The sequence below is a fragment of the Chanos chanos genome, chromosome 9, assembly GCF_902362185.1.
Source record: "Chanos chanos chromosome 9, fChaCha1.1, whole genome shotgun sequence".
Classification (NCBI taxonomy): Eukaryota; Metazoa; Chordata; class Actinopteri; order Gonorynchiformes; family Chanidae; genus Chanos; species Chanos chanos.
In genome coordinates, this window is record NC_044503.1 from 30,591,511 (window position 1) to 30,735,689 (window position 144,179).

A 144,179-nucleotide genomic window follows, 5' to 3' on the forward strand; every position below is an offset into this window, starting at 1 on the left:
ACAGAAGAACCAAATTGTCATATCGCGGAGAAAATTTAAGCATCGTGACAGAATTAGAAGAGAGTGGATAGACCAAGCTTAAATAATCACAATTTAATGTAAATCTCTGTGATTGCACACACATTCTGTGAACAGTGAGCAGTGAATTTGTCCTCTGCATTTAACCCATCCAACACAACGGTAGTGAACACACACCAGACGGAGGAGCGGTGGGCAGCACTCCTTGATCTTCCATCGCTGTGCAATATGTGTTTGTATACAGGGGTGCACAGTAAGTGCACTTTTCGAGTATCTGTACTTTACTTGAGTATATCTGAAAGACAAATTTTGTACTTTTGACTACTTTCTACTACATTTCTATGAAGATTCTCGTTACTCATTACTTCCAAGTATAGCTTTGAAGTCATCAGACGAATTTTCCTTTCTAAAATGCGAGAGGCCATTTTCATCACAGGGGAAAAACCAATCACAGTAAACCACTGCTATACTGTCAGTCAAATTCAAAGTGCATATTACACTATATTTTTATGGATTTGCCCACCAAATTGTCGTATTGGGACCGATGTTATGTCTCAACTGGTTTTCAACCTAACTGGTTCCTGTATGCGCTGACGTGCTGTTCGCCTTAATTTTTCGTTACTTGAGTCATTACTTTGAGTCATTACTTTGACTCAAGTAATGGTGTTGTCTACTTTGTCCACCTCTGTAACTAAGCCTATATTCTTTGACAACGTGTTGTTCATAAAGCCGGGTGGGAAATGAGCGCCAGCCACCAGCCAAATGCTGATAAAATATGAAAGTGGCATTTCAGACACAAAATAAAGATTTGCTATTGAGTGGATGGTGAATTTGAACATCTACAGTGGGGGAAATAAGTATTCAACACATCAACAATTTTTTAATTCAACATATTTCCATTGCAGCTATTCACATGAAATTTAGACCAGACATTGGCATTAACTCAATAAAACTACACAGCCAAAGAAATTGTAACACTCCAATCCATAAAAATGTTATGTGCAATAAAGGGGAATGACACAGGAAAAAAGTGTTGTTTCCAATGACAGCTTCAAGACACTTCCTGTACGAAAAAAAATAATCTCTCACAGTGATCAGGTGGAGGGTGGCACGGTGGCGCAGTGGTTAGCGCTGTCGCCTCACAGCAAGAAGGTCTTGGGTCCTTTCTGTGTGGAGTCTGCATTGTTCTCCCCATGTCTGCATGGGTTTCCTCCAGGAGTTCCAGTTTCTTCCCACAGTCCAAAGACCGTGCAGGTTAGGCAAATTGGAGACTACGTATAAATGTGTGTGTGAGTGTGTTTGTCTGTGTGTTTGCCCTGCAATGGACTGGCGACTTATCCAGGGCGTTTCCCCACCTTTCGCCCTATGGGCGCTGGGATAGGCTCCAGCACCCCTTGCAACCCTGATTAGGATAAGCAGCTTAGATAGTGAGTGAGTGAATAGGTGGGATTTTGGCCCATTTGTCAACACAGGCAGTCTTTAAATCTCTAAGATTCCAGGGGGCCCACTGGTGAACCTTGATCTTAAGTTCCTTAATACAAATTTTCTGTTGGATTTAAGTCGGCAGTTGACTACGCAGTCAAACACCTTTATTTTCTTCCTCTTGAACCAACTGAGAGTCTCCTTTGCAGTATGTTTTGGATCACTGTTCTGCTGGAAGATCCTCCCGCGTCTCATCCTCATTATTCTGGTGTATGGCAACAGATATTCTCAAGAATATCCCAGTACATGGCTCCATTCACCTTCCTTTCGATAATTTGGATTCCACCAGTACCATGTGAATAGAAACAGCCCCATACCATGATAATTTCCCTCCAAACTTCACTGTAGATGTGGTATTCTCAGAATCATAAACAGAGCCATTTCTCCTCTAAACATGGTATGTCGTATTGTTGCCAAAAAGCTCAATTTTTGTCTCGTTCGATCAGACTACATTCTTTCAGTAATCTACAGGTTTCTCTAAATGTTCTGTAGCAAACTTCAAACGAGCTTCAACATGCCTTTTCTTCAGGAATGGAGTATTCTGGGGTGATCGTGAATGGAGACTGTGGCGGTGGAGTGCATTTCCTGTTGTCTTCTTTGTGACAAGTGTACCCAGGTCTTTCTGGAGCTCTGCTCGAGTGGTCCCTTGGCTCTTGGGCAATTCTTGTAACTAACTTTCTGACTGCCCAGTCAGAAATTTTGTGAGGAGCTCCTGTGTGAGGCCAGTGGATGGTCAAGTGATGTTCCTTCCACTTGCAGATAATGGTGCTTATAGGAACATTTAGGAGTTGAGACATCCGTCGGTAACCAGTGCCATTACTATGCTGCTAAACAGTCTTGTTGTGAAGGTGTTGGGAGAGCTCTTTGCCTCTACCCATCATGACATATTTCTTGCAGGAAAGCTTGGTGACAAATGAATTGTTTACTTACATTCAGAGGTGGGTAACCCTTTTTCAAAGAGTGGAAGTACTTACTGGCAAACAAGCACTAATCTAGTTATTAGTGCCATAAGCTGGTTTAGTGCTTTTTCTTACTGCATTCAATACTTTTTTCCTGTGTCATTCCACTTTATTGCACATAACTTTCTTATGTATTGGAATGTTACAATTTGTTTAGCATTGTAGTTTTATTGAGGGCATGACAATTTTAATTTATTTTAAATGTAGGATAAAAAGATGTAAAATAAGAATATATTTTGTAGTAGACATTGTCTTGTACTGATTAATTAATATATTTATTTATTCTTCCTGAATTAAACATTTTAAATTAAATGAAACTTCATTGTCTGCCTAATTTTCTAGTTTGATTTACTGAGTTATCCTGTCTAGTGAAACATGTTTCTGTTAAGTTGTTTCTGCTGTTCCTGCCAGTCTGTGCACCATCATTGCCCTCCTCCTCATCTTCAGCCATGGTGGGGATGTTATCGGGGTCTAGAACATTAGCCATCTTGCAAATATTATACAACACTGCAGTGGCTTTTATGAATATCATCACCTTCTCTGGGGCATACTGCAGATATCCACCACTCGTATCATGGCATCTCCATCTACAGTAACAAGGATTCCTCTTCTTATTATTATTTTTAGTATTAACAGAAGTATTGTTAGTATAATCAGTATTATTATCATCACCGCAATATTTTCAGGGCATGTTTTATTAGAAATTATTTGTGTAGTTCTGGGGTTATACTGGGTTTAAGGAGTATACTCCTTTTTCTGGGCCTTATACTGACTTATTAGCTTGATCACTATTGAAATGTACAGGGCACTATACCATCTTCCTCAGAGGCAGCATGCCCACCTCCTCAGAAGTACCCTCTTCTACAATGAAGACTACACCACAAGTAGCAATGTGTCAGCAGGACTTGCCTCACCTTACTTTCCAAATGCCATGCAGCCTCTCTTGTCTGCTACAGCACTTTTTATGAGCCACATTATATTTCCTCTCTGCCTCGGTCTGCTCATTGCTGACTGGTGTCATCAGACAGGGTTTCAGAGGGTGTCCTGAATCCCCTAGAAGCCAGCCACTTGCCCTGTCCTCAGTTAGGTAAGTGTTGATGTCACTGTCTGGCTCTGCAAATTAAAACCTTTAAGTGCATGCAGCCTATGCTCAGTCCCAAGAATCTTATGATACTATGTAAGTAGGTTGAGCAATATTTCCTATTAGGGTCTATAGGACCTACCTGGTGTTGAAGATGAACAAATCATGGGTCGATCCAGGCCACTTTGCCACCAAATGTTGTATGACCATGTTTTGATCCCCGATGACCTGCACATTAATGGCATGAAAGCCTTTATGGCTAACAAAAGCTGGCTCATCAGGTCCACTTGGTGCTTTAATCAGAAAAAGCAAACCATCAACAAGCCCAATTACCCCCGGCATCCCGTTCTGCCTGAAAAACTCCTCCGTAACATGTAGTAGCTCGGCTCCTGGAAAACGAATATATTGCGGCACCAGATTACAGATAGCTCGGGTGACTTCTGTGAGGTTGCGTGAGACACAAGGCTGTTGTGTTAAGGAGAGTCCTGCAACCTCATCCTCAGATATACTTGTAGGCCTCTTCAGAGCCAGATTTGGCATTATCAATCAAATTCAAAATTAATCTTTTGGCTGTTAATATACACCCATTAAAACAAGGTCTGGGAAATTTAAAGCATCACCACACGGTTTGAGTAACCTTTCAATCATTATATTTCTGTGTTCGTGTTCCTCATCTTTATTGCCATACAGACCTAACAAGAGTGCTGTTGCCATTTTTGGCAGTTATTCTGAATTTAGGACAGCTTCTATGCCATCCTAACTTAGGATACCTAACCTGGGAGATTCCTAAGTTAGGATGGTTCTGTAATAGCTAAGTTCCTATCCTATGATAGGAAAAGATCTTAAGTGCAGTTAGGAAACATCGTTCTGTAATATCAAAAATTCTAAATGTTATCCTAAACTGAGAAGATAGGATTTCAGAATTAGGAAGTTTCTGTAATGAGGCCCCTGGTGTAGAAGCCATGCCAAGAGGAACAGTTGCGAGGAGGTCCGGAATTTTTCACAAGGACAGCTCAGCCACATCGAGATCTGCAAGACATTCTATATGTGGTTTGGGTGATAGCCATTGTTCCACAAAGGGGCAGGTAACAGATCAGCAATGCAGTCTTGTTGGCAGTGGCTTGAGTAGTTCCTATGTGTAAAGTGAACAATGCCACAAACTGTTAGCACAGCCATCACACAGTCATTTCTGAATCCTCACAGGTTTCAGTAATAAACACAGTGCATTTAGTGATAAAAGCATAACAGATACACAACGCACATGCAAAACATGCAAGCCTAACGCTAGACCCAGCTGACTGTCTGTGACACAGCCACAATAAGATAAGTTTAACCCTTTCATTTTGGTAGCTGATGGGGTTGTGACCTAGGCAGATTGTGTTGGGGTATATGAGAAGTGGTAACTAATGGGAGAAACTATTAAGGCTGAGGTGTTAGCTGCAGTTGTAAGTCAGTTTTCTTGGCATAATGGGCAGAAAGAATTAAAAGGGTTACTGATTTATTGAGTAAATTCTTTGATTTGAAAGTCATATGGTCAGTATGTTTTTGTTTTGTTTTTTTAGGCATTTACTGATGCAAATACGAGGAAAACATATCAGCTGACTAAGAAATATCCTATTTAACTTATATATCAATGGCTTAATCAAAACATTTCAAAAGAAGATACGAAGCAATGCCTTTGAACAAAATCACTAAAGCAACAAAATCACTAAACGTAGATATGACTTGACACAGATTAAACTTTTCAACCTACTCCTGTGACATCGATAGCAGACTGGGAAGAAGGGGTGGGGTTCTGCACGTCGTCGCACAGTTTCGGTTTCAATATTGGCAGTTGCTTTTCATTGCTTTCAGTCTTTGTCCCATGAGCGACTGTGCAGGAGACAGTTTCACGCTTTCAAGGGTGAATTTCTGTATTCCAATTTCCGTATTGCTTCTGTATAGGGCAATGTAAGGATCGTTTGGCTTTCCTGTACTTTCTTTAGCAGGTTCTTTACTTTACTGCCCGTTCACTTTGTCCATTCGACTGTGGAAATCCAGGGCTGAGTGTGGTATGTAAACTCCCAACTCTCTGTGAATGTTTTGAATTCTATACTTGTAAATTGCCGACCACTGTCTAACAAAATTTTGTCCGGAATACTATGTCTTGCAAACATTGATTTTAGGGCTGTCACAGCATGTCTGCTTATTGTTTGTGTGAGTTTGGAAATCTCAGGAAACTTTGAGAAGTAACCTACACGCAGTAGATATTCACCGTGGTCGTAGTAGAACAAATCTACTCCCACTTTTGCTCATTCCCTGCCTGGAATGTCATGGCAGATGAGTGGCTCTTTGGAGACAAGAGAGTTTAAAAAATGCCCATTCGCAAATGGCCCCCAATGGCAATGTCAGTTTTTCAGGGAGGTTTCCTTGGACATCGCCCATTTCCAGTGAACATTTACATGTGGGCTAACTCGAAAACGAAAGCGCCAAGTGGGAAACGAGAACGCAATGTTCACTTGCATTTTCCTTTTCATAGTGTCAGGTACAGGGCGTTGAAGTCGTAAAAATGAAAATGAAACTCGAGTTCTCATTTCAATTTTCATTTTGGCAGTATATGCGCTCACAGGTATTGAAAAGTAAAAGGCAAAACGGAGTTTGAACTTTGATTTTACCGTTTTCATTTTCATTTTGGAAGGGATTACCTCTCATAGGACAGGGGCAATTGTTAACATCGTGATAGCTTAGAGGCACTGCTTTCGAGGGCATTAAGAAAGTTTAAGACACAACAGAAGTTTACAGCTGCGAATGTTTATGCTTCATGCAACTTGTCTACCACTTCGCTATCCCACGTTTCACAGCATGTGTCTTGCAAAGTATCAAAATAAAAGTCAATCATGGATTCAATGTAAACCAATGCGATACTCTGTGTCTGTCTGGACAGTCACTGCATGAATTATGACCAGTTATCACTGGCAACATACAACCTTTTTTTTACCAACTTAAATAAGAGGGCAGAACAGAGAGCAATAGAGGACATACATTTCTGTGTTTTTTCAAGTTTTCGGACAAGTCACAGTGCTGTGAAAATATTCCCTCCGCTTATTCAGTATTTTGTTCGGAAGAATGGTAGCATGCAAAGTCAGCAGTCAAAGTTAAAAACATTCCAAATGAGTCAGCTGAGACGATCAAAATGTATTGCGTTTACAGGTGACAACTGCATTAAAACGGTCGCAGAAATCTGGCGTGATGAAGAAGGAAAGAATAACTTTGCAAACTTTAAGAAGTCTGAACAAGTCTGCCCAGCACACAAGTCTGCCAGCCCTGTGACAGTTGACTTCATTTTAGTAATCTTATTCAAGAGCTCTGCTTCTTCATGCAGTGCTTTCATGTGACTGTGTTACCTTGCTAGCTCAACAGACATCCACAGTTTTTGCGAGGTTCCAGTCTGTTTCCCTGATTAGCCTAGCTCTCATAGTGTCATTGTTAACACCACAAACAATGTGGTCTTTTATCAGTTCATCGCTCAGTCGTGCATATTCACAGCCCTTGGCCTTATTCTTCAAGTCGGTCACATGCGCATCAGTCGTCACATTCAGTCCCCATGTTCTCGTGAAAAACATATGCCTCAGAAACATAATGTTCTTCCATGTTCTTCTCACATTACTCTCTACACTTTTCCTTGAGCGCAGCTACATCATAAAAGTCCAAGGTATTAAATACCTTTATTGCTTCATCTCTGGCTATGTGAAGGAACGTGGCACATTTCACTTTCTCACTCTTCTCTGCAATGCTAATTGCAGTGAGATACAGGTTACACTTTTGAATCCATGTTCACTAGTTTTTAGACAGATTTCCCTCGAAATGGAGGCTTTAACTGCTCCATGCTTTACTTCTGACACCATGTAATTGTTTTATGGACTAACACTGATGTGCAGTGATAATTCAATAACTCACGGAAACACTAGGTTAGCGTGACCATCACTTTTTACCGACCTTGTCGGTTTTTTTTTTTTATCTCACAGGTTACATCCCTGGACCCATCTCTAGGTGGAGAGCGCTGACTACAGGTAAGGAGTATTGACAGAACTTATTAGAATGACCATATGTTACAAATGAGTCTCTGTACAGTTTGTTTCACCAACTTAATACTTCCCTGATAGTAGATGTGGATTGATTATGAACTGTTAATATGCTAATGTGTTAACTATGTAAGATACTCCAGAAACTAGCCAATGAGTGTTTGGGGAGTTACGAAAATTGCACCAGGAGTACAAACTGACATTTGTACCAACAGTGCAAATACTTGTGAGACCATTTTGATATACACAGACATAATGAGGGAAAAATTGAGGACAGGTGCACAAAATAATTAAGTAACAAGGTGTTTAGCCAATCAGGTCCAAGTGGGATCTCATGAGACAGGATGTAGAGACAGAGACTTGACAAATACACTACAGCTTATGAGGAAACACTTGAGAGCCTACACCCTTTTTGACACATGGACCCATTTTATTACATTCCTTCCTTGTAAATAAATTGTCAGCACACATTTTCTCACAAGTTATGTCCATAAATCAATATTTACCAAAGTAGATGTGAAGAGCAAATATTACTTTGCCACAAAAAATAACTTTCTTTCATGCCTTTTCCTGTGAGATTTCATGATAGTGGTTTCAGTGTATAAGGTTTAATGTTTGGAACATTAGGAAATCAGTGTAGTGGTTCTAAAAACCCTCTTTCCGCACTTTCTCAAAATTCCTTTGAAGCAGCAACATAAACTCCTTTAAAACCTATCTTTAAATAGGAGCTTGATCATTATTTCATACTGGGAAGCTGTAGAAGAGGGTGTGACCACAGCTGGCTAATCAACTTGAGACTTGTGCTTGGCCTAAAATAGTAGGTCTTGGATCCATACTGTGAAACCCATGTGTTCAGTCATGTATCCCACTTCATATTCTAACGAAACTTAGTATTAGTAATGTACTATGAGATGTAATGATGTGTTGTGTCATAATCTTGTTCAGAGGCTGAAACATAAACCGTGAGCATCAGTAGACAAAACCAACAGAAGTGTGAGCGGCAACAATATGAGCTCAGCAAGACGCTTCACAGATGCACAAGGTAAGAGATGCCACTGTAAACACAGAGCCACAGACATAAGAGGACAGGTAAATATATGTAGGGTGTTTTCTTGCAGTGTAAGTTTGAATATTTAAAAGATAAAGGGTAAAAAAAAACTTAAACAGCTGTGTATGTGTAAGGTGTGTGTGTGTATTTGTACAGAGACAGAGAGTGAATAAGCAAATAAGCAGTAGAAGCAAAATGGATCTCACAAATACAATAGTGTTAAATTGCCCTACACTAAAATCGTTACAGACAGAGTCTAACCACATACAAAAAGTCCAGGCCTCAAAGAAAATCTCATTATGAACAGTAGGCCCAGATTTTGTAGAGAGCAGGGGGGTCTGTACTTTAATGTCAAGTGATAATTCCTAAAAAAAAAAATCCTGGTGCTATGACTGCAACATGTCAGCATATGACTACGGGAGTAATTTCCACTTCCATTCCCAGCAAGCTTTATCACAGTTCAGTGTCAGTCATATTCTTTAGGGAGCATCACATCTGGTGTGAGAGGAATGCACTGCAGGTAGATGTACTTTTTTGGACATTTGCCTTTGTCCTCATACTTCCTTTCACACAATGATAGATGAATTGAACACAGTGAGCCTGTCTCTTTACTGTTGAAAACACTCTTTCTCTGCACAGCAGCCACCTCCCTCTCCCAGGCGTGCAGCAAATTTTAAGTAATGGTGGTTGAACCCTCCTGACTCACTCTCACTCTCCCTGTTTCTCTTTCTCTCTCTGTCCAGATCCAGAGAAGCAGGTGTTCTCTGGGGGGCAGTCACAGTTTGCTGGGGCTTACAAAGGATCTTCAGACTTTTTCTCTGGAGCAAGTCATACCTCGTGAGTTTCTTAAGTCCTTGGAAACGACTTAGGTAGGACTCATTGTTCAAGGGCAAGGGTGATAGATTAACAATGCACTTTGGTTGGGAGTGACTTAAGTAGTTCCTTGGGGCAGAGTGAACAAAACTATATACCAAGTTTCATTAAACTCACGACACAGTCTTTCCGATTCCACAGAAGTTTAGCTGATAGTGACACCCCATATACTGTTAAAAGCAAAAGAAACATGCCAAAAAACCATACAAACTGTACAAAGCTAATTGCAAGAACAAGCTGAGTGTATGTGACATCTTCCTCGACCTTATTCTGTGGTTGACCTGACCATAAGCAGCCATTTTCCCTATAACTGACTCTCGAGACACACTTGGTGCTCCCACTTAAGCACTGAAGAGTGACATATTCATGGACTGCTACTGGGCCCACCGGATTGTCTGTAGGGTTTACCTCAGATGTATCTCATACAAGGGTTCTTATACTTCTTCTGGATCTGCTGGAAAATGACCCTGACAAATGGCAATGTGGGCTGGGTGGATGGAGGGTGTTATGTTGTGGGAAAACCACAAGCCTGGTGCCATCCTGGGGGGGGGGGGGGGCAGCCCATGACCTAAGGGTTAGAGAGGCTGGCTTGTGACTGAAAGGTCACCAAATCGATTCCCAGGAAAACATCCTTGGGCAAAGCACTCAGCCCCCAACTGCCCTTTGGGCATAGTTGTGCCGTGCACTGCTCCAGCGCCACTGTGTGCTCACTACTGGTGTGTAAGGACAGGTTAAATGCAGAGGTCAGATTGACTGCTCACTACTCGCAGTATGTGTCTGCGATCATGGAGATTTAATTTTTTTAATTTAATCCCATCTTCTGCCTTTGGTCATTCTCTTTGTCTGACGTAAGCCCTCTGAGAATTTCCTGAAACAGGTTAGCTGGGAATGAACACAAGTTATTCATATGAGTAGTTCAGTCCATATTTACCTTCTGGTTGAATGATGTAGACTGGGTGATCTGCTCTCGATGGGCCCACCATTATAAAGATTCCGTTTCATCCTTTTCATCCATCCACTCCCAAGGTGAGATGCCCGTCACCCATCACCAGGCCAAACTGTTGTAGCAGGTCTGGTACAATTGCTCTCTGTATCTGCTCTCAGTCAAGGTCCAACGATGCCGCTGCACCCATCCTTTAATTCTGTGAGTCTTCTGTGACAAGCACATGCTAAATTCAACATCAATCAGTGGCCTGGAATAAGTCCAGAAGAACATGAAGTGGGGAGTGATGCCAGCATAATAATGAGGGATGTTATTATAGACCTGAAGCAAAGCTGGCAACTTTGAGGGCCGCTGTGCTTGGTCGTCCTCTGTGAGGGACCTTGGTAAATCAAGCAATGTTACGTTGAACCACGAACCATTACGTTACCTAGGGGGTGATATGACATCATCCTGCCTGTTGTGTCTTTAACACACAAAGACAGAGGGCTCTATCTTAACCATCTAAAGTCTACTGGGTCTAATGCCCATGGCGCAAGTGCTTTTAGGGTGTGCTTATGCCACTTTTGCTATTTTAATGGTGGGTAAGATGGGCGCAGTGTGGTGCATGATCTAAAGGGGTTGTACTTGAACACTTAATTACCTCATAGGTGTGTTCTAGGACGTAGCACGTAGCGCACAATAAACCAGTCAGCGTGTCATGTCGCCTTCCCTTTAAAAGCTTTGCCGCTTGCAATTATGTATTAGCGGATTGCTAATATAATGGCAGAATTAGCAAGAGCAAGAAACTAGGGAATCAAAGTGAAGGAGACAGACTTTCTTGTGCGTGAGGTGAAAGCCCAAGAAATCTAAATAGCAGACAGCTCCCAAGACTAAGGAAGCTTATCCTCCTTTTCTCTGATCTCAAATTTCCTAAATAAAGGAAGTATTCAGTGGAGGTGTGGGACTTTGTCTCAGTCAAGTAAGATGTTCCGTTTACTTACCAGGCCATAGATGAAGCATCTAATAACCAAACTTTGGAAGGTCATTTTCAGCATTCCAAACATCCTCTCTATTACAGTGTGTTATTTTCATGTTAAATGACAGAAAACGCGTTTTCAACTGAATGACAATTCAAGCACTGTTGCTGGAAGGACATTCAGGAGGTGACAGTTGTATGTTACAGCCTGTATAAGCAATATTCACGGCGGCATTCCTCATTGTTGTGGGACAGGTGAGGGATGTGGCATAAAGGTCGTTTAAATGAATTTAATCCATGATCTATACATAGTTGCTTGCACTGTTGCTGTTGCTATAAAACATAGAACCCAAAGTAATCTGTGTAAATGCTGTGTATTGCCATAACTGATCAAATAATTAGTCAGTTTCATGCGTCTTTTCTCCATTAACACATGTACCTTTAGATATCTTGATGTCCACAATGATATTTCGCTACTATATTTCATTGTAATATTTTTTAAAGCATGTTTTGTAGGTGACACAGTAACAAACAGGGTTTACTTGCATAACCGATGTAAGCGCACGTTGCTATATTTACATTGCACCCTTAACGATGAAAGAACTGCGGCATACTTTAGACCAGGTTTTTGTTGGTCTAAGCGCAATGGCTTTCAGTTGTAGTCAAAATGGCAATGTGCCAACAATGTGCTTGGCCACTCCTCATCTTTAGACCGATCTGCCCGGATAAGGACAAGTGTATTTCCTATTTAAAGAATGCGGGCGCTGGTTGGAAAAATGACGCCTGCACTGTCCTGAAAATAGCAATGACACCTGCGCCTTGGGCTCGTGCTGTGTTGCGCCGGGTGTAAGACAGGACTCAGAGAGTCTGGAGCTTGTTTTGAAGACTTTGCTGCTAATGTGTTCTCACACTCCTCAAGTCCACAAGTAGTCATTACCATACTCGTTCACTTCTTCCACGGGTAACTATGGCAACAGCCTGGCTGCTACTGAATACTGTGGCCTCAAAGTAACGTAACACTATACAAATACATGATACTGCCATTGTTACACCCATACAGGGAATACAACTGGTTAATTATTTCAGATTCACTGAAGCCCCCTGGTCCAATAGAATTGTCCAAGTCCAATCCTCAGAGACAATCTCACAATGAATGGCAGGCCTAGTTTTGTAGTGCGCAGGGATGACTGTGCTTTAATGTCGTGAGATGACATGTAAACAATACTTACTCTAAAGCAGAGATTCCTCAAGATACCCCCGGAAGAGTTCTTTTCACTTTTACTCCACAAAATATTGACCACACTTTAGTGTCAGTTGTATTCTTATAGGGCCATCACATATTCTAGGCTTTTGCCTTCATACACACACTTACCATCATAAAGAATCTTGTATGTGTGGAGAGTGTAGTCTCTCTACCTATGTATACCAGTCACTGTGATTAAGAGAGACAAACTAGGGAGGCATGAATAGCTGAGTATATTCGATAAATGGAATGGATAACTCACTTCTAGGACGCAGAGAGGGCTCCTTTCCTAAGTATAAAGCGAGTGGTGGGTAACTGCTGGTGAACTCTCTCTCTCTTTCTCTTTCTTACTGTCTCCATCTCTCCCCAGGCCAGTCCAAGAGGAATTCCAAGGGGAAGCCATGCCAAGAGGAATAATCACAAGGAGGTCCACGTTAAGTTCTGTAAGACATTCTATATGTGGTTTTGGGTGATAGGCATTGTTTCACAAGGGGGCAGGTAACAGATCAGCGACGCAGTCTTGTTGGCAGTGGCTTGAGTACTTCCGATGTGTAAAGTGAACAACGCCACACACTGTCAGCACAGCCATCACACAGTCATTTCTGAATCCTCACAAGTTTCAGTAATAAACACAGTGCATTTACTGATAAGAGCATAACAGATACACAACGCACATGCACAACACGCAAAGCCTAACGCTAGACCCAGCTGACTGTCTGTGACACAGCCACAATAAGGTAAGTTTAACCCTTTCATTTTGGTAGCTGATGGGGTTGTGGCCTTGGCAGATTGTGTTGGGGTATATGAGAAGTGGTAACTAATGGGAGAAACTATCAAGGCTGGGGTATTAGTTGCAGTTGGAAGTCAGTTTTCTTGGCAGAAAGAATTAAAACAGTTGTTGATTTCTTGAAAAGAGTAGATTCTTTGATTTGAAAATGGTCACAGCCCTGGGTTTTTTTCTTGTCAGTTGGAAGGGAAGCACACTCGGAGGCAAGAGGGTAGGCGTGTGTTGCTTAACTGAAGAGTGACTGAACTCAAAGGGGATAGTGGGTCGCCAGCCAAAGCGAGTTGAAGTAGAAGTGGGTAAACTTCTAGGGCGCCTTTCGCCCAATGAGCACTGGGATAGGCTCCAGCATCCCCTGCGACCCTCATTAGGATAATGAATGAATAAATGTGTAAGATTTAAGTCAAGAAAAAAAAATCGTCCACACTTGATCAAAGAGCCTGTGTAAAAACCACATTGAACTCCAACAACAGTCTTATTGAGATCAGGCAGCTTAGTGTTCTTTTTGACGTCTGCATGTGTATACCCATGTTCCCAAACAAGGAGACACAAGCAAAATTAAAATGCTTTATGTTCTGGATCGTCATTCACCCAAATGGAAACACAATTACAGAATTAAAATGTAGTTAAATTATACCTTAGAAACAATTCCAAACAGCTATGGAAGGCTCTGGAACTTGTCTGTCTTTTAATCTGACTTCTATAAATTCATCCATTCCTGCATGCTCCCCATTTTCTTCAAAATCTGAAATGTCCCACAATCAACAAAGTCTCCTAAGTCTCCCCCTTTCCACAGTCTAGTTAAGTGATGAATGCATGTGTGCTCTTAGCCAGTGGCTGTATCTTTCTCACTTTGAGTTGCATGAAAATATTCATGAGTCTTCCCATGTCAGTAAACCCTGGTCATTGAAAGGGAGTGATGTGTCGACCACATGTGTCACCCACGGAAGTGTGCACATCAGATAACTAATTTCAGTGCACAATAAGGCTAAAAGGGGAGCAAGGTGAACAAGGAAAATAAGGCACAACCCTTTACTATTACGCTGCATTCACACTGGGAGTGGCAAAAGTGTTGAGGTGAGCATAAGTTAGTCATTTTCTATGTTAACCCGCGTCTCTTGGTGGCAGCAGCGAGATGCTGGCTCACATAGAAAATGAATGACTTCTGGTTGCTGTAATGCTCAGTTAGGGTGAGAGACTTCGCAAAGGTACACAGGAACCCACTGGGGTTTATATACACAGACACAATGAGGGAGAAAAATGAGGACAGGTGCACAAAATAATTAAGTAACAAGGTGTTTAGCCAATCAGGTCCAAGTGGGATCTCAGTAGACAGAATGTAGAGACAGAGGCTGTGTCCAAAATGGCATACTACATACTACTGATCTTGACGTAAAAGTAGTAAGTAGTATACAGTACACGAAAAATAAAAATTTTGCAGTACACAACAGTTATCCGGATGATATACTACTCTGGCGAAAATTTGCAGTATACACCCAAAGCTCACTTCGTCGGGTACTTCATCCCATGAAGCAACACGGTGATTGGCAACTGCCAAAAATTTCAAAAACATGGCGGACATCGACAGAAACGGCTCCAACTTCAACTCCAGCTGCAGTTCTGAATATAAATGTACCAGTTGCAAATTTTGGTGTAATAGGTCCTCAAATGCTTTCTTATAGGGCTACTTTTGATAGATGTTTGATGTAGCCATGTGTTGTTCGATTTTAACTGAACAATTAGCCAATAGCAAAGGTGTAGCACACTACATGAAAGTTCTCATAGTGACATACCATACTGTACACTAGGGCGGGGAGTAGTGTGCAGTACACAGTGTATATGGGGCAGTATGCAGTACACTAGTATGCCATTTCGGACACAGCCAAAGACTTGACAAATACACTATCACTTATGAGGAAACACTTGAGAACCTTTACTCTTTTTTGACATATGGACCCATCTTATTACATTTTTCCACATGTTATGTCCATAAATTAATATTTACCAAAGCAGATGTGAAAACCAAATATTACCTTACTACAAAAAATAGCTTTCTTTTATGCCTTTTCCTGTGAGATTTCATGATAGTGGTTTCAGTGTATAAGGTTTAATGTTTTGAACATTAGGAAATCAATGTAGTGGTTCAAAAAAATCATCCATACTTTCTCAAAATTCCTTTGAAATGGCAACATAAACTACTTTTCAAATTACTTTCAGATAGTGTCATTAATGTTGCCCTGTGCACAACTACATAGGAGCTTGATCATTATTTCATACTGGGAAGCTGTAGAAGAGGGTATGACCACAGCTGACTCATTAACTTGAGACTTGTGCTTGGCCTAAAATAGTAGGTCTGGGATCTCAGCAGTGAAACCCACATGTAGAATGTACATCTGAGCTGTGTTTGGAATGTCCACTCACCCACTACATAGTGAATCAGCCATTTTGTAGTGCTGTTCGAATTCTCAACTGTAAATTTACGACACTATAGTGCACTACAATATCGTCGTGGGGCACACAAAAATGTTGTGTACAGAAGCTGTACCCCACTTCGATCGACTTAGACCATCATGCATTGCGGCCTGTCTCGTTACATCCAAATAGTATTTGAAATGTAGCAACACCTATCTGCCCTAATCCCCTAGTGAGTCTTCCATGTAGCAAACACTATATAGTTAGTGAGTGAGCAGACAAGTGGATAATCCGAACACAGTTCTGTACTTTGAAACGATGTCTTTATCCTGTGTCCCTCTTAAATACTCCAATGAAGCTTAATATTGGTAATGTACTATGAGCTGTAATGATGTGTTGTGTCATAATCTTGTTCAGAGGCTGAGAAATAAACCTGGAGTATCAACAGACAAAACCAACACAAGTGTGAGGGGCAACAGTGTGACATCACTATTAGACCTCCTCCCACGTGAGCAAGGTAAGAGATGCCACTGTAAACACAGAGCCACAGACATAAGAGGACAAGTAAATATATGTAGGGTGTTTTGTTGCAGTGTAAGTTTGAATATTTAAAAGATAAAGGGTAAAAAAAAATTTAAACAGCTGTGTATATGTAAGGTGTGTGTGTGTGTTTGTGCAGAGACAGAGAGTGAATAAGCAAATAAGCAGTAGGAACAAAATGGATCTCACAAACACGATAGTGTTAAATTGCCCTACACTAAAACCGTTACAGACAGAGTCTAACCACATACAAAAAGTCCAGGCCTCAAAGAAAATCTCATTATGAACAGTAGACCCAGATTTTGTAGAGAGCAGGGAGGTCTATACTTTAATGTCAAGTGATCATTCTTAACAAAAATTCCTCAAAAAATGCTCATGCTACGGCTGCAACATGTCAGCATATGACTATGGGAGTAATTTCCACTTCCATTCCCAGCAAGCTTTATTACAGTTCAGTGTCAGTCATATTCTTTAGGGAGCATCACATCAGGTGTGAGAGGAATGCACTACAGGTGGATGTACTTTTTTGGACATTTGCCTTTGTCCTCATACTTCCTTTCACACAATGATAGATGAATTGAACACAGTGAGCCTGTCTCTTTACTGTTGAAAACACTCTTTCTCTGCACAGCAGCCACCTCCCTTTCCCAGGCGTGCAGCAAATGTTAAGTAATGGCGGTTGAACCCTCTTGACTCACTCTCACTCTTTCTCTGTGTCTCTTTCTCTCTCTGTCCAGATCCAGAGAAGCAGGTGTTCTCTGGGGGGCAGTCACAGTTTGCTGGGGCTTACAAAAGATCTTCAGACGTTTTCTATGGAGCAAGTCATACACCGTGAGTTTCTTAAGACTCCTTGGAAACGGCTTAGGTAGGACTCATTGTTCAAGGGCAAGGGTGATAGATTAACAATGCACTTTAGTTGGGAGTGACTTAAGTAGTTCCTTGGGGCAGAGTGAACAAAACTATATACCAAGTTTCATTAAACTCACGACACAGTCTTTCCGATTCTCCAGAAGTTTAGCTGATAATGACACCCCATATACTGTTAAAAGCAAAAGAAACATGCCAAAAAACCATACAAAATGTACAAAGCTAATTGCAAGAACAAGCTGAGTGTATGTGACATCTTCCTCGGGGGGGCAGCCCATGACTTAAGGGTTAGAGAGGCTGGCTTGTGACTGAAAGGCCACCAAATCGATTCCCAGGAAAACATTCTTGGGCAAGGCACTCAGCCCCCAACTGCCCCTTGGGCATAGTTGTGCCGTGCACTGATCTAATGCCCATGGCGCAAGTGCTTTTAGGGTGTGGTTACGCCACTTTTTGCTATTTTAATGGTGGGTAAGATGGGCGCAAAGTGTGGGGCATGATCTAAAGGGGTTGTACTTGAACACTTAATTACCTCATAGGTGTGCTCTGGGACGTAGCACGTAGCATGCAATAAACCAGTCAGCATGTCATGTCTCATTCCCTTTAAAAGCTTTGCCCGCTTGCAGTTATGTATTAGCGGATTGCTAATATAACGGTAGAATTAGCAGGAGCAAGAAACTAGGGAATCAAGGTCAAGGAGACAGACTTTCTTGTGCATGAGGTGAAAGCGCAAGAAATCTAAATAGCAGACAGCTCCCAAAACTAAGGAAGTGTTACGTCCCAGCTCTAGGGGTACTGGGGCGCAGCATAAAAGTGACCGAGACCATATGATTGCCAGTGATATTTACAATTTTATTTACACAAAAATAAAAGAAAAGAGAGGGGAGAATAGCGTCGGGGTTTGCCCAGGCCAAAATAATAACCAAAACTAAAACTAACTATTTTAAAAAAAAGAACTACCTACTCTAACAGAAAGAAAATACAAAATAAAGACAAACCTTACACTAACTCCCTATCTAACCAAAACAGGAGAAAACAATAAAGTTAACAAATATGGCAGTTCACCCCTACAGCTCCCAGGGCAGAAACAGACAGATGTTAACCACACATACAAAAATTACAAACACTCTGATAACATGATTTTACACAACAGAACTAACAGATCACTCACACAATCAACGAACGGTTTTTTACAAAGGAGGAACACTAAACAAATAACACATAACCCACTATTCCACTATTCTGTTTGTTCCTCGCTTCTCCGCTGGTCCGTTGGTCCTTTTTAAAAGCTTTCCCCGCAGCCTACAGGAAAAACAACGGAATCCCACGTGCCTCGTGGAGCCAATCCCGTTGCCGCACATCTGCAGAGACACACACCCACACAACGAACCAACAGCAGCAAGACACACACTCACACAACGAAACAACAGAAACATACGCAAGAACTAATGACCGCCCTAAAAAAAATCATACAACATCCCTGTTGTTTGATTTTCTAAGTGTAGTCTACACTCCCCTGGACAAAGCATCGGCAATGACATTTTTTGTGGCGGATATCTAACACAAAATCCTGTAGAAATAGCGACCAACGCATCAGTCGTTGATTCGCATTTTTCATTTGAGCCAGAAATACTAATGGGTTGTGATCTGTGAACACCGTTATGGGTAGCGAACTGGCATATACTTCAAAGTGTTGAAGTGCGAGTAAAAGGGCTAAGGCTTCCTTTTCAATAGTACTATAATGTAACTGATATCTGCTGAATTTCTTTGAAAAGTAACAGGTTGGATGATCGATCTATGCCTTGGGAATCTTCCTGCAATAAAACTGCACCAGCCCCACCAGCACTTGCATCTACTTCTAATTTGAAGGGTTTAGAAAAATCTGGGGCTGCAAGTACAGGAGCGCTACACAGGAGAGATTTAGCCGCTTCAAAAGCAGACTGACACACATCTGACCAAACAAAATTACGAGACGCACAAAGTAAATCAGTAAGAGGTAAAACCACGTTAGCGAAATTTCTGCAAAACCCACGATAATAACCAATCATCCCCAGAAAACAACGTAATTCTCTTTTTGTTCGCGGTACCGGGAACTCTACAATAGCCTGTACCTTCGCCGTAACGGGGCATACTTGACCCTGGCCCACTTGCTTGCCAAGATAGGTAACTGTGGCTTTTCCAAATTCACACTTAGCTAAGTTCAGGGTAAGGGAAGCATCCTGCAGGCGACTGAAAACTGTTTTAAGTGAAGACAAATGTTCGGACCATAACCACATCGTCTAAGTATGCCTCGCAATTACTGACACCAGCTAAAACCTTATTCATTTGACGCTGAAACGTGGCAGGAGCGTTGCAAAGTCCGAAAGGCATAACCGTATATTGCATAAAATGGTCCGGAGTGACAAAAGCAGATATTTTCGATGCACGGGGTGTTAAGGGGACTTGCCAGTACCCTTACAGTAGATCGAGTTTAGACACAAAACGAGCAGAACCGACTTTACCCAGGATGGAGGACTGTATTGATAAAGGAAACAAATCTGGTTTTGTTACTGCATTTATTTTTCTGTAGTCAGTACAAAACCTAACTGTGCCATCCGGTTTTGGGACAAGGAGACACGGTGAACTCCAGGCACTGGAACTGGGTGTAGCGAAACCATTTTCCAAGAGATACTGAACCTCTTGCTGCATTAGGGATCTCTTTGTCGGATTGGCTCAATATGGATGTCTGATTGGAATGGTTATTTACATCAATATCGTGTTGGAGGACAGTGGTTTGGGTTGGATGGTCCGAAAACAAAGGTAAATGACTTTTAATTAGTTGGATGAGGTCTTTACGGGCGGAATCACTTAAATGAGAGAGAAGTCTCTAGATTATCCAGCATCTCAGAGTTTTGCAAACGTGCACAGAGCAGCAAATTATTCGACAGCCGGAGATCATCCTCCTCAGGGCTGTACGCAGGGGAAACTACAGACACAGAAATGGCAGGGACATTAGCAGATTTAGTGGACTGAGAGGTTTCAGCAAAGTCTCTAGAAATATATGCCTTCAGCATATTGATGTGACAAACACAAGTTTTTCTTCGTCGGCCAGGAGTACTAATCACAAAATCAGTGTCGCTCAGTTTACGATCAACGACATAAGGGCCAGAAAATTTTGCGTGTAACGCAGAACCAACAACAGGAAGCAAAACTAAAACTTTATCACCAGGTTTAAAATCTCTAGTCACTGCCTTCTTGTCAAAATGCAATTTCATTTTGTCTTGCGAAGACGACAATGACTGACACGCTACCTCACAAGCATGATGTAGGCGTTCACGAAACGAACTCACATAATCCAGCACATTATTGCTAGATTTGCATTCCTCAGACATCCATGTCTCTTTGAGCAATTTCAGAGGACCCCGAACAGTATGCCCAAAAACCAGTTCAGCAGGGCTAAAACCTAGAGATTCTTGAACGGTCTCTCTGATAGCAAATAAAGGAAAGGGTATGCCTTCATCCCATTCCTTACCCGAATCAGTGCAGTATGCACGCAACGTTGACTTTAAAGTCTGATGAAATCTTTCTAACACCCCTTGTGATTCCGGGTGATATGCACTAGAGGTACGATGACTGATGCCGAGTTCTGACAACACCTGTGCGAACATTTTAGTCATAAAATTAGATCCCTGATCCGGCTGAACCACCTTAGGCAATCCAAAAGAATTTCACCATGGCTTTAACAATGCCTTTGGTTTCAAGCTTGCGTAATGGAATTGCCTCTGGAAAACATGTGGCTGCGCACATTAGTGTTAGGAGGTATTGATTTCCGGATTTTGTCTTTGGCAACAGGCCGACACAGTCTAAAATGATGTGTTCAAAAGGTTCACCCATAACTGGTATTGGCTTTAACGGAGCGGATGAAACAACTTGATTTGGTTTGCCTACAATCTGGCATGTGTGACACGACCGACAGTACTTAACAACGTCGGCTTTCAGTCCCGGCCAAAAAAAATGTTGCAAAATACGATTGTAGGTTTTTGTTATGCCCAAGTGACCAGCAACATTATGATCATGGGCCAAGTTCAAAACATGCGTACGATACACTGTAGGAACTACAATCTGATATGTAGCACTCCATTCGTACTCGTTAGAATGCGGTGCAGACCATTTCCGCATCAGGATGCCATCATCCACAAAATAAGCAACTGCTTGCTTGGTGATTGCTCCCTTATCTACAGCAGAGGACCGACATTTAGCCAGCGAAGGGTCACTTTTCTGTTCCGCTATGAGTGTGGATATGAGCTGGATACACCAGAGCAACGGAGAATCCGTTTTCACTTTGTCACCTTCAGGAGAGCTAATTGTCGTTTTGGCGTCACTATCACCACTAGATGCCATAAAGGTAGAGGAGAGATCCACCATATCACCAAGTTTACGAGATTGCGCACGCGTAACCGCGCAGGCAGAAAACACTGAGTCAGAAAAAGAACCTACGGAATGAGAGTGCGGAGAGACAAGGTCTGGATGATCAATTACTTCGGGTAAAGGATGTACTTTGTCACCTGCCAAATCATTTCCAAGTATTAAAGCTACACCTTTTACCGGCAGTTTAGAGCGAAAAACGACGGTTACAGTGCCGGATACTAGACTCGACTGAAGTTGCACAGAATTTAAGGGAACTTTAACAACACCCAATTCAATTCCCTGTACCAAAATATCAGCACCACAATAACTCTGATTTGAAAAGGGAAGGACGTTTTCGAGAATAAAAGACTGAGCTGCCCCCGTGTCTCTTAAAATGGTAATGGGAACCTGATCTTCCTCCTCTCCTGTAAATGAAACCCTTCCCTTTGAAATGAATGGATCGTAACCCTTAACAACTGAGTCGATAGCTAGAGAAGGCAACGAGGTCGTAGTTTTGATCAGTCCAAAACTCTTGGTAGACGGACCGGACTGTTTGGACTGAGATTTCTTTTGCAGAACAGGACAAACTGCAATGAGATGCCCAACTTCATGACAATAAAAACACTCTCGAGTATCTTTTGGAGGCGGAGGGTTCATGTTCACATTTTTCGAAGGTTTAAAACTTTTATCTGGGTTTCATGGTTGGGTGGCTTCACGATGTGAGGGTACAGAAAACACTGTCTTGTGAGTTAACACATATTCGTCAGCAAGCACGGCAGCTTGCACCACAGACGTTACTCTCTGCTCGTTAAGATAACCAACAACTCTTTCCGGCAAACAGTTTTTAAACTCTTCTAACAACAGTAGCTCTTTAAGCTGATCGAAATCTGAAACTTTACAAGCATGTAACCATTTATCGAACAGACTGGCCTTTTCACGGGCGAATTCAACAAACGTCTGGTTGGTAGTTTTTACATAATTTCGAAATTTTTGCCGGTAGGCTTCGGGGACTAACTCATATGCTCGCAACACAGTGGCTTTTACAATATCATAATCCAAACCCTCTTCAATAGACAACGCCGCGCAAACCTCTTGTGCTTTACCCACTAATTTACATTGTAAAAGCAGAGACCACAAATCCTTAGGCCAGTGCAGAGTAGCTGAAATGCGTTCAAACGCACTGAAATATGCGTCTACTTCAGTTTCCCTGACGGGCGGCACCAACCGAATGTGCTTGCTCACATCAAAATCAGGAGCTGTATCAGAGGAACTCGAGCTTGCGCGAATATGCGTAGACGACGCAGCCCGCAACTCATCCTGCCTTCGCTCGTCTCTCGCAGCCTCAGCTTCGAGTACTCGAAGTCGAACGAGCTGTGTCTCATGCTCCTGGCGTTTTATCTCCAACTCCAGCTCCTTAAGCCTTACGGATAGAAGTAAGTCTCCAGTTGCCGCAGTCTGCCGGGACTCAGGATCTTTGCCGGTAGGCAGCGCTTCTGCAGCAGCCTCCGCTCCTGACAGTGTAGCTGCCCGCCCTATTGCAACACCTGACCCAGGTGACTCGGATTCTGATAGGACTCCAAGCTCCACAAGTTTATGATATAAAATATCTTTGAGCACCTTCTTCGTTAGTGACCGTGGCACATCAATAGAAAAGAAATTAGCGAGCATGTATAAGTCTGCTTTTCTGCAGCGCTCAAATTGTTCCAAAGTTGGACACACAGCAAAATCTTCTAACTTAAACTCTTCCATAATCCCACAATTCCCCCACACCTAAAGTGAAAAACTACCAACCAGAATATAAGACAGACCAATAACACTCAAAGCCAAGCGGACGAGCCCCCAATTTATGTTACGTCCCAGCTCTAGGGGTACTGGGGCGCAACATAAAAGTGACCGAGACCATATGATTGCCAGTGATATTTACAATTTTATTTACACAAAAATAAAAGAAAAGAGAGGGGAGAATAGCGTCGGGGTTTGCCCAGGCCAAAATAATAACCAAAACGAAAACTATTTTAAAAAAAAGAACTACCTACTCTAACAGAAAGAAAAGACAAAATAAAGACAAACCTTACACTAACTCCCTATCTAACCAAAACAGGAGAAAACGATAAAGTTAACAAAAATGGCAGCTCAGCCCTACAGCTCCCAGGGCAGAAACAGACAGATGTTAACCACACATACAAAAATTACAAACACTCTGATAACATGATTTTACACAACAGAACTAACAGATCACTCACACAATCAACGAACGGTTTTCTACAAAGGAGGAACACTTAACCCACTATTCTAATACAACAAAATCTCTCTCTGTTTGTTCCTCGCTTCTCCGCTGGTCCGTTGGTCCTTTTTAAAAGCTTTCCCCGCAGCCTACAGGAAAAACAACGGAATCCCACGTGCCTCGTGGAGCCAATCCCATTGCCGCACATCTGCAGAGACACACACCCACACAACGAACCAACAGCAGCAAGACACACACTCACACAACGAAACAACAGAAACATACGCAAGAACTAACGACCGAGGGTCGTAACAGGAAGCTTATCCTCCTTTTCTCCGATCTCAGATTTCCTAAATAAATGTATTCAGTGGAGGTTTGGAACTTTGTCACAGTCAAGTAAGATGTTCCGTTTAATTATCAGGCCATAGATGAAGCATCTAATAACCAAACTTTGGAAGGTCATTTTCAGCATTCCAAACATCCTCTCTATTACAGTGTGTTTTTTTCACGTTAAATGACAGAAAACACGTTTTCGACTGAATGACAATTCAAGCACTGTTGCTGGAAGGACATTCAGGAGGTGACAGTTGTATGTTACAGCCTGTATAAGCAATATTCACGGCGGCATTCCTCATTGTTGTGGGACAGGTGAGGGATGTGGCATAAAGGTCGTTTAAATGAATTTAATCCATGATCTATACATAGTTGCTTGCACTGTTGCTGTTGCTATAAAACATAGAACCCAAAGTAATCTGTGTAAATGCTGTGTATTGCCATAACTGATCAAATAATTAGTCAGTTTCATGCGTCTTTTCTCCATTAACACATGTACCTTTAGATATCTTGATGTCCACAGTGATATTTCGCTACTATATTTCATTGTAATATTTTTTAAAGCATGTTTTGTAGGTGACACAGTAACAAACAGGGTTTACTTGCATAACCGATGTAAGCGCACGTTGCTATATTTACATTGCACCTTTAACGATGAAAGAACTGTGCCATACTTTAGACCAGGTTTTTGTTGGTCTAAGCGCAATGGCTTTCAGTTGCAGTCAAAATGGCAATGTGCCAACAATGTGCTTGGCCACTCCTCATCTTTAGACCGATCTGCCCGGATAAGGACAAGTGTATTTCCTATTTAAAGAATGCGGGCGCTGGTTGGAAAAATGACGCCTGCACTGTCCTGAAAATAGCAATGTCACCTGCGCCTTGGGCTCGTGCTGCGTTGCGCCAGGTGTAAGACAGGACTCAGAGAGTCTGGAGCTTGTTTTGAAGACCTTGCTGCTAATGTGTTCTCACACTCCACAAGTCCACAAGTAGTCATTACCATACTCGTTCACTTCTTCCACGGGTAACTATGGCGACAGCCTGGCTGCTACTGAATACTGTGGCCTCAAAGTAACGTAACACTATACAAATACATGATACTGCCATTGTTACACCCATACAGGGAATACAACTGGTTAATTATTTCAGATTCACTGAAGCCCCTTGGTCCAATAGAATTGTCCAAGTCCAATCCTCAGAGACAATCTCACAATGAACAGCAGGCCTAGTTTTGTAGTGCGCAGGGATGACTGTGCTTTAAAGTCGTGAGATGACATGTAAACAATACTGACTCTAAAGCAGAGATTCCTCAAGATACCCCCGGAAGAGTTCTTTTCACTTTTACTCCACAAAATATTGACCACACTTTAGTGTCAGTTGTATTCTTATAGGGCCATCACATATTCTAGGCTTTTGCCTTCATACACACACTTACCATCATAAAGAATCTTGTATGTGTGGAGAGTGTAGTCTCTCTACCTATGTACACCAGTCACTGTGATTAAGAGAGACAAACTAGGGGGGCATGAATAGCTCAGTATATTCGATGAATGGAATGGATAACTCACTTCTAGGACGCAGAGAGGGCTCCTTTCCTAAGTATAAAGCGAGTGGTGGGTAACTGCTGGTGAACTCTCTCTCTCTCTCTCTTTCTTACTGTCTCCATCTCTCCCCAGGCCAGTCCAAGAGGAATTCCAAGGGGAAGCCATGCCAAGAGGAATAATCACAAGGAGGTCCACGTTAAGTTCTGTAAGACATTCTATATGTGGTTTTGGGTGATAGGCATTGTTTCACAAGGGGGCAGGTAACAGATCAGCGACGCAGTCTTGTTGGCAGTGGCTTGAGTAGTTCCTATGTGTAAAGTGAACAACACCACACACTGTCAGCACAGCCATCACACAGTCATTTCTGAATCCTCACAAGTTTCAGTAATAAACACAGTGCATTTACTGATAAGAGCATAACAGATACACAACGCACATGCACAACACGCAAAGCCTAACGCTAGACCCAGCTGACTGTCTGTGACACAGCCACAATAAGATAAGTTTAACCCTTTCATTTTGGTAGCTGATGGGGTTGTGGCCTTGGCAGATTGTGTTGGGGTATATGAGAAGTGGTAACTAATGGGAGAAACTATCAAGGCTGGGGTATTAGTTGCAGTTGGAAGTCAGTTTTCTTGGCAGAAAGAATTAAAACAGTTGTTGATTTCTTGAAAAGAGTAGATTCTTTGATTTGAAAATGGTCACAGCCCTGGGTTTTTTTTCTTGTCAGTTGGAAGGGAAGCACACTCAGAGGCAAGAGGGTAGGCGAGTTGAAGCAGAAGTGGGTAAACCTCTAGGGCGCCTTTCGCCCAGTGAGCACTGGGATAGGCTCCAGCACCCCCTGCGACCCTCATTAGGATAATGAATGAATAAATGTGTAAGATTTAAGTCAAGAAAAAAAATCGTCCAGACTTGATCAAAGAGCCTGTGTAAAAACCACATTGAACTCCAACAACAGTCTTATTGAGATCAGGCAGCTTAGTGTTCTTTTTGACGTGTGCATGTGTATACCCATGTTCCCAAACAAGGAGACACAAGCAAAATTAAAATGCTTTATGTTCTGGATCGTCATTCACCCAAATGGAAACACAATTACAGAATTAAAATGTAGTTAAATTATACCTTAGAAACAATTCCAAACAGCTATGGAAGGCTCTGGAACTTGTCTGTCTTTTAATCTGACTTCTATAAATTCATCCATTCCTGCATGCTCCCCATTTTCTTCAAAATCTGAAATGTCCCACAATCAACAAAGTCTCCTAAGTCTCCCCCTTTCCACAGTCTAGTTAAGTGATGAATGCATGTGTGCTCTTAGCCAGTGGCTGTATCTTTCTCACTTTGAGTTGCATGAAAATATTCATGAGTCTTCCCATGTCAGTAAACCCTGGTCATTGAAAGGGAGTGATGTGTCGACCACATGCGTCACCCACGGAAGTGTGCACATCAGATAACTAATTTCAGCGCACAATAAGACTAACAGGGGAGCAAGGTGAACAAGGAAAATAAGGCACAACCCTTTACTATTACGCTGCATTCACACTGGGAGAGTGGCAAAAGTGTTGAGGTGAGCATAAGTTAGTCATTTTCTATGTTAACCCGCGTCTCTTGGTGGCAGCAGCGAGATGCTGGCTCACGTAGAAAATGAATGACTTCTGGTTGCTGTAATGCTCAGTTAGGGTGAAAGACTTCGCAAAGGTACACAGGAACCCACTGGGGTTTATATACACAGACACAATGAGGAAGAAAAATGAGGACAGGTGCACAAAATAATTAAGTAACAAGGTGTCTTGCCAGTCGGGTCCAAGTGGGATCTCAGTAGACAAGATGTAGAGACAGATGCTGTGTCCGAAATGGCATACTACATACTACTGATCTTGACGTAAAAGTAGTAAGTAGTATACAGTACACGAAAAATAAAAATTTTGCAGTACACAACAGTTATCCGGATGATATACTACTCTGGCGAAAATTTGCAGTATACACCCAAAGCTCACTTCGTCGGGTACTTCATCCCATGAAGCAACACGGTGATTGGCAACTGCCAAAAATTTCAAAAAACATGTCGGACATCGACAGAAACAGCTCCAACTTCAACTCCAGCTGCAGTTCCGAATATAAATGTACCAGTTGCAAATTTTGGTGTAATAGGTCCTCACATGCTTTCTTATAGGGCTACTTTTGATAGATGTTTGATGTAGCCATGTGTTGTTCGATTTTAACAGAACAATTAGCCGATAGCAAAGGTGTAGCACACTACATGAAAGTTCTCATAGTGACATACCATACTGTTCACTAGGGTGGGGAGTAGTGTGCAGTACACAGTGTATATGGGGCAGTATGCAGTACACTAGTATGCCATTTCGGACACAGCCAAAGACTTGACAAATACACTATCACTTATGAGGAAAAACTTGAGAACCTTTACCCTTTTTTGACATATGGACCCATTTTATTACATTTTCTCACATGTTATGTCCATAAATTAATATTTACCAAAGCAGATGTGAAAAGCAAATATTACCTTACTACAAAAAATAGCTTTCTTTCATGCCTTTTCCTGTGAGATTTCATGATAGTGATTTCAGTGTGTAAGGTTTCATGTTTTGAACATTAGGAAATCAGTGTAGTGGTTCAAAAAAATCATCCATAAAATTCCTTTGAAATGGCAACATAAACTCCTTTTCAAATTACTTTCAGATAGTGTCATTAATGTTGCCCTGTGCACAACTACATTATTTCATACTGGGAAGCTGTAGAAGAGGGTATGACCACAGCTGACTCATTAGCTTGAGACTTGTGCTTGGCCTAAAATAGTAGGTCTGGGATCTCAGCAGTGAAACCCACATGTAGAATGTACATCTGAGCTGTGTTTGGAATGTCCACTCACCCACTACATAGTGAATCAGCCATTTTGTAGTGCTGTTCGAATTCTCAACTGTAAATTTATGACAGTATAGTGCACTACAATATTGTTGTGGGGCACATAAAAATGTTGTGTACAGAAGCTGTACCCCACTTCGATCGACTTAGACTATCATGCATTGCGGCCTGTCTCATTACATCCAAATAGTATTTGAAATGTAGCAACACCTATCTGTCCTAATCCCCTAGTGAGTCTTCCATGTAGCAAACACTATACAGTTAGTGAGTGAGCAGACAAGTGGATAATCCGAACACAGCTCTGTACTTTGAAACGATGTCTTTATCCTGTGTCCCTCTTAAATACTCCAATGAAACTTAATATTGGTAATGTACTACAAGATGTAACGATGTGTTGTGTCATAATCTTGTTCAGAGGCTGAGAAATAAACCCGGAGCATCAACAGACAAAACCAACACAAGTGTGAGCGGCAACAGTGTGAGATCACTATTAGACCTCCTCCCACGTGAGCAAGGTAAGAGATGCCACTGTAAACACAGAGCCACAGACATAAGAGGACAAGTAAATATATGTAGGGTGTTTTCTTGCAGTGCAAGTTTGAATATTTAAAAGATAAAGGGTAAAAAAAAAAACTAAACAGCTGTGTATGTGTAAGGTGTGTGTGTGTGTTTGTACAGAGACAGAGAGTGAATAAGCGAATAAGCAGTAGGAGCAAAATGGATCTCACAAATACAATAGTGTTAAATTGCCCTACACTAAAATCGTTACAGACAGAGTCTAACCACATACAAAAAGTCCAGGCCTCAAAGAAAATCTCATTATGAACAGTAGACCCAGATTTTGTAGAGAGCAGGGAGGTCTGTACTTTAATGTCAAGTGATCATTCCCAACAAAAATCCTGGTGCTATGACTGCAACATGTCAGCATATGACTACAGGAGTAATTTCCACTTCCGTTCCCTGCAAGCTTTATTGCAGTTTAGTGTCAGTCATATTCTTTAGGGAGCATCACATCAGGTGTGAGAGGAATGCACTGCAGGTGGATGTACTTTTTTGGACATTTGCCTTTGTCCTCATACTTCCTTTTACACAACGATAGATGAATTGAAAACACTGAACATTGAAGGAACACAACCCTATTTCACCCAGGTGTGCAGCAAATGTTGAATATTGGCAGGTGAACGCTTCCCTCTCTCTCTCTGTCTCTCTCTCTCTGTCTCTCTCTCCCCAGTTCCAGAGAAGCAGGTGTTCTCTGGGGGGCAGTTGCAGTTTGCCGACATTCATCAAGGCTCTCCAGACCTTTTCTCCAGAGCAACTAATTACCCGTAAGTTTTTTTAAAGACTCCTGATACGCGATTTAGGTAGGACTCATTGTTCACCAGTAAGGCAAGGGTAATAGATTAACCGTGCAATTTGGTTGACAGTACTGAAATAGTTCCTCAGGGCATTATGAACAAAACTACACACTAATTTTCTGCACACCCACCACACACATTTCTGATTCCACACAGGTTTCAGTGATAGTAACAGCACACATGCTGAGAACACTTAGCAGATATAAAACACCCCCTGCAAGCCTAATTTGGATAAGTGGCTTAGAAATTAAATGAATGAATGTATTTGTATGGTTTTGGCCTGCGATGGACTGGCGGCCTGTCCAGGGTGTTTCCTTGCCTTTCACCAAATGAACGCTGGGATAGGCTCCAACACCCCCTGTGACCCTAACTGGGATAAGCGGCTTAGAAAATGAATGAATGAACGTATTTGTGTAGTTTTGGGAGTATATAATATATTTGAATGTATAAAAATTAAAACAAAAAATGGAGACACCACAAATGCAGAACAGAAAACATAGAATAAGCAGTAGGAGCATTAATGGATCTCATCTCGTAAATAGCAATAAATTACCCAGAATTAAAATGTTCACAAAGAGAGTCTAACAACAAAGAAAGCCAAGTTAAAGCCCCAAACTTGAATGTACCTTTCCAGGTCTTTGCCTTCGTAAGTTTATAATGTTGTGTGTGTGTGTTGAGAATGTAGTGTCTGTCTCTCTTATCATAGGAATGAACCCCTCCTCCTCTCTGTCACTATCATCCAGAGAGACAAAATAGTGAGGCATGAACGACTCAGATTATAGAGTCAGTAGAGAATTATGTATTTGTTCTGGTTTTGGGAGAAGACTTTCCTATGCGCAAAGCCACCGCTACTCATCTAATTGCTGTGTTATGGCTGCTGAATTCTTCTCTCTCCCTCTCTCTCTCTCTGTCTCTCTCTCTCTTTCTCTCTCTCTCTCTGTCTCTCTCCAGTTCCAGTGAAGCAGGCAAACTCAGTGGAACAGTTCTGAGGACCTCCACACCATCCCAGCAGTACATCTCACCCATGGTAGTTCTGTATGACTTCTTATCTATCGTTTGGGGAAGGTAGTCATTTTTCAAGAGGGGGGATGAAGTAATCGACTGGCCTGCTATTAGAAGAGCCCTATGGCTTCTTTCTCCTAGCAAAACAAAGCCACGGGGTGCTTCTATTAAGAGGTTTACTTCTTACTCTGAGTTAACTAACTCAGAGTTTTCACTAAACCCGCTTTCTGGAATAACCCGCTGATCTTTCAGGGACTCTGAGTCAGCTTGAAGATGATCAGCTATTATTATATGATTATGAATTCTTTTCTCACTTTTTACAATATGTTCACCAAATCTATCACTTCTTTTCAACTTGAATTTATCTCAGTATGCTCAGTATGCTCAATGATGCAATCTTACCAGTCATAGCATAACAGCTGTGGTTACGCTGTGACCGATAAGATCGCATCATTGATGATAACCTCACAGATGGTAATTCTTGCCTGCAAATGCTCAAGTATGTAGCTCCTCAGTATCTCCACTCATACAGTAATAGTTTGGAGTCAATAAACAATAGTTTGGGGTAATGCAAAAGGACAGGTACAGGTAGCAAAAGCCTCAAAGCTTTCCAGTCGTCACACCTGTAGGTGACATGACCATCCCCAGATTTCAAAATATTAGAACTCCGACTGTCATAAACTTGGCCCTTTATGCTCAAATCCTTCTTTTTGCAAAGCACCCATACCCCCCCCCCCTTTCACTTTCCAACCATTATTTTATTTCCCGCCTACAAAAAAAAAAATTCAGAGAAACAGCCCAGTTAATTTGTCTCTAATTACTGCTCTGTTACATCCTATCACGTTCAGATGGAAAACAGCAGACCTGCAAAAGCAACAAAGGATGTGCACACAAGTCCACAGTGGACAGCAAGGACACAGGGAGACAAGAGCGTAAGTTTCTAGTTTTTACTTAAGCAAAGAGAGAAGTTAAAGGGGGGTAGCAGGCAGGCCAGCAAGGGTGTGCTGAAGGTGGGTGTTAGTACTGTGTATCAGGAAAGAGGACCTTGGTAGGTTGGACATGTTGTCTGGGCTACTGAGACATCACTTTACCTGCAGTGTGATGGGTCACGTATTGAATCACATCATAGACTGCTTTTAGAAAAGGGCCCTTGGGCCCACTTTAACACACAACTTCTTGTAGTTAAACTCCCGGTGCAGGTTTTTTTCCCAATAAATCATTTCAGTAGACTGATAAAAATTGCCTTTAATTTTTGCACCTTTGGTCGATGCCATTGTAGTGGTTTAAAAATGTCAGGTAGGAAACCGGAGCAAGGGCTGCAACCAATATTCCATAATTGTTCAAAGAGCAGCCTCATTCGTAAGTTCAGTATCAAAACCAGATGAGACTTTTTCTTCCCAGTAGTTTCATTATCTGGACAGTGTCAGTATTTCTGCAGTAGTACTGGCCAGTTCTGATGAGCAGTGAAAAGGAAGTTAACTCTGTCAGATACACCTGCACAAAGTTTGCATCAGACCAAACACTTGTCAGTTGTGGTACATCTGGGATTTCAAACCTAAGACATACCTTTGCAGTATTTCTAAGACAGTATTATTTATCAGGTGCTCTACCTGGATGTTTAAATAAATATTTATACTGTGTTGAGCTATGCTGTTTAATGTCTTGTTACATGTTGTTCAGATGGTTAACAGCAGACCTGCAGCAGCAGTGGGTAATAGCATGTACAAACAATCGCAATGGACAACAAGGAGTCCCAGAGGCAAGAGGGTAAGTTTGAGTGTTTATTTAAGCAATGAGTGGCTTTGAACAAGGACAGTAGGTTTTGTGTTGGCTGGCAGTGCTGCCTTGAGGAGCAAAAATGTTTGAGCAAGTGGGAAACTTGTATGAGACCGAATGACCAAGTTTGCTAGAAGGTCAGAGGTTAAGGCCCATCAGTTATTGTTTCCTCCATGAAATCATTTTTCAGATGGGGTACTGTGTCGTGTGGGATTATGCTGTGTTGTGTTATTGTTCAGATAGTGACCATCAGCCCCACAGAAGCGATGCCAGCGCCAGTGTGTCTGATAGATAATGACGCGCATGGGTCCATGCGCGTCAGGAGAGAAGCACTTGAGATTCTGGATCAGATCACACAGCCTGTGGTGGTTGTAGCTATAGTTGGACTGTACCGCACTGGCAAATCCTTTCTCATGAACAAACTGGCAGGAAAACACAACGGTAAGCAAAACAGCTTGTCATCGAATTTCCTTTTCTCTTTGTGGTCACTGTGCACTAGTATTCTCTTCCATATAGCCATTTGTTCTTTGTTTGTGAATAAACAAACATAATAAAGGTAAAAAGAAATTGACATATTTCTATCATGACTGCAGGCTTTGCCCTGGGAGCCACCATAGAGTCTGAGACCAAAGGCATCTGGATGTGGTGTGTGCCTCACCCCACTAAAGTAGGACACACTCTAGTGCTGCTGGATACTGAGGGACTGGGAGATGTGGAAAAGGTAAAGATGATAAGGATGACATGATTACAGTATCTTCAACAGCATCACAATATTGAGCATATTATTTACAGCTGTTCTGTTTTAATGAGCTCTTCTTGCTTAATGAACTGATTGAATGAGTTGATCTGGAACAGACTGGTTCAAATGGGTTGATCTGATCTTTTGAGCTGATCTGTTCTAATGAGCTGACCATTTCTGATGCCAAGATGTGATCTAATAATTTGTTGTGATCTACTTTGTTGTTTGTGTCAGGGTGATGAGAAACATGACAACTGGATCTTCTGCCTGGCTGTTTTACTCAGTAGTACTTTGGTCTACAACAGCATGGGGACCATTGATAACCATGCCCTGGAGAAACTGCAGTATCCTTTAACAGATGAACAGACAAACAAACAAATACACTCTCACACACACACACACACACCAACTCCCGAAATAGTTGAATTATTAAGGCTAAATTTTTATTGAAAGCATCAGTGGACACAGCCAAACCCAGAATAGTGATTTGTGAACAGGGCTGCCTCTGAACAAGCTCAGGAACAGTTAGACTCAATGGTCATTACCAGGAAACTAAGCAAAGTAACTGCTGGAAGCTTAACTGGGGGCAAAGCTGCGTAGACACCTTTTGTGTTTCCACCTTTTCTCCATCTTCATCATCTTGTTCTTTCTTTTATTTTTCTTGCTAGTATGTTTAGGGCAACTCCTAGAACCATATGGTAAAAAGCAAGAATTTGGCCAAACTTTGGCACACTGATTGGGGATAGTCCCCTGATTCTTTCATGACTGCACCTCAAGAGCTGTAGCACCACCAACAGGTTGAAATACATTTTTGCACGTGTCCTTTTGAACTGTATGCCCAATTTTCAAAGATTAGGGACCGCTGGATTCCTTGGACCAAGCTAAGTTCAGCGCACCCATGACATCAGTTTCTGCCATACTGAATTATCCGCCGTATTGGATTTTAACAAAAAAAAGATTTTTCGCTACTCCTTAGACAAACTTTGACCAATCTTCACCAAATTTGGCACAGATAATGTTCAGACCAAACCTCACAAAAGTTATGGAGATTTATTTTTCATTTTCAAAACTGTTTGCCTGTCCCACCCAATCGAACAAAAATGTGTTTTGGCTAATGCTGTTAATATGTTCACCTTAAATAACTGATTCACATCTGGTAATACTGTGGGAGGTCCCAAGCCCGACACAGGCAACTTGTCATATCAACCAAATTGATGCAGCCGCCATAGTGGATTAAATGTTTAAAATTTTTTTCACAGGCCACAACGTTGGCCCAATCTTCACCAGACTTGGCACAGATGATCCTCAGTTAAAGCCTTACAAAAGCTATCAGATGGATTTTTTATTTTTGTAACCGTTCGTCCATCGCCAGCAATCATAATCGACAGTGAACCTGCCAAACAGGACTTGAGGGCGTTTCTTAGCAACGCTTTGATGTATTGACACCCAAACTTGGTATATGGACTTGGGACGCATTCCTGAGGATGTGCAAAACATTTTAACATGATCAGATCAAGTTGCCATGGCGTCCCTGCCCTGCTGGACTGCTTAGCCCCCTAATCACTGCTTGCAGCTATATTGATTTTGCAAGGATTTTTATTGCAGCTCTTTCACTGGGATTTCCTTCCTTTAGATAGAAATTGAAATGTTTCGGAACACTAGATTTTCAGTCTGTTGGTGCACCCAATACAGTACCTTTGTCTTAGATTTTAGAAGCCCTACACAAAGGAAAGTGCTGGTTGGCTAATGTGTACAATATGAAGGGGCTAGGAGAAGGATAGTGGCTGCGCTGAAGTGGTTAAACATCAAATGGGAGTAATTTGCAGCTAGTAATTATAAGGCTGGACCAATCAGTCTCTCTTCAGCTCTTCACAGTTGTCGTGCTCCTCACCAAGAATTTCACACACACAAAATAACCACTCTTTTTTCATAGGTGCTTCAGATTAGGACAGTAACAGTTGTAAACAAAGGAAGAAAAATGAAATTTCTCAGTTAAAGACATTAAACACATTAAGGACATGATACTATTGGGATCAGTTTCTCACCCAGTATTCAGTTGTTGCTTATTACATATTTTGAGTTGATAAGGCTGTTTCTTAAACACTTCAGTTGATTCCACAGTACCAAAGTGCCTGTCTGTTGCTGCACTGTATTTTATAGCACCAGTTGAGCCCTGTTTAGTAACTGAAGGTGAGGGGCGAATACTGTCTGTCTTCTCTCACGGAAGATGTTGGCTTTGGAAAGCAATAACAATAATAATAATAATAATAATGATAATAATAATAATAAAATAATAATAATTTTATGCCATTTGCTATTCCATTCCTTTGTCAAAAGGGTTACTCTCCTGAACACTGCTCCCCATAGCTATGTCACAGAACTGACTGAGCACATCAAGGTGAAATCAGGAACAAGAGAGGGTGATGACCAGTCCACAGAGTTTATGTCTTATTTCCCATCGTTCGTGTGGACGGTTCGAGACTTTACTTTGAAACTCGAGCTAAAAGGTCAACCCGTCACTGCAGACCAATACTTGGACAATGCTCTGAAGCTCAAGACAGGTAACATTTGTACTACACATAAAAACAACAATAGTCAAAATGTCTTTGAAGACCTCCGGTGATGCAGACCGAGTAACAATGCTCAGTGTGAGCTCCCGCATCTTCGTTGCAAAATATCCTGACATTTGCATTTGATCCAGCCCAAACTGGCACAAAACATGGTTAAAATGTCATTGAAAATACATGAAACACATAAAGCTCTGTTTGTCCTGGTTAGTCTGAAAAAGTGTTTTGTCGTATATTTGTAATCCTCATGCTTTGTCGTGTTTGGTAAAGGGTCATCCAAGAATATTGAGATGTACAACCTACCACGCCGCTGCTTGCGTGAGTTCTTTTCTCCTCGCAAGTGCTTTGTGTTTGACCGTCCAGCAAGTGTGGAAAAGATGTGGCAAATGGAGCAGTTAACAGATGCAGACCTAAAGCCCAGCTTTTTGAAAGAGGCTGAGGATTTCCGCAACTACATCTTTAATAATGCTCAAGCCAAGACCATGAGAGGAGGCCTTGGACTGACTGGCAGAAGTGAGTTCCATCATCAGTCACTTCTACTATTGATAGGTTAAAATGAATGTTTCTAGTTTTACAAACTGAACTTCTCCCACACTACTGAGCTCAATATGAAGTTACAGCCACTCTGTTGTTTTTGATATGAATATAATATTTTATCTGTTTTGCAGTGTTAGGGACCCTGGCAGAGACATATGTTAAAGCAATCAGCAGTGGGCAGGTGCCCTGTCTGGACAACGCTGTTGAGTCACTGTCACAGATTCAGAATAAACGTGCTGTAACCGAAGCCCTGGATTTTTATAAGAGTGAGATGAGTCGAAATGTCCAACTTCCCACAGAAACACAGGAGGACCTGTCTGAAATCCATACAGATATACAAAGGGAGGCAGTTGAAATCTTCATCAACAATTCTTTCAATGACTTCGAGCAGAAACACCAGATTGAGCTCATGGTACTGTTAGAACATAAATATGAACCAAACAAACAAATGAATTGTCACACAAACAAATCAGATAAACAAACAATGCTGAGTAGGCTAATTGATAGTCAAATTATCTATATTTCAATATATGCATCTAAGAAAAAACTTGTTCTCTTTTTGTTTGCTTTTTTGCTTTTTTTTTTTTTAACATTGATTATATTATCTTTTTGTTGTCTTTTTTTTAACGTGTTCCTCAATCGAATCCCACTAGTTCACTAAACATGTGCCTTCTCTCTTTCTCTCTGACCTTATGTCTCTCTATAGAGGAGCCTGCAGAGTGTCTATGAGGAGTACTGTAGAGAAAATGTGGAGACATCTCGCAAAAAGAGCAAGTCAGTTATATCTCATGTATTTTCCTCACTGGAGACAGAACTGCAGAGGGGGTCCTACATGCAGCCTGGGGGCTACGCAGAATTCCGCTATGCCCTGGATAAAGCGACTAGGCTGTACAGATCAAAGAAAGGCCATGGACTCAAAGTGAGCATACATCGTGTGTTTTTTCTGACCGCAAATGATTTACCCATGTAAAACACGTCAAAAGGCTCTGGCTTGGGTGGACATGGGTGGTCGTTAATCCGTCATGCATCTGTAAAAATCTTTAAAAGATTTCATTTGCACACACACACACACACACACACACACACACTTGTAAGATGCTTTTGTGCACTCAAGGAGTTAATATAAGCAGACAGTCTAAGGAGTGAAATTAAGAACTGCCCTGTGTGTTTTTATACAGAAGGAGGAGGTGCTCAAAGAGTACTTGAGTGAGAAGGAGAAAATTGGATTCAACATTCTGGCAGCAGACAAGTCCCTCACAGAAGCCCAGCAGGAGATTGAAAGTAAAACTTCACAATGGTTCAAATTTAACATTTTCACACACTCAGCTGTACCTTCAGTGTTCCAACAGATCACCTTAGAATTCACACTTCCTCAACTCCTGTCTTTAAAGTCACCCAAATTACACTGTCGCCTCCTCTCTTTCCAGCCATCCAACTTTACACTCACTCATCTTTACATTTACCTGCCTTAACAATGAACACTCCCACTCTATACTTACCTTATACTATATGCCTTTATGTTGCACCTTCTCTCAGTTTGAGTCTTTTTTGAGTCCTCTTTTAGATTCACATGTATTAACGTCTATTCATTAATGCTGTTACAGACTCAGAAAGTTTTATTATGTATTATACCTAAGTTTTTATTTCTCTTTCTTTGTAGGGAAGCGGCGGGAATCTGAGGCAATGGAGTGGCAGCAAAGGTTTCTTGAGGAGCAGAACAGGATCAAGGATCAACAGATCATGGATCAGCAGAGAGCCTATGATGAGAACATCAGTCAGCTGCTGATGAAGATGGAAAGAGAACAGCAGAATGCCAAACAGGAATATGAGCGATTGCTGAACGCCAGACTGAAGGTAACCGAATACTAATCATGTGTACCTCAGTTCAAAACATTTGCGGAATGAAAAGAGAGACGTCAGTTTGCTTAGCGTTAACAAGTTTACAGTGGGTTCACGGAGGATTAGGAGCACAGTTCCTGCTTGGGTACCAGTGCTGACTGAAACGTTTGATAGTGGTAAGGGGAACAGGGAGTAAAAAAAACAAAAACAAAAAACCACTAACTTTTTCAACTACAGTTTTTGAAGTTCAAACAAGATAGTCATCTAAAATACAGACATTTAGTAAAAGTCATACAGCTGTGGCAGAGCATTTCATAATTTGAATATAATAAAATGTATATTTTTCTCGTTTCAGGAACAGAAAGACCTGCTGGAGCAGGGATTTGGATACAGAGCTGAGCAGATGCAGAGAGAAATCGACAGCCTGAGAGAGAAGAAAAAGTCGTCTCAGTCTTCTTTCGTTGACACAGCATGGGAAGCAGCAAGCACAGTACTGGAAGTGGCAGGGACAGCTGCCATGATAATGTTACCTGGACCCGCAAAATTATTAGGATTTGGCCTGTCTGCAGCCTCTAAGTTCTTTTCTTCACGTAAATGAAAGCAAAGAAGCCTATACAGTCTTCTATGTCCAGAGTATTGATGCTGTTGATCATATTTATGATACGTATCACCTAGTATTCTCATTCTTTGTTGTTGTTCCATTGCATGGTGTGTATCACTTACTACTTTACATGTGAATTACTTCCCCGTCAGCACAGACGCATTACCAAGACATCATCATTACAACAGAAAAGCGTCAAATATCACATGATAATTTGGAACGTAGCCTAACAATTGTCCAGATATCAGACAGTTTAAAACAAGAGGACACTCAGTCCTTGCTGTTGTATTGCTGCAACATCAAAGCAGCATTCCCAAGATAGCCGGGGGGCGTCGACTGAAGATCATAATTCCAAACGTTGTCTTCACCCGAATCACCCAGACATCTACAGTAGACATTTCCCCGGCACAGCTTTGCTGACGCTCTAGCATACTTCTTAAGGGCTGTCCACACAACAATGATGAAAACAGGTTTTTTGTGAAAACAGAAAAGTTTTATTGCGTTTTTACCTTTCGTCCACACAACAATGGCATTTTTGGGGCCTGAAAATTCCAGACTGGTATCTTTTGATTTACAAGGCAACGTAACACAACGAAAGGTTCTGCGAACGCGGTCCTACGTCGACACAGTCCTACGTCGCACTGTGATAGAGAGGTTCAAAGATGACCGTCATCACGGTCTTGCAACTAAAGATAGTCTGAGCAAAAATTCTGACAGTGTCAGAAATTTAGGATGACCATCTCAGACTGTGGCTGCTGCTACGACCTACGTCTACTAACCAACTAACTACTAATGATACGTCTACTAATGCTGATGACGTTTTGTTCTTGTATATTTACATGTGCCTTAGCCTGCGATTCAGTGGGTGTTATTATCGTACAGCCTACATACGTCAAACTTGATGTCATACCCAAGTTTATTAGGTCCCTATCCCAGAGTGTGGCTTGCAATAAACTCATAAGATTGCTGAAATCTCACAGTCTGTAGGCACCTTTAGCCGATGATATGACATGACGTTACGACGCCATGACCTGATGCTCAGCCAACATCCCCGCCAAACTATGGCTGATATACTTCAATAGCAACCTCAGGTTTATGACATCTCTCATCAAAGTTTATAACATCGTTTCTTCTACAGTTTGCTGACAAAAGTTTTAACTATAATTTAACCAATCACTGCTGTTTGTTTGTTGGCTACAGCATTTGTTCTGTATTGTGCTACTTTCTACATGTGCCACTTATACACCTGAACCCCCTACCCCACCCACAGTATGACTATAAAGGATATGTAGAGACATGAAAGATTTATTATTTTAAAAAATTGCACTTAAATACTCTATAATAAAAATGTACACTGTGTTCTGAAAACCTAACCTAGGAATGGTATTAGAGAAGTGAGATAAGAAATATTTAGAAAAGAATGTTAGTTATCGTTTCTTTAAATATACTGAGTGCAAAAAATGTTTGACTGCATATATAATCGGTGTTTGTCTTTATCCAATTAAAGGACATGTCAACAAAGAGGGACAGGAAGAAAATAAGTTGCATTTGGAGATATATGGTTTGGTATGATGGCATGATGATTTTATACATCAATTGTCTAATGAATGCAGAACTAACAGTACAAAAAGATCAGACGTTTAAAACACAGTATTAGCAATAAGGCAAGAGTATTTACAGCATATACTAAGTTAAAAATTTTTTATCCTTCTGATAAAGGTACACATGACATCTACACATGTTATGATGGATGAGAAAAGTGCAAAAGCAGAGAAAGCATCAGAAATCACTGATGGTTATGCTCACTTTTAATGTCATGAATGGCGTATGTTCTGATGTCTCGATTACACCCATACCTTTACCATAAAAGCATGCAAGGAGATGTGTAATACAGTTTATACAGATATCCCAGTGTGTCTTATATTTGTTTTGTTTCTAAGAGAAAACTGGTGCAGTCACAATGTAGTGCAAGATTGATATAATGCTGTTTACAGTGGCTAATAGAGAGAAGTATTAACCATTCTATTCAGTCAACATAGTTTATATCTTACAGCACATAAAGTGTGATATTGAATATATGATTGATACCAAAAGGATAATTCAAACTCAACACTAGATTTCAAACTCTGGTCAATTGATTTTAATAGTATAGTTTAATAGAAATAATATTCATAAAAATTGTCCTTTGAAAGTTTGTTGAACACTGAAGATGAATAAAATATCAATTTTAAATCTGTGAAAAGCACAGAGAAAAAAAGTATACTCTCTCTCTGTCTCATTCTTTCTCTTTCTCTCAGTTTTGCTACACAGTTTGGCTACAGCACCCTCTTTTAAAAACATATTGACAGGATCAGTTATTTGTACAGTTTAGTAGCCAGAAAAGCGATTAAAAGAAAGAGAAAAAAAACTGTAAAAGATTATCTAAACATTTGTGATGTCTAAATATCTTAGAGTCTGAAAAGACTTGCACCTAGAGAGTGTAAATAAAAAAATCCCCTCCTAAAATCAGACCAGTGACTCTGTCCCTAAAACTCTCCAGTCACTGTCTGTGTGATTTTGTTTCACTCCCTGGACATTAGGCACATTGGCTCAGAGAGCCATCCAATGCCCTCTTGTAAACAGTATTTACAGGATCAGTTAATTATACGGTTTAGTACCCAGAAAGGTTACTGAACGACACTCAAATCTCCGCGTCAGGTAGAAGATCCGAACTTCCCATCACTACTTGCAGTCCCCTCAAGCAGTGCGTTTCCTCGTCCATTGATTTCGCATTAAGCTACACAATACGCACGCGCAAACTCCGAAATTCACAACGTTAAAGGCAATCCCGACAAAACTAGGCGTGTTTGTGCGCCATACAGCGTTTCGTTCTTAGAAGTTTAAGAACTTAAAAAGGATAAGGACATAAAAAAATATCATTAAAATACGTTATGAGGCAGCATACTTTTAACTAGAGGGAGATATTGATATGTTATGAATTTGTTGTATGGTTATTTTGATTAAATTATCACAGGGTTGGCACAGACTACCCTGGCCGCACATGTTTACGACTTCCTTCGTGTGATGTGCGTGTGTGTTCCACAGTAATCGCTCAGACCCATTAGAACGATCATATCCAGTGTTGTCCCCATTGGTGTGCACGTCGCATCACGATATATATGGAACTGTGCTTCCTGTCACATGCCTGCAAGCATTCTCTTGTTATAGCTATAGCTCAGAGAAACGTCAACACTTTCGATTTTACTGACATTTTCCACTCTGAGCTGCGACCTTTTGTAGAGTTACTGCATTCGTCACAGATTCTTTTGGAACCGGTAAGTAAAGCAACATTGTTTAAACTGTTGTGTACTGTGTGTTCACTATCATTGCAACCTTAGATATCAGGGCTTTACATGAACTTATGCTGCAAAAGATGGAAACAACCTTTATGTTAATGCGTTTATCCCCGACTGCTTTATGTGGTCGCCATGAAATCTGAGGTGCTGCGTAACTTTCACACAAAAGTAATTTATGGATTTTGTGGCTCGAAATCTTCGACCGCAGGCATTATTTGTATTTTAAGGATGGGATTCTGTTGCTGCTACGCATTATTTTCATACCAAGAAGCGAACGCATTATTCACGTTGTATCTCGACAACAGCTCTACGCAGTTATGAATAATGCGTGTACTTCCTGGTCTAAACAGAGCTGTGCTTGTTCGATGTCACACAGGTGCGATGAAGAATTTGGGTTAAACAACTGATGCATGTTTGTTCAGGTGACTGTCATGTGAGTTTTCCCCTATGGCAGTACATTTTCATTTACAATAACTCATTTTACAATAACTTTTTTTATACATTAAGACTTTAACCAAGAGCATGCAGTGACATCTAAAAACAACACAAAAAACCCTGCTATGAAACCGAGCACTAGTTTCTTCCTTAATTGTTATCTCTTCCTTATTCTCTTTACACAAATACCACTGGCAGAATGTGGGTGGTTAAAAAAAAAAAAACTTAAAAGGTCGCATACGCACAGATGTACACCATACACAGGACTGTAAATGGGGTTTTGCCATAATTTGTCTTCTACGGAATTAATACAAACCTTAAATACCTGCATGCGTGTTTTGTCTGTGTAGCTTTTTGACAGTGAAACATGTACAACTGAAGGATTGTTTTTTTCTGTTACTGAACTAAAACTGATTTCCATGAACTTCACAGATGTTTGACCCATCCTCACAGATAAAATGGCAACAGATGGAGTAGTATCAGGTGAGCTTAAATATCCAAGGATGTCTGGGAGGTTAGAATGTGGAAACAGGTAACATGTTTTAAACAAAAAGAACAGAATGAATGAATGTCTAGACAGAATGTCTGTCTATCTATCTATCTATCTATCTATCTATCTATCTATCTATCTATCTGACACATTCATTCCGTTCTTTTGTTTAAAACATCATGCTGTTTAAACAGTTGTTTAAAATATATGTTCCATATTCTTGTTCCTGAATAACCTGTATTTGTCGTCTTTACATTTTTAACAAATCTTACATTGGTTGTGTTATTTACAGAAAATGACTCTAGTTCTTCAGAGTTCAGGATTGTGCTTCTGGGACCCAATAGAGCTGAGAAGACTTCAGTGGGAAACACCATTCTGGGTGAAGAGAAGTTTAATCTGCAGACAGCTGCTCAGTGTGTGAAGAAAGAGGGAGAAGTTGGAGGAAGACATGTTACTGTAGTGGACACTCCAGGATGGTGGAGTGGTCATCACACGGAGTATACCTTAAATCAAATTAAAGAAGAGATCACTCTCAGTGGGTCGCTATGTGCACCAGGACCCCACGCTTTTCTTCTGGTCCTACCCATACAAACAGTGTACAGAGAAAAAAACAGAGCGGAGGTAGAGGAACATATGAGGCTTCTTGGTGAGGGAGTCTGGAATCACACTCTAGTACTTTTCACTAAAGGGGACTCATTAGGAGAAAGGACCATTGAGCAGTACATTGAGAGTAAAGGAAGAGCCCTCCAGTGGCTTATTAAGAAATGTGGGAACAGGTATCATGTTTTCAACAACATGAACAGAGCTGATGACTCTCAGGTCACTGAACTGATGGAGAAGATAGAGAAGATGGTGGCAGTAAACAGTGGTCTTCATTATGAAATAGAAAAGAAGGGATTGCATGAAAGAGGAGAGCAAAACATGGGAAGAGAAGAAGAATTGCCATCAGATGAGGGGATAGATCTTACTAGAAAAAAAGAAGAATTGGATATAATGCAGACTGGGAAAAGAACAGTAACAGTGGACAACGATTCACCGAAGTCTAGAAGACCAGATTGCATTCCTGATAGTAAGTTAATATACACGGAATCATACTGGCATTTTGACAGTATTTTTCAGATGTTATTTTAAACGTAGCTGATGATATGAAATAAAATGCAATAAAATGGAGTAAAGAAGATTCCACTCATGAAGACTAGTGCAATAAATGTATTTGAAGAATTGCTCCCAGATGATGGAACAGAATTCAGTTCTGATAAAAAGGAGGATGAAAAAACAATGCCCACATGAGTGACCAATAATTCACTAAAGTCTAAGAGAAAGGATAAAATTCTTGATAGTAAGTCAAAATATACATCATAGTAACTCTACCCACCCTTAGTGGCTTGGGGTCGAGTGGGTTGAGTTCAATGTTTTTGTTTTTAGGGCTTGTTTTTGGGTTGTTTTTGTTTTCAGGAACAATGCTGATACTGATTGTACTTAAGAAGAGCAATTACTGATATTTTTAGGCTAATATTCTTTTGCAGTAAATATGGAAATATTATTGTCAAAATTTACAGTAACACAAACTCCAACTCAGAGCTCTCTAAAAATTAACCTCATGAATTGACAGAGACTGGATGAAAGTGCAGGGGACACTGTATTCCAAGTTGTAAACCAAGCAGTTTGTCAATGAACAGACACAGTCTGGTACACAATACACTGGCTACTGGGGGATCAGCAAGATCAGAAGTCAAGAACAAGCTAAGTTAATACACTGAAAGGCTAAGAGAGGGAACAGGGCTATCAAAGGGAGCAGGGCTAACACGGCTAACATGGCTAACAGGATAAAGAGGGACTAGGCACAGCTCAGTACTGACAGTAAGTGTAAGACTTCACCAAAGAACAAAGAAAAACACAGAGATGTACACACACACGCACACACAAACAAAAAATAAACAAACTGAGGACAGGGGCACACACAACAACTGAGGAACCAGGTGATTAGACAATCGGGTCCATCTGGACACTGATCAGCCAGGAGACAGGGCCTAATAACATGTTTAATGAAATAATTAGAAAAAAACTTAAAACATATGAATATCACATTTAAAAATTAAAGTGCATGTAGCTCCCAGAAGGTAAAATTTGAACAAACAAAATGGAGAGGGTAGAGCATGAGGTGGACAGGATGTAACTGTTAAAACAATGATAATGTCAGTACAGTGCAAGTCACCTAGACCGACACTAAGGAAAGTGTTATCTCCTAAAAACTACCACACTAAACTGTTAATAAAAGACGTGAATTGAAAACAAATTTGTGTTAATGATATATTCTTTCCTTGTCTTTTAACAGTGGGTGGAGAAAACACATCAATGAGAAACAGAGGTATGTCTGAATCACTACCACTGTCTCCGGAATCAATCGCAAGCTCAGGATATGGCTCATGTATTTCCATACATGAATCCACTGAGTCAGAGACAGGGCCAGCGTACATGATGCCTGGACCTGGGACAAAATTACTTCAACGGTCCCCTGCTCCCACCTCAACGAGTGAGGATCACTCTCTTTCCTGTGGCCCCTGCAGGTCTGATCCCAGGACAACTTCCCCGGTTGTCCCCCCCATGCGCCGGGCCAAGTCAGAGCAAGAGCAAAGCACTCAAATACAGAAAAACGATCACCTACCACTAATGACATGTAAAAGTTCAGATGTATCACGGCCAACAATGTCAGATTCTGTTTAGGTGATACCTCCAACAAAGCGAGAGACATCTGAGTGTGACTCTGCATTAGACCATCATGTAATTAAATAAATCTAAGAATATCCAATATATGAACTGGGAACTTAAAAGTATGGAAAGCCATAATGTCTTTACTGTACAAACTAGTGTTATAATTTTATTGTGTAATATGTAAGTCCCTCATAATTCTGTGGAGAAAGCAAGAGCATCACTGTGCTGTTATTACATCTTGTAATATTGTCCCAACGAAAAGTTAAGTGTTATTTGAATATTCTGCTGAATCTGTCATCTCTAAACTGCTTGAATCCCTTGATTACCTTCAACCATAATCCAAACACTTGTACGTATGTGTGTGTGTGTGTTTGTGCTTGAGTGTGTGTATAATATATGTAAGGGATAATGTACAGCCAGCCGGTCATTATCACGAAATAAACCCAGACAGGGTGACGCAGGACCCCAACGAGAAGTGGAGGGGTCTCGAATCACCCTGAAGGGGTTTGATTTGCTATAATGACCGACTCTCTGTACAGTATCCCGCTTATTACATGGCTTCTTACTAAAGTAATCAATAAGTTGATACAAAATATTGATTTAAAAATGATTTTATTGCCTCCACTAAAAAAAAAAATAGTTCCATAGCAACAGTCTGTTTTACATAGCAGCGGTCTGCTATACAGATATAACAGACCATAGAATGCCATAATTCACCAATCAGAATCGAGTATCCACAAAGCCATGTAATGTCTATCTATCTATCTGTCTATCTAGAGAGAGAGAGAGAAGTTTTCAAAGGCAGCTTTACTTAGAACGTACAGACAGGAGCATGTTAGTTCATAACAATTCGAAACAATTTTCATTGACATGTGCTGTTTATAGTCTTTGGTGTGAATTCCCTGCTAATGAAAATGCTGAATCAACTGGCAATGTTTAATGTCTGGACTGGTTGCTTGTGTTGTAATTTTGACTTATTACCCTTCTTAAGGTTACAAACTCTAAACAATGGCACATCGAAGTATAAGCGGTGGAAAATGCACATGTAGGCAATATTGCAGTTCACTTGCAACTCTTTTTTTCCCTGGGAGTATGTGTATGTATATGTGTATGTGTGTGTTGTATCCAGTCTAGCCTGTTTTGGGTGTCTAGGCAACACGCATGTGTGTTGCCTAGATACCCAAAACACCCTCATTCCATAATGATGACTTTTAGGATCCAACTTTAGAGGCAAAAAGTTTATTACAGAAATATTAATTGTAATCTAAAAGGAGATCCAAAAGCAGAGCTTGATAGAACAAGTGAGAGTCCACAGCAGTCAGGAAGAAGCAGCATGAAGAAAAGACCAGGTCCAAAAATTTCAGATCCAGGTCCAAATTTTTCATCCAAGTCAGATAGATTACAAACAGAAAAGCAACTCAGAATAACACTAGGAATATACGAATAAGTTTCAGAGCGCTCAGAATACACATAGGGAAAGTGTAGACTTCGCAACGACTAAGTGAAACAGTGAGGTTAATAAAGAGGGGGGAATCAGGGAAAACAAAGTAAACACAGGTGTGAATGATGAAGGGACATGCCGATCACTGAATGGCTGGAGTTGGTGTGGGAGGAGACGAGGTCGTTACTGCAGACTAACGCTGCTAAACTTCCTTATGTCTCAGGTGTGAAAAGAGTCAATTAAAGCTTCAATGGAATCAAACAACTCTTTTGGTGAATTTCAGGGAAAAAAAATCCATGTCTTGGATGCCCTTCATACACAATTATCATATAGAATTATTATAAGCCCTACATCATTAAAAAAAAAAAGATTTTCACTCATATTTTTCAAAACATTTGTATGTTCCCTATGTCCCATCTTACTTGATTCAATGTAAAGCAATACTGAATTGGCATTACTTAATAAATAGTATATGTGTAGTCTTTAAGATTTCATCAGAACTTAGCTTTGTGTTTTCCTTCATGGAAAATAATGTTCACACCCCACAGTGGAATTCAATATCTTCTCTATTTTATTATTGCTGAATGCAGTATATTTGTTGCCTTTCCATTTTTAAGAGACCTTAGCTTTGTTTTGTCACTTACAGAAAATGAAATATTGAGCCGACACAATGTTTATTCAGGTTTTATTTTCATCAGATGTGCTCTGGTTGTTACAAAATAAAATATAAATGCTACTCTTTGTTAATACTGTGTGTAATTTTTGAGCTTCACTGGGAAATACATAAAACTGAACAAAATAAACCTCTCGTTATCACGTCATAGGTTCAGTAGTTTATTTACATCCATAAATACTATCTGGTTTTACAGAGGAGAAAGTCAAAAAAGATCTGACTGACATGTGTCTGTCATCTGACTGAAATCTGTGGTCTGAGCATGTGCATGTGACTGACTGGCTGACAGAAATGACTGATTAAACCATTTAATCGTTTGTATAATAATGCTTCTACTTACAGTGATAGGTTTTGTGTTCATGTGCAGTGACATGTTTACACAACAAGGAGGCGCTAAAACAGGTAGATGTCACAAACTGTTTATTGAGCAAAATTAAGTTTTCAAGTTTCAAGTTTTATTGTCATTTACTAGATAACAATATGAACATCTTTATCAGTAATGAAATTCTTGGGCTCGGGGCCAGCTCAACTTGCACAATGTAGTAAGATTATAATAAGAAAACAATAAAAGGTAAATAAGGTAGTATAAAGATATATATAAAAAGGAATATATATATATATATATATATATATATATATATATATATATATATATATATATATAGGGGAAAGAAATGTAGAAATATAAAAATATAATAGTATAAGAATATAAGAATGTGCAGTGGATGTACAGTCCCTGAGTGAAACAATTTTAAAGTGCATCAGCATAGACAGTAGTGGTGTACACAGTAGCGAGTTGAGTAGATGAACAGTCCAATACTGAGTGGATATGCAGTGCAATGTAATGTAGACAGTTATCAGTCTAAGGGTCCAACCAATGTGTGCGTGTGCATTTCAAAATATGTCTTTATTTTGAATCAGAATGAGCTCAGGTTATGGCTCATGTTGGTCTATGTTGGTCACTTTTCTGCACGTTCCAGACTGTTTGGAATTCAGTTGATTACACTGATTGTTTTGTCAAGTAAGATAAAGTTTATATTTCGTGTAATGATGCGGTCCAGCGAAGATATGCTAGATATGCTAGGCTTTTACATATTGCTTCCCCGTGTCCGTGTCTTTCCTCCACCCATCACACCGTCCTAAACCAGTACAGGTGGTGGATTTCCCCTATGCTACGTCCCCTCTACATACCTCTAGACACCACACTACACCAGGGACGTAACAGTACACAATATATGTATTTTTCATTAGTTTACATACCTCAGTAAATACCATCTGATGTAAGTGAACAGAAGCTCAAAAAAGATCATTTGACTGATCATGTGCCCTGAGTAAGTGTGTGCGTGTGTGCATGCGTGTGTGTGTGTGTTTCTTTGAGTATGTGTTTTGTGTCCAGTCTAACCTGTTTGGTTGCTTAGACTATGTCATACCATTTGTACTTAGGCTATGTAATGCCATTTGCAAAACATCATTTTCAAAGACATCCTCTTTCTGTGATGATACGAGTTTGAGAATCCAAGTTCAGAGACACAAAGTTTATCTCAGAAATATTCACAAAAATCTAAAATGCAATTCAGAAGCAGAGCTTGACAGAACAGGCACCAAGTCCAAATCTTTCATCCAAATCAGATACAGAACAACCAAGGAAATATCAAACACAGGAACAAGGATATACCAAGAAACAATCATTCAGTAACATGTTAAAACACTCAATATGTTGCAATGAGCTGTCTGAGACTCCAGTGGATTCCTACAGAGTTCAGAATATACTATAAGAAGACTAATTGGGTGGAAGAGCTACAGGATATGTTGATAATCAGGTAAAGCAGAGCATTGCCTAGTTACAGACCTAGAATGGGAGGGACTAAACAGGTTTGGCTGGAGGTGGTTGTGGCAAATTTACTTTCACTTCACTATTGGATCCAAGACAGTAACTAAAGAGGTAAGTAAAACTTATGGTAGTTTAAAAAAAAATGGTTTTGTATTGTTTTGCTTTTCATGATAGACCTGGATTGTGGCTTGCTTTGCCAAATTTATTGTACAGTGTAACACAACTTATGAGGCTGTATGTAAAATTAGTGAAAGGAAATCTCAAGTGTATAATGACAGAAACAGAAAGAAGTACCAGAGGAGGAGCTGTGCCAAATATCTTAAAACCATTTGTCAAGAAAGAGGCAAATCCCAAACTTATTTAATCATGAATACTAATCAAGTATGCAGATGATAACATTTCTGTTTTCACCAATGACATGAGTGAAACAATTAATCGAATAAAACGTAAGTCAATAATTAAAAAGCATAACTTTTCATATTTTACATTTCTGTTTGGTAGCATTCCACATGAGGTTGGTTTGTAGACTAACGCTGGCAAACTTCCCCGTGTCTCCAGTTACATAAGTACAGCAGTGATGGCTTCTGTGGAATCAGACAGCTGTTTCGGTGAGTTTTGGAGGGGGGGATTCCATATGATGGCATTTATGGCCTACACACAAATCATTCAGAATTATTATAAGCTGTACCTTATTATAAAATTTATATCATTTTTCCTAACGCTCCCTTGTGATTGGCAAATTTCTCCCCACAGACAAATTCTGTATGTACACTGTATATCATCTGACTTGATATAATGTAAAGAAATAATAAATGGCATTACTCAATAAATAGTGGATTTGTGGCATTCAAGATTTTATCAGAACTTAGCTTTGTGTTTTCCTTTACAGAAAATAATGCTCACACCCTTCAGAGGAATTCCAATTGTTCTCTATTTATTTTGACTCAATACAGTGTATTTGTTGCCTTTACATTTTTAACTTAGCTTTTTTGTGTCATTTACAGAAGATCATTCCAGGTGTCCAGATTTGAGATCAGATGAAGGGATAGATCTTACTGGAAAAAAAGAATTGGATATAATGCAGACTGGGAAAAGAACGGTAACAGTGGACAACGATTCACCGAAGTCTAGGAGACAGGATTGCATTCCTGATAGTAAGTTAATATACACGGAATCATACTGGCATTTTGACAGGATTTTCCCAGGTGTTATTTTAAATGTAGTTGATAATATGAAATTGAACTCAATAAAATGGAATAAAAAAGATTCCACTCATGAAGACTTGTGTAATAGATGTATTTGAAGAATTGCTCCCAGATGATGGAACAGAATTCAGTTCTGACAAAGAAGAGGATGAAAAAACAATGCCCACATGAGTGGCCAATGATTCACTAAAGTCTAAGAGAAAGGATAAATTTCTTGATAGTTAGTCAAAATATACGTCATAATAATTTTACCCATCCTTAGTGGCTTGGGGTCAACTGGGTTGAGTTCAATGTTTTTGTCATGGCCTGTGAGGCCTGAGATACAGAATATGGATCCAAAAGCCGACTCAGGAGATTGTATTGAAAAAGGTGACTTTAATGATCAAAAATTCCAGTGAAACAGAAAACAGCAGGCAGTGTTAGCAGTAAATTCATAAACAGGCAAGAATGGGGATAAGGCAAAAACATGGTTTGAGTCCAAGCAGAGTTCAAAATAACTAGAGGTCAGTCCAATACAGAAGGCAGAGGTACAGAGGAGGGCAAAGCAGTAATCAAAAGTGAGGTCACAGGTCACAGACGAGGAGGGCAAAATCGTCCAGGCAATCACAAAAACCAAAAGGGCAAGACAAGAGCAAAAATCCAGGGAACAGGCAAAAGTCAAAAACATGAGCAAGAGTCAGAAAAACATACATGAAAACACGAGAGAACCTTCCAAAAAGTGGCGAGGATAGTCTGGCAAGAAGTTAGTGGTGAGACAAGGCTTTTAAAACACAGACTAATGAGAGAATGGTGAACAGGTGAGTAGAGGGAAGGCTGGTGATTGGTGCGAAAACAAAAATGTGGAGTGGAACCCAGGAAGCAGAACACAAAACGGGAGAGAGGGAAAACGTGGCTAAACAGTGGAAGGACCAGGCTGGATTGTGACAGTTTTTGTTTTCAGGAACAATGCTGAAACTGATTATTTGTATTTAAGAGGAGCAATGACTGATATTTTTAGGCTAATACTCATTTAGATTAAATATGGAAATATTATTGTCAAAATTGACAGTAACACAAACTCCAACACAGAACTCTCTAAAAATGAAGCTCATGAATTGAGAGAGACTGGATGCAAGTGGGGGTGGCACGGCGGCGCAGTGGGTAGCGCTGTCGCCTCACAGCAAGAAGGTTTTGGGTTCGGTTCCCGGCCAGGGTCCTTTCTGTGTGGAGTTTGCATGTTCTCCCTGTGTCTGCGTGGGTTTCCTCTGGGAGCTCCGGTTTCCTCCCACAGCCCAAAGACATGCAGGTTAGGTGAATTGGAAACACTAAATTGCCCTTAGGTGTGAGTGTGTTTGTCTGTGTGTCTGCCCTGCGATGGGTGTGTCCCTGAGTGCTTAGGATAGGCTCCAGCACCTCCCGCAACCCTAATCAGGATAAGTGAGAGTGGATGCAAGTGCAGGTGATACTGTATTCCAAGTTATAAACCAAGCAGTTTGTCAATAAACAGACACAATACACTGGCTACTGGGGTATCAGCAAGATCAGAAGTCAAGAACAAGCTAAAGTTAATATACTTAAAGGCTAAGAGAGGGAACAGAGCTAACAGGATAAAGAGGGACTAGGCACAGCTCAGCACTGACAGTAAGTGTAAGACTTCACCAAGGAACACAGGAAAACACAGAGATGTACACACAATCAAAAAAAGAGTAAACAAACTGAGGACAAGGGCAAACACAACAACTGAGGAACCAGGTGATTAGACAATCAGGTCCATCTGGACACTGATCAGCCAGGAGACAGGGAACTAGAGACAGAGGCCTAATAATATTTGTAATGAAATAATTAGAAAAAATTCAAACATATGAATATCACGTTAAAAAATGAAAGTGCATGTAGTTCCCAGAAGGTAAAATTTGAACAAACCAAATGGAGAGGGTAGAGCATGAGGTGGACAGGATGTAACTGTGAAAACAATGATAATGTCAGTACAGTGCAAGTCACCTGGACAGACACTAAGGAAAGTGTCATCTCCTAAAAACTACCACACTAAACTTTTAATAAAAGACGTGAACTGAAAAAAATTTGTATTAATGATATATTTTTTCCTTGTCTTTTAACAGTGGGTGGAGAAAACACATCAATGAGATACAAAGCTATGTCTGAATCACTATGTCTGTCTCTGGAATCAATCACAAGCTCAGGATATGGCTCATATTTTTCCATACCTGAGCCAACTGAGTCAGAGACAGGGCCAGCGTACATGATGCCTGGGCCTGGGACAAAATTACTTCAGTGGTCCCCCGCAACCACCCCAACGAGTGAGGATCACTCTCTCTCCTGTGCCCCCTGCAGGGCTGGTCCCAGGACAACTTACCCGGTTGCCCTCTCCATGCGCCAGGTCAAGTCAGAGCCAAGGCGAAAACAGAAAAACGATCTCCTACCAATAACCAAATCTAGAAGTTCGGATGTATCACGGCCAACAATGTAAGATTATGTTTAGTTGATACCTCCAACAAAGCAATATACATCTGAATGTGACTCTGTATTAGACCATCATGTAATTAAATAAATCTAAGAATATCCAATTTATGAACTGGGAAGTATGGAAAACCACAACTGTCTTTACTTTACAAGCTAGTGTTATAATTTTATTGTAATCACAGGCTGATAAATATTATTTGATTGGGCTGAATGGTAATTAGGTGAGGAACAGAGAGAACACCAGACAATGTTCTGTTGGCTAATATGTAAGTCCCTCATAATTCTTTGGAGAAAGCAAGAGCATCACTGTGCTGTTATTACATCTTGTAATACTGTCCCAATGAAAAGTTAAGTGTCATTTGAATATTCTGCTGAATCTGTCATTTCTAAACTGCTTGTATCCCTTGATTACCTTCAACTATAATCCAAACACTAGTACATATGTGTGTGTGTGTGTTTGTGTTTGAGTGTGTGTATAATATAAGGGATAATGTACAGCCAGCCAGTCATTATCACGAAATAAAGCCAGACAGGGTGATGCAGGACCCCATCGAGAAGTGGAGGGGTCTCGAATCACACTGAAGGGGTCTATTTTGCAATAATGACCGACTCTCTGTGCAGTATCCCGATTATTACATGGCTACTTACTAAAGTAATCAATAATTTAATTGATTACTTTAGTAAGTAGCCATGTAATAATCGGGATACTGCACAGAGAGTCGGTCATTAATTTAATATTGATTTAAACATTCTTTTATTGATTTACAAATGATTTTATTGCTTACACTAAAAAAAATAGTTCCATAGCAACAGTCTGTTTTACATAGCAGTGGTCTGCTATACAGATATAACAGACCGTAGAATACCATAATTCACCAATCAGAATTGAGTATCCAACAAAGCCATGTAATATCTATCTATCTGTCTATCTATCTATCTATCTATCTATCTATCTATCTAGAGAGAGAGAGAGAGAGAGAGAGAGAAAAGTTTCAAAGGCAGCTTTACTTAGAAAGTACAGACAGGAGCATGTTAGTGCATGACAATTCGTAAAAATGTTTATTGACATGTGCTGTTTATAGTCTTTGGTGTGAATTCTCTACTAATGGAAATGCTGGACCAACTGGTAATGTTTAATGTCTGGACTGGTTGCTTGTGTTGTAATTTTGACTTATTACCCTTAATAAAGTCACAAACTCTAAACAATGGCACATCTAAGTATAAGAAGTGGAAAATGCACATGTAGGCAGTATTGCAGTTCACTTGCAACTCTTTTTTTCCCTGGGAGTGTGTGTGTGTGTGTGTATATGTGTGTGTTTGTGTTGTATCCAGTCTAGCCTGTTTTGGGTACCTAGGCAACACACATGCCATTTCAGAAAAACCCTCATTCCATAATGATTACTTTGAGGATCCAACTTTAGAGGCACAAAGTTTATTACAGAAATATTAATTGTAATCTAAAATGCAGTCTAAAAGCAGAGCTTGATAGAACAGGTGAGAGTCCACAGCAGTCAGGAAGAAGCAGCATGAAAAAAATACCAGGTCCAAATTTTTCATCCAAGTCAGATAGGAAACAACCAAGGGAGAATAATACACAGGAACAAGGATACACAGAGTAACAAGGCAAAAACCGTTCAGTAACAGATTAAAACACTCAATACCTCAGAGAGAGCTGACTGAGAATCCCGTAGATTCCTACAGATTCCAAAATACACTCAGCAGAGTAATTAGCTGGAAGAGTTTTGCCTGGTTACGGACCCAGAGTAGGAGGGACTAAACAGAGAGTAGGCTGGAGGTGGGTGTGGCAAATTCACTTTCATTTTAAAGCTGGACCTAAAATAACAACTAAGGAGGTAAGTAAATCCATTGGTAAATTACATTTTTTAAAGGTAGGCCTGGTTTATGTCTTGCTTTACCAATTTTTTGCAATGTGTACAACTTATGAGGCTGTATGTAAAATTAGTGAAAGGAAATCTAAAATGAAAATGACAGAAACAGAAAGAAGTACCAGAGGAGGAGCTGTGACAAATATCTTAAAGCCGTTTGTCAAGAAAGAGGCAAATCCCAAACTTATTTAAGCATTTTCAGTATTCACAAGATAATATTTCTATTTTCACTGATGACATGAATGAACAATTAAATCGAATAAAACATAAGACAAAAAGAGAAAAGCATAACTTTTCATGTTTGTTGTTCCTGTTTGGTAGCATTACATGTGAGCTTGGTTTGCAGAATGATGCTGGTAAACTTCCTTATGTCTCAGGTGTCAAGAGAGTCAATTAAAGCAGTGATGGCTCTAATTGACTCAATTTTTTTAAAAAAATGTATGTTCTCTATGTCCCATCTTACTTGATTCAATGTAAAGCAATTCTGAACTGGCATTACTTAATAAATAGTATATGTGTAGTCTTTAAGATTTCATCAGAACTTAGCTTTGTGTTTTCCTTCATGGAAAATAATGTTCACACCCCACTGTGGAATTCAATATCGTCTCTGTTTTATTATTACTGAATGCGGTATATTTGTTGCCTTTCCATTTTTAAGAGAACTTAGCTTTGTCACTCTGTCACTGACAGAAAATGAATTATCGGGCCGATACAATGCTTATTCAGGTTTTATTGTCATCAGATGCACTCTGGTTGTTACAAAATAAAATATAAATGCTACTCTTTGTTAATACTGTGTATCATTTTTGAGCCTCGCTGGAAAATACATAAAACTGAACAAAATAAACCTCTCGTTATCACCTCATAGGTTCAGTAGTTTATTTACATCCATAAATACTATCTGGTTTTACAGAGGAGAAAATCAAAAAAGATCTGACTGACATGTGTCTGTCATCTGACCATGTGCATATGACTGACTGGCTGACAGAAATGACTGATTAAACCATTTAATTGTTTGGATATTAATACTTACAGAGATAAGTTTTGTGTTCATATGCAGTGACCTGTTTACACAGCAAGGAGGCGCTAAAAACAGGTAGATGTCACAAACTGTTTATTGAGCCAAATTAAATAATGACAATGGATCTCAACATAACAAAATTCTCATCTTGAAGCATGGTGGCTCCAACATCACTCATACACCAATAATCAAGCCCTTGTTTGTGTGAAGCAGATGTGACAGAACAGGGAGAGACCCAAAATGTGCTGAGCTGTGGGTCCATTGCTTTAATATGTGGAACAAACCAGTAATCTGGATTAGAATTTTGAATGTGCTTTATATATCCAGCTTCTACAGTGTATATCTCAGTTTAATTAATCTAAAACTATTTTATTAAACGCTGGTGAGATGGTCTTTCTTCTGTCAGCCTATGCTGGCGTTTCACATAAACTTATTTTGGCTGATTTATTTTTAATAAAACTAAAACTTTTAAAGACTTTAGTTTGGATATTCAGCATTTAAATGTGTGGAAAATGTACACATCGACAACGATGCATCTCCATATGCACCTTCTCTTTTTTTTCCTCTGTATGAGAATGTGTGAATGTGTGTGCATGTGTGCGTGCATGTGTGTGTTTGTGTTGTATCCAGTTTAAACATTTTTGTTCAGATAAATTACACACACTATCAAAGTCACACTATTTGTACTCTGCGTTTCAAAAGATGTCTTTATTTTGAATCAGAATGAGCTCAGGTTATGCCTCATGTTGGTCTATGTTGGTCACTTTACTGTACGTTCCAGACTGTTTGGAATTCAGTTGATTACAGTGATTGTTTTGTCAAGTAAGACAGAGTTTATAGTCCATGTAATGACGCGGTCAAGCGAAGATATACAAGTCTTGGAGTACCACCAACAATGCCAGATTATTTGGGGTGAAAGTTCTGACACAGACTATAATATCTGAAGTGGATTCTACATAAAATTGTTGTGTAAATATGTTATCTTAGCTAATAAAGAGCTGACCTGCAAATTCAATATTGTATTTGAACACAGTTGATGTGACTGTTTTTATGTGACTTAGCATTGCTACACAAATTCATAACCCAGAAAGATTATTTCATATGTTATTTATTTTTCTACTCTTTGTAAATATTATATGAGCACTATATGTACACAATATATGTAATTTTCATTAGTTTACATACCTCTGTAAATACCATCTGATGTGACTGAACAGAAGCTCAAAAATATTATTAAGACATAAGACATCAATATTATTATCAGTAATCACACGAGATCATTTGACTGATCACGTCCCCTGAGTAAGTGTGTGAGTGTGTGCGTGTGCGTGTGAATGTGTGTGAGTGTGTGAGTGTGTGTGCCTGTGAGTGTGTGAGTGTGTGTGCGTGTGAGTGTGTGCGTGTGTGTGAGTGTGTGTGCATGTGAGTGCGTGAGCGTGCGTTTAGTTTATTATTTGTCATATGTAGGTTAACACAGGGTCAACGGTACAATGAAATGTGTGAGATGAGAGAAACAGGTCAACTCAGCAATAAGAGCACACTAGTCATAAGAATAAAAGTACAGTAGGGATTTAAATACATAAGGAGTAAGACACTAAGGAGTAGAAGAGCAAAACAGGGATTAAAAAAATAAGAGTAGGAGAATAAGGAGTTAACTACGAATAAAAATAGAAAAGAGAGGTATGAGCAATGAACAATTAAGGTACAAGGAGGGTGCACAATAAATATAACAGAATATGAAATAGAATATGAAATATACACTATATACATGTGAAGGAGGCTTAAAATGAAAATTTAAAGTGGCGGGTGTGAACAACGGTATTGCACATGGGGGATGTACAGCTTTATGTACCAGTGTAGTGCCAGTGCAGTATCATGTAAACATTGTGGATCAGACATGGAGTAATCAATGTGCAGCAGTGCATTGACACTGCAGTAGACAGTGGACAGTGCAGTAGGGAGTAACCTGTGTAGGTAATCAGTTCAGTGCAAGTTAGTAGTTGAGTAACAGTGCAATTGAGCAGTGGGCAGTGCAACAAACAGGTAGTCCAGTCTCCAATGAGAGGGGGGGGGGTGTTTAGTTGTGTGAGTTCAGAAGCCTGATGGCCTGGTGGTAAAAACTGTCCTTAAGTCTCGTGGTACGCGCAGCCATGCTCCTGTATGGTCTGCCAGATGGTAACAAGGAGAAGAGTCTGTGTGCTGGGTGGCTGCGGTCCTTAATGATGCTGTGAGCCTTCTGCAGACACCGCTGCTGGAAGATGTCCTGAATGGCAGGGAGTCTGTTGCCTGTGATGTGCTGTGCCACATCCACCACTCTCTGTAGTGATTTGCAGCTGTGGGCAGAGCAGTTCCCGTACCAGACCGTCATGCGTGTGTGTGTGTGTTTCTTAGAGTATGCGTTTTGTGTCCAGTCTAACCTGTTTGGTTGCTAAGGCTATGTCATATCATTTGTACTCTGCAAAAACATCCTCTTTCTGTGATGATGATATGAGTTTGAGGGTCCAAGTTCAGAGACACAAAGTTTATCTCAGAAATATTCACAAAAATCTAAAATGCAATTCAGAAGCAGAGCTTGACAGAACAGGCAACAGTCCACAACATGTGGGAAATAGCAACACAGAAAAACACCAAGTCCAAATCTTTCATCCGAATCAGATGCAGAACACCCAAGGAAATCTGAAACGCAGGAACAAGGATATACAAAGTAAAAAGGCAAAAATCATTCAGTAACATGTTAGAACACTCAATATGTTACAAAGAGCTGTCTGAGAATCCAGTAGACTCCTGCAGAGTTCAAAATGTACCATAAGAAGACTAATTGGGTGGAAGAGCTTAAGGATATGATAAACAGAGTGTTGCCTGGTTACAGACCCACAATGGGAGGGACTAAACAGGTTTGGCTGGACGTGGTTGTGGCAAATTTACTTTTGCTTCACTGTTGGATCCAAGACAACAGCTAAACAGGTAAGTAAAACTTATGGCTGTTTAGAAAATTGTTTTACTTTATTTTGTTTTGTTTTCAATATAGACCTTGGTTGTGGCTTGCTTTGCCAAATTTATTGTATTTCTTGACGGCTTGTCAAGAAAGAGGCGAATCCCAAACTTATTTAAGCATTTTCAGTATTCACACGATAATAATTCTGTTTTCATTGATGACATGAATGAAACAATTAAATTGAATAAAACATAAGACATAAAAGTAAAAAGCATAAATATTCACATTTGACGTCCCTGTTTGGTAGCATTACATGTGTTATTGGTTTGGAGACGCTGACAAACTTCCCTATATCTCAGGTTACATAAGAGTCAAGTACAGCAATGATGGCTTCTGTGGAATCAGAGAACTGTTTTGGTGAGTTTCTGGGGGGGTGGGGGATTCTATGTTTTTGATGGCCTTTATACAGAAAAAAAATCATTCAGTTATTATAATTATTATAGAACAATAAGCTGTACCTTATAACAAAAATTATATTATATTACCCCTTTCATTGTTCCTAATGCGCTCTTGATTGTGATGGGCAAATTTCTCCCCACAGACAAATTCTGTATGTTGTCTATGTATCCCATCTTACTTTATTCAATGTAAAGCAATATTTAAATGGCATTACTTAATAAATAGTGGTTTTGTAGCCTTCAAGATTTTATGAGAACTTAGCTTTGTGTTTTCCTTCATAGAGAATAGTGTAAGGCACACACCCTTCAGAGCAAATTCCAAATGTTTTCTACTTATTATTACTGAATACAGCGTATTTGTTGCCTTTACATTTGTTGTGTCATTTACAGAAAATCATTCCAGGTTTCCAGATTTGAGGATTGTTCTTCTGGGATCTAAAGAGGCAGGGAAGACTTCGGCTGGGAACACGATTCTGGGTGAAGAGGTCTTCAACCCAGGGACAACTCCTCAGTGTGTGAAGAAAGAAGGAGAAGTGGCAGGAAGACATGTTACTGTAGTGGACACTCCAGGTTGGAGTAGTTACCTCCGTGTAAAACACACCACAGATGAAGATAAACAAGAGACTTCTCTCAGTGGGTCTCTGTGCTCACCAGGACCCCACGCTTTTCTTCTGATCATTCCTGTAAAAATCTTATACACAAAAACACAGAGAGCAGTGGTAGAGGAACATATGAAGCTTCTTGGTGAGGGAGTCTGGAATCACACTTTAGTACTTTTCACTAAAGGGGACTCATTAAGAGAAAGGACCATTGAGCAGTACATTGAGAGTAAAGGAAGAGCCCTCCAGTGGCTTATTAAGAAATGTGGGAACAGGTATCATGTTTTCAACAACATGAACAGAGCTGATGACTCTCAGGTCAGTGAACTGATGGAGAAGATAGAGAAGATGGTGGCAGTAAACAGTGGTCTTCATTATGAAATAGAAAAGAAGGGATTGCATGAAACAGTAGAGCAAAACGTGGGAAGAGAAGAAGAATTGCCACCAGATGAGGGGATAGATCTTACTGGAAAAAAAGAAGAATTGGATATAATGCAGACTGGGAAAAGAACGGTAACAGTGGGCAACGATTCACCGAAGTCTAGGAGACCGGATTGCATTCCTCATAGTAAGTCAACATACACAGAATCATACTGGCATTTTGACAATATTTCTCAGATGTTATTTTAAATGTAGTTGATACTATGAAATAAAACGCAATAAAATGGAGTAAAGAAGATTCCATCCATGAAGACTTGTGTAATGTATGTATTTGACAGAATCAAAACCAACTCTTAAGCTCTGAAATTGTATTTATGTACCATAAACAACTTTACAACAGCCCTGTCTACTGGCCCTTTTTCCAGATACTGTGGAAACTGTGGAATCAGTAAAGTCATCAGGAAAAAAAAACAGTACAAATCTGTTAATAAAAGACTTGAGGTGAAAATTAATTGTATTAATGATGTATATTTTTTTTTATTGTTTTTCACAGTGGGTGGAGAAAATACATCTATGAGATATACAACTATGTCTGAATCACAGATGTCTCTGGACTCAACCACAAGCTCGGGGTACGGCTCAGGTTGGTCAATACCTGAATCCACTGAGTCCGTGAGAAAAGCTTGGCTTGGAGAAAGAAGGCAGGTGTATGAATCCCCATCTAGAAGTTATTCCTACATGGGGGTGATGCGTACTTTGAACCCAGAACGTCAAGATCAGCGAAGATGTGCGAGCCATAAAATACCGCCGACAATGTCAACGGAAAATAAAATCTGAGAAATGGGCGGTGGGTAGTGCTGCATGGCGCAGCGGATACGTCACAGCAAGAAGGTCCTAAATTTGATTCCCGGCCGGGCAGCCAGGTCCCTGTGTTGAGTTTGCATGTTCTCCCCATGTCTGCGTGGGTTTCCTCAGGGAGCTCCGTATTCCTCCCCCCTTGATTGGACTGAGGTGTAGTTAGGTGTGTTGAGGAGTAGAGAGCGAACGCCATAGAGGTTCTACACGTAAGACATTTATAAATTTGGGGAGAAAATTACAGCTATATTGTGCTTTGCCGTCACGTCTTATACCGTGTTTCCTTTCATTCTGAATATTCATTAGGATATTCAATTAAATAACACAGGGAAGTCATGACATTTTGATTTTGTAGAAATAATTGCAGACAACTAAAGAACTCATCATACAGTTTGAAAGTACTGAGACAGCACACATTTTGGCTATTACGGTTGATTAGCTTTGCTTTGTCCACTCTCGTTTGGCTTCATGACCCAGCCCACATGAGAAATTTTACTTGAATTTTACTTTGTAAGAGAAACATGTTTCTGTGACAGAGCAACTTCACAGAATCTCAAGACTCTTGAAGCCAGAGTTTTTATCGTTGATCTGCAATGTGACAAGTCTCTCATCATATTTTTTTCCAGTCATGAATGATTCATCTTTTGAGTGCCGACTACAAAGACTATTACATATGCTGTACAGATGTTATGCCATTGAAACTGTTGTGACAAACATATTTTGGGTGTCTTGTCCTCATAGTATCATTTGAACAATAGTCAAATCTTCTATGAACACCTTAGTCCTTCTGTCAGTTGATAAATTGTGCCTGAAAAGGTTTTTTAGTTATTATTTAATTAACTTAAATTAATGAATGAATCATGTTTTCTTTTTAAAGAACATGCATTTCATGACCAAATTTTATGCATAAAGTAATGGTGAAAGGGTGAGAGGTGAAATTCCATCCATTCTATATTAGAGGTCCAGAATCACTAGCCACATTCATTTCTATGACTGAACATAATGTTTTCTATGTAATCTACAGTATGTAACAATGTTACTATATAATTGTATGTCAAGAAACAGACTGTTTTATATGAGATTCGTTTTTCTACTCTTTGTAAATACTGCGTGTAGTCAATATATTTTTTTCACGGGAAAAAAATTCTACAAAATAAACTTCTCATTATCACTGCATGATTGGTTCAGTAGTTTATTTACATCAATAAATACCATCTGGTTTTACAGAGGAGAAAGCAAAAAAAAAGGTTGTCCAATTGACCTCTGTGCTCTGAGTAAGTGTGTGTGACTGACTGATAGAGATGACCGATTAAACCATTTAATCATTTGAATAATAATACTTATCCTTACGTGTAGTGACCATTTTACGCAGCAAGGAGGTGCTAAAAACAGATGGATGTTGCAAACCAATTCTCAAACCAAATTAAATCATAACAATTAATCTCAACATAACAAAACTCTCATTTTGAAGCATGTTGCTTTCAACACCACTCATTCACTAATTGTCAAGCATTTGTTTGTCTAAAGTAGGTCTGATATAACAGGGAGAGATGTGCTGAGCTGTGCGTCCATTGCTTTAATAGGTGGAATAAACCAATAATCTGGATTAGAATCATGATTGTTCTTTATAGATCCAGTTTCTAAATTTTATAAATATACATTAAGAGATTCAGATTAAGATAAAGACTTCTGCCAGCATATGCTCACATTTCACGTTAACTGCATGTTTTAAGAACTTATCTTTACCAATCTCTTTTTCATAAGACTAGAACATTTAATGACTTGAGTTCAGATATTCAGCATTTAAAAACGTAGAAAATGTACCCATAAGCAACAATGCATCTCCATATGTGCCTTGTCTTTTTTCCCCTCAGTGTGAGAATGTGTGTGCATGCTTGTGTGCACGCGTCTGCGTTTGGGCTGTATCCAGTTGAACTAGTTTTGTTTTGATAAGCGACACACTCACTATCTAAGTCATACCTTTTGTACTTGTGTTTCGAAAGACATCCTTATTTGTTTTCAGTTCAGTGGCGGGTCTACACCTAAAGAGGTATGTATAAGTTCTAGCATAAAAATCATTTCTACATAGGCTTTTTTCTTCAGGAAGAGTAAAATTACACAATACATTAGTTAAGCACTTTTCTGTATGTTCCACACTGTTTGAAATCCAGAAGGTTCTAGAGGTTGCTTTGTAAAATAAGACAGAGTTTACAGCTCATTCAGTAAAGTCTCTCAAGACCTACTGCACAATACAATACAATTACGATGTTTAAAATTTTTCAAAGTAAACACTAAGCTTGTATGACAGAAACAGAAGGATATAATTGTAGAGGATCTCTGGCAAGTATTTTAAATGCACATATTTCAGAATAGTTCAGAAAATGACATATCCCATACTTAAATAATCATTTTCTACTATTCGGATGAAAATAAAATCAGATGTCAAACAGATGATGAACCCTGTATAGAGAATTTCTAATATTCAGATGACGATAGTTCTGTTTGCAGTTATTCCACATGACTAAATCAACTAAAACATTGGACAAAAAGTGGAAAACACTAGAACTATTCATGTTTGACGGTCGTGTTTGGCAGCATTCCATGTATAGTACTGGATCCTCTGTTGTTTCTCTAAAATGAGGATTGGACATAAACTGAAGCTGGTAAACTTCCCTGTGTCTCAGGTTACATACGCGTAAATAAAGGCACCGATGGCGTCTATGGATTCAGAGGGCCATTTCGGTGAGTTTCAAAAATAAGTAAATAAATAGAAATCTTTCATGTTTTAGGTGATGCACAATTATCATATAGAATTACTATAAGCTATACATCATTATTAAAAAAAACAAACAAACATTATTTTTAATTTTTCCTGTTTCCTTTATTGTGATGGGCAATTTCCCCCTACAGGCAATTCTGTATGTTCTGTTGTCTATATCCCATCTGATTTGTTTTAATGTAAAGCAATATGGAACAGACATTACTTTACACATATTGGGTGTGTGGCCTTAAAGATTTTATCAGAACTCAGTTATGTGCAATGCACACACCTTACAGAGGAACTCCAAATATTTGCTTTTCTTTATCACTGAATACAATGTATTTGTTTGCCTTCGCATTTTTAACGGAACTTACTTTTGTGTTGTCAATTCCAGAAAATAACTCCAGTTGTCCAGAGTTCAGGATTGTGCTTCTGGGATTTAAAGAAGCCGGGAAGACGTCTGCTGGGAACACCATTCTGGGCAAAGAGGAGTTTAACCTGGGGAGAACTCCTCAGTGTGTGAAGAGAGAGGGTGAAGTCGCAGGAAGACATGTAACTGTAGTGGACACTCCTGGATGGTGGAGTAATTTGCCTGTAGAGTGTACCTCACTGCAAGATAAACGTGGGATTGTTCTCGGTGGGTCTCTGTGCCCACCAGGCCCCCACGTTTTTCTTCTGGTCGTTCCTGTGCGACTCTCGTACTCGGAACAAAAGAGGGCGGTGCTAGAGGAACACCTGGAGCTCCTGGGTGACGGGGTCTGGAAACACATCCTGGTACTGTTTAGTTTTGGGGACTGGCTTGAAGATGTAACTATAGAGAAGCATATAGAAGCTGAGGCGACAGCACTTCAGCGGCTTATTGAGAAATGTGGGAACAGGTATCATGTTTTCAACAACATGAACAGAGCTGATGACTCTCAAGTCACTGAACTGATGGAGAAGATAGAGAAGATGGTGGCAGGAAACAATGGTCTTCATTACAAAATAGAAAACCAGTGATAATGAGGATACAGGTTTTTTTTAAAAAAAGAAAGAGGAAGAGTGGGATATGGAGAAACAAAGAAAAAACAGAATTGCTCTGTATTTTTATTAGTTGGAAAGGATGACCTGGGGTTCAAAATATTAGCACACCTTTCAGGTTTTAACTCACTGAGCTCACAAAATATGAAATTCCATCTGTTTAGTGAGTAAATAAACAAAGAATAATGCTGGCATTTACAGAATACAGTTATAGATTTTAATGTTAAGTATACTTGACTGTATAAAAGTGTGATGAACTTTGACTGAGAAAGAGAAAAGAAAAAGAACGTGTGTAGAAAAACTTGTATGTATGAAGATGAAAACTGTGTAATGTCACTCAAAATATTCTCTTTCAAATAAACATTTGATTGTCACTGTCTATATGTCTACGTTCAAACGCACGTGTTGTGTTTTAACATAAATGGCATGGGAAAAAAGCCAAGACTAGTTGTCGTTTTGTGCATATAAAGGACTAAGGGGATACGTAAACTAGTCTTGGCTTCGTCCACGCCATTTATGTTAGTAACTCACGTTTTTGGAAAATAAGTGTTTTTACCTACATAACTTTCTATTACATGCCGAGAATTCTTTATGAGACAGGTCAAACACTGTAGGCATACTTTTTCCATAAGTGCTAAGCAAGGTTTTAGCTTTCACTAAAATCAACGGATTCGCTCTCTGCACTCCTACGGTACTCCTCTCAATATGTTTGAGCAAGCCGTTTTTCGTGTTGCGCTCCGCAAGTCCGTTATAAAATTCAGATCGCTGCTTTAAACAATTGGAAAACATTAAAAGATGGCACACGTGTAGTTGCTTAGTGATCTAATCTTAAATTTATGACCACAATAGTTCGGAGTTACGGGTGAAATATTAAAAGTGTCTTTTTCTGCTCTTCTACTGTGCATGCTGAGTCCGATGTGCAAATGAGAACCATCCAGGAGGTCAGTCGGTAGAGAGCGCTGGAATCCTTCCCTCTCCTGGTTGTGGGTTTTAGGATACCTCCCGTGTCACATTTAAGTCTCTGCCCCATCTCATGTAGCTTGGTAGCTAAACAAGCTATTGCTGCATCTCTGAACGTCCATTCATCTATGATGGCGGAGGATAGTGAATCCGCAGCCAGCCAGCAGAGCTTGGAACTGGATGATCAAGATACTTGTGGTATTGACGGGGACAATGAAGAGGAAAATGAACATATGCAGGGGTAAGTCTCATAAAAACGTGGATTTGCACTATCCAGAACTCTGATAACAGGCAAAGATTCAGTGGAACGCGAAGAAACCGTAAATGCTTCATGGTAGCATAGCCGAAACAGTCACCTGCCTTGTCGAATTAAGACAGAAAGATGGCTAAGGTAATCAACTCGCTCTGACAGGCCTTAGTGTTGTAGTGATCATAAGGGCCTGTTATATGCTAATGACTGACCTAAGTATTGGTGGCCTGCGGGTCTCGGCATGTAAATATCAACAGCGTTTAAATGTAAGGCTAAGTTCTGCTAACCAGCATCCGTTAGCCGAAGGTGATTGATGCGAGGAATGTATCCTAGCATGTTAGCTATTTAGCCTGATAACATGAGGCTTTGGAATAAGTGCGTTGTTGTATCTGTCAAATAGTTTTTTTAATATGAATGTCATTTCGTGTGTAGTACGGCTGAGACCAAAATGTAACCCTCCTTGCTTTATTCACTCAAGATAACGGCACGCACAGTGTGATAATGTATCGCTAGATTAAGTTAGCGGGCATCCTTTTGTGCAGTGGATGTTGAAGCTAATGAAAATGACAGTTTGTAGAAAAACTGTTTCGCTGTTGTTAGGCAGAACGGCATGGTTCTCTAGTTCATTTAATGGTGACAGTAGCCGTTTAAAACCGTCATTAGAAACACGTGTATTGAGTAACTAACAAATTGAGCATCCACCCGATGTGTCATTAATTATTTAACACAGCGTATCGATATGCTGTTGTTTGTTTGTGGTCCTCTTTCTGCTGTCAGTTTAATTTATGCTGTTTGACGCTCCAGCTGCCGTTACCATGCCATAATTGTTTGTTCCCTGTTTTAGATTTATCTTTAATTCCACAATAAATTATTTATCTGGTCCTCTTTAACACATTCACTTTGTTTAAAAATGTCAGGTAACCTACTTTAGTTAGAGATCCAGAACTGATCACAGGGTGATAGACAGGTTATTAATGTGAGAGATTGAAGGATATCATGAAAGTAACAGTAGATGAATGCAAATAGCTTTAAACGGAGGGTTGTGTGTGTTTAGGAGTCCGGGGGGAGACCTCGGGGCAAAAAAGAAGAAGAAGAAACAGAAAAGAAAGAAAGAAAAACCAGGTTCAGGAGGAACTAAATCCGATTCTGCCTCAGACTCCCAGGAGATAAAGGTTTCAACCCATTTTGGAACTCTTTCATTTTAGCGTACAGATAACACACTAGACTCTAAGCGTCATCTGATACTATAACACTTAGTAAAGCCACACAACACTCTCTCTCACACACACACACACACACACACATACACAATGTCTAACACTCACTGTCTCACTCTGCTCCTGTTAAGAATCCAGCCATTCCAATGCAGAAGTTGCAGGACATCCAAAGAGCCATGGAGCTGCTGTCCACTTGCCAAGGTCCGGCCAAGAACATCGACGAAGCCACCAAGCACAAGTACCAGTTCTGGGACACCCAGCCTGTCCCTAAACTCAGTAAGTACCCACAAGTCCTCACCTTCAATAACACGCCTTTGTTTCTAAGTCGACCGCAGTGGTTTAACTGCAGAAGTTGACTTTCAAAAGCCTTTTGTCTATTTTTTTTCCAAAGTAATGAACAGCGATTAGATGGCATTGTACGGTCTTTGTGTTTCACTGTGGATCCTCAGATATGTTCAGTTAAGCTGTTATGTACCCTTAGACGAGGTGGTGACCACTCATGGGCCGATTGAACCAGATAAAGAGAACATCAGACAGGAACCGTACTCCTTACCCCAGGGATTTATGTGGGACACACTGGACCTGAGCAACGCTGAAGTGGTGAGTGTCTGTGTGTGTTTCTGTCAAGTTCCAGGATTTTTGCCAGAATACGGGAAGACTTGTGACATCAGTCAAGCCAGTGCGTTTATTTGTTTTGTTGTTAAAAATAGGTTACATCAGGTACAGAGGATACGCAAGAATAATAATATGACTGGCTGTCTGTGTTGTTTACTCATCGTGTTACCAGTGTCTGATTATACACAGAACGACAAACATCATGTTTAGACACACACACGCTCTCCCTCACTTACTGTGACAGTTGGAATACATGTGTATAAAATATGACCTTTTCTGTCAATCTTCATCTCATTGAAGAAGCTTTTGCTTTATGTTGCTGAAACAGAATATAAAATTATGACATTATCTATCTATCTCTCTCTCTCTCTCTCTCTTACACACACAGCTGAAGGAGCTCTATACACTGCTGAATGAGAACTATGTTGAGGATGATGATAATATGTTCAGATTTGACTACTCTCCTAATTTCCTGAAATGGTAATGCCTCTGAAACTCTGGTGCTGTTTTGTTCCCTAATCTTTCTTCATTTCTTTTCTTCCTTCCTTCCTCCCCTCCTTTACCATCTCACTCTCCAATCGTTCTTTTACGCTGTTCCTCGTAAATAACTTTTTCTTGTTTTCTGCCTCAATATTCCGGGGTGGGTCTTTCGTTCTTGTATTATTCTCACTCATTTCCAACTCCTCTCTCTCACTGTCTCTCTCTCTGTCTCTCTCACACACACACACATCACTGTCTAGAAATGCCTGCCTACAAGACTGGTTTTTCAACAGTCTACCAAGTAGTCTACCTTTTTTTCATTTAATATCACTTTCAATTCCCAAATGATCTTGTTGATGTGCTGAAAATTTGAATCTTTGCTTCAGGTTTGTCACCCTGTCCCCCCCTCCCCCCTCCTCTCTCTCGCTCTCTCTCTCTCTCTCTCTCTCTCTCTCTCTCTCTCTCTCTCTCTCTCAGGGCACTGCGTCCTCCTGGTTGGCTCCCGCAGTGGCATTGTGGAGTAAGGGTGTCGTCCAATAAGAAGCTGGTCGGCTTTATCAGTGCCATTCCCGCAGACATCCACATCTATGACACGTGAGTTTGCCTGATCTGTAACACAGCGTAACGCCGTGTAACACAACGTGACGCTGTGTATCGAAAACCCCATTTATTCCCTTGTCCCACGTATAGTACCAAACAGACCCATGTTACTGATTAAACCAAACTAATCCAAACATCTGCCCTCAGTCCCTTTCTGTACTGAGATTCTCTCTTCTAGAGCATTGAACTTTATGCTGTGTTTGATGTCTTGTTGTGTTTACTTATTCTCGGTGCAAAAACAGACTTTTAAATGGGTCCCTATCAACTCATTCCAGGTGGTTTCTGTCTTCTTTTTCTGTCAGGTTAAAGAAAATGGTCGAAATAAATTTCCTGTGCGTGCATAAGAAATTGCGTTCTAAACGCGTGGCTCCGGTTCTGATCCGCGAGATTACGCGACGGGTCAATCTGGAGGGAATATTCCAGGCAGTTTACACAGCAGGGGTGGTGCTACCCAAACCTGTATCAACATGCAGGTACCGAAACAGCGCAACAAAGTCTTTGCCCCCTACCTCTTTATAATGTCATTTTAAAACCATAGACAGTCAGCTGAAATGAATTACTAATGTCTTACTAATACCAGGCACCCATGTAATGACATAGATATTGCAGTTACTATTAAAAAGAAACAGTTATTATCTTGAAAAGATGCATTAGCTGGCCTTCCGCGTCTCAGTAGAAAATTGTGCTCCCCTGCTTTTTGTTTGTTTGTTTGTTTGTTTGTTTAGTAAATGGATAACATTAGATCTGGGGGGAAAAAAAGGGTTTGTGCTGATCGTTTTTGTTTGTGAATGCAGGTATTGGCACCGTTCACTGAATCCCAGGAAGCTTGTGGAGGTGAAATTCTCTCACCTCAGCAGAAACATGACTCTACAGAGAACAATGAAGCTCTACAGATTACCAGACGTGAGTGACAAACGTGGACGGCACGCTCAAGCCAGACACACGTTCACAGAGATTTTATTTGGTCCCCCCCCCCCCCCCCCCCCCAATCGTGTTTACTCATTTTAGAGGTTCAGGGTCAAGGGTTCAGCTGGGCAACTGTGAGATAATAATTGTTTCATCGAGTACCCACCCATTTCTAAGCCATATAATAACACTGAAAAGCATTTGAACTCAGACGTCAGTATTTGTGAGGTCCCGGAAGCACCGTTTTCCTTTTTTTGGCCGTCATAAAATGCGCTGTTTTTCTCAATTTTTGTTCAATTTTGTCTCTGTCACTCTCTCTCTTTTGTGTGACTGCACTTTCTTGTTGTGAACTTTAAAACCAGACTTGTAAGCGTGACCGCGTTAAATGGTTCAATCCTCGTTATTTCTCTCTCTCTCTCTCTCTCTGTCTGTGTGTAGAGCACACGCACGCCAGGTTTGAGGCCCATGGTTGCCGGAGACGTCAAACAGGTGACTGCCCTCTTACAGAAATACCTAAGCCAGTTCCACCTGAGGCCTGTCATGGGCGAAGAGGAGGTCCAACACTGGTTCCTACCGCAGGAAAACATCATAGACACATACGTAGTGGAGGTAAAAACAACTTAAACTGCTATTACAGCTCCCATAGACGTATGCTAAATGGGCTGAATGCGCTCAGTCTGGTGTCCTCAAGACACAACAACACTCCCAAAATATTTTTTCGCTGGCCTCTGGACCTCTGTATATGGGAATAAACTGTAATGTGATACTCATTACATTCCACTTTACATTTTCAAAAGGATTTAGATATCGTTCTCTCTCTCTTTCTCTCTCTCTCTTATCTCAGGGTCCAGGTGGCGTGCTGACTGACTTTACCAGTTTTTACACCCTCCCGTCCACCGTGATGCACCATCCGCTGCATAAGAGTCTAAAGGCGGCATACTCCTTCTACAACGTCCACACGCAGACCCCGCTAATCGACCTGATGAACGACGCCCTCATACTGGCCAAACTGGTACGCCGACATCTCCGTCCCCAGCGTGAATCGGGATTAGGTTTCACTTTACAGAGATTAAACGCGTATTAAATCCTCTCTTACGTACAGTCTTCCCTTGACGTGAGCGTAATATGTTTCTGGGGGGGGGGGGGGGGGGCAACCCTCATGCAGTTGAATTCTCGTAACTTCTTAAGCGGAAGTAAGGCTCTTAAATGAAACCCGTCGTGAGGGTGAACCTTCGCGCCTCGTAACCGTATCTCACAGCAGATTTAAACCACTAATGAAACCTCCTCGCAAACATTTGCCGACCCCTCTCCTTCGTATGGACCACCTTTCATGTTCAAAACTGGATTGTTCCGTTTCATAGTCTCGATAGGTTGATTCGCATTCCGGTCGTACCATTTTTGACCTTAACTAATAGGCTGTACCACCATTGGAATGTAACTGGAGTGTTGTCCTGTGGATAGTTTGTGTGTGTCTCGTTTCATCTCGCCGTTAGAGGTTCTGATGACCATGCAGACGGAGGCATGAATGTTATTATAAGTAATACAATCGAGGCTGTGTGTTACCGGAGCTTTAATCTAATTCAGAGGGATTGCTGTTAAAATAATTTCATAATTTCAAATAATTTTAATCCCTCTTGTTTTATTTAGTATCTGAACATGATTCTCCTGTCCATGGCATATAAAGAGTTTCTGCTCCACATCCAGATTTTGAGCTTGCTCTTGGCTATAAGACAAAAGAAAGAGATGACTGCAATATAATGTCTTGTTTTGTTTGTTTGCTCTTTGCAGAAAGGATTTGACGTTTTTAATGCTCTAGATCTCATGGAAAATAAGACTTTCTTGGAAAAGCTGAAGTTTGGCATCGGGGACGGAAATCTACAGTATTACCTGTACAACTGGAAATGTCCCCCCATGGACCCAGAGAAAGTAAGACAGTCCTAATAAGACTCTAGTGTTTGGACTAAACCAAACAGACAAGAGACGGGGTATAGCAAATTGTAATCACTTTGACATAAAGGGAGAGTTGAATATTGATTAGTGTAATGGCCTTAAAAGTTTGAAAGATTGTTTTATTTCAACTAAATGAAACGATTTTGCACTTCCAGCTCTGTTTAAGACAAAGCCAAGTAGAATGATTTGAACTAAGTTGAGTTCATAGACTGAACTGATTTGAGTTGACTGTTTCTATGAATTTCAACACTTTTAAACTGCTCTCAGTCTTTCTTAATAAACTGCTTATTTAGCTGATTGTAACTCTGTCTTTGCCGTTCCCTCAGGTTGGCCTTGTGTTGCAATAGCCGGTAGTTTGAGGTCCTGAAACACGCTCAACATGTGGTCAACCTCAGTTTGTCAAACCTTAAGCCTGGATATGTAGACCGTCCACAGAACTGAAGAGGAAAACCAAACCATTCATTTAAAGTGACTGAGTGACTTAGTGCAGCTTTTCTACATTGTCTTAAAAGTCTTCTATCTGTATCGGGGGTGCTGAGATGGTTCTCTCTCTCTCTCTCTCTCTCTCTCTCTCATATCTCCTGAATGTGAAAAAAAAAAAAACATTTCTCATCCAGCTGAATTCTTCTCTTATTCTGTCTATTTTGATGCTCACACTAGTATGATTCTATTGAAGTCTCCTGAACATGCACAGACGACAGACAACTTTGTTGTTTTAAATGTACACAGACACTCAGAGACAGCTGACTTTTCAAATGATGTGTTAGGGAAAAAAAAAAAAAAAGAAAGGAAAAAAAAAAAACTTTTTTTAAACCATGAAGGTGCATTGGAATTATGTGTGAACGCATTAGCAATCTGTACCTTGAATGCCAGATATTTATTATTTGCTTGTGGTTTACAGGGGGGATCAATCCAAAGGTTTTTCTTTTTTTTTCTGTTTTGTTAGTTTTACTTCTCTAGAAAGCAGCCTCTGATGTTGTATACATGGGGCCTAGTTCAGAGAGCTGGTACAAGCAAGGAAGAATGTATTTGCATTTTTGAAGCACAAGTTCTTACAAGTTCCGAGGTGCATTTTTAAGATCTTTTGTTTGTTTGTTTTATTATGTTTGTGTGTAGGATTTGAATGTGAGAGAGCAGCTAGAAAAAAAAAAAAAAACAAGTGTGTATTTTGTGTTAATTTTATTAATGGCAACAGTTTGTGTTTGTTTGTGAAACCAACAGTAGCAAATTTTCTATTTGCACTCCCCACAATGTAGACTTTACTGTTTTTTTTTGTTATCACCAAGTATGTCTTTTGTTTTTTTTCCTCTGTCAGTATTCTTATTTGTAAAGAAAATTGAGACAACACGATAAGAGATGGAAACCCGCTAGACGTTTGGCTTATATGTTTGAGAGCACTGTTGTGTTATTTGAGAGCCTTAGCACGAGGAACTGATGAACAATCATGTGCGCGAGAGGCCGTTTTTGTCGTTATTGAGACGCTCTTTAGCGCGCTTTGTTTTCCTTGTGTTTTTTGGTGATGCAGTTGGAGCCTTTGCTTAAATATTCAAACTGACGAACTCTCACTGTTAGGTGGTACGTTTAAACGTGATTTAACAGTTTATTTGTGAAAACAGAAACCGCTTTTGTGTTACGACTACAGCTTTTCAATATAGTTTGCTCCACATAACTTTTACAGTAAACTTGGTCCGCGTGCTTACAGAAGGCTATAGAGGACGACATGAAAACTAAGCGGGCCACAGTCCCACGTTGTAAAACCACAACAGGTTGTGGGGTCATTTAAGGTCACATTTTGAATAACTTTTTTTTTTTTCCTTTTGTGAATTAGCATGAATTCTTTTGATGCAAGAATTATCGAATTAAGATGGTGAGAACATTTGAATTTGCTTGCCTTACTGAAGGGATTTTGTTTGTTTTAATAAGTTTTGAAATGACGCTCAGCTTTCTAATATCAATATTTTTATTGACCTCCATTGCAGGTTGTTAAGAGAACTGAATAATAAAAAAAAAAAAAAAAGTACCAGCACCATGTAAACGTGACTATCATCCAAATATCTAATTGTTTTAAATACACGTCAAGGTATACCAGCATGGATATTTGAATGAATAAAATTACCCAAGCTACAAAACGAACCCACGTGGTCAGCTTTCTTTTTCTCTTGTTAAAAAAAAATACTCTTTATTTTTTTGTCTTATAAAGTTAAGACATTTTAAACGGAATATGAGAAAGGCAAAGCCAGCAGTATTTCAAAGGCAAACACATTTTCAGAAGTGGCAAGAAAGGAAAAAAAAAAAGTATTTCAGTCTAATAAGTGATTACTTTTTAGATTTCTTTTTCTTTGGTTTACGGATCTTTGATGGGTTGGGAACTGTACGCTTTACTGTAAGAGGCTGGAGGAGCACGGACGAAGCTTCTGGAACAACCTCTTCGATTTTTCTTTTCTGTCCTCTCGCTTGCTCAGCATCCTTCTCTTCGGTCTCTTGGCAATGTTTCACAGGTTGAGTTTTGACAGAGTCCGGAACCCAGGCCACATCAAGAGAGGGCACTTTAGGTGCGATTGCACCGACTGTGTCCGCGAACGCCTCACTGCTTCGCTTAAAGCCAAGCGCCAAAACGCATTTGAGTCCGAGTAGCCCCGCAATATTGTCGCTTAAACGGGGCACTTGGCATGCTGGCACCGACCTCGTTTTACTCAACGGGATAAAGTGTCTAGTCATGTGAGAAGGCTTGACCGAACTGCACACTAACACCAAGCCAAGCTCATTTCTCTCCAAGCCCTTCGTGACCTCATTTATCCCGATAGCTAACTGCTTTCTCAGTGCTGGGTCGGTCCATCCTTGTGTGGATTTAGTCTCCGGAGAAGTCTGAATGTTCGACTTTTCTTCCGAAGTAGGCTCGCGAACCACCAACGGTTTTTGCTTACTCGTCTTCTTTTTGCTGCCCCACTGACGGAACACTTTAACCTCTTTCTTCTGGAGACGAAGAGCGACAAATTTCTCTTTAAGGGTGTTTAAGATGAAATGCAAACATTCTCGCTCCAGCGGACACCAGTTAAGATTGTATGGGGAGTCGAGGGATGTTTTAACTGGAATGGGCTTCTTCCTCTCCTTCTTTGATCCCTTCCCCGGAGTGGACATCGTTTCCTTACACTCACCAAAGAACCTGCGCTGCAGACATCAGGGCACAATGATTCACTATGCTTCACAGATAAATTTCAAACCAACACATCACGAGTTTTAATACCCTCTTCTATGTACGATATAAACTGAACTTATTTTAGTATCACAACTGTAGTAGTACTGTACAGGCATGCAATGCCAACACTTAGTTTCCTACCATACAAAAGCAAATAAAACTTCGAAATACAAAATTTAAACTAGTTCATAAATTTTAGCCGAATTCAAACAGCAGTATCGCTGCCTACTTAGACAATCTGCTTTCACTTACCGTTAATTAAAATTCTGCACAACGTTCAATGTAGACAAAACCTTAGCCCTGTGGGTCTCCACAGGGTGCAGCCATCTTGTTTTGAAAAGAAAAACTTTATTGTCCGTTCGATAGAAACATGCGCGTGCTTTGAAGAGTCCCCTCTCATCCCTCAAATCATAAAACTTTATTTATAAAGTGCATTTAAATCGCATTCAACTCGCCCCGGCTCTGTGTACTCTATGCCCAGGACGGTAAACAGCATTTTAAAATGAGTTTATTTATTTTGCAGTTATTTAATATCAAAGGATTATGAAGGACTCAAAGGAATTTTCTATGAGGCTAGCCTATATCAATCTCAATCTTTAAAATGCTTCCAAAATGGTTCCGATTGGGCTCTTGGGTTGTGTAACTGAATCAGTCCACTGTGCGTGTATCGTTCATGGCTAGTGGCGCCTCTCCGTGGGGTTTTTCCTCAGCCAATCAGCTTTCACTCTCCACCCTTCAGCGCACCAAAGCCCTGAACTGATATCAACGTAAGCTTTAATTCATCTACAGATACGACAAGAAGAAGACGTACAGCGATACAGAGATACGCCACGGAAAATGTCTTTGCAGGTAAATTTATATTCGTATGTATATCTCAGGGGCTAACCCCAAGGGCTAACTGCATAACTCAGAAGATAACTGCAATTACAAAGTCGACACATTTGAACTGAGTTTTGTCTTAATTTGACATTGTTTCGGTCCATAACCTCTTCGTTTGGATGTTGTTCAGGCTAGTCCACAACTGGATGCGAATGTATTCAAGTGTGAGGCATGATTGTTGTACATGTTGTTTGTTTTTTCGAGAATGCATGATTATTTTACACCTGAGACTATATACGGATGCGATCGCTTGAGCATCACCCGCGCTCTACTTGTGTCCGTCAGTGGTACCCTAGTGCAAGCAATGCCCTGTCAAACTTTTAACCTTATCTGAGGGTCCGAGAGGAAAGGGTAATGTTCAGTTCACGCTTCAGTCCAGTTCTATCAAAGACTAAAGATTATTAGCGTTTACGGTGTGTAGGTAAGCTATTTGCTTTAGGCAGTTGTTAGATCAAAATATAATTTGTAACCTATGTGAGTAATTCATTCCTAATGCATCTTGTGATTAGAGTTAAGTTCACAGTTTATTGTCCCAAATCAACATCAATAGCCCATAAAGCAGATTATGTAGGCACACAATGAGCATTCACGGCAGCACCGCTTTGGAACAGTCAACTGATTGTTGATTGTCCAGTAACACAATGGAGCGTGTACAATACTCAGTGAGTCGAATGGCAGAGGCTCATACCCGTTGAGCGCTTAGCTCCCTTTCTGACAGATTGCATAAGGATATAATGGGTCAAATAACTATGGGAATGCAATAACAAAACCCTTGAATAGCGAGCGACTCATGTGCACCCCTCAGATTCCGATCTCACTAAGAGTTTGCTCCTTTACCAAAAGTGTAAAGCGCAGCGGTCTCTAATACTGCCTTTGCTGCGTTTTATTTATTGACTGATTGATTTTTGAGTGGTTTCCCTCCGCAGGCAGAATTTGAAAAGTATGCCGAGGACGTGAAGAAAGTGAAGTCCAGACCCACTGATCAGGAACTGCTGGATATGTATGGACTTTATAAGCAAGTCATCGTCGGGGACATTAACATCGGTAGCATCTGCCTCTAAAATCACAAGCGTATTTCACATCAGCTAAGTCTGCGCGTCTTTTAAGCAGCCCAATTTAAAGATAAACTTTCATTTGCGGTCTCATAGTATTTTTGATAACTATATCTAAGTCTGACAGACCGTTATTTATCGCCTCTGTCTTCATTTTCCACAGACAAGCCAGGAATGATGGACGTGAAGGGAAAAGCGAAGTGGGAGGCATGGGATTCCAGAAAAGGTATTTAAAAACTGTACAGTGTAGTTTAGACAATTTACACAACATTCGATAATAACGGAAATTGGATTACATTGTCCAGATGTTCGTCTTCCAAAACCAGATCGAATCTCTCTTTAAATATTGATAAACCAATGTGGCTTGATTGAAATGAATTTAGCATTATATTTTTAAGGAACTTATTCCCTGTCAGAAATTTTCATCTTTAAGGACGAGTCATACATTCTTCCACTTAATGAACTCCCATGCAGCAGAACTCTTTAACTGTAAAATTCAGCTCCTGCTTTCTGTCCGAACAGGCATGTCAAAAGATGATGCCATGACCGCCTACATCGCTCTGGCCAAGGAGACCATAGAGAAATACGGAATGTGATGATAACGAGTAGATTTGCTTAGTAGTTGAAACTTCTTTCAGCATAAAACTGTCACGCAGTTGAGCTCTTTCTAAGTCCATACAGTTGTAGATGATGAAGTTTTAACATTTTCCCTACTTTAATGTTTTCTCTAATTTGAGTAATAATGTTCTTTGATTTTTTTTATACATATTTGCACGTGACTACTTGGTATAGTCTTTGAAGACTCTAATGAATTGCACGTTTTGGTTGTTGTTAAGTGTTTTTGTTGATTTAATCATTAAAGATGCATCAGTTAGACAATGTGTCAGTGTTTGTCTTCCAACTCTATTGTGCCTGAACGTAAGAGAAACAGTAAGTATGATTGTGGCAGGAGTCTGAAAGAGTAATGGATCAGCAGGAAAATTCATTATTAAATTCTCAGTTTTCAAACAGTCTCAGGTTTCCCCCAGTGGTCTAAATTTGAAACGAATTGATTTTACCCTGCAACGTAGGTATCAAAACTTGAACGTATGCAGGTTTAGGCTTGTGTGTGCTGTTGGTGTAGGAATTGGATTACTTTAAACGTTTCCTCGTTTTAAACGGGGTCTCTTTGGTCAGATTAAACACCTGCAAAGAAATAGCTTAACCATTGCCCTCTATTTGGAGATCAATTTAATATATCGAAACATTACCCTATAACGCTGGCCTTTAAAGTTATTTCTCACGCACGCGCAGTCCTTAAATCCGTTAAGGCGGCTTTTACCACATTATGATTATTTCTGTAAAGCTTGTGTCTAGCGTAAAAAGGATAGCTGTAAGATAAGAAAGATAGGTTTAATTTCCAATCTGTATCTGATCTAAAAAGTTTCCTGCAGTTGTGGAACAACTCATAAGCTTCGGTCGGTCTCTGTAGACAACGCCCCCCCGGTACACAAGCACTTTTTGTTCGACATAGTCAGAAGTGTATGTGCAGCCGAGCGTAGTCATTCAGAGGGAAAAATGGGCATGAGACGAAGGCTGAATACTGGAGAAGACCGACTGCTGAGACGTAGCTCTCTGAACACCTGCCAAGCTATCTGAACTACTGACAATCATGGAATTCAGGACACGTTACTTTGGTGGGTGAAGTGGTGGGGGGGGGGGGGGGGGGGGCGTAAAAGTTTGTTATAGTCAGAAATGGTTATGCTGTTAAATGAGGCAACCAGTCTTTTCTTTTTTATTTTGTTATTAGTATCACAGAACAGATATGTGTTCCTTTTGTCAGAGGGAGAAGAACACACCCACACACACACACGCACGCGCACCTTTCAATGATTGCGCTCACTGGCTGCTTTCTATCCCACGGCAGGAAATTTCCCATCATCAGAATAATGGTTTATTTTGTTGATGGGAAAATTAAATTGCTTTTGAGCATCCTTTAGTAAATTGAAGTTTTTTTTTTTATGAGAAAGTAATCCAGACCATAACACTAATTGCCTTATTTGAAAAAATATATATAATTTAAGTGTTGTGGTTAAGGAGACTGTCTAATGCATGTACACTGAGATCCATTAAGCGTTCCATTACCAGAGTGGAATGCTTAATGGATCAACAATTTATTTAGCATTTACGGTTGTCGCTCAGACTGACATGTACACGTAGAATAAGACTAAATCAAAAGGACCTCCATTACGTCATTTTTTAAATCGAGCTACAGGGCATTTAACCCCATCTGACAGCGTGCGGCTTTCAGAAGGTTCTGATATCTCAGAAGTAAACTATTTCTGGATTTTGAATAAGTTATTACTCTTGACCTGCTACATGTCTATTCTATGGGGTTTTTTTTGGTTGTCACAACATCTTCCCCCTCTCTGTTGTACTGTTAGGTTCTGCTGTTAGGCTAAATGTAGCAGTCGACAGTCATCAATTGGCAATGCCAGGCATATTCGGGGGAAAGTATCAATTTTCTCGTGAAGGTCAAAAGGAACACAGACATGCATCTCACCAAGCTGTTGGTATGTGTTAATCACTCAAGAGCGTGGCTGTATTTTAGGTGTTGATCTCAAGAACAGTTTTCAGACTTTTAACTTAAATGCCAGTTGTACCTTTCTGTGCTATGATGTCTTGGGGCCATCATTTCTGGGAAGTCCCTGAAGTTCATTAAACCAGAACATTCTCGTACTACTTTTCACGACTTTATTACTTAAACCACTGCACATTTGAACTGATTGACGGATTGTGAATTTAAATGTCGAAAGGTCATTCTGTACTATTTTAAGTTCTGAAGACTTACTCTGTAACAACTCAGCTGCCTCAAAAAATAAGAAGCAATCTCCCTCAATCAATATGAAAATGTGTTACGAATAAATCGTGTCTCCAGCTCTTCATTTACATTGTAGACCTTTGTTTGCTGTTGAACATTAAAGAGCCAAACTCACAAATTTGGGTAATGCACCAACACAATAAATTAGTTTTTCAGCTTCATTCAGGAGAGGTGTGTTAAAAAAAAAAATCCAAATACTCTTCAATCAATGTGGCTGGCATCACACTCCCAGAGATTAAGCCCCATTGCAACACACTAAATTAGACTGATTGAATTGTATTATTGCTTTCATCGCTGAAATCAAAATACTCTCGAAGTATGTAAGAGTGACTATAATTAACATTAAATATTAACGTTCTCTCTTCTAAGACAAATACAATTCTGAACACCTTTGTCAAATGGTGGTAAGTAGACTTTTATTTTGAAAAAGACTAACGAAGTATCCACCTACTCCTGACTTCACACTTCTTTGTTGACAATAAAACTGGGTGAAAGGTAATGAGGACACTGTCCAGTCTTGGGATGTACTGTGTAAATGAGCCAGCAAGACAAACTACTGCGGAAACAGGGAATCTTAATTTTTAACCGTCCACGTCGCGTCCCGGGTAGGATTTATGATTTCGAAAGACTGAAAACTAACTTGAATTATTTTGGACACGAGCTAATGTAAGTTTACAAACAAGGAAGTGTTTACTGAATCGTCTGGTCATTTTTGTCAGCATAACCTGACCCTAATCTACACTTGAACTTGGTCAATAGCGGCAGTCAATAGTAACGCGTAAAATTACGTGTGTGTAGTTAGTCTTATAGGAAAAACTGACGACATTGTTTAAAATGATTTCTTTTATTCTACTGTGAATGCCTGAGAAGGTAAATAACCATTAAATCAACGAAACTGTAACACGGCCTAAATTTGAGTTCCTATACAGTGTTACTTTGTCGATGGATAACTGATGACCAATACACTGTAATAATCTTCTGTTTGTGTGCTAAAGCTGAGACCATGGACAATCAAATGTCTACTGCCGAGCGAACATTTCAGTATCAGAATATTCTGCCCCCGTTACCTGTGCCTTCTCTGGAAGGAACCTTAAGCAAGTATCTGGACGCAGGTCAGTTACATAGATTTCTGTGGATTTCCCTTGCAAACTGAAAACATTGACACCTACTTGTTATTTTCTTTTTATTGCTCGTACGTAATGTTTGTTCACTTAGTCCTCTCAGATGATCGTAAAAGGCAGAAACATCATTGAGAAACACGATTCTAGATCTGCTTAGACATGAATAAGTCAAGATTAGACATGAATGAGAGAGCTTTATGGTTCTTTCGGCAACAGTCACAATTAGGTCAGAGGGTGAATGTTGCTTGTGCTATTGTTTCTCGTAGAATAGTTTTGCTATTAAAAAGTATTTTTGTCAATGATGTTTATTACTTTAGTGAGGCCGTTTTCAACAGAAGAGGAGTTGAAGGCGACAGCTGCTATTGTGAAGCGTTTTGCGGAGGGCATTGGACAAGATCTGCATCAAAAGCTACTGCAGAAAGCCAAGAATAAACGCAACTGGGTAATGTCTATCCTTAGCCTTGGCCATAATCAAACCGAACATTTTATTAACACTGTACACAATGACTTCGACAATTTACAGTCTCTCAGTGAAAGTCTGTACTTTGCCTTGGCCATAATCAGCCCCAAACCTGTTATTAACACTGCACATATTGATTACGTCCGTTTATATCTGTCCAGTGATACTGGGACAGCGTAAGCTGTTTGCTTTAAAATTAAGCTTCAGGGCTGAAGGTAGATATTAAACTCGACAGAGCACTGATAATATCGGAAATTGTTGTTAGGCGGTAGATTGAGAGTGGTTCTTTGTTTCTGAGGGACAGCAATTGTTCTCCAAATGTTTTTATGTTAGTCTTGTTTTCGTTTTTGCTTTTTTTTTCCTACGTTTTTTCCCCGGTCCTCTGTATCTTGGCCTTTTTAAATAACCTCGTGCTTGATGGCATGTCCTGGAAGCTTATTCAAAGCTAGGAGAGAAAACAGGAACAGACAAAAAAAAAAAAAAAACGTTTTAAAAATGTACAGCAAACTTGATGTGTTTTACTATTGGTGGCTAATGTTAACAGAAGTGCAATTCTAAAAGTTCTTCTGTAGAATCCAACAAATATATTTGCATATTACTCTTGGGGTCGGTGGGAATACTCTTTCTCAAATAACACAAAAATCACTGCTTGTCTCCAGCTGGAGAAATGGTGGTTGGATACGGCTTATCTGGAGGTGCGTATGCCCTCTCAGCTGAATGTGAATTTTGGAGGTCCTGCAGCCTATTTGGAGCACTGCTGGCCCCCGTGTGAGGGGACCCAGCTGGAGAGGACCAGCATAGGGGTTTGGCACACCCTACAGTACTGGAACCTCATACGCACGTAAGGAAACCCAGTTCATCCGCAGGTCAAACATGTTCCCACGCACATACTGTCTGCTCTACAAACAAACCTCAAGTGATGCTAATATTGCACTGATGATGTGAACAAGGGACATCGCAGTAATATCGTTTGTGGTTCTGTTTGATCAGGGAGAGGTTGGCCATCCATAAATCTGGGAATGAGCCATTCGATATGGACCAGTTTCGCATGCTCTTCTGCACCTGCAAAGTGCCCGGCATTACCAAAGACACCATACACAACTATTTTAAGACGGGTGAGACCTGTCAATCAAGATTCTGTCTTCTGTTTAAAAAAAACTGTTTGATGGGGGGGTGGGTTTCTTGGTCAGAGAGGAGTCGTATAACAATCAGATGTATGTGTCTCTCTGTCTCTCTCTCTCTCTCTCTGTCTCTGTCTCTCTCTCTGCTGATGTGTGTTTCACACGTATTGTAGACACCGAAGGACCTTGTCCTTCACATTTAGTGGTGATGTGTCGAGGTCGAATTTTCACGTTTGACACCCTCTGCGAGGGACGAATTCTGACCCCTCCGGAAATACTCAGGTAAATAATCGGTTCTCTGGGTCACATGGTCCTAAAGCCGATGCTTTGCCGAGCCGTGCGCAGTCTGTTACCTCTCAGCTCCACTGCGTCTATTTTTTTTACATATAAACCCTTTAATGTGGATCAGTACGGCCTGAAAGTGCCACGCCTTTTCTTTATTATCAGTCTTTTTTATTATCAGCTTGGTGCTGGACTGAAACAAAAAAATCACAATCGTCTCAAGAAACAGTTAATGACATGATCGGTTATTGTGATGTATTTTAAAATCTGATACAGTGCCGTTTAAGAAAAAAAAGCACCGTGTTATTGCGGATAAGTTCTCTTTCTGTGTTATGTTGTCTTGTATTTTTTTTATTTCCACTTTAGACAGCTCACATACATTAAGCATATGTGTGACGGAGAACTAGAGGGAGAGGGAGTGCCTGCTCTGACCAGTGAGGAGAGGACCCGCTGGGCTAAGGTTCGTGCCAGAGCCCCTCCCCCACCTGGAGCTCCACACAATCATTCCCATCACAAGAGATTCGCTCTGCCAATGGCACAACAGTAAAATCTCCACACAGCCAATCAGATTTATCTTACATTACAACTTACAGCTCCACTGAGCCAACTGTAATATGTCAGAGTTCCTGGAATACAATATGGTTATATAGGAAGTCCATAAAACTGCTGCCAGTCTGTGTGAGCCTTATCTCGCCGCAATGACTAATGTATTTTCCCTGCCCTCTCTCTCTCTCTCTCTCTCTCTCTCTCTCTCTCTCTTTCTCTTTCTCTAGGCAAGAGAGTATCTGATCTCTATTGACCCCATAAATAAAACGATTCTGGAGATGATTCAGAGCAGCCTGTTCATAGTGTCACTGGATGACGCCAAACCCTACTCTACACCACAGAACTACTCAGAGGTAATCTTACCCATGCACACACACACACACACACACACACACACACACATATACATAAATATCTATAAATGTGTGTGTGTGTATATGTATATATGTATGTATGTGTGTGTGTGTGTGTGTATATATATATATATATATATATATGTATGTACACACACACACACACACACACACACACACACACACTCACACGATCAGATTATAGATGCGTTCCTTGACTTCCTTTGGTCCTCTTTGAAGCTTACAGCAGCATCTCATGCTGAAGATTTTGGCTGTATCTAAGTAATATGATCTCTCTCTCTCTCTCTCTCTCTCTCTCTCTCTCTCTTTCTCTGTCAGCTGACATCACTGGCTTTGACTGGTAACCCTACCATTCGTTGGGGGGATAAATCTTACAACTACATCTGCTTTTCCAATGGCTTGTTTGGCTCCAACTGTGATGTGAGCATGTCTTCTTTCTCCTCTCTCACCATTATTACAGCTAGCATTATCTCAATCCTGTTTTTATTATTATAACTGGGTTTCTGGTCTGACTCTTGATTAATGAACGTATGTGTTTGTGTGTGTGTGTTTTAATAGCACGCGCCATACGATGCTATGGTATTGATTTCTCTCAACTATTACATAGACCAGAAAGTGAAGGAGAACAATGGACAGTGGAAGGTAAAATAAAAAATTAACTCTGAGCGTATGTGTTTTAGTTCTCTGCTTATGAGGTATTGGAGATCTGACAAGTGCACTTATTGTAAGTGGATTTGGCTAAAAGCGTCTGCCAAATACCAAATTGTAAATTGCAAATTGTAGTTCAGTGCGTTCGCACACACGTGGATTTCTGTAATGTGTTTGTGTGTGTGTGTGTGAGAGAGAGAGTTGTTTTGAGTGTGCAAGTGCATGTGTGTGTGTGTGTGTGTGTGTGTGTGTGTGTGTGTGTGTGTGTGTGTGTGTGTGTATGTAGGTATGCATGCACATGAGCCTAATTGTATTTTTGTTGTAGGGTTCACAGGTCATTCGGGACTTGCCCTTGCCTGAGGAGCTTCTGTTTACTGTGGATGACAAAGTCAGACAAGACATAAGACTTGCTAAAGAGCAATACAAGAAAACGGTGAGTACACACACACACACACACACCACAAAATCATAACATCTGGTGATTTAACCACACTTAACAATGCCATGATTAGCTGATTTGGGGAAGAGTTATTCGAATGTCCTTATCCAACAGGCTGAGGATCTGCAGATAGTCTGCTATGCTTTCCTTTCTTTTGGCAAAGCTGCTATCAAGAAAAGGAAACTACATCCAGATACGTTTGTACAGCTAGCCCTGCAGCTGGCCTACTACAGACAACACAGAAAGTAAGAATCTATGTCTGCACGTTTAAACAAACGGAAACAATAACAGAGAAGAATTTCACTTGGTCTGTGTGTTTACCTGCATTGTGATGTATGTTATAATGTGATCATTCATCAGTACAATACTTCTGTTTTCTTACTTTGGTTTCAGCTTTATTACAAGTATTGATGGCTTTCTGTTTTTCTCTCATCTCTCCCTCTCTCTCTCTCTCTCACCCCTCCACCCCAGGCCAGGTAGTTGCTATGAGACGGCCACCACACGCCGTTTCTATCATGGGCGCACAGAGACGATGAGACCGTGCACAGTGGAAGTTCAGCGCTGGTGCAGAACCATGCTGGACCCATTGGCCACTGTAAATATATAAACAGAAAAACAATTTTGTCACACACGTACAGAACCCTGCTATAGAGCTACACTGTGCGTGTACACTTGAACCAGGGAGGTATTCCAGAAAGTGGGTTTAGTGAAAACTCCGAGTTAGTAATAGCAAGTAATATGAGCAAGTAATAAACCTCCTAATAGAAGAGCCCTATGGCTTTGTTTGGCTAGGACAATGAGGCCATGGTGCTCTTCTATTAGGAGGTTTACTACTTACTCCGAGTTAATGAAATCTGAGTTATCTCTAAACCCGCTTTCTGGAACATGCCCTTGATAAAGTGTTTACCTAACATTGTGTTAACCAAAGTGCAGAGCTCAACTAGGTCTTGTGGTCAACTAGGTCAACAAGGACTTGTGTAAAGTCATGAATAATACCAATATCATATACACATCTTAGACTTATACTATGTGCTGAAGCTTGAAAATGTCCTTTTTTCACAATTATTTTTCTTTTTAAGTGTAATTTTTTTTACCACTTTTGCAAATGCCGGTTGTTTTTTCTGCCAACCAAAATGAAAAGTAACATGGTTCGAAGAAATGACTTCATTTTTGCATATAAAAAATTAATTGAAAACAAAAACATGACTGCATTTTCCCATGACCGCTTAACAGCCTGAAACAGAAATGTGTTCTGTTCTGTTGAACTGAACAGCTTGGAACAGAAATGGGTCATTCCATACCAACTCTCCTCGACCCTCCAGCTCATGTCAAGGATTTTCTTGAAAGAATTCATGTGAAAACTTCTATTAAATTCAGGGGCCTTGCAAAACTTTATAGCTCTACTCCAAATACTTTTTTAGCTATGAATTCTTGAAGTTTGGCCCTCGGAGCTAAAATTTCATCATTTTTGCAATTCTTTGTAAGCCTGACCAATTGCTTATTTTTCTCTGGACCACGTTAAAATTTGTACTGAACATCCAAGAAACTATAAGGATACATGAATACATGTTGCAAATTACATAGTTGTTGCTGAATGTCAGTAATCAGATTACTAAAATACATTATCCAAACAAATAATATTTCATTTTCAAAAATTAATATCTCCTCTGGGTTTCACTTTCTTGCAATCAAATTTTGACTCTGTGTAGTATTAATATAGTTCTATCACATCTAGAAGTTATTTGGTCCTGCCTAAAAAATTATTGATTTCCACAGATCTTGCTAAGTATGGCTTCAGAGCTGAAAATCCCTTTTTGCGACAAAGATATTAATTTTTGAAAATGAAATATTATTTTTTTGGGTAATGTATTTTTGTAATCTGATTACTGACATTCAGCAACAACTATGTAATTTGCAACATGTATTCATGTATTCTTACAGTTTCTTGGATGTTCAGTACAAATTTCAACCCAGTCCAGAGAAAAATAAGCAATTGGTGAGGCTTACAAAGAATTGCAAAAATGATGAAATTTTAGCTCCGAGGGCCAAACTTCAAGAATTCATAGCTAAAAAAGTATTTGGAGTAGAGCTATAAGGTTTTGCAAGGTCCCCTGAATTTAATAGAAGTTTTCACATGAATTTTTTCAAGAAAATCCTTGACATGAGCTGGAGGGTCGAGGAGAGTTGGTACGGAATGACCCAGATGTGTCCTGTTCTGTTGAACTGAACAGCCTGAAACAGAAATGTGTTCTGTTCTATTGAACTGAACAGGCTTAAACAGAAATGTGTCCCGTTTTATTGAACTGAACAGCCTGAAACAGAAATGTGTTCTGTTCTATTGAACTGAACAGGCTTAAACAGAAATGTGTCCCGTTTTATTGAAATGAACAGCCTTAAACAGAAATGTGTTCTGTTTTATTTAATTGAATAGCATTTAACAGAGTGTTCTCTCTGTGTGTAGACTGAACAGAAGAGACAAGCATTACATGCAGCCTTTAACAAACACAACAAACTGATGAATGAAGCACAGAACGGAAAAGGTGAGTGTGTGTATGTGTGTGTGTGTGTGTGTGTGTGTGTGTGTATTCTCAGTGCATTTCATATGGAGGAAGGGCTACAGATTTTGGATTTGCATTTGATTTCCATTGTGTATTTGTCAGGTTTTGACAGACATCTCCTTGGCCTATACCTTACTGCTAAAGAGGAGGGACTTCCTGTTCCAGAGTTGTTCACAGATCCACTCTACAGTAAAAGGTGTGCTTTAGCTTATCGATATTGTTAAGTGCCAGTGGAGTGTTAATATGTTTATACTGCCTGTTGGTTTAGTTAGCTGCAGCGCGAGGAAAAATACACTGACGACCAGAGAATGCATTACAAGTGCTCTCTCTCTCTCTCTCTCTCTCTCTCTCTCTCTCTCTCTCTCTCTCTCTCTCTCTCTCTCTCTCTCTCTCTGTCTGTCTGTCTGTCTGTCTGTCTGTCTTTCTCTCACCTCCATTCTTCATCTTCCCTGACAGCGGGGGAGGAGGTAATTTTGTCCTCTCCACCAGTCTGGTAGGTTACACCACTGGACTGGGTGCTGTTGCTCCCATGGTTCCCCACGGTTATGGTTTTTTCTATCGTATCCGTGACGACAGGTAAGATGTGAATTGACATGTCAATGCATATTCCTGAAGTGAGGCTTCTGTCATGTATCTCCTATTTGGACAGAGGAACAGAGTTTAAACTCAGCAGCAGTTTATTAGAAACATGTTTCTCAAATCCATTCCTGCATTCTGTCTAGGCTTCATGTTTTAGATAATGCCTTGCTCTAGCACTTGTACTTTTAGAATGTAATCAGTGAACAAACTGAAAAAGATGTAAGACTACTGGACAAGAACAAGTATGTATTCTCTTATCTGTCTCAAGGAGTGCATTTGAGAGACAGTATTACAAGATCAGTTCACAAGATCAAGAATCAGTGAATTTACAAAGATACTCAGCTTTACAGTGATTCTCAACTCCAATCCTGTGGGCCCGCTGTCCTGCACATCTTTGTTTTAACTCTTCATCATCACAGTTAATTGAGCTAATCAAGGATTAGATGATTAATTGACCAATGGAATCAGGTCTGTGAGTCCTGAGTTAAAACAAAGACATTGAGGACAGTGGGCCCCCAGGACTGGATTTGAGAATCATGGCTCTAGTTCTTACTGTGGTCCAGTCTAATCTTCTCCACTCTCTAATTAGCGTGAGAATTCTGGGAAAAGTAATGACTTTTAAAGCCAGAGGATTTGTTTTGGTTTTGATGACATTGGAAACTGTTATTGGAAAACAAGGTCATGAGTTTGAATGAAACTGAGAGGTCTGCGTTGTGACAGATTGCTGCTTTCCCATCATGCTCTTTTTCCTGCCACAGGATCGTGGCCTCCTGCACGGCATGGAAGTCCAACCCAGAGACGGACCCCGAGTCGCTATTTCAGAACCTCTGCACTTCTTTCCATGAAATGATGCACGTTACCACTCTGTCCCAGCTTTAGAGCACGGAATTCTGGGAAATGTAGTCTAGCTTCTCATTGAGGGCGGATGGATGAATTCAGATTGTTTAAGGTGCCTTAGTTTGTCCCTTTGTTTTTTGATCAACTGACAAACGACACTCGGCAGGGCTTTAACATCCGTTCTTTTCTAAATATAAAATTTTGAGTTCGGTTCAGCACCTCTCGGTGCTTGGAATATTCAGGTTTACTCTGTCTGTTGAAAGACTTGAGAAAATGAGTAATGCATATATCAGCAACACAGAATAATCACTGTGGAAATAAGCGGAACGTTGTGGTAATTGTAGCCAGAGACATCTGATCAATCGATTCAATTGACTGAAAGCAGCTCACATCTGCAAGTTATAAAACCTAACTTCCAGATACTATTGTCAGTTCAGCATGATCAATGCAATTTGTGTGTGTGTGTGTATATACTGTTATATATACTGTATACTATATACTGTTCTCTGGTGAGGAATGCTAATTGTTCGAATCTTGAACCTTAGGCATCACAGCCTGTTGAATGCATCAAAGTCCAAGTGATAGTCACTTAAGAGGAAGAAAGCATATAACAGTGAAACAATTAAAAATTAATTTAGCCTTCCGTAATGAACTTGGCTAATGATGATTGGACACAGAGATTTTTAGTTTAAAGAAAAAAAAAAAAGACCAATAAGAGAAGTTTGATTGATTTGTGTTGAATTTTGACGGCGGCAATAAAAAGGATGTCATCATCAAGGCATGAACATCAGTGAGTAAAGGGGAGGGGGAAATAAAAGAACAGGAAGAGCTGTAATTCTCTTCTTAGCTGCAGTCATGCAATTATCAATGCAGTTATGCACAATAACAATGCAAATAATTTCTTAACCAAATTAAGCTGTGTTTTCTAACATAATCTGAATAGAGCTTGACATACACAGTTGCACTTAGAGTATTATTGAATGTTATTTTTGTATAAATTCTGTTTTGATTTTTGTTGTTTTGAATCATATATAATTGTTTTCTGTGGCATTTTTTCCTGTCTTTGTTTTGATTTTTGTTTTGAGGTCCATGCCTTACATATTAGGGCTGTTTTCTAACTTACACAGTTGATTGTGATGATGAGTTAAGGTGAGTATCTTGTCTGACCAGTTTGATTTGTAAAAATGCACACCCCATTTCTCTGTTTGTACGCCGGGTTGAATGGTTCACACAACCTTTTGTCCCCCTATTTGTGAATCGTAAACTGTATCTGTGATGTTCTTACCTAAATCGTACAAAGGACATTAGAACACAATACCTAGATTATTGTAACGGGAGTGGTCTTCTTCAATATAGATATACGGAAATGTAATTTGTCAGATTATCTCCCTGAAACAAGACAGGGAACTTTAGGTACTGATTTTAAAACACTGTGGATTATATTGTTGCTCAATGTGATCGGGCTCTCAATTCTTGGTCCAGCTTGATGAAACACTTTAAATGCTTAGCAGTGTAAAAGAAAAACCCTACTTCTACTGTGTTAATGTAGAGATAGAAATGCTAGACACCATGGCTCTACCTGTGTGGGATATGTACAAACTACCAAATATAACTACACTAGCCACTAGCCAAGGTGGAGACAAAGATGTTGCGTGATGTATAATTTGATATGGAAAAACAAGATTGTAGAGTTATAGAGGAAAATAGATGGAGATTTCAAGAGTTTTTAAAACCACTGCACTTGCACTAGCAAACTGTATGAACAAGTAATTACCAGGAACTTCAAGCACTGCTTCGTAAATGCTTAACTGAACTTAATGTTATCTGTGAATGAATAAAAACCTAGAATTGGAAAAACAAAAGTGTTTGTTCACTTGAAGTTCAGCACACAGCAAACCCATGAAAGTGTGAATAAGTTACACGTTCTGTAAAACTAACCCAGCCAATCACTGGCTGTGTTACCACACACAACCCAAAAATGAAAACTGTAGCATGTGTTATGTTCTTCTGTAGATATCCACAGTTACTCTTCATTATTTAAATCTGAACCCCAGATTTTTAAACAAACCCTCCCCCCCCCCCCCCCAAATAATAGAAACTTACACTTCATTTACGCCAATGAAAATGAATGAGAAACTTTATTTCAAGTTGTAAACAGGAAGCATACAAAATAACAGTCATACTCCAATAGAGCATGTTCCACGTTCAGAGCAGAATAATAGAAAATCAGTATTAATTCCCTTCTCTAGTTTCACAATTAAGTGCTTGGGTCTTAGCCCACTGTGAACAGAAGATAAATAAAATTCTTTGGTCCTCTTGAATGATCACATACAATGCCCCTGTGTCTTACATAGAGAGAAATTGAGTGCAATGCCTCATTTCAGTGCTGTGTACAAAAAAGGCACATCGTCAATATACTTCATTAGAACTTGATTCATGTTTAGAATACAATCACTGAAAAATAAAAAAAGGGTCTATGTCTGATTTGACCCAAACCTGTTTGGTGCTGTTGCGCTTGACAACAGTCTCTTTGACAATGTGAGCTATCGCCATGACGACACAGCTCCGTCACAAAAAACCCCAAAAAACAAAGAGGGTCTTTCAAATCAGCCAGGAAGATGAAACGATGAATGCGACCCGATAAAATGCGAATGATAAAATAGATAATCAGTTATAAGTGCATTGAAGTGAAATGTACAGCAGAACTGTAAAAAGTATGCCAAGGAGGCAAAAAAAGGGTTTTAAATGTGTGAAGTGCAGTAGGTTCAGAATGCTGTCCAAAGTCTGAGACTTGAAAAATTGAGGAGACAGCCCTAGACTACCTGGACAGGAAGGTTCAGTGTTTTTAGTGCCCGTAACAGGACATTATCAGTAGTGTGATTTTTCACTAGTGAGCACATCTTCTTCCTGAACTCTTTTTCTTTCCTTAACAACAACCTGCTCCCTGTCATAACTTATTCAACTGGGCCTAGTCCGTATATATGTGTTTATGTGTGTGTGTGTGTGTGTGTGTGTGTGTGTGTGTCCGCGTGTGTGCGTGTTTCAAGGTCACAAACTGTTGAAATCAAATGTAACCTCATCCACATCCCAACCAACCAATTCTTCAATAAAATATCATCCTTTTTTCTTTCTCTCTCTCTCTCTCTCTCTCTTTTTTTAAAAAAAAAAAAAAAAAAAAAACATATTTAAACCACCAGAGCAATAACGAGTTCCTATGTGCTGTGACTCATTTGGGAGGTGACGAGACTGTAATAGACTCCTTGCAGGTTGAGCAGCTGCTGGTGCGTTCCCTGTTCCACCACCACGCCGTTCTGGAACACGGCGATGCGGTCGGCGTTCTGAATGGTGGACAAACGGTGAGCCACCACGATACACGTTCTTCCCTCACGCGCTTTATCCAACGCTTCCTGAACTATCTGCTCCCAACGAGAGAAAGAAAGTAACAGAAAAGGAAAACGAAAGAGAGGAGAGAGCAAGAAAAGAGATAAAACGTCAAATGAACACTTAAAGAATAAGTCTATTTTGCTGTATGTAATCTCTGTCTTTTTACGTTCAGAGTGTAAGGTAAGACTGGGGCATGTACCTTTTCACTCTCTGTGTCCAGCGCGGACGTGGCCTCGTCCAATAGCAGTACTTTGGGGTTGCGAAGGATCGCTCTCGCTATGGCAATGCGTTGTTTCTGCCCGCCTGACAGCTGTGTACCCTTATCCCCTGCCTGCGTCTGGTATTTCTACAGACAAATATCAAATGTTAAAAAGTTAATAGACACACATTACCACATTATGACTGTAATTTAGATTCTACAACTGGGTTATAATGGAAGGACAATACAGTTGGTAGATGGATGAGTGAACAACTAAACAATGTACTTGTATCCTTAGGAAATTCCCTGTGAAAGAGATCAGTGTGCATCAGATTTATTTACTTTTTTTTGTTGTTGTTTGTTGTTTACCTGAGGCAAGCCTTCAATGAAAGAGTGAATGTTTGCGGCTTTGGCTGCCTGTTCAATCTCTTCCTGGGTGACCTGACGACTGTTGTCTCCGTAAGCGATGTTCTCTGCCAGGCTACAGTCGAACAGCACTGGCTCCTGGGATACAATGCCCAGCTGAGAACGCAGCCAGTGGATGTTGAGTCTTTTCACGTCGTTGTCGTCCAGCATCTGCACGGCGACGCAAAGTCGATCAGTTATTATTTTATCTCATCGTATCTAAATTCATAATCACCACCAATCCAATCATTTAAAGGTCTAGAAACTTCTTTGTCAGGTTTGAGACGGGGTTTGTGACAAGTTGCTGAAATTCCTCTGATACATTCACAAGTCTGAAAGCTGTTTTCGCTGCATGTTCGGGATCAAAAGGTGTACGGTCCTTACACCACCAGCAGGTGGGGCCGTGAGGCAATTTCTCTGCCACTGTTTGCTTTGGATTTGAATGAACCAAATGAAACATCCTGGTGTGCCAGTGAGGTAGTGGCTTGGTGAACTCTGTATAGACAGAGACTAGACTGATGTCACAGCTGCTCTCTCTATGTGTTTCGTGTGTCTGAATTATCTTATCTCTGGCCTTGACTTGTGTAATAATATAAGGCCTTTGTCCATAGAAGACTTGGCAGTTTTTTTTACTGTTTGGCAGTTACTGATTAACTCTGTATGTGTGTGTGTGTGTGTGTGTGTGTGTGTGTGTGTGTGTGTGTGTGTGTGTTTGTGTAGGTGTAGGTGTGTGTCTGTAGGGGTGTGTCTGTCAACAACCTACTCCAGTCATAAAGCTTACCTGTCAGTTACAGCACTAAAAAGGTAAGAGTGTGTGATGTGAAAAACTGTTTTTGTCGGTCTGTGTGTGTGAGTGTGTTTGTGTGTGTGTAGGTGTGTGTTTGTCAGCAACCTACTCCAGTCATAAAGCTTACCTGTCAGTTACAGCACTAAAATAAGTAAGAATTTTTTTGTTGGTCTGTGTGTATTCAAAAGTGTGATAAGTGAAAGTCTGTCTGTGTTGTGCTCTCTCTCTTGTTTGTGTGTGTGTGTGTGTGTTCTCACCACTCGGCCCTCCAGAGGGTCATAGAACCGCTCTAACAGTTGGATGGTGGTGCTCTTTCCACAGCCGCTGCTGCCCACCAAAGCCAAGGTCTGTCCCTTCTTCACTCTCAGTCTCAGGCCCTGCAGCACGGGAACCGCCGGCCGCGTCGGGTAGTTAAACCTCACATCCTCAAACCACACGTTCCCCTCAAATTTATCCTTTACAAAGAGACAGAGACAGACAGAGAGAGAGAGAGAGAGAGGGAAAGGGAGAGAGAAAGGGAGAGAGAGAGAGAGAGAGTTTAGAATTACACATCAGAAAATCAAACCTTAAGTCAATCAAAAAAAATCAATGACTAATTTTGAAAAACAGTGAGGTGGGAGAACCAAAGAGGGGTGAACCAAAGCCGACAACATAAAATGAATAAGCCCCAATGAACACTGTAAACCAAATTTCAGAACAGCAGTATTAAGACAAATAAAAGGGGTAAGAACCAAAACCAATATTATTATAGGAATGAGCACCACTGAACACAACAGAAATTCAAATTTCAGAACTGCAGTGTGGTTAATCTTAGCCATAACCATAACAGATAGCTTTATTTGTCTAACAGACGCTGCTAATAGTTGATAACATCTACACTTTCTAACAATATTAGCAGCAATATCAAGGTATTGACACTTGAACATGCAAAAGTTTAAAGAATGTCAGATAACAGTTCATCATCTACAGATACAGATCAGCTTCAACAGATAACATTCTTAGCATACATGGCGGTTACAGATAGCAATGTTAGCTCATAGCTTTTTACATGTTTGACGCATTCTCCTGTCAGATAAACTTCAAATGAACAAACGTACTGCCTAAAGAAGCAAGGTATCATAGATGAGGCATAAAAGGATCTCGGGGATGATTTATAAGCGGTGTAATGATATATAACTGCATCATATTAGGTCTTTGGGAAGGAGGTCGTCTGGTAGATCTGAGAGCTGCTAAATAGATTAAAGGCAGGATATGCTTGTGCGAGCGTGTGTGTGTGTGTGTGTGTGTGTGTGTGTGTGTGTGTGTGTGTGTGTTTGTGTGTCTGTGAGAGAGTGTGTGTGTGTTTGTGTATGTGTTTGTGTTCACATGTGCCTCTGTGTGTGTGTGTGTGTGTTACCGGTGAGTCTCCCTCCTCCGAGCCATTGTCGATGGCTGGGACTCTGTTGAGGAGCATGAAGATGTGAGAGGCAGACATCTTGGCTTTGGCGTAATTTGGAGTGAAAGAGTTAGCTTCTCCTACAGCCATCGCTCCGTAGATCACTGCAGAGATTACACTGAGACAGGAGAGAAATAGAGGTTAATGTTTATCAACTGTAAGTTAACACAGAAAACTGAGGAAGAAGAGAATGGTAATATAAGATTATTGGACTTCAAGCCAAAACACCATAAAAACTCTATTTCTATTTCTTTTAGATAAATAAAGTTATACATATCCCTCACACAACTCACACCTATATACTCCAACAAAATGATAAAGATATACTAAAAACACACACAGACACAGAAATTACTAAAACAAGGAATCCTGACATCTACAGCACACCAACTGACGTCATTCGGAAAAATCTATTCCATGTCGGTCCTTACAGTTAAAAATGCTCCAAAACATGACGGCTGTCATTTAGAGTGTTCTGCATGGTGCTATGACACACAGAATCTGTGTGTGAACTTAATGTGTTCTGTGGTTTTTATTTAATCATCAGTCCACACGGTGATCTTAGTTCAACACACGCCTCTTGTCTGCTATCAAAAATAAATGTCATTTTAAATAAGTGAATGTTTATTTGTTCTCTAGGACAATGCATACTTAAAGGAAGAGTGTGTTGATCTATGTAAGGAAGATCATTAACAGTGTTCTGTTTTTCATTTTTTGGGGTTTTTTTCCCATAGCATAAGTAATTATGTGCTTCTATCTTGTATCTTGCAAGCAAAGCACTGATTGGGTCGCCTGTCACATTCCACAGTCTCCATGGGGACAGGACCATCCCTTGTCCTCCTCTTTAGCTAAGTTGACCTGTCACACATTTCCTTTGTGTGTAATCATTAAACCTATCGCTGCCTGGCCTTTTATAGCATTAACCTGAGTCTCTCACACTCCATGGCAGAGGCAATCATTTTAGTGAACTATACAGATGTACTGCCTTTGTACCTGTGCCTGTGCGTGTGTGTGTGTGTGTGTGTGTGTGTGTGTGTTTGTGTGTGTGTGTGTGTGATTGTTTGTGTGTGTGTGTGTGTGTGTGTGTGTGATTAGTGAATGTGCAAACAAATGTGGGAATGTTTGGAAACCCTATGATCCCTTTCCAAGAATAATAAATCAAATCAAGGATACATATAAAAGAATACGCTGAGTAAGTTTTGCTTTGGTTTATCTCTAAAATCTAAACTGAGCCCACTTTCTGATATACTGATATCTAAGCTATAAATCTGTGGGTAAAGTGTGAAAAGGAATGACTGGGCATGGAAACACTCACAGAAAGACGCCCTCAAAAGTCATCAGTTTCTGTTCGATAAGCCAGGCGCCGAACCTAAAGCAGCCAGCATAAGCAAAGTAGATCATGGCCTGGGAGAAGGAGAAGGTAAAGCCAAAAATGTGGGCTTTCTTCTTGGCATTTCTGAGGAAGAGGGGAAAAAAATATTATGTGAGACACTGTTGGTTACAGGAATAAGTATAATTATTGTAGGATTAATCACAAAATTTATGAAGATACTCATATAAATACCATAACGGGGTGCTGTCTGGTGTGATGGAAAGAAAAAGGCTAGTTGGGGCATTTAGTGTTATTTCTTTTTGTTTGTTTATTTCTTTTTGTTTGTTTGTTTGTTTGTTTTTACATACCTGTATGGCACAACTAAATTCTCCTGATACAAAGTCTCAAACTTGGACTCTCTGGTGAGAGACACAACAGTTCTGATATTCTCAATGGCCTCTGTAGCAATCTGAGAAAGAAAGCGAGATAGAGAGAGAGAAACAACCGTGGAACATGTGAGAGGAGATTTATGACAGCAGAGATGGGTAGCGGTTATATCGTTCTGATAAGAGGTCGTTTTCACTGGCGTGTTTTGTTTGTTTGGCGTACCTTTCCCGCCTGCTCCAGCTCTTTCTTGTCCTTTGCCGCGTGGCCGCCCAACATCTTCATCTGGATGGCACCAGCGATGGCCATGATGGGGACGATGGAGAGGATGAGGAGGGTGAGTTGCCAACCGTACACAAAGGAGATGATGATGGACGTTCCAAGGTTGGCCACATTCTGGGCCAGCGTCGCCATCCTCAAACCTGTCGCCTGTTGGGGAAAAAAAATCCAAAAGAACCAGTCAAGATAGCGATCTAGACCAGAATCACGTCATTTTTTCACAACTTCTTTAGTCGTTTGATTTTGTTTGTTTGTTTGTTTTCACCTTATTCATTGAAACTGCATGTTTGAAAAATATTATAGTTGGTCTTGACGACTGTGAAGTTTGTCCTGTGATTTGGCTGAAGTGATGAGTAATTAGATCATAAGTGAAATTGGAGATTTCGTATTTTTATGTCGTTGTGATTCATCGACTTTGAACGGCGAACACGTGAACTGAGCGCCTTGAGGAAGACGCTGAGATACTTACGCCCTGAACCTGAGCGGTATCTGCTGCCAGTCTAGTGGTCAAAGCTCCCACACTGTTTTTAGGGTCGTCATACCAGCCTAAGTCCTGTACCACACACACACAGACAGAGAGAAAGTCAGAGACGGACAGAGAGAGTTAGAACTGGGGGCATTGTTACGGTCTGTTCTCACACGTGAACCTATTTACACTTGTATGTAGACTTAACCTTAAAAGGAACGCTAAACTCTCTTTAAAGAGAAACCAACTTGAGACTAACTTGTTACTTCTTTTATTAATTTATTGCAATTGTTTATTGGGTGATGTGTAGATTACCATATACACGAACACAGACAAACACACACACACACCCACACACATACACACACCAACACTCCCATGTGTGTCGTACCTGTCTCATCATTGCTTTAAAGGCCTTGTACCTCAGTCGCATTGTCAGAATCTCACCAGCTTTCCCAAAACAGAAACCCTGACAAAGAAAAGAATCAGTATGAGGTTTTTTTTTTTCCATTTCAAAACACCCACCAATGTTCATTGCACAAACACCTTGACCACAGTTAATGATGGACATGTTTGCTAATGCTAGCTGTATCTGCAGTCTTGGATAGGGTTTAGGTTAGGTTTCAGCTCAGGTTTAGGACTAAGAATTTAAATTCGCATTTAAGATTTCAATTTAAGGTGAGTATTCAAGGTCTGGGTAAGAATTAGGATTTTAGCAAAGGTTTGGATTTAATAGTCGAATCAAAGATTTTTTAAGGGTGTTTATGGATTTAAAATCTACAAAACAGTTCATTGGAAAGGCTTGTTAGAAGCTCTAAAAACAAACAGTATTTTCAGGCTCTTTTAAAACTGCGTAGATCTGCAGAAGAGCTTTGTGTATTAACATTAAAACAACACGCTGACATGTGAAGTACTACTCTAGTAATTATTACTGTTCTGCCTTTATATCAGAAAAATTATGTAACTGAATTATGACTTTTGCATACACAGGACTTGTCTGGACAAGTCCACGTGATGTTTGTCTTCTGAGTCAATGATTGACAGATCGATAACAGAAAGGAAGGATTGCCACTAATGTCAAAGGACAGAACCATCTCACGTGCGCTCTTTTAAAGGAGAGGAAAACTCGTCACCATGGAAACCATTCACCAAAAGCCACTGCTTTTTTTTTAACCTACTGTGTTTGAGTTAAGTGTGCAGCTCTATTTTTAGGGGTAAACTGATATATTTCAGTGAAAACCAAGGTAAAGAACATTATGCAGGGGAACTGCTTCGCTATGGGTTGACACTGAGTAGTGTTACTATTCTCCCTGATTTAAGGCAAATATGGTGTGTTCCCAAATTTCAAAACCAGTCCAGAGTCTCATTTATTCACACACACACACACACACCTGGAAGAAGAGCGTGACAAAGGAGACGGCACCGATAGCAGCAAACAGCAGAGAGAAAAGAGTGGATTTTTCTTTCACAACTTCCTGATCATTTTCAGCGAACACCTGAAAAAGACAGAGAGAGAGAGAAGACTCTGAGACAATGAACTAGGAGTATGTCTGTGTGTGTGTGTGTGTGTGTGTGTGTGTGTAACATGTATTGGTATCTTCCTGGGGATCGAAGGTCCACAGTAAAAATGCATAATCTCACAAAAAGTCCTTGGTGGGGATCAAAATGCTGGTCCCCACTAGGAGAACAACCTTTTTCTAAACTATATTGTTGTTATAAAACAAAAAGTATCAAAACATTTCTTTGGTTAAGGTTAGGGTTAGAGTTAGGGTTAGGGATAGATTAGTATTCTTTAGTTACAGGATAATAAGAGTCAATGTGAAGTGCCCACTAGGATATCAATACAAACGTGTGTTGGTGTGTGTTTGTGTATGTGTGTGTGTGTGTGTGTGTGTGTGTGTTGTGTGACTTACAGCAATAATCTTGGAGAAGATGACAGCAAAAGCAGGCTGCAGGCCTCCGTTAATGATGGCACAGAAAACACCCACTACCATATAAGGCCATTCAGGCTTATTCAACCTCAAAACCTTTAGGAATGAAACTTCTGGAAGTTTCTCCTCCTGCAAAGAGGGCGAGAGAGAGAGGGAGAGAGAGAGAGAGCAGAGAGGAGTGCGACATACTTTGTGAGAAACAGATTTGCAACAACTTGTTCTATTAAACATGAGTGAAAGACTAAAACCAAAATCATTTTTCAAGATGTGTCATCCCCTTCAAAGAGAAAAACTAAAGGAGACATTAATAGCAGCAAAAACAGAGATAATAAACAAAAACTGAGGAGCTCTTCCTTTCCTTTAAGGTGAAAGAGAGTCTTTTATCCCTCCATTCCTCCCTTCATCCTGCTCTCTTTTTTGACAAGCACTTACCTCCTCTGTCTCTTTGTCACCATCATCTTTCTTTTCTTTCTCAGAGCCGACAAAGGAGCCTTTGGATTTCTGTCTGAAGAGTGTGCGTTCTGTCACGGACGTCGCTGAAGGACTCTTCTCGTCAAAAGCCACCTCCTTACTGCCCTCCTCCTCCTTCTCTGCACTCTTAAATGTCTAGGAGAACGGAACATGGGTAAGACCACAACAGAGCAGTGTTTGAGCGGGTTGAGTTGGGGTGGATGGTGCTGGGATGGATTTGGTTGTGTTGCGTTGCGTTGCGTTGCGTTGCGTTGCGTTGCGTTGCGTTGCGTTGAGTTGCGTTGCGTTGTGTTGTGTTGCATTGCATTGCATTTCTGTGCTGGTGTATGTGTGTTCACATCATATCTTAATGTAATGTACACACAGTGTACGTGCAGTTTGTACAATGTTGTGCTGTTTTGTAAATTCACCTGCATGGTGACGAGAGAATGGTAAACCCCCTGCTTCTTCATCAGTTCGTCGTGTGTGCCCAACTCCACAATCTTTCCGTTTTGGAAGCCAGCGATGACATCGGCGTTTCGGATGGTTGACAGGCGGTGGGCGACGATGATGGTGGTCCTACCTAACCTCACCTACGAACGCAAACAAAAATTCAATTTCCATTTCAGCTGCATTCAAATTCCACTGGCACTCCCTATGTGAATTTGTAGTTTGGTAACAGTTTGGTTATGCAGAACACCAGTCATCTTACACCACGCAGATGTTTTACTGTGGTAACTGAATTAGCAACATAAATAATTAACTTAACACATGACGCTGGTACAGCCCTCTAAAGTTGCATTCGCTTTTTGTGAACATTTGGGAAACGGCTTGTCTGGGATGAGGAAACACGTCAGTAATTGGGAACGTAAATATGTTTGATGTGTAGAATACCACGGCGTGTGTACCTTGTCCAGGGCCGCTTGTACAATGGCTTCACTCTCGGTGTCCAACGCAGATGTGGCCTCGTCCAACAGGAGGATCTTGGGATTGCGTACGAGAGCACGGGCGATTGCGATTCGCTGTTTCTGGCCACCACTCATCTGGGTGCCTCTGTCTCCAACCAGTGTATCGAATTTCTGTGAAAAATTCATGAGACGAGACTTAAACCAACAATTTTTGTTTTGTTTTGAGTCGTTTCCCTGAAGGAGGATGTCTTTCCCAATGTGACGATTCTGTTTTTGAACATGTGTTCCTGCTCTTGCATGACATATCTGAATGTTGCAACCAATAACAATCTTTCTAGTATTTATACAGCTTCATAACTACTGATTATATTTAATTTCTCTTAGATGTCATATTACTAATGGAATTACCTGGTGCTCACAGATTCAGAACTGAAATACCAATAACATATTTTTATATTTTTATCATTGAGACTTTACTGTCTACAATTTACGAGCTAACAGTGTTTAACTGGATTATTTTTAACAGACTGTATGGTTGCACAGTGAGCTGTATCTTACATTTGGGAGTTTCATGATGAAATCGTAGGCGTTGGCTTCTCGTGTGGCCTGCTCGATCTCGGCCTGAGTGACATCTTCACGTCCATAACGTATGTTCTCGGCGATGGTGGTGGCAAACAGAACAGGCTCTTGACTCACGACTCCAATCAGCTTCCTAAGATGACTCACATTCAGAGAACGGATGTCATGACCATCTATACTCACCTACGCACATAAAGAGAGAGAGAGAGAGAGAGAGAGAGAGAGAGAGAGAGAGAGCAGAGACGAGCGCAACATACTTGGTGAGAAACAGATTTGCAACAACTTATTCTATTAAACAAAGTGAGAGAGAGAGGAACAACGAGGGTGAGAGTGAGGAAGACAAAGGAAGAAAGAAAGAAAGAAAGAAAGAAAGAAAGAAAGAAAGAAAGAAAGAAAGAAAGAAAGAAAGAAAGAAAGAAGAGCATTTTGAAGGGTTACTGCAGTACTCTCTCTCTTTTTCTCTGTGACACATACTGTTCCCCCTTGCGGGTCGTAGAAACGCTGCAGCAGCTGAACGGTGGTGCTCTTGCCACACCCACTACTCCCCACCAGAGCGATGGTCTGTCCACTACTGATTTTCAAGTTCATTCCATTCAGTACCTACACACACAAGCACACCATTCTGAATGACAACATCTTATAATTTCAGTGTAGCTTACAGCATCTAAACAGCTAAACAATATTAGACACCAAATAATTCTTAATAAACATATTAAAAAATTATGAGAAATACTGATGTGATAAATGTGTGTTGCATTTCATATATCTATAAACCAGCTGAACTTACTTTGACGTCCTGTCGTGATGGGTAGCGGAAATGAATGTTTTTAAACTCAATGTTCCCTTTCACTGAATCCAGTTTGTGACCGTGATCTGAGAAACTGTTAATGTTGGGCTCCTGAAAAACAAAGCATACACACAGTGAGTCTCAAGAAATCACCATTCAGTTTATTACCATTTTTCACTTTTTACAAAAGTCAATGAAAAAAAAAAAGTTCCTGGTTAGCATAAAATATTAACCTTTAGACACATAAGGCATAAAAAATTGTAGTGTAGCTATAACACAGGCAATATAAAATGCATATGAGGTCAAAGTACTACACAATACAGTGAAGTGCAGTAAACAACACCACATAGTGTCTGGAGATGAAGTCAAATGCTGTGGAAATAGGAGAAGTGTGGATAACATATGTGCATGTTTTGTAAAGTGTGTTGTACAAACAGGCAGCGCATATTGTAAAATGCAGCGTCATGTGGAAAATTGAAGTTAGAAGACGGTACAAAAGATTGGACACCGGGCGTCCGGAACAGTTCGGTTAAGGCCGTTAGCACTGATTTGTGTGACGGCTTGATAACATAAACTGTTTTCAGGTCTGGCAATTCAAGACTGGGTTCTCCGGTACCATTGGCCAGGAAGCAGGAACCCAAACAGACTAAGGCCGGAATCCTGCCTGATTTTGTGGGGTCAAGTCTTGTTCAAATTTCACAAAGGAACGGAACAAACTTCAAACGTATTCCCTCTGCACCTACGAGACAACTTTAAAAATCTTATACCAAAATGCTCCAATTCCGACAAGTTTGATCCTTACTCATATAAGACAGGGCAGGAGTTTTAAATGTTTTTTTTTCTTCTTTTTTTTTTGCGGAGTGTTTACTGGGACTCACATCAGTTCAGAGAAAAGTGAGCGAGAGCTCAAGTGTTCATTAGATCCCAGCAGGTGGTAACTCTGAACTCCCCTCTCGATCAAGGCCATGTTTAGGGTAAAACAATGGAGGGAAACCGGGGGTCTGAGCTTTGGTTTATTTGTGTTGGACTTTGTTTTTTTGGCTTTTGCCCTGTCTCTCCTCAGAGCTACCGTTCCTTCACTGTGTGTGTGTTTATGTGTTTGTGTGTGTATGTGTGTTTTGAGAGTTTGTTTGAACGAGGTGACAGTGTGTGTGTATCCACGTGAGAGTGTACGTGTACACGTGTGTGTGTGTGTGTGTGTCCCACGTCCCGACCTCTTCTCCTCAGGTTTGCTCCACAGGGAGATAAAGGAGACAGGAAGACGGAAATTCGAGACAGGAAATTCAACGTTAACATCGGTTCCTTTGTTGGTACGGTTTCCCTAAACAAATACCCTCCTCGCAACTTCTTCTTCACCTGAGCTTCATTTGACTTTATTTTACAATTTTACAATTTTCCCTCAACCAAGTATTCCCTCTTTCATTTATTATTCGTTAATCATAATCTCATCTCATTCCTAAATACCTACTACTGCTTCACATGTTCCTTGAAGTTTTTACCCGAAAACTCTTACTTTCTCGCAAATGGACCTAAGCCCGACTGACAAACTGACACTGTAACATAAAAGCATCACAAGAGTCTAATAGCATTTCATCTCAGACAGGCAACCTCTCTTTTGAGTTCTGTCCTAAGCGGCAGAAACAGAAGACACCTGGAGTTATCTCTCGACTCAGTGTGTGGATGTATCAGAACAGTGCGAGATGAGGTCAGGACAGTCACTTACATGGTCAATGATACCGAAGACTTTATGGGCAGCCCCTCTCGCGCTGGAGAAAGCCTGGATGTTTGGTGAGGTTTGGCCAAGGCCAAAAGCTCCAATCAGGACTGAGAAAAATACCTGGAGGACAGATAGACAAACAGACAAACACAGAGAGAGAGAAAGAAAGAGAGAGGGAGAGAGAGAGAGAGAGAGAGAGAGAGGGAGAGAGAGAGGCAGGCAGAGAGGCAGACAGAGATAAAGTCTTTTAACTTAAGTTGCTGACTGCCAAAAACAGAATGGGAGGTATCAGCTTCATTTCAAAACCAATTACACCCTGCTTTATAGCACAGTACAGGACTGACTCTTTTACAGTGCACTCTGGCACAGTGATAGTCCTGACTCAGTATTCAGTCCAACTGTATGATAACTGAGATTAAACATTATTTGTTGACTTGGTGTTCTAATTTATGATTCAGTGTTCTCGACTATAATTTACGGTTCAGTGTGCTTAGGACCGCTATTCCCTTAATGGCTTGACACATCTTTTTTCTCTCTTTCTTTCTTTCTTTCTTTCTTTCTTTCTTTCTTTCATTATAATGCTGAATTCCACTACAGTGCTCTTGTTGAGAGTCAGTGTTCATTCCCTGTCATTCCCTGCTTTGCTGACTTTGACTCGAAAGTCGCTGTGAATCGGCGCTGACTCCCTGGCCAAACCGTTCGGACTCACCGTGAGTACCATGCCGATGCTGTACTCTCCTGCCAAAATCAGGGTGCTTCCGTACCAGAAGGCCAGAGCATATGACATGTAAATCATGAAGAAGGTGAAACCTACAGCGATGTTCACTGTGATGGCTTTCCTTACACCCATGTTCTTAGCGTCCTCTAGGTTTTTGTGATACCTTTGAACAGAGAGAAAGACAAAACAGGCAGATGTGGTTCAATTCACTTCATCGCCACAACAATGAAATTAAAAAAAGAAAAAAAAAAAAGAACTTTGGGAGGAGGCCCACTGTTCATGTAAAAGCTTTTGTGCTAACTTCAGAGACTTGCTAAGGACAACAATAGATTTCATAACTGATGTTTCTTGCACGTATGACTAATAATATTCAAGGTTATATTTTAGTATCATCAGTAATCTACAGCATGGTCCTTAAAGATTCTCTTCCTAAAGTAGTAATATAACCACACTTGGACACAGAGAGGGGGGGGGGAGAAAGATGAAGAAGAAGAAGAAGAAGAAGAAGGAGAAGGAGAAGGAGAAGGAGAAGGAGAAGGAGAAGAACAAGAAAAAGTAGAAATTGAGAGAAGGTGTCAAGGTTAGCGTGGACCAGAGCACCAGCTTTTGGCCATGTTACAGACAATGGTCTACACCTTTTCTTTTCAATCGTCAGACAGGAAGGGTAATGTAGAGAACTTGGCTCAGAGAACTAAAGCTGAACAGACAGTAATCAGTGACATAGGTCAGCGACATATATAAATAACCGTGGAACGAGGCCAGGAATGCCTTAGGCCAAGCTTGCTTCAAAAGCTTATGCAGCCCAAAGACAGAACTGCAGTCAGCCATAAACATTATATGGCATTTTTGTGAATGGAAGTCCAGCTGGAGAGCAGAGCTGTGTACTTGAAAACCAAAATGGCATTTTTGGCCATGTCAAAGTCCTTCATTATGTGTTGTTTAATTAGATCCACCCACTACATAAACACACTCTGATATCAAACACATGAATTTACACACACATTCTTCACTCTTTCAAAATTCCTCAGCACCCCCCTCCCCACACACACACTGTCTCTTGCTCTCTTTCTCTCTCTCTCTCTCTCTCTCTCTCTTTTTCAGACACCCCCCCCCAAGAATATTACATACTTCGATCGTAACCAAAGCAAACTAAACTTCTTAGTCTTCTTATTTAATCAAAACATCAACATCCTTCAGGAAGGGTGCACCAACACATACACACACACACACACGCACACACATACATACCTCTCTATCTCTTTCTTCTGTCCTCCAAAAGCAAAAACTGTTCTGATTGCAGACAGGACTTCTTCAGCCACAGCTCCGGCTTTAGCATAAGCTGTCTGCTCTTTGGAAGTAAATGATGTCATCACCTTGAAAGAGATAGAGAGAGAGCGATACAGGGAGAGAGAGAGACAGAGTGAGAGAGAGAGAGAGACAGAGAGAGAGACAGAGAGAGAGAGCACATGCCTGTTTTATCATACCATAAAAGCAATAAAATGATTGCTTACTTGTGTTACAACTATAAAAGGGAACAAATGCAACTATACACACACACACAGACACACACAAATGCACACACACATGCGCGCGCACACACACACACACAGAACCATACGACGTCCTAATCAAGTTAATCATGCTTCAAAACAGCACTGCCTTTGCAAAGTAAAGCAGAAAATTTGACCCAGCAGGAGGGACAAGAGAGAGAGAGACTGGTGGTGGAAGTAGATTCCATTCCATTCTTTCTGCTGTCTCAAAGCCTCATTCTCTCTCTCTCTCTCTGCTTACAACACATAGATAAACACACATTACACATCTCTTCTCTTCTCCTCTAACTCTCACTCTGTCGCATGTTCCTATCTCAGTCTCTCTCTCTCTCTCTCTCTCTCACTCTGTCACGTTCCTATCTCAGTCTCTCTCTCTGTTTTGCTTTCTTTGGCTCAGTTTTTCTTTCTCTCACTTTCTCTGTATCAAATGACTGCTCTCTCTCTCTCTCTCTCTCTCTCTCTCTCTTTCTCTCGCTCTCTCTCATGGCTTCTTTTTTTCTTGCTCCCCTCATTTCCTCCCTCATCTTGAATCACCATGCTCTTATGCTCTCTCTCTCTCTCTCTCTCTCTCTCTCTCTTTCTCTCTCTGTTACTTACTTTGGCTATAATGGCAGCAGAGACGCCAAGCAGGGGACTGACAGCGAGGATAACGAGGGTAAGTTTCCAGCCTCTGATGAAACCCACAATGATGCCAGTGAGGAAGGTGGTTAAACTCTGAATCAGCATTCCCAGCTTATCCCCAATACCCTCGTTTATCTTGTAGATGTCACTGTCAACAAAAAGAAAAGGGGGCGTAAGACTGTCAGTTAGGGTGTGTGAATCGGACATCTGTCAGAATCTGTCAGTTTGAATCTACCCTCATTTTTCACTTTTTGCACTGTCTGTGACACGGAGGTGAAAAGAGAGAAATCTCCAAGGTGTAGATTGTGTGTGTGTGTGTGTGTGTGTGTTTCCGTTGATTTCATAACCCTCATTGTTCTCTCTGCTCTAATGTTTCCTCTCTCCTGCTGTGAGTTTTAACTTTGACTGTGACTAAGTACAGAGACTGATTTGTATCAAATAGTCTTAGTATGTAGCATGGGTCTTATCTGCTAAACACACACACACACACACACACACACACACATAAATATATGTACAAATATATATTAAAAAGCATGAATTCTTTTTAGATATCTCACTCTGTGAGGCGGGTGTTGAGTTGGCCTGTTTCATTGACATCGAACCAGCCGATCTCTTGTTTTATGATGGAGTGGAAAAACAGCTTCCTGAGTCTCTTCACCTGTCGTCCAGCCGCCAGAGTCCAGAAGGCTACCTGTATATATGCAGCCACCAAGACTACAAATCCCATAATGCTGTAGTATACGGCATACCTAAATGAGAGACATACAGAGAGAGAGAGAGAGAGAGAGAGAGAGAGGTATTCAGTGACTGCATTTTCCATATGTTGAATAACTTACAAAAAAAAGGAAAATATGAAGAAAATATTTTATGTATTAGACATGTCATTTCTAAAATTCTATTTTATCTTGCATTAAAAATAAAGCTAAACTGGAAAAGACAGAAACTAGCAAAGAGGGTGGATGTTTTTAATTCCCCTCTGAAAAAAATAAACAAACAAACAAACAAAAAAGAAAAACAGGCTGAATTCTTGTCATGTTCAGTTTTAAAAAGACAGATTTACAAGCTACATCAACTTGCTTTGAACTTGTGTAAAGTATTAGTAAGACTGGCACTACTGTGTTACAAAACTGGTTCAACTGGTATGTGAGAACAACCCAGTACCTGGTCATCTGCTCTCCCAGTGTTTCATTGGACTGTGGAAATGTGAAGTCTGACATTGACAGAACGACAGAACATATTACAACCATGTGGTCAAAACCATGTCACAAACAAATGAAGCCGAATACAGAGGATAACAGAAAACAGAGCTTTAGCAGTAACAGGTCCTGTCTTAAGGTAACCATCCAAAACATGGATTACGTTTCTTTTTTCACCTCTAAAATACTTTTAAGTCGTAATTTTTAAATGGAATTGGTCAGAAGCCTCCAGAGACAACGCCAACACTTTTGATAAAGCTACTGTATTTCAAAGTTACCATAAAGAGCAGAAAATCATAACTTTTCTTGCATTACTGGATTATTTTAAATCTTAAGACAGTAATTTGTGTCACACTGTGTTGAATGGATATGTTGTTAAATTGTGAAGGGACCTACTTGGATAACCTGTCAAGTTGTCTGGTAAAGACCCCATCTCGTTTTCGGCGAAACTGTCTGTCATGTCACCAAACACAATGACCATGAGAGGAAGTACCGCCCCATTGGCCATGGACATGATTACTCCTAAAACCATCAGGAGAGTGTCCAAACTATCTGCAAAACGGAACTGACACACACACACACACACACACACAAACACACAGAAGAGACAGATGATTGTGATGATGATGACGATGATGATGATGATGAAGGTGAGGAGGCGGAGCAAGAGGACAAATGATATAGCAGATAAAATAAAAAGAAAATAAATTTTGAATCCAACAATGGTAATTGAGGAGACATTATGTGCTTTTTAAACATTCTTCTTCTGTGCTTTAAGTCTGATGCAGTTGAAAAGCATGACTGATGACATCATCTTTTACACTTACACTTCGTCATTTGGTAAATGCTTTTGTCCAAAGTGACTTACAAAAGACCACTTCATTTCTTTATAAACAGAGTGCACATCTAACCAAAGCACACTGGAATCCTTTATTATGTTTAGAACATACTAACAGAAATACAAAACTTCAATTAACCAAACAGTAATTCACGAAGTAGACTGTAATGGATATTTTGCACTCCTAACAATAACGCTCATATGTAAGCAGTGCGTTAAACTGGTTCGAAACTGAATCAAAAATTATACAAGTTGTAAATAGTTTAGGTAAATTACATTATAAGATATTACGGAGCTCAGTGGATTACCCAGAGACATACTGAGCAACGAAATCCAGGTTGAGTGAAATGCTACCTATTGAAGCCAGCGCTTCACTGCAGTAAATCAATAAGAAAACTATATCTAGCTGAAGGCCGATTCAGTGGAAAAGGTATCGGTTAATCTTAACAATCGATCGGACGTTGCAGATCAACAAATGGAACATGCAAGTTTCTAAGTAAAGCCGAGGATGCCACATTCAGTTTTAAAATGAGTCATGTTTGTTGCGAGTGGCAACTGACAAGATAACTCATTAGGAAATGTATTTTCACCATAAATAAAAAAAAAAACTGTTGACTGATGATTTATCATAAATCATGAAAATGATTTTACAATATTACGTAATGACACAAGCAATGGAACTGGCACCTAGAAATGTAAGCCCATCTATAAATTACACATAAGGCTCACAATAAATTACACGTAAACAGATGTATGTTAAAAAAAAAAGTCGCTGGCATCAGGCTACTTACCATTTCAAAAGGACCAACCATCTCCACTTTCTCTGGCTTCTCCTTCTCCTTGTCCTTGTCCTCTACATCTTTCCCACTAAAAAACAGTGTCATACGTGAAAACAAGATAATATACTATGTAATACCGGTAGGTTTATGTTAAATTAAACATTATGAAATAAACAAACGGGTTTTTTAGTAATGTTGTAAGATGTACAACAGTGAATCTTCCCGTTTTAGCCATTTGATGACGGCCGAAGACAAAATTTTGCCGAAACAAAACATGACGTAACACGTTGTCATAAATAGGACATAACCCTAATATTTCAAGTCAACTATTCATCGTTACAACTGTAAAATGTTGGAATTTTGCCTCAAATGGGTTAGTTCAATGGTTACGGTAACACAGACTACTGTTGGATATCGTAGTTTTTGGATACAGTATAATCCCTTACTCATTGCTACTTATTTTAATAAACAAAATAACTTACCTTACGTCCCCATTTTTGTCGCTTTTGACTTTCTCCTCGTCAAAGTCGTATTTTTCACCCATGTTGTCTCGATCCTGACGCTCAGTTTTCGCTCCTAAATCCAGTTACTTTGTAGGTTTGGGGATGACAGAAGGAGGGTAGTTTCGTACTGTGTAAATTTAGAGACATGTTACAGTAAACTGCACTTTGGGAATAACAAACTGCTTGAGGATATTTTCACGACATAGGCCTACTTCATCTGATAAGGGCAAAAAACACCTGTGTTTGTTTTTCTCGTCACACAACAGTCCCTCTAAAGCAAAATCATTTCATAATTTAGCAGAATAACGGAAGGACTCGTCCGACGAGCGGGCAAACTCTACCACTAGACCATATCAGCGTTCACGATTATAGCTCTAATGCTAAATTTTCCTTACTACAACACAGACCATTTCTGTGTAATTCTTACCACTACTACCGCGATCCTTCGAAACAAACGTAGCGTGTATTTCTAGGTGGCTGTATACTCCCTCAGGAGCTGAGAGCTCCGGTCTGGTTCACACGCGTTCTGGACTTGACAGTGTGCGGCAGCGAAGCGGCTGCTATGTTTATAGCACAGGGGTTTATTACGGTACTGCCGCTTGCATCATATACAGCCGACGCTTTGATTGCGCCTAATCGTTTGGCCCTTTGTTCTTTGAAATGTGTCTGTCATTGACCCAGGCATAGAATATTCAATTATAGTGACCGAGGTTACGTTTCTAAATGAAAATGGTAAAATCTTTATTTTCATTAGTTTCTTTTTTTCTTTTTTTTTCAGGCATATGACGCTCACAGCAGACAAAGGCCTTCTAGACTTGAAGAAATCCATGTCACGTTTTAAAATGATTTGTTCGTGCCGAGTTCATTTCTGAATTTGAAGACGACAAATGCACACGCACGCAAACGCACGCGCGCACACTGGCACATTAAACTATTTTAAAACAACTGAAATTCTCTCAGAATCATTCCTCCCTTTCACTATTTTACTTAGTATTATTTGTTTATTTTCATTTGTTTCCGTCCTCGACATTGTCTGTTGTTGAATACAAACATAGCCAACAGGTCTTCCTAAATATTTTAATGCCCTGAAGGAAAACTAAGTTTTAAATTTATCATATGTAAAACTAACAAATTGAGGGAAGGGTTTAACAATGATAGTGCCCAGTCTTTCTTTCTTTCTTTCTTTCTTTCTTTCTTTCTTTCTTTCTTTCTTTCTTTCTTTCCACCCGTTCTTTATTTTTATTTTTCCCCCTTTTTCTTTAATGTTATCCATTTAGATCTGCATTGAATAGATCGTTATGCCTGTGCTCTTGTGACATTATCACACAGTGCATCTTTATTGTCTCTTTTTTACAGCTTAACCTCTGTCAGCAGTGAACATAACTTTGATGAGAGTTCCCCCACGTTTCACAGGTCCAAGTGCCTAGTAAAACAAACGGGTGGTACATGGTTAAAAGCTTTACACAGTGGTAGTCAAGAACTGCCAAGGGTCATCTAACTCTCTCTCTCTCTCTCTCTCTCACACACACACACACACACACACACTCCAACAATGTTGTCATTTGTGGGAATCAAGCCAACAACCCTCTGAATACTGAGTATGTTCCTTTATCTCCCAGTCTCTCCTAACATTACTAACATTAGAGGTTTGATTACGTTTTCTTGTTTTTAAAAGTCTGATGTCTGAAGAATAACTGATCCCGTGTGAAAAGTTTTAGTGGTAGATAAGTGGTTGTACTTGTGAAAGTTGAAGAAAGTCCGAAAAGACATTAAAGGTCATTCATGGATGTGTAGTGAAGGGACCTGATCTTACGAAAACTGATAAAAAAACATTTCTTTCCCTTATCGATGTTTTTTTTTTTTTTACTCCTGGTCTTACATGTATTTAACACACACATACACACACACACACACACACACATACACACACACACGTCAGCTTGTTTGTTCCCAGTCTTTTTTAACGTTTATGTGGACATGGTGGATACTGATGCAGTGAGAGAGAGAGAGAGAGAGAGAGAGAGAGAGAGTTCTGTCAGTACATTTCATGTAAACAAGTTTTGAAAATATTATCATCTGTTTAGTTAGTTAGTTAGTAATTTAGTTAGTTTAGTTAATAAACATTTTAGTTGTTAGTAGGTTAAAGTTTTTCAGAAAACCACAAAACAGCAAACAATGCTCATTCCTCAGATGGGCAAAGCTATCTGCCTTACTAACATGTTCAATTATCTGTTTAAAGTTTGATTTTAGCTCTTATTCACTCTCTGTGAACCTGAGTACAGATGACATATCTAATTAGATCTGTTGGTCAGCTTTCGTGTGGTTGCCCATTATTTCGGTCATGTGGAGTTACTGGGTGTCTTGCTGAGTCACACAGAGTTCATTTTTGTCAGATGAACTTAAAAATTCGCTTCAGTTACTGCATGAGTAAGGCCAAGGGTGTGGTTAATTATTGTGTTACATAAACTGCAGTGTGACCAGAGGGCATGTTTGGCAAAGGTTACATTTCTCGATGCACTGGAGCATGGCTTATATGGAAATGGAGATGGGGAGATAAGGTAATATTTTGTTCAGGTTGATGTGAATTGCACCTCCTCTAGATTTTAGTATTCTCTCTCTCTCTCTCTCTCTCTCTCTCTCTCTCAAACTTTTCTCCCTGTTTTTTACCATTCCATGTAACTATTTTCACTTTGTTTTTCATCCTGACTTGATATGCGCTGTAATAATAATAAAAAAAAAGAATAAATTAAAAAAAACGTTTAACTACCGCAGAACTTGCACATACCAATAATCTGACAGAAAGCCAGCATTCTCTTATCTGAAAGTATCGTTAGGCAAATCGTTAACCTGGTATCTTTCACATGTTAGGTTACATGGCACTAAATGATGTTATATCCTGTGAATCACTCTAAACCTGTCTGAAAGTGATGTGTATGGATGTGAGTGTGTATCCTTATCCCCTAAGCTAGCCTTGTCTTTTTTATTGTCAAAATTATGAAAAGGAATGACTTGAAGAGTAATTATGGAAGTTTAGGAGTATTAATCAGAGGACTAGGCAATTGCAATATTCACTCATTCAGCAGACTGAGTCATGTCTGACATCATTGTTTAGAGAAGTACCAGTCTTTACTGAAACTTCCCAGTCTACGAGAGCGAGACGTTTAGATGTCTTGAAAAAGAATTTTACTGATTCAATAAATCGCTTTATGTAAAACGTAAGAAATACATTTAAAATTGGAAAATAAAAGTTTGATGCGAAGTTTGTACACTACAAGACATCTTAGATGGATAGGTTTAGATGCACAAAGGTTTAGTTTCCAGTCAAGCTTTATCCTCTTCTCACTGAGTATTTGGAGGACAGAACAATAATTAAAAAAAAATCATAAACAGACATTTACTCATGTAAACCATGATAAATTTCAATTCCAAATGCTTCCAGTGTATTTCACTATTAAAACAGTGACTGATTCCTTGACACTTGCAGGACCCTTTGAGACTTGAAACTTGCTTAAACCACTTCCTTCCACTTCTGAACTACAGTGACATCAACCCCCCCCCCACCCCCACCCCATTATTGTTGAACTCACTCTAAGTGAAACTGGGATGTAAAAATGTACCTCTTGAAGCAGAAATGTCAGAATTGCCTCATTGTGGTTAGAACATTTGGTCTCATGTTCATTCTGATCATGTGATTATTAAAACCATTTCTATTTATCTGTTTCCTATCTGAAACATTGAAATTACAATAACGCATGTGAGATGTCACATCTACAGCATTGTTTCTGGCCACAGACGGCCCCGTGTCCCAGAATGTCTCAGGTTATGTCTAAAGGAATAGAGACTGATGTCTGTAGAATGAGACCCTAACTTCCTTTTGATTGGTTACCTCAGGAGCGCGAATTACAAAATAAGGCACACTTGGCAAACCTCAAACTGACTGTAGGAATCGCATGTGCTAAGTTTAGAAAAGTCATGTATTTACCTTGTAGATTATTTCTCAGCTCAGGTTCAGAAACACTGCCTGTTTTACACATATCTGTTTCAGTCCTGGACTGATGCACCTGACTCTAATGATTCAGTGTTGAGTAATTAATTAATGAGCTGAGTGAATGTGCTGGGGTCAGACTAATACAGAAGTGTACAGAGAGGGAAATACTTAAAACCCTGATGGAATTAGGCTGGAGGATTTACGATGCTAACTAGCAATTCAGCACAATTGTGTGTGTGTGTGTGTGTGTGAGTAAGAGGTGAACAGGTCACACAAACCAAATGATATATGAGACAAGATGTTAAAATGTGCTGATCAGCTGACACAAAGAGCAGACATACACACATGCTCTCTCTCTCTCTCTCTCTCTCACTCACACACACACACACACACACACACACAGATGCACTCCTCAAGAGGAACTCGTCACAACAAACCACAATTATTAGCTCATTGTCAGTTAAGGAAGTTCGTTCTGCTATGAGAACATGTCTCAAGATGAATGACATTTTTTGAGCTCACGTAGGATCTTGAAGTGCATTTGCCCTTCTGACCGCTAGAGGGCAGTGTATCCTTAACAAAACGGGAGCAGATTCTCCTCTGTATTGAGATTGAACTGAATTTATTGTATGGTATAAAGCAGAGGAAGGGCTATAGATGTCGCATTTATAAATAAATGAGACCATAATATTGTGGAACCGCAAATATTTCCACCACTTCTCTGACAGACTGAAATCCTTTTCCTCAGTTTTATAACACAAACTGAAGGGTTTGAGTGGGGTTATACAATTTCCATTTTACAATGGACTGCACATTGCCTCAAGGGATATTCATTGGACCTTAAAAAAAAGTTTTGCTGCCTTCCTACATGAAATGGCGTGATTGTTCCCTACTCTTCATTTGACACAGAGACTAAACTCACAGATGTGTGAAATTTAATTTGATTTGTCTGGATATAGATGAGGTCAGTCTAGGTTTGGGCAGGATGGTTATGTATTACACATATAAAGCATCTCACTCAAGAGGACTACAGGTAAATCCTGGAAAAGGCCGGTAATTCTCCCTGAACCAAATTTGACCAAGTTTATGAAACAAATCTGATTAACACACACACACACACACCAATTAAAATTTGTAACTTAAAAGTCGAGCACGTGAAGAAAGTGAAGTCCAGACCCACTGATCAGGAACTGCTAGATATGTATGGACTGTATAAGCAAGTCATCGTCGGGGACATTAACATCGGTAGCATCTGCCTCTACAATCACAAGAGTATTTCACATCAGCTAAGTCTGCGCGTCTTTTAAGCATCTCAGTTTAAAGATAAACTTTCATCTGCAGTCTCATAGTATTCTTGATAACTATATCTAAATCTGACAGACCTTTATTTATCGCCTCTGTCTCCATTTTCCGCAGACAAGCCAGGAATGATGGACGTGAAGGGAAAAGCTAAGTGGAAGGCATGGGATTCCAGAAAAGGTATTTAAAAACTGTACAGTGTAGTTTAGACAATTTACACAACATTAGATAATAACAGAAATTGGATTACATTGTCCAGATGTTCGTCTTCCAAAAACCAGATCGAATCTCTCTTTAAATATTGATAAACCAAGGTGGCTTGATTGAAATGAATTTAGCATTGTATTTTTAAGGAACTTATTACCTGTCAGAAATTTTCATCTTTAAGGACGAGTCATACATTCTTCCACTTAATGAACTCCCATGCAGCAGAACTCTTTAATTGTAAAATTCCGCTCCTGCTGAAAAGATGATGCTATGACCGCCAACATCGCTCTGGCCAAGGAGACCATAGAGAAATATGGAATGTGATGATAACGAGTAGATTTGCTTAGTAGTTAAAACTTGTTTCAGGATAAAACTATCACGCAGTTGAGCTCTCACCCTTTCTAAGTCCATAAAGTTGTGGATGATGTAGTTTTAACATTTTCCCTACTTTAGTGTTTTCTCTTATTTGAGTAATAATGTTCTTTGATTTTTTTTTATACATGTTAGCACATGACTACTTGGTATGAAGTCTTTGAAGAGTCTAATGAATTGCACGTTTTGGTTATTGTTAAGTCTTTTTGTTGATTTAATCATTAAAGACGCATCAGTTAGACAATGTGTCAGTGATTGTCTTCCAACTCTATTGTTTCTGAATGAAAGACAAACAGTAAGTATGATTATGGCAGGAGTCTGAAAGAGTAATGGATCAGCAGGAAAATTCATTATTAAATTCTAAATTTTTAAACAATCTCAGGTTTCCCCCAGTGGTCTAAATTTGAAATGAATTGATTTTACCCTGAAACATATCAAAACGTGAATGTATGCAGGTTTAGGCTTGTGTGTGCTGTTTGTGTAGGAATTAGATTATTTTAAATGTTTCCTCGTTTTAAACGGGGTTTCTTTGGTCAGAATAAACACCTGTAAAGAAACAGCTGAGCTATTGCTGGACGTAGTCAGAGAGTATGTGCAGCCGAAAATAGTCATGCAGTAGGAAAATGGGCATGAGAGAAACGATGAATTCTGGAGCATAGGCTTGGGCGGTGTCTATTTTATCATACCGTCATACCTTCCAGAAATTTTACCGGGGTATATGGTATATCACGGTATTTGTATTATTAATGAAAAAAAAAAAGGCTGCTAGTGATAGAAGTCACAGCATTTACGACATTGTCTAGCATACTCAGGTCTTGCTGGGTTTAAGTACTTATGACACATAAAGTAATTAATATAGGAATTAAGCACCCTTCTTCCATAGATTCAGCATACACTACTGGAAGACCCAATGAGACTGCAACGGAGGATACTGATCAGTGGACTGAACAAAGATGATGTGCGGGTGGTGGTGGCAGACTGGCAGTTGAATAAAATAATGTGGCTAATAAACTGGTTTTGTAGTTGGAGGAAGTCATCTGATGATAAAGTTGTATTTGGCAATATTTTCATGATTCCATATCTAGTCATATTCAATTAATAAGCTAGGAGAAATTTGTGCGAAACTGTGTTAGCCATCATGTACTGTTAACTCAGGAATTGTCCGAGCGTAAACAGGGTCACCGGTGTGAAAGTTGAGCCTTAGGGAAACGCGGAGACAACTAGTGATAGGACGTTCAATACCAAAGTTTCGAAGCCTGCTACACTGTCGCGACGCTAACTGGTTCGAAACACTGTGTCGAAGCTTGTATCAAACTGCCATTGCCATGTGACTGATGACGTTGGAAGCATCATGTGTCACTGAAACACCAGGAAGGCTTTGGCCGAGAAAGACGCAACTGCGAGTGTGTGAACATTTAGGTCTGTTAGCCACCAACAAATACTATTTTTCTTTAGTATTAGGACTTTTGAAACAAATAACAATGGTAGTGGTTGACTATGTTAGTTTTTATTCTTTATTTTGAGACCAAGACCCTCAGCTGAAAAGCGGGAATAACAAAAACTGTTAATTTAGGAACATCTTGACAAATTTCAATCTAAATGAAGCATAGGATGCACCTAATGTTTGTGTGGTATCGTAACATATGTTCCATTAATAGGTAAAATATTTTGAGGGAATAGTTATACTGTAGTAAACTGAGACATATAGCAACATATACATTTCTGGCAGACCAATGGGTACTAGAAGATCAAAATGAATAGACATAGCTTGGCTTTAAGTGTACACATCGTATCGAAACTCGAATCAATGAAGCGTTGTATGTAGTGATGGGACGTTTTAATGCTGAAGCTCCAAAGCTCATTTTACTTTCGCAAAGCATACTGGTTTGAAACAGTGTGTTGAAGCTTGTATCAAATTGCCATTATAACGAGACTACGTCCGAAGCTTCATACATCACTGAAACACCTGAAAGGGTTTGTCCAGTTTGAAGTTTTGGTGCCATCCTGTATCCCATATGCTGTAAAGGGATTCGTAAAGCCCTTTGAGACTATTATTATTATTATTATTATTATTATTATTATCACTATTATTATTATTATAAAGGGACGTGAAAGAACCGGTCATGTATCTAATAGTTAGTTGAGACATACACAGTTGGAAAGAGGGGATCGCAAGTGTGGGAACATTTTGGCCTGTTATCCCCCAATAAGATAAATACAATACTATTCTCCTGTAGTGGAGATTTTTCACTTGCCATGACAGTAATGTTGTAGTTTATTATTAATATTCATTCTCTTAACTGCTTAATCCTACTCAGGGTCGTGTTTCAATATGGTCACTATTTTACATAATTGTAAGGTTCGGTGTCTGCTGTGTCCTCAAGAATTGGCACTCGTCAATAATAACACTCGTCAATGTTGAGGCACCTTCCTTCCAAGCACAAAAACATATCAACACCCCAACCCAAGGCAATGCTGGAGGTCGTTTGGTATTATTTAATTTTATTTCACTATTTTTAACATTATTCTATACCTCCTTCAGCAACACACCCTAATCTGCTGTCCCATCCCGCCAGGACCAAGCACCAAACTTTGGGCAACAGGATAGGTGGCCCCACTCCCTCTGAAACTCACCTATAAAATCTCATTTCATTTTAAATCTTCTTTTCTTCTTTGACTTCTCTTTTTCTTGAAACTTTGATCTCTACTTTTCAAGTATTGAATTTGTCACATTGATGCTTTTATTAGTATTTTTTTTGGTTTGTCTTATTTTTCATTATTATTTTAATTCACTACTCAGGTAGGCAAGGCAAGTTTATTCACATAACACATTTGATACAGAGGAAATTCAGTGTGATTTACATAAATAAAAGCAGAAGAAACTTCCAAAGGAAACATAAAGACAAAGTGCTTAAGAATGAAAAACAATAAAAGGAAAACACTGAAAAAAATCATTAAAGTTACAGAGTGCATACTAGAATAAAACCATGTAATTACAATAAAGTGATATTCACATGATACTCATTCTGACAGTGTCCAGAAAACAACAGCTGGATGAGGCCTTACTGAACATGATTGTGATGGACGCCCAGCCACTGTCAATTGTAGAAAATGAAGGATTCAAGGCCTTCATTAAACTGCTGGATCCTGCTTACACCATCCTTGCTGGGAAGGCTTTGAAGACTATGATGGAGTCAAAATGCAAGGCCACAAAAGACAAGGCTATGGCTGAGATCAGGAATTTCTCAACAGTCAGCAAAACAGCTGACATGTGAACCTCCATGAGCATGGATGCCTACCTGGCTGTGACATGCCACTTCATCACAGAAGAGGTAAAGCTGTCCACTGTTCATCTGGGAGTTCCCTGAAACCCACACTGCAGCTCACCTAGCTGAGGCCAAGGACACCCTAATGGCAGCGTGAGGAATTAAAGGCAAAGTGAGAAGCCTGGTCACAGATTGCACAGGAAATCATATTTGTGGCACAGCCCTGCTCAACTTGTGCCATATCAGCTGCTTTGCCCATGTTTTCAGTCTGGTGGTGAAGAAGTCACATGGGCAAACCCCAGACCTTGAAGACATCCGTGCCTGAGCATGCAGAATTGGGGGGGGTTTTAAGTCAAGCACCACAGCTAAGGAATGGTGTCGGAGGTCCAAGCACAAATGGGCAGGCCACAACACAAACTCATACAGGAGGTTGACACCTACTGGAACAGAACATTTGAGATGCTACAAAGGCTGTATGAACAGAGGGAGCCACTGGGAGCAGCTCTCACCAGTCTGAACACTGACCTCATTCCCTTCTCTGCCGTGGAGTACCAGATGATCCACCAGTGCCTTCTAGTGCTCTGGCCATTCTACCAAGCCACTGTGGAGTTGTCAGAGTCAAAAGGGGTGTTCTGAGGTCATACATGAAATTGGTGTCAGATTAGCCAATTTAAATGATAAATTCTCTGTAACATAGAAGGTTAACCAGGGAATGTGCCAGCTTCATGCCTGGACCATCAAGGGAGTCTGTACCACCAGCAACACCAGGGACCTCAACTCAGCTGCAGGACAGTAACCTCTGGGACCTGCTTGACAGCCATGTGGATGCACAGCAGCGTGTGTCAAATGCCACAGCCGGTGCTATTGCAGAGGTCCAGAGGTGAAGTAATATTATTGTCTGCTGCTGAATGACAATGGATGTAATGAAATGACAATATTTTCCTTCTCTTTATCTCTGTATTTAAAAGACCCACTCCTGCCAAGGTTGGGGGACCCATTGAAGTACTGAGCCACCCACAAGTCTACCTATCCCTATGTGTTCCAGATGGCCATGCAGTACCTCTGCACACCAGCAACCTCTGTGCCATGTGAGCGGATGTAAGGCTGGAGAAATTGTGAGCCAGAGAAAAAGCCACCTGAAACCCAGCACAGTGGAGCAAATCCCGTTTTTAAATAAAAACCTAAAAAAAAACAACAACAACAACCCTGTTCCACAACCACGAAATACGTCCCACAGTAACATTCCCCAAACCCTTTTATACACTGTCTATATCTCTTTCAATTGTTGCACAAGCACATTCCCTAAACCTCCTTATGATTCCCTTTGCCCCTTTTTCTCATTGCACAATTACTCCCCAAACACTGATGATGAAATTCCCTTCTTTCACCTTGCTTCACAGCAAAAGAAAATGTCACAAATCTGAACCATGGGAATCATTCTATAATTTGGCACACATTTCACTAGGGCTGCCCCCGACCAAAGATTTTCTTGGTCGACTAGTAGTCGTTAGTTCCAGCCATTAGTCGACTAGTCTTCGCATGTTTATGATATTACGATAATTATTTAAATATATTTTTGGAGCATCAGAAAATGGTTTGAGTTCCAGGGCTGACAAAAGATGTTACAAGTATAATTGTCAACACTGCGCTATTAGGGCTGGTCCCGCATGTTCGGATATTCGCTTGTTGGGTAGGTATTCCGTTTTCGATTTTAGTATTCGGATATCCTCCCTCCCCCTTTTTCCACATTTTTTTTTATGTTGACATAACTTGAAGAACTGTTGGCCAAACTCACAGTATTCATTGGGGTATTGTTCGGCAGGTATTTTGTTGTTAACTGAGTGTTTGACTAATCCGAACCTATCAGTTTTGACATGATTTTTCCAGTGTATCTAGTGGGCAAACTCACTTGCTGAACGTGTTTCCAGACACTGTTACTAGGCAACATCCTTGCACTCATTCGGCCAGACATGGCTATGGCAGAGTCCTTCCTACTAAAAAGTCTCTGGCTATGCCTACTGTGAGGATATTTTAGACTATCTGGACAATCATGACATGTGAAAAAATTCATAGGAAAAAATTCATAGGTTTATAACATCAACACAATATCCGTAACTAGTTTACAGTTTTCATGCCTCAAATCTGTGATTCTGTCCGCGTTTTCAGCATCGCGGAAATCATAGAGACCCCACTCACAGCAGCGAACATCACGCTTCAGTTCACCTCTGCCACTAGAGGGAGGACAAAATGCCGAAGACCTGGGCTGCGCGGGAACTCTTTAAATTGAGCGATGAGAAGACAAAGTCAGTGTACTAAATATGCAGTTTGATGAAATTATAAATAAATTTACATGAGAGTAAATCTCAGATCTTACATTAGCTAGTAGGCTATGCTGTTGCTGCGTTTCTGTTTCACAACGCTTTGTCAGGCGTGGTCTCGGATTTGGAGCCTATTGTCATGAGCATTTATGTAGGCTGATCTTTTATCCATGATGAGAAAAATTGTCACAAGCCGTTATCATTAGAGGTGAGACCGATCCGATCCAATATCAGCCGAAACTGACGTAATTCATTCATTGGACATGAGACTGACGTTACCGATCCAGATTCCATAGCCTGATGTTTTTATGAATTATAAGTAATGAAAACTTTCTCGATTAAGACTCTTATCATCTACCAATGATTTGGTCGACCAGCCTATTACTGGGCAACCCTAATTGACGCAAGTAACATAGCTGACTGGACACATTTTCTACATATTCACGTGCTCCTTGTATGGTCCCATTTCCCAAGTTGTGAAGTCGTCCTTCCGACTTTGGTGTATTCATGTGCTTTTATGTTGGAATGTGGAAACAACATGGACGCTACAAAGATGTGTTGTATTTTGTAGGTCTGAGCATTTAAACAACACCTTGATAGAACTGTTGCTGTACCAGTACATTCCCTGAAACCACTAAAATGTTGCTTTACCTGACTTTTTTATCAGGGTAAATTGCTAATATATAATGTTTCTAACTAATCTAGGTCACTCAATGTGGACAGCAACTAACGCACCATATTTACTAGTACTACTACTATTATTACACTACTGGGTAACTTAGTTCACAGGTAACATAGTTGACTGGAGACATTATTACCACTATTACTACTACTACTACCAGTATTACTACTATTATTATTCCACTGCTTAACAGGTAGCATAGTTGACCATTTCCTTATTTTGACCCATAATTTCAAATGGTAAGCCTTGCCTAGTTGACCACATGTCATTGTCTTGAACAGGTTATTGTCAAATTTAATTAATGTACTCATTGATAATGTGCTATAATACATGAAATATTACCTTATGATGCTCATTACATTGTATTCGGACAAACCATTTTTGAGTTGCAGGGGGGAGTTCTGTTAGAAGCCTAACAGTTGACATAACTTTTGTGGACATTAATAAATCAAGATATTTGAATGATTTAAATGTGAAAATAAATTTTAAAAATATTATTTTTCTTTAGTATTTGGTAGGGAGGACCCTGAATGCTCCAATATTCGACGATTCGATCTAAGGATCCTGATTCGACTGACAATATCACAGCGGAATCATCGGAAAATGTTGTTATGAAACAAGGATAATTTCATTCAGACTATATGGGGGTGCTGAATGTCTGGTTTTACATAGAATTGCTTGGTTTCTCCCAGTAAATCATGTTTTGCTGACATTGTGAAATTGTTTAGCCCAGTGGCTGTCAACTCCAGTCCCGTGGACCCCCTGTCCTGCATGTCTTTGTTTTGAATCTTCATTATCACATTCAGTTGAGCTACTCAAGGCCTTGATAATTAATTGATCACTGCAGTCCAGTGTCAGTCATGACCTACAATTTAGATATGCGGGACAGGGGGTCCTCAGGACTACAGTTAAAATCCACTGGTTTAGCCAAAAGATTAGGCCGATTTGCAGTGCTAAGAGCCCATTAGGTCTCTCTGCAGTTATTTATTTATTTATTTATTAGGTTTATCTCATTCTGTTTAATCCAAAGTTTTGTACATTTTATTCTACATTGCGCTGATGTTATTCTGCACCACATGGCATTAAGATGTTCATTTTATGTTAATGTTAAGGAGTCGTTTAACTTGACAGTGGCGTTGTTCCAATCTTCGTGGTTTCATTATGAAGTTGTTTCTGTGTGCGAAAAAAAAAAAATTTTGTACTTACCAACTCTGGTTTCTTTTTTGCTGTAAGATACTGGCCTTCTACATTGCAAATGGGCATGTTTATTATCGTTATAAAGTCGCCATAATGCAGAGTTATCAGATAATGAACGAGAAAAAGAATGGAACACGTCCTGTTGTAAAATAATTTCCTGTGCCAAATCAAGAAAACAAATTGTTTAACTGAGTGTTGTTTAATTGAGACAGATAGCGACATGTACATTTCGTGCAGCACTTTAATGAGCAACCAGTGCCTATGAGAAGATCAAAATGAACACACATATCGTTCTTAGGTTTTTAGTGTACATATTGCATTGAAACTGAAATCAACGAGTCGTTGTATGCATTCTTTCTCCGTAGTCTTGGGTCCATGGCTGCTATAATTTCAGCAAACCACCAGATGTCACTCTGCTGTCTGAGGCTGCTTCGAAGCGTCAGATCTTTTTTTCGACATAATCAGGAAGAAGCCTCAAAAACGTCATGAGGCTTCGTCCACCCATCCCTATAGACAACTCCTTTTAGAAGAGTTAGAGAGATCAGCCTTCGTTTATTTCAACACCACTCCACATCTTCATTGCTGCAGAACACCCAACGTAATCACTCCCTAGGGTGTATGGGAAACGTAGTGTAGCCCAGAGGGGAAATAAATAATTCATACCATGAATGAAAATAAATAAATAAAATTAGAGACCCCAAAGTGAAAGTTATGTAGTTGAGACAAGGGTTTCTCAAGAGGCATGTGTGCGCGAGAGGGAGAGAAGAACAGGAGACGCGGGTGAGTTGTCGGTTGACGGTTATTCTTAAAAGGTTAACGGTTATAGGGAAGTTTTTCAAAAGGTGAACAAAACAGTTCAAGGAAAAAAGGTTTTCTTTGGCGTTTTATACAGTTGTCCTCTTTAGAACTGTGTTCTAATTTAATCAGTGTTGTTTGGAACAGTGTTTTAAATTATGTTTACAGACTTTCAAACCAAAGTCTACTTTTGTGTCAGTTTTGGTTATCAGATGTAGAAAGAAGACCAGATAGCGGTTTAAGCCACCGGGAGTGCCGGATACAACCTCTGGCAACGTGATTAATACAACTTCTGGCAAAGCTTGACAGCTTGGTCATCTGCTCATACCTGCCCCTCCAACACAGGATTTCTGCCCTGTGGACTGACTTACGGTGTCAGTTACAGTCGTACGCAGAAGGTGGTACCTTTTTGTTTAGTTAGAGGCAGAGCAGTGAAGCTGCTGGAACCCTATTGTAATTGTTAACATTCCTCACTATTATTATTGTTTCTGCAAGGGGAGTCTCTGGCAGCCCCTAGAACTGTATGGTAAAAAGTTGTGAAATTTGGCACATTGATAGAGGACAGTCCAAAGTATCCAGGTCCCAAATTTGGGTTCAATCAATGCATCCCTCTAGCACCACCAACAGGCCAATTTTTTGCTCATAACTTTTGAACTGTTTATCCTAATCCTGGGGTCACGTCAAGTCGAATGCATCCATTGCCGTCAATCTCTGCTTAATTAGATTTTCCACCGTTTTTAATTTTTTGAAAAACATACTTTTAAACTAGTCCTAGACCATTGATCTGATCACCTCCAAATTTGGTACACATAATCTACAAGGTAGTCTAATCAAACGTTGTAAAAAGAATTTTGCTAGGTCAAAGGATATGGCCACTGTTGTCCGAGGAAATTTGATGGCAATGCCGCCAAAACAGGATCCTTCCGGAAGTTAGCATATCTCAGCGATGCTCCGAGGGATTGACGCGAAACTTGGTACACATCATTGAGAGAGGGAATACCAGGTTCCTGCCAAGTTTCATAAAGTTTGGCCACATGGTGGCGACATACCAGAAAAACACATGAAAATGTATTAAAATACCCATAATTCCAAGACAAAAGCAGACATTTCAACGAAATCTCTTGTGCATCATCACAGTAATGAGCCCTAAGGGATTTTATGAACCCTAGGTGTTGTTCATTTACTTTGTCGGCCATCTTGCTTTTAACAAATTTCTATTGTTTCAATAGGAGCCCATAGAAGCCCTCAATGGATCCTGGTGAAATTTGGCACCCTCACAGAGCACAGCCCAAGGTGCCCAGCTAACAAATTTGGTGTTGTTCCATCATCGACTCTAGTGCTACCTAACAGGCCAAAGTTCATGGTACATTTTTGCCTATAACTTTTAAATCGTTTGGCCTAGAACAATCATCTTTGACTTCCCTTAATCCCTGTCTCATGCCGAGTGAAATGGACACAGTTTTTCAAAAATCACCGTATTTCATTTTCCACCATTTTGAACTGTTCATAAACCCTACTTTTGCAAACTAGTCCTAGACCGTTGAGCCTATCACCACCAAATTTGGTCTACATCATCTATGGAGAAGCCTGACCAAAAATGTTACAAAGAATTTTGCTAGGACAAACAGTATGGCTGCCGTGATCCAATGAACTTTGATGGCGAAGCCTCTTAAAGAGGAAGGGAGTATATCTCAGCAATGGTTGCATGGATTGATGCCAAACGTAGTACGCCTCATTGTTAGGTTGATGTCTTGGTCCCCTGCAACTTTTGGTGAAATTTGGCCACATGAGGGCGCTATAGCAGAAAAACACATAAAAGTGTATTACTCATCACCCCAGGACGAACTTCCAGGCCTTGGGAACCTCTCACCCATCCATGCCCACTTACCTTGACCCAAATGGGGGGAAACTTGGGCCTCTGCCTCCCTCCCAGGAGCGCTGGGCCAGAACCTGGCTCTCCTTTGGGCCCTGGGCACCCACTCTTAAGCCAGTGAACTATCATCACCACACCTAGCATGACTCACAGAGGCCTGACTGCCTGGTAGACCAAATTGACATCTGACCCCCTGGTAGAGGGAGAGACTTGAGCGTATCTGCAAAAATTCCAGTTTGGGTCGGGCCTCTTTAAGCAGGTGTATTGTGAAGGCAGCATACCCGTGTTTAAGAGTGGGTGCTCCGGGACCAACGGAGTGCTGGGTAGTGCACCTTGGGGCTGCAGGGAACCAGACTAGGGGACCACCTGGGCCATCCATACCTGCCTTGCATACACCCTGGTGGGGGTAATTTTTGGCCCAAGCCTGGGTCCCTGGTTCCTGAGTGGGACTTAGCACCCGTAATGAAGTTCTAGTCCCCAGCTGACCTCCAGGCCCCAGGAAAGCTGCCGTTCCTACCCAACTTTCAGGCACCCTGATGGGGGGTACTTTTGGACTGCGCCTTGGTCCCTGCTTCCCCTTGGGACTCCCTTTCCTACCCAACTTGCAAGCACCCAAGTGAGGGGAACTGTTGGGCTGGGCCTGGGTCCCTGCTTCCCTGAAAGTCCCACCAAGGGATGTCTGCTCACACTGTGATGGACTGGTCTCTTGTTTAGGGGTTGTTCTGATTAGTCTTCTACCTGGTGCCACCATCATTGCTGCTTGCAGCTATATTTTTGTTTTTACTCTGTCAAGTGAAGCGGCTAGCTTGTGTGTGGCCTCATGGAACACCAGCAATGACACAGGCCTGCAATGATAGAGCTGACTGCTAAATCTGTGGAGTATTGTATGCAAGTGTGAGTGTGTGTGTGCATGGGCCCACATTCGTCAGAGTTTTCATTTAATTTTTTCTTTTGTTTTAAAAGAGTAGTATACTGGATTGAATATTGATATCATAAAATGTTGTATCGGTAAGGTTTTATTTAAATTGACATCAGATGGTGGTAGGAACACTTCGAGGAGCTCCTAAACCTGACCAACACGCCCTCTGCAGAGGAGACAGGGCCTTAGTATTTGGTGGGCTCGTCACCCATCTCCCTGGCAGAGGTCACTGAGGCAGTTAGGAATCTCCGCAGTGGCAAGGCGCCAGGGGTGGATGAGATACGTCTTGAAATGTTGAAGGCTATGGATGTTGTTGGGCTGTCATGGCTGACACGCCTCTTCAGCATTGCGTGGTGGCCGGGCATAGTGCTTGCGGAGTAGCAGACTGGGGTGGTAGTTCCCATTTTTAAAAAGGGGGACCGGAGAGTGTGCTCCAATTATCGGGGGATCACAATGCTCAGCCTCCCTGAGAAAGCCTACTCCAGGGTACTGGAAAGGAGACTGTGGCTGATTGTCAAACTTCGGATCCAGGAAGAACGATGTGGATTCCTTCCTGGCCATGGAACAGTGGACCAGCTCTTAACCCTTGCACTGGAGGGGTCATGGGAGTTTGCCAATCAAGTCTACATGTGTTTTGTGGATCTGGAGAAGGCTTACGACCGTGTTCCCCGGGGTGTCCTGTGGGGGGTGCTGCGGGAGTATGGGGTGACAGGTTTGCTGGTGCAAGCCATTTGGTCCCTGTATAACTGTGTCCGTATTCTCAGCACGAAGTCAAGCTCATTTCCAGTAGTTGTTGGACTCCGCCAGGGCTGTACCTTGTCCCCAATCCTGTTCTTGATTTTCATGGACAGGATTTCAAAGCGCAGTCTGGGTGAGGAGGGTGTCCAGTACAGGTGCCTCAGGACTGTGTCTCTGCTCTTTGCAAAGGGTGACTTGACCCCTCCAAGTTGGGACTGAGTTACTGCCTCATGTGGAGGAGTTCAAGTATCTCGGGGTCTTGTTCACGAATGAGGGTAAAATGGAGAGGGAAATCGACAGGCGGATTGGGGAAGCGGCGGCAGTAATGCGGTCGTTGTACCGGACCGTCGTGGTGAAGAGGGACTTGAGCCAGAAGGCAAAGCCCTCCATTTGTTCCAACCCTTACCTATGGCCACGAGCTCTGGGTAGTGACCGAAAGAATGAGATTGTGAATACAAGCGGCAAAAATGAGTTTCCTCTGCAGTGTGGCCGGGTGCTCCCTTAGGGATAGGGTGTGGAGCTCAGACACCCGGGGGGAGCTCGGAGTACAGCCGCTGCTCCTCTGCATTGAAAGGAGTCAGTTGAGGTGGTTCGGGTACCTAGTCAGGATGCCCCCTGGGTGCCTCCCTGTGGAGGTGTTCTGGGCACGACCAACTGGGAGGAGACACAGGGGCAGACCCAGGACACATTGGGGGAATTATATATCTTGACTGGCCTAGGAACACCTTGGGATCCCCAGAAGGACCTGGTTGTTGTAGGTGGGGAAAGGGATATCTGGGCTACCCTCCTCAGCCTGCTGCCACCGCGAACTGATTATGGATAAGCAGCAGAAAATGATGATGATGATGATGATTTGTTACTGGTAGACTGACTTCTGGTGGCACCTGCTGTGCACTACAATACCTCACCTCAATACAGCATCTCCGCATCAGGATATAGAAAAAGAGAAGCATCTGTAATTTTGACGGTACTGAAACTCATACCATCGGCATTTCGCGGTATACCATAATACCTTTATACCGTCCAATCCTAACAGAGATGTGTTCTATTCTGTTGAAGTGAACAGCCTTAAATAGAAATGTGTTCTAGTCTGTTGAGGTGAACAGCCTTAAAAAGAAATGTGTTCTCTTTGTGTGTAGATTGAATAGAGGAAACAAGCACTACATACAACCTTTAACAAACACAACAAACTGATGAATGAAGCATAGAATGGAAAAGGTGAGTGTGTGTGTGTGTGTGTGTATTCTCAGTGCATTTCATATGGAAGAAGGGTTACAGATTTTGGATTTGCATTTGATTTCCATTGTGTATTTGTCAGGTTTTGACAGACATCTCCTTGGCCTATAACTTGCTGCTAAAGAGGAGGGACTTCCTGTTCCAGAGTTGTTCACAGATCCACTCTACAGTAAAGGGTGTGCTTTAGCATATTGATATTGTTAAGTGCCAGTGTAGTGTTAATATGTTTGTACTGCCTGTTGGTTTGGTTAGCTGCAGCACAAGAAAAATACACTGATGACCAGAGAATGCATTATAAGTGTGCTCTCTTTCTCTCTTTCTCTCACCTCCATTCTTGATCTTCCCTGACAGTGGAGGAGGAGGTAATTTTGTCCTTTCCACCAGTCTGGTAGGTTACACCACTGGACTGGGTGCTGTTACTCCTATGGTTCCCCACGGTTACGTTTTTTTCTATTGTATCAATGACCTCCCTAAGCACTCCCATGTCACTCCACTGCTTACTGTGCTCCACTGGCTTCTGGTAGCTGCCCGAATCCAGTTCAAGACACTGGTGCTGGCATATCAGGCCACAAGAGGCTCCGCCCCATCATACCTTCAGTCCCTTATAACTCCATATACCCCTACTAGTTAGGTTTCAGTGATTGCACACACACACTGTGAACAGTGAGCAGTGACTCCTTTCTAGTTTAAGGTGCCTTAGTTTGTCCCCTTGTTTTTTGATCAACTGACAAATGACACTCAGCAGGACTTTAACATCCATTTTTATTTAAAAAATTATAAAATTCTGTGATCGGTACAGCACCTCTCGGTGCTTGGAATATTCAGGTTTACTCTGTCTGTTGAAAGACGTGAGAAACGAGTAATGCATATATCAGCAACACAGAATAATCAGAGACATATGACTAATCAATTCAACTGATTAAAAGCAGCTCACATCTGCAAGTTATAAAATCTAAATTGCAGGTACCATTGTCAGTTCAGTGTTATCAATGCAATTTCACACAGACAGCTTGTTCAACAGAGTGATGTTATAATCCAACTGACATAGGAAAACACTGGGGTTCATATTTGTTATGGAAATCAAAATCCCATGCTTAAACTACACTGAGTTTCATTAGCTCCACCAGCTTGTGATGGTCGTCCACACAAAACTGAGGCTTTCCAAGTTTACCTTTCCTGGAGGGCTAGTGTACAAGCAGATACTGAACAAGCAGATATTGAACTTTTTTGTTTAATGGAAAAAAAGAGCAATCACAATAAGAAAGGTTTGATTGATTTGTGTTGAGTTTTGATTTTTAGGTACTTTAGGTGCTGGTTTTGAAACACTGTGGATTATATTGTTACTCAATGTGATCGGGCTCTCAATTCTTGGTCCAGCTTGATGAAACACTTTAAATGCTTAGCAGTGTAAAAGAAAAACCCTACTTCTACTGTGTTAATGTAGAGATAGAAATGCTAGACACCATGGCTCTACCTGTGTGGGATATGTACTACCAAACTACCAAATATAACTACACCAGCCACTAGCCACCGTGGAGACAAAGGCGTTGCATGATGTATAATCTGATATGGAAAAACAAGATTGTAGAGTTATAGAGGAAAATAGATGGAGATTTCAAGAGTTTTTAAAACCACTGCACTTGCACTAGCAAACTGTATGAACAAGTAATTACCAGGAACTTCAAGCACTGCTTCGTAAATGCTCAACTCAAGTTCAGCACACAGCAAACCCATGAAAGTGTGAATAAGTTACACGTTCTGTAAAACTAACCCAGCCAATCACTGGCTGTGTTACCACACACAACCCAAAAATGAAAACTGTAGCATGTGTTATGTTCTTCTGTAGATATCCACAGTTACTCTTCATTATTTAAATCTGAACCCCAGATTTTTAAACAAATCCTCCTCCCACTCCCCCGAATAATAGAAACTTACACTTCATTTACGCCAATGAAAATGAATGAGAAATAACAGTCATACCCCAATAGAGCATGTTCCACGTTCAGAGCAGAATAATAGAAAGTCAATATTACTTCCCTTCTCTATACATTAGTTTCACAATTAAGTCCTTGAGTCTTAGCCCACTGTGGACAGAAGATAAATAAAATTCTTTGGTCCTCTTGAATGATCACATACAATGCCCCTTGTCTTAAATAGAGAGAAATTCAGTGCAATGCCTCATTTCAGTGCTGTGTACAAAAAAGGCACATTGTCAATATACTTCATTAGAACTCGATTCATGTTTAGAATACAATCACTGAAAAATAAAAAAGTCTAGGTCTATGTCTGATTTGACCCAAACCTGTTTGCGCTTGACAACAGTCTCTTTGACAATGTGAGCTATCGCCATGATGACACAGCCCCGTCACAAAAAAACAAAAACCAAAAACAAAGAGGGTCTTTCAAATAAGCCAGGAAGATGAAATAATGTGCAACCTGATAAAACAGATAATCAGTTATAAGTGCATTGAAGTGAAATGTATTGTAGAACTGTAAAAAGTTTTAAATGTGTGAAGTGCAGTGTGCATGTGTGTGTGTGTGTGTTTCAAGGTCACAAATTGTTGAACGCAGTTCTGTCCCCCAAATGTAACCTCATCTGCATCCCAACCAACCAATTCTTCAGTAAAAAATTGTCCTTCTTTTTTTCTCTCTCTCTCTCTCTCACCCTCTCTCTCTTTTTTTTTGAAACATATTCAGAAAAAAAGAACAAGTCTCTATGTGCTGTGACTCATTTGGGAGGTGACGAGACTGTAATAGACTCCTTGCAGGTTGAGCAGCTGCTGGTGCGTTCCCTGTTCCACCACCACGCCGTTCTGGAACACGGCGATGCGGTCGGCGTTCTGAATGGTGGACAAACGGTGAGCCACCACGATACACGTCCTTCCCTCACGCGCTTTATCCAACGCTTCCTGAACTATCTGCTCCGCACGAGAGAGAGAGTAACAGAAAAGGTAAACGAAAGAGAGGAGAGAGAAAAAAGGAGATAAAACGTCAAATGAACACTTTAAGAATAAGTCTATTTTGCTGTATGTAATCTTTGTCTTTTTATGTTCAGAGTGTAAGGTAAGACTGGGGCATGTACCTTTTCACTCTCTGTGTCCAGCGCGGACGTGGCCTCGTCCAATAGCAGTACTTTGGGGTTGCGAAGGATTGCTCTCGCTATGGCAATGCGTTGTTTCTGCCCGCCTGACAGCTGTGTACCCTTATCCCCTGCCTGCGTCTGGTATTTCTACAGACAAATATCAAATGTGAAAAAAGTTACTATACACACATTACCACATTATGACTGTAATTTAAATTCTACAATTGGGTTATAATGATGGAAGGACTTTTGAGGTAATGAAGGACAATACAGTTGATAGATGGAAGAATGAACAACTAAACAATGTATCCTTAGGGAAATTCCCTGTGAAAGAGATCAGTGTGCATCAGATTTATTTACTTTTTTTGTTGTTTACCTGAGGCAAGCTTTCAATGAAAGAGTGAATGTTTGCAGCTTTGGCTGCCTGTTCAATCTCTTCCTGGGTGACCTGACGACTGTTGTCTCCGTAAGCGATGTTCTCTGCCAGGCTACAGTCGAACAGCACTGGCTCCTGGGATACGATTCCCAGCTGAGAACGCAGCCAGTGGATGTTGAGTCTTTTCACGTCGTTGTCGTCCAGCATCTGCACGGCGACGCAAAGTCAATCAGTCATTATTTTATCTCATAGTATCTAGATTCATAATCACCACCAATCAAGTCACTTAAAGGTCTAGAAACGTCTTTGGCAGGTTTGAGACAGGGTTTGTGGCAAGTTGCTGAAATTCTTCTGATACATTCACAAGTCTGAAAGCTGTTTTCACTGCATGTTCGGGATCAAAAGGTGTACAGTCCTTACACCACCAGCAGGTGGGGCCATGAAGCAGTTTCTCTGCCACTGTTTGCTTTGGATTTGAATGAACTAAATGAGACATCCCCTTTTCCACTGACGCGGTGCCGGTGCCTAATCGAGCACCAGGGCCACGCTTTTCCACTGAAAAAATACTGATGCCGATGCCAAAAAGCTGGCACCGGAACGGCACCACAGAATTGCTGGTCCTAAAAGTTGGAACCGCTGATGTCAGGGGCTATGCAAATAAAAACCACGGGAGAACAAATCAGTTCAGCGTTTTATGTGTTTTGTGCGTGGCATTCTCTAGAGAGGCGGGAGTAACAAAAAAAGTCTGACCAAGATAGCGGTAAGCTAAAGGCTATATATAGCATGAAAATATGTATATGATTAAAAGATGTATAGACAACAATTTGTGTCTATATCAACACGGCTGTTGTTTACATGTTCCACGAACGTAGTCGGACCCAGAGCGGTAGAAAAAACTCTCTCTCTCTCTCTCTCTCTCTCTTTCTCTGTTCTGGCTGGTGCAAATAGACCACTGCTGACCTTCATTTAAACACTCATTTAAACTTTAGAGCTAAGTGAAAGACCTACTATTTTCATAAATTTTGCCCCCAGCGCAAAAAGTTTTAGGGCAAAATTTGTGAGGTGTGTCACTTGTGTGGAAGCCTCTTGTAAAAGTAAATTTACAAAAAGCAAGCAGATGCGTTCTGTCCGACATTATTTTTTCCCTACGAAAATTACCCAAACTTTTGCTACGTAGCGATCGATTCCCAAACCTGTGGAAATGTGGCCCGGTTCTCAAAAGGCACCAAGGCAGCACTGGCTCCGCACCGGCACCATCCTAGTGGAAAAGTGCTACTGGTGTGCCAGTGAGGTAGTGGCTTGGTGAACTCTGTATAGACAGAGACTCGACTAATGTCACAGCTGCTCTCTCCATGTATTTGCATGTGTCTGAGTAATCTTTTCTTATAATTCTGATTTGACTTCGGTATAGACATGTAAAGCCCCTTGAGACTATCTATAGTGATACTGGGCTCTAATACTAATAATACTAATAATAAAAGTTTATCATCTTTGGCCTTGACTTGTACAGTAATATAATGCCTTTGTCCATAGTAGACTTGGCAGTTTTTACTGTTTGGCAGTTACTGATTAACTGTGTGTGTGTGTGCGTGTGTGTGTGTGTGTGTGTGCGTGTGTGTGTGTGTGTGTGTGTGCGTGTGTGTGTGTGTGTGTTTGTGTGTGTGTGTAGGTGTGTGTTTGTCAGCAACCTACTCCAGTCATAAAGCTTACCTGTCAGTTACAGCACTAAAATAGGTAAGAGCGCGTGATGTGAAAAACTTTTTCTGTTGGTCTGTGTGTGTGCAAAAGTGTGATAAGTGAAAGTCTGTCTGTGTTGTGCTGTCTCTCTCTGTTTGTTTGTGTGTGTGTTTGTGTGTGTGTGTGTGTGTGTTCTCACCACTTGGCCCTCCAGAGGGTCGTAGAACCGCTGTAACAGTTGGATGGTGGTGCTCTTTCCACAGCCGCTGCTGCCCACCAAAGCCAAGGTCTGTCCCTTCTTCACTTTCAGCCTCAGGCCCTGCAGCACGGGAACCGCCGGCCGCGTCGGGTAGTTAAACTTCACATCCTCAAACCACACGTTCCCCTCAAATTTATCCTTTACAAAAAGACGGAGACAGACAGAGAGAGAGAGAGAGAGAGAGAGAGAGAGAGAGAAAAAGAGAGAGAGAGAGAGTGTTTAGAATTTGACATTATTGCTTCACAAGCACATTACACATCAGAAAATTAAACCTTAAGTCAAATAAAGAAAAAAAAAAATCAATGACTAATTTTGAAAAACAGTGAAGTGGGAGAACCAAAGAGGGATGAACCAAAGCCAACAACATAAAATGAATAAGCCCCAATGAACACTGTAAACTGAATTTCAGAATAGCAGTATTCAAACGAATAAAAGGGGTAAGAACCAAAACCAATATTATTATAGGAATGAGCACCACTGAACACAACAGCAGTTTGAATTTCAGAACAGCAATTCTGTTAATCTTAGCCATAACCATAACAGATAGCTTTATTTGTCTAACAGACGCTGCTAATAGTTGATAACATCTGTAGTATCTGACAATACTTGCGGCAATATCAAAGTATTGATACTTGAACATGCAAAATATTAAAGAATGTCAGATAACAGTTCAACATCTACAGATACAGATCAGCTACAGCAGATAACATTCTTAGCATACATGGCGGTTACAGATAGCAATGTTAGCTCATAGCTTTGGATTTTACAAGTTTGACAGGTTTTCCTGTCAGATAAACTTGAAATGAACAAACGTACCACCTAAAGAAGCAAGGTATCATAGATGAGGCATAAAAGGATCTCGGGGATGATTTATAAGCGGTGTAATGATATATAACTGCATCATATTAGGTCTTTGGGAAGGAGGTCGTCTGGTAGATCTGAGAGCTGTCAAATAGATTAAAGGCAGGATATGCTTGTGCGAGCGTGTGTGTGTGTGTGTGTGTGTGTGTGTATGTGTGTGTGTGTATGTGTGAGTGTATGTGTGAGTGTGTGTGTGAGTGTGAGAGAGAGTGTGCGTGTGTGTGTGTGTGTGAGTGTGTGTGTGAGTGTGAGAGAGAGTGTGCGTGTGTGTGTGTGTATGTGTGTGTGTGTGTGTGTGCGTGTGTGTGTGTGTGTGTGTGTGCGTGCGTTACCAGTGAGTCTCCCTCCTCCGAGTCATTGTCGATGGCTGGGACTCTGTTGAGGAGCATGAAGATGTGAGAGGCAGACATCTTGGCTTTGGCGTAATTTGGAGTGAAAGAGTTAGCTTCTCCTAGAGCCATCGCTCCGTAGACCACTGCAAAGAATACACTGAGACAGGAGAGAAATAGAGGTTAACTGAAAACTGAAGAAGAAAATGGTAATAGGAATATAAGATTATTGGATGAGATACACTTCAAGCCAAAACACCATAAAAACTATTTCTTTTAGATAAATAAAGTTGTACATATCCCTCACACAACTCACACCTATATACTCCAACAGCATGATAAAGATATAATAAACACACACACATACACACACAAAAATGAAAAAAAAAACAAGTATTCCTGACATCTACAGCACACCAACCAGCGTCATTTGGAAAAACCTGTTCCATATTAGTCCTTACAGTTAAAAATATTCCAAAACGCAACAGCTGTCATTTAGAGCGTTCAGTGCGGTGCTATGACACACAGAATCTGTGTGTGAACTTAATGTGTCCTGTGGTTTTTATTTGATCATCAGTCCACACGGTGATCTTATCCACTATCAGAAATAAATGTCATTTTAAACAAGTGACTGTTAACACTCTAGGACTATGCATATTTAAAGGAAGAGTGTGTTGATCTCTGTAAGGAAGATCATTAACAATGTTCCTTTTTTTGTTTTTTGTTTTTTTCCATAGCATAAGTGATTATGTGCTTCTATCTTGCAAGCAAAGCACTGATTGGGTCGCCTGTCACGTTCCACAGTCTCCATGGTGACAGGACCATCCCTTGTCCTCCCCTTTAGCCAACTTGACCTGTCACACATTTCCTTTGTGTGAAATCATTAAACCTATCGCTGCCTGGCCTTTTATAGCATTAACTTGAGTCTCTCACATTCCATGGCAGGAGCAATCATTTTAGTGAACTATACGGATGCCTTTGTACCTGTATGTGTGTGTGTGTGTGTGTGTGTATAATTAGTGAATGTGAAAACAAATGTGGGAATGTTTGGAAACCCTATGATCCCTTTCCAAGAATAATAAATCAAATCAAGGATACATGTAAAAGAATACGCTGAGTAAGTTTTGCTTTGGTTTATCTCTAAAATCTAAACTGAGCCCACTTTCTGATATACTGATATCTAAGCTATAAATCTGTGGGTAAAGTGTGAAAAGGAATGACTGGGCATGGAAACACTCACAGAAAGACGCCCTCAAAAGTCATCAGTTTCTGTTCGATAAGCCAGGCGCCGAACCTAAAGCAGCCAGCATAAGCAAAGTAGATCATGGCCTGGGAGAAGGAGAAGGTAAAGCCAAAAATGTGGGCTTTCTTCTTGGCATTTCTGTGGAAGAGGAGAAAAAAAATATTATGTGAAACACTATGTTGGTTACAGGAATAAGTATTTAAATAATTATTTTAGGATTAAACACAAAGTTTATGTGGATATTTTACTTTAACTGATATAAATACTATAACAGGGTGCTGTTGTGGTTGAAAGAAAAAAGCCAGTTGGGGCATTCAATGTTATTTGTTTTTGTTTGTTTGTTTGTTTTTACATACCTGTATGGCACAACTAAATTCTCCTGATACAAAGTCTCAAACTTGGACTCTCTGGTGAGAGACACAACAGTTCTGATATTCTCAATAGCCTCTGTAGCAATCTGAGAAAGAAAGAGAGATAGAGAGAGAGAAACAACCATGGAACATGTGAGAGGAGATTTATGACAGCAGAGATGGGTAGCGGTTATATCGTTCTGATAAGAGGTCGTTTTCACTGGCGTGTTTTGTTTGTTTGGCGTACCTTTCCCGCCTGCTCCAGCTCTTTCTTGTCCTTTGCAGCGTGGCCGCCCAACACCTTCACCTGGATGGCACCAGCGATGGCCATGATGGGCACGATGGCGAGGATGAGGAGGGTGAGTTGCCAACCGTACACAAAGGAGATGATGATGGACATTCCAAGGCTGGCCACATTCTGGGCGAATGTTGCCAACCTCAAACCTGTCGCCTGTTGGGGAAAAAAAATCCAAAAGAACCAGTCAAGATAGCGATCTAGACCAGAATCACGTCATTTTTTCACAACTTCTTTAGTCGTTTGATTTTGTTTGTTTGTTTTCATCTTATTTACTGAAAAATAATATTATCGTTGGCCTTCAACCGTTGCTGTTGGCTTTTCTTTTTTAATTTTAGTCTTTTTTCTTAATTATATTCTCTTGAGTAAAACTAAACCTAGGACGAAAACCAGCATTTATGAGAGAATATGATAAATCTTGTCACATATAATTTATTGGATGACTGTGCGTGATGACTGTGAAGTCTGTCCTTTGATTCGGCTGAAGTGATGACTAATTAGATCATAAGTGAATCAGATAAAATTGAAGATTTATTTTTTTTTATGTCGTCGTGATTGATCGATGTCTTTGAATGGGCGAACACGTGAACTGAGCGCCTTGAGGAAGACGTTGAGATACTTACGCCCTGAACCTGAGCGGTATCTGCTGCCAGTCTAGTGGTCAAAGCTCCCACACTGTTTTTAGGGTCGTCATACCAGCCTAAGTCCTGTACCACACACACACAGACAGAGAGAAAGTCAGAGACGGACAGAGAGAGTTAGAACTGGGGGTACTGATACGGTCTGTTCTCACACGTGAACCTATTTACACTTGTATGTAGACTTAACCTTAAAAGGAACGCTAAACTCTCTTTAAAGAGAAACCATCTTGAGACTAAATTCTTACTTCTTTTATTCATTTATTGCAATTGTTTATTGGATTATGTGTAGATTACCATATACACGAACACAGACAAACACACACACACTCCCACGTGTGTCGTACCTGTCTCATCATTGCTTTAAAGGCCTTGTACCTCAGTCGCATTGTCAGAATCTCACCAGCTTTCCCAAAACAGAAACCCTGACAAAGAAAAGAATCAATATGAGGTTTTTTGAGGGTTTAGGTAGGTTAGGTTTTGGCTCAGGTTTAGGACTAAGCATTTAAATTCGCATTTAAGATTTCAATTTAAAAGTATTCAAGGTCTGGGTAAGCATTAGGATTTAAAAGTCGAATCAAAGATTTATAAGGGCGATTATGGGTTTAAAATCTACAAAACAGTTCATTGAAAAGGCTTGTTAGAAGCTCTAAAAACAAACAGTATTTTCAGACTCTGCGTAAATCTGCAGAACAGTTTTGTGTATTAACATTAAAACAACATGCTGACTTGTGAAGTAATGCACTAGTAATTATTACAGTTCTGCCTTTATTTCGGAAAAACTACGTAACTGAATTATGACCTTGCATGCACAGGACTTGTCTGGACATGTCCATGTGATGTTGATCTTCTGAGTCAATGATTGACAGATCAATAACAGAAAGGAAGGATTGCCACTAATGTTAAGGGACAGAACCATCTCACGTGTGCTCTTTTAAAGGAGAGGGAAACTCGTCACCGTGGAAACCATTCACCAAAAGCCTTACACGACCTTAACAGAAAGCAGCTGGTTTTTTTCAACCTGCTGTGTTTGAGTTGAGTGTGCAGTTTTATTTATAGGGGTAAACTGATATATTTCAGTGAAATCAAGGTCAACAACACGGGCGACACGGTGGTGCAGTGGGTAGCACTGTTGCCTTGATTCCTGGCCAGGCGGCCAGGATCCTTCTGTAAGGAGTTTGCATGTTCTCCCTGTGTCTGCGTGGGTTTCCTCCTGGAGCTCCAGTTCCCTCCCACAGTCCAAAGACATACAGATTAGAGATGCTAAATTGCCCCCTGGTATGAATGTGTGTGTGAGTGTGTATGTTTGTGTGTCTGCCCTGCGATGGACTGGGGTGAATTATGCTAATTCGCCCTATAAGCACTGGGATAGGCTCCAGCGACCAGGATTAGGATAAGCGGCTTAGGTAATGAGTGAGTGGTTTGACACTGAGTAGTGTTACTATTCTCCCTGATTTAAGGCAAATATAGTGTGTTTCCAAATACAAGAGTTTACGTGGTGTCTTAACCCAAATTTGAAAACGAGTCCAGAGTCTCATTTATTCACACACACACACACACACACACACACCTGGAGGAAGAGTGCGACAAAGGAGACAACACCAATAAGAACAAACAGCAGAGAGAAGAGATTGGATTTTTCTCTCACAACTTCCTGATCTTGTTCAGCAAACACCTGAAAAAGACAGAGAGAGAGAAAGAGCGAGAGAGAGAGAGCGAGAGCACTCTAAGCCCACTAGGTTATCAATACAAACGTGTGTGTGTTTGTTTGTGTATACGTGTTTATGTGTGTGTGTTGTGTGACTTACAGCAACGATCTTGGCGAAAATGATAGAAAAAGTACGCTGCAGGCCTCCGTTAATGATGGCACAGAAAACACCCACTACTATATAAGGCCATTCAGGCTTATTCAACCTCAAAACCTTTAGGAAGGAAACTTCTGGAGGTTTCTCCTCCTGCAGAAAAACAGATAGAGAGAGAGAGCAGAGAGGAGTGTGACATCCTTTGTGAGAAACAGATTTGCAACAACTTGTTCTATTAAACATGAGTGAAACATTAAAATTACCATTTCCATTTCAAGACGTGTCATCCATTTCAAAGGGAGAAACTAAAGCAGACATTAATAGCAGCAATAATAGAAATAATTAATAATTAACAGAAATAAATTTGAGGAGCTCTTCCTTTCTTTTAAGGGGAATGAGAGTCTTTTATCCCTCCATTCCTCCCTTCATCCTGCTCTCTTTTTTGACAAGCACTTACCTCCTCTGTCTCTTTGTCACTTTCGTCTTTCTTTTCTTTCTCAGAGCCGACAAAGGAGCCTTTGGATTTCTGTCTGAAGAGATTGCGTTCTGTCACGGACGTCGCTGAAGGACTCTTCTCATCAAAAGCCACCTCCTCGCTGCCCTCCTCCTCCTCCTCCGCACTCTTAAATGTCTAGGAGAACAGAACATGGGTAAGACCACAACAGAGCAGTGTTTGAGCGGGTTGAGTTGGGGTGGATGGTGCTGGGATGGATTTTGTTGTGTTGTGTTGTGTTGTGTTGCTGTGCTGGTGTGTGTGTGTTCACATCATATCTTAATGTAATGTACACACAGTGTACGTGCAGTTTATACAATGTTGTGCTGTTTTGTAAATTCACCTGCATGGTGACGAGAGAATGGTAAACCCCCTGCTTCTTCATCAGTTCCTCATGTGTGCCTAACTCCACAATCTCTCCATTTTGGAAGCCGGCGATGACATCGGCGTTTCGGATGGTTGATAGGCGGTGGGCGACAACGATGGTGGTCCTACCTAACCTCACCTACGAACGCAAACAAAAATTCAATTTCCATTTCAGCTGCATTCAAATTCCACTGGCACTCCCTATGTGAATTTGTAGTTTGGTAACAGTTTGATTATGCAGAACACCAGTCATCTTACACCACACAGATGTTTTACTGTGGTAACTGAATTAGCAACATAAATAATTAACTTAACACATGACGCTGGTACAGCCCTCTAAAGTTGCATTCGCTTTTTGTGAACATTTGGGAAACGGCTTGTCTGGGATGAGGAAACACGTCAGTAATTGGGAACGTAAATATGTTTGATGTGTAGAATACCACGGCGTGTGTACCTTGTCCAAGGCCGCTTGTACAATGGCTTCGCTCTCGGTGTCCAACGCAGATGTGGCCTCGTCCAACAGGAGGATCTTGGGATTGCGTACGAGAGCACGGGCGATTGCGATTCGCTGTTTCTGGCCACCACTCATCTGGGTGCCTCTGTCTCCAACCAGTGTATCGAATTTCTGTGAAAAATTCATGAGACGAGACTTAAACCAACAATTTTCGTTTTGTTTTGAGTCATTTCGCTGTAGGAGGATGTCTTTCCCAATGTGAAGATTCTGTTTTTGACTGGGAGTTTCTGCCTTTGCATGACATATCTGAATGTTGCAAGCAATAACAATCTTTCTAGTATTTATACAGCTTCATAACTACTGATTATTTTTAATTTCTCTTAGATGTTATATTACTAATGGAATTACCTGGTGCTCACAGATTCAGAACTGAAATACCAATAACATAGTTTTATATTTTTATCATTGAGACTTTACTGTCTACAATTTACGAGCTAACAGTGTTTAACTGGATTATTTTTAACAGACTGCATGGTTGCACAGTGAACTGTGTCTTACATTTGGGAGTTTCATGATGAAATCGTAGGCGTTGGCTTCTCGTGTGGCCTGCTCGATCTCGGCCTGAGTGACATCTTCACGTCCATAACGTATGTTCTCGGCGATGGTGGTGGCAAACAGAACAGGCTCCTGACTCACGACTCCAATCAGCTTCCTAAGATGACTCACATTCAGAGAACGGATGTCATGACCATCTATACTCACCTACGCACATAAAGAGAGAGAGAGAGAGAGAGAGAGCAGAGAAGAGTGCAACATACTTGGTGAGAAACAGATTTGCAACAACTTATTCTATTAAACAAAGTGAGAGAGAGAGGAACAATGAGGGTGAGAGTGAGGAAGACGAAGGAAGAAAGAGAGAAAGAGAGAAAAAAAGAAAGAAGAGCATTTTGAAGGGTTACTGTAGTACTCTCTCTCTCTCTCTCTCTCTCTCTCTCTCTCTTTTTCTCTGTGACACATACTGTTCCCCCTTGCGGGTCGTAGAAACGCTGCAGCAGCTGAACGGTGGTGCTCTTGCCACACCCACTACTCCCCACCAGAGCGATGGTCTGTCCACTACTGATTTTCAAGTTCATTCCATTCAGTACCTACACACACACGCACACCATTCAGAATGACAACATCTTACAATTTCAGTGTAGCTTACAGCATCTAAACAACTAAACAATATTAGACACCAAATAATTCTTAATAAACATATTAAAAATGATGAGAAACACTGATGTGATAATTGTGTGTTGCATTTCATATATCTATAAACCAGCTGAACTTACTTTGACATCCTGTCGTGACGGGTAGTTGAAATGAATGTTTTTAAACTCAATGTTCCCTTTTACCGAGTCCAGTTTGTGACCTTCATCTGAGAAACTGTTAATGTTGGGCTCCTGCAAAACAAACCATACACACAGTGAGTCTCAAACAAACACCATTCAGTTTATTACCATTTTTCACTTTTTACAAAAGTCAACAAAAAAAAAAGTTCCTGGTTAGCATAAAATATTAACCTTTAGACACATAAGGCATAAAAAATTGTAGTGTAGCTATAACACAGGCAATATAAAATGCATATGAGGTCAAAGTACTACACAATACAGTGAAGTGCAGTAAACAACACCACATAATGTCTGGAGATGAAGTCAAATGCTGTGGAAGTGTAGATAACAAATATGCATGTTTTGTAAAGTGTGTTGTACAAACAGGCAGCGCACATTGTAAAATGCAGCGTCTTGTGCAAAGTGTTCATTAGATCCCAGCAGGTGGTAACTCTGAACTCCCTTCTCGATCAAGGCCATGTTTAGGGTAAAACAATGGAGGGTGTGGGTTTGTGTGTGTGTGTGTGTGTGTGTGTGTGTGTGTGTGTGTATGTGTGTGTCTCCCATGTCCCGACATCTTCTCCTCAGGTTCGCTCCACAGGGAGATAAAGGAGACAGGAAGACAGAAGTTCGAGACAGGAAATTCAACATTAACATCGGTTCCTTTGTTGCCGTGGTTTTTTGCGTTTTCGATAAACAAATACCCTCCTCGCAACCTCTTCTTCACCTGAGCAACCTTTCAAGTTCCAAGTTTATTTAGTATCACTGTTTATAGTCTAAAGGGGCTTTACATGACACAACAAACAAAACGGGACGGCACCACTTGACTTAATACTCATTTGACTTTTTTTCCCCACAAACAAGTATTCCCTCCTTCATTTATTATTCGTTAATCATAATCTCATTTCACTCACTTCTTAAATACCTACTATTGCTTCTACACGTTAACATGTTCCTTGAAGTTTTTACCCGAAAACTCTTACTTTCTCGCA

At 40.4% G+C, this 144,179-nt stretch overlaps 8 protein-coding genes across 9 annotated transcripts in view; 6 read left to right on the forward strand and 2 right to left on the reverse strand.

The window, feature by feature from the left end:
- LOC115821620 (uncharacterized) overlaps positions 1–274 on the forward strand; it is a 19,394-nt gene extending 19,120 nt beyond the window's left edge. Inside the window, exon 13 of the mRNA XM_030785425.1 lies at positions 1–274. This exon is cut by the window's left edge and continues 174 nt beyond it. Coding sequence (XP_030641285.1) covers positions 1–71 — 71 coding nt within the window. The 3' untranslated portion in view covers positions 72–274.
- A 31,565-nt stretch (positions 275–31,839) lies between these two features.
- LOC115821621 (guanylate-binding protein 1-like) lies at positions 31,840–39,040 on the forward strand. The gene is made up of 12 exons (XM_030785426.1): positions 31,840–31,916; positions 32,665–32,751; positions 33,000–33,201; positions 33,354–33,481; positions 33,734–33,843; positions 35,867–36,060; positions 36,337–36,579; positions 36,735–37,015; positions 37,310–37,522; positions 37,782–37,884; positions 38,264–38,457; positions 38,798–39,040. Exons 2-12 carry the CDS (start codon positions 32,665–32,667, stop codon positions 39,038–39,040), a joined length of 1,998 nt encoding a protein of 665 aa, XP_030641286.1. The 5' UTR covers positions 31,840–31,916.
- Positions 39,041–43,271: 4,231 nt separating this feature from the next.
- On the forward strand, positions 43,272–65,520 carry LOC115821622 (GTPase IMAP family member 8-like). The gene is made up of 5 exons (XM_030785427.1): positions 43,272–43,296; positions 43,596–44,372; positions 60,316–61,092; positions 61,459–61,548; positions 64,916–65,520. The coding sequence occupies exons 1-5, from the start codon at positions 43,272–43,274 to the stop codon at positions 65,518–65,520; spliced, it is 2,274 nt and encodes a 757-aa protein (XP_030641287.1).
- Positions 65,521–66,629: 1,109 nt separating this feature from the next.
- On the forward strand, positions 66,630–73,004 carry nmt2 (N-myristoyltransferase 2). The gene is made up of 12 exons (XM_030784914.1): positions 66,630–66,742; positions 67,806–67,923; positions 68,100–68,244; positions 68,450–68,568; positions 68,972–69,063; positions 69,541–69,657; positions 69,966–70,136; positions 70,458–70,566; positions 71,008–71,178; positions 71,414–71,581; positions 72,358–72,495; positions 72,846–73,004. Exons 1-12 carry the CDS (start codon positions 66,630–66,632, stop codon positions 72,864–72,866), a joined length of 1,482 nt encoding a protein of 493 aa, XP_030640774.1. The 3' UTR covers positions 72,867–73,004.
- A 1,753-nt stretch (positions 73,005–74,757) lies between these two features.
- Positions 74,758–76,038, reverse strand: rpp38 (ribonuclease P/MRP 38 subunit). Its single transcript, XM_030784924.1, has 2 exons — positions 75,968–76,038; positions 74,758–75,687 (listed from the first exon to the last, which is right to left on the reverse strand). Exon 2 carries the CDS (start codon positions 75,655–75,657, stop codon positions 74,836–74,838), a length of 822 nt encoding a protein of 273 aa, XP_030640784.1. The 5' UTR covers positions 75,658–75,687; positions 75,968–76,038; the 3' UTR covers positions 74,758–74,835.
- A 493-nt stretch (positions 76,039–76,531) lies between these two features.
- Positions 76,532–78,412, forward strand: acbd7 (acyl-CoA binding domain containing 7). Its single transcript, XM_030784395.1, has 4 exons — positions 76,532–76,564; positions 77,521–77,638; positions 77,810–77,872; positions 78,169–78,412. Exons 1-4 carry the CDS (start codon positions 76,553–76,555, stop codon positions 78,240–78,242), a joined length of 267 nt encoding a protein of 88 aa, XP_030640255.1. The 5' UTR covers positions 76,532–76,552; the 3' UTR covers positions 78,243–78,412.
- Positions 78,413–81,046: 2,634 nt separating this feature from the next.
- Positions 81,047–91,305, forward strand: crot (carnitine O-octanoyltransferase). Of its 2 annotated transcripts, none has more exons than XM_030784393.1 (17): positions 81,047–81,172; positions 81,502–81,618; positions 81,945–82,069; positions 82,747–82,928; positions 83,078–83,202; positions 83,382–83,490; positions 83,857–83,950; positions 84,264–84,389; positions 84,729–84,830; positions 84,969–85,052; positions 85,384–85,491; positions 85,612–85,742; positions 85,969–86,092; positions 87,959–88,037; positions 88,158–88,251; positions 88,512–88,631; positions 89,393–91,305. In XM_030784393.1, exons 2-17 carry the CDS (start codon positions 81,510–81,512, stop codon positions 89,511–89,513), a joined length of 1,833 nt encoding a protein of 610 aa, XP_030640253.1. In that variant the 5' UTR covers positions 81,047–81,172; positions 81,502–81,509; the 3' UTR covers positions 89,514–91,305. The 2 variants fall into 2 exon arrangements, with proteins under 2 accessions (XP_030640253.1, XP_030640254.1); XM_030784394.1 differs by having other exon boundaries at positions 81,047–81,111.
- Positions 91,306–92,604: 1,299 nt separating this feature from the next.
- abcb4 (ATP-binding cassette, sub-family B (MDR/TAP), member 4) lies at positions 92,605–111,203 on the reverse strand. Its single transcript, XM_030783529.1, has 28 exons — positions 111,130–111,203; positions 110,682–110,829; positions 110,212–110,287; positions 108,979–109,147; positions 108,548–108,596; positions 107,944–108,135; positions 107,360–107,531; positions 106,461–106,585; positions 105,204–105,375; positions 104,501–104,614; positions 102,778–102,888; positions 102,465–102,590; positions 101,970–102,173; positions 101,412–101,582; positions 100,935–101,096; positions 100,486–100,659; positions 100,036–100,182; positions 99,514–99,618; positions 98,514–98,591; positions 98,126–98,209; positions 97,603–97,806; positions 97,362–97,462; positions 96,997–97,137; positions 95,643–95,799; positions 94,504–94,701; positions 93,424–93,630; positions 93,055–93,201; positions 92,605–92,887 (listed from the first exon to the last, which is right to left on the reverse strand). The coding sequence occupies exons 2-28, from the start codon at positions 110,741–110,743 to the stop codon at positions 92,684–92,686; spliced, it is 3,852 nt and encodes a 1,283-aa protein (XP_030639389.1). The 5' UTR covers positions 110,744–110,829; positions 111,130–111,203; the 3' UTR covers positions 92,605–92,683.
- Between the last annotated feature and the right edge of the window lie 32,976 nt (positions 111,204–144,179).

Bases quoted from the DNA above. Each gene is read 5' to 3' on its own strand.
- LOC115821621 (XM_030785426.1), top strand. From the start codon at position 32,665: ATGGTTAACAGCAGACCTGCAGCAGCAGTGGGTAATAGCATGTACAAA. The intron at 33,844-35,866 runs GTATCCTTTAAC...TGCTCCCCATAG, and splicing joins CATGCCCTGGAGAAACTGCA to CTATGTCACAGAACTGACTG. The intron at 36,061-36,336 runs GTAACATTTGTA...TGTTTGGTAAAG, and splicing joins TGCTCTGAAGCTCAAGACAG to GGTCATCCAAGAATATTGAG.
- LOC115821622 (XM_030785427.1), top strand. From the start codon at position 43,272: ATGGCAACAGATGGAGTAGTATCAG. The intron at 43,297-43,595 runs GTGAGCTTAAAT...TGTTATTTACAG, and splicing joins AACAGATGGAGTAGTATCAG to AAAATGACTCTAGTTCTTCA. The intron at 44,373-60,315 runs GTAAGTTAATAT...TGTCATTTACAG, and splicing joins ACCAGATTGCATTCCTGATA to AAAATCATTCCAGGTTTCCA.
- nmt2 (XM_030784914.1), top strand. From the start codon at position 66,630: ATGATGGCGGAGGATAGTGAATCCGCAGCCAGCCAGCAGAGCTTGGAA. The intron at 66,743-67,805 runs GTAAGTCTCATA...GTGTGTGTTTAG, and splicing joins GAAAATGAACATATGCAGGG to GAGTCCGGGGGGAGACCTCG. The intron at 70,137-70,457 runs GTACCGAAACAG...TTGTGAATGCAG, and splicing joins AAACCTGTATCAACATGCAG to GTATTGGCACCGTTCACTGA.
- rpp38 (XM_030784924.1), bottom strand. From the start codon at position 75,657: ATGTCCACTCCGGGGAAGGGATCAAAGAAGGAGAGGAAGAAGCCCATT.
- acbd7 (XM_030784395.1), top strand. The intron at 77,639-77,809 runs GTAGCATCTGCC...CATTTTCCACAG, and splicing joins CGTCGGGGACATTAACATCG to ACAAGCCAGGAATGATGGAC. The intron at 77,873-78,168 runs GTATTTAAAAAC...CTGTCCGAACAG, and splicing joins GGCATGGGATTCCAGAAAAG to GCATGTCAAAAGATGATGCC.
- crot (XM_030784393.1), top strand. From the start codon at position 81,510: ATGGACAATCAAATGTCTACTGCCGAGCGAACATTTCAGTATCAGAAT. The intron at 84,831-84,968 runs GTGAGCATGTCT...GTGTTTTAATAG, and splicing joins TGTTTGGCTCCAACTGTGAT to CACGCGCCATACGATGCTAT. The intron at 88,632-89,392 runs GTAAGATGTGAA...TTCCTGCCACAG, and splicing joins TATCGTATCCGTGACGACAG to GATCGTGGCCTCCTGCACGG.
- abcb4 (XM_030783529.1), bottom strand. From the start codon at position 110,743: ATGGGTGAAAAATACGACTTTGACGAGGAGAAAGTCAAAAGCGACAAA. The intron at 105,376-106,460 runs GTATGTATGTGT...CTCTGTTCAAAG, and splicing joins CAGAAGAAAGAGATAGAGAG to GTATCACAAAAACCTAGAGG. The intron at 98,592-99,513 runs GTGTGTGTGTGT...TTTCTTTGTCAG, and splicing joins TTGTCACGCTCTTCTTCCAG to GGTTTCTGTTTTGGGAAAGC.